Source organism: Capricornis sumatraensis, chromosome X (assembly GCF_032405125.1).
Source record: "Capricornis sumatraensis isolate serow.1 chromosome X, serow.2, whole genome shotgun sequence".
In the NCBI taxonomy this organism is placed as follows: Eukaryota; Metazoa; Chordata; class Mammalia; order Artiodactyla; family Bovidae; genus Capricornis; species Capricornis sumatraensis.
The window spans coordinates 5,071,894-5,216,072 of NC_091092.1; the positions used below are offsets into that span (position 1 = coordinate 5,071,894).

General features: G+C 39.9%; 1 pseudogene; it reads left to right on the top strand.

Moving 5' to 3' along the window:
* Positions 1 to 6,974: 6,974 nt before the first annotated feature.
* LOC138071055 (MAGUK p55 subfamily member 7-like) lies at positions 6,975 to 82,400 on the top strand (annotated as a pseudogene).
* Positions 82,401 to 144,179: the final 61,779 nt, after the last annotated feature.

The following is a 144,179-nucleotide window of genomic DNA, read 5'->3' on the forward strand; positions in this document are numbered from 1 at the left end:
CCTCCTCTTGAGTTGATGAAGCCTGTGATTATTTTGAGCAATGAATAAAATACAGTGGAAATTATATTATACCAACAACAGGGCTGAGTTTTAAGAAGAAATGTCCTTCTGCCTTGCTGTTTGAGGACATAGGGCTACCATGGAAAAGATTAGTCTGTCCTGCTAGACTGCTCCACAAGAAAAGAGGCCCCTTTCAGCACCAGGTATGTGTGTGAAGGTTATCTGGAACTTTGCAGTGTAGCTTAGGTATCGGATGAAGATCACTGAGTGGTCTTAGGATGCTTTATGTTTTTAAGGGATATTTACATTTCATATTTGGAAATTGTGTAAAAAATTTAAAATCTTCCCATTATAAATTGTAATATAAAAAGTTATGTTAAACAGTATTTTAAATACTCAGATGTGCTTGAAAAGTGGCTCAAATCAATAGACAGTTGGCACACACACATAATTCTAAATGATTAACTGACTATACTCACAGTGAAAAACTGGACTTTCTTTCTCATAAGAAAGGAAGGACCGAAGAAAATTCTAATTTTTGTCCTTAGTGGACATGGAACAATGACTAGTTCCAAATAGGAAAAGGAGTACGTCAAGGCTGTATATTGTCACCTGCCTATTTAACTTCTATGCAGAGCACATCATGAGAAACGCTGGAAGAAGCACAAGCTGGAATCAAGATTGCTGTGAGAAATATCAATAACCTCAGATATGCAGATGACACCACCCTTATGGCAGAAAGTGAAGAGGAGCTAAAAAGCCTCTTGATGAAAGAGGAGAGTGAAAAAGTTGGCTTAAAGCTCAACATTCAGAAAATGAAGATCATGGAATCTGGTCCCATCACTTCATGGGAAATAGATGGGGAAACAGTGGAAACGGTGTCAGATTTTATTTTGGGGGGGCTCCAAAATCACTGCAGATGGTGATTGCAGCCATGAAATTAAAAGATGCTTACTCCTTGGAAGGAAAGTTATGACCAACCTAGATAGCACGTTCAAAAGCAGAGACATTACTTTGCCAACAAAGGTCCGTCTAGTCAAGGCTATGGTTTTTCCAGTGGTCATGTATGGATATGAGAGTTGGACTCTGAAGAAAGCTGAGTGCCAAAGAATTGATGCTTTTCAACTGTGGTGTTGCTGAAGACTCTTGAAAGTCCCTTGGACTGCAGGGAGATCCAACCAGTCCATTCTAAAGGGGATCAGCCCTGGGTGTTCATTGGAAGGACTGATGCTGAAGCTGAAACTCCAGTACTTTGGCCACCTCATGAGAAGACTTGACTCACTGGAAAAGACTCTGATGCTGGGAGGGATTGGGCGCAGGAGGAGAAGGGGATGACAGAGGATGAGATGGCTGGATGGCATCACCAGCTTGATGGATGTGAGTCTGAGTGAACTCCGGTTTTTGGTGATGGACAGGGAGGCCTGGTGTGTTGCAATTCATGGGGTCACAAAGAGTCGGACACGACTGAGCGACTGAACTGAACTAAATTGATGGGTGAGGAATAAAATGTTGCCTAAAGAATTTGTAACCAAAAGAGTGCCCTGATGTAGCTTTGGTATTCTAATTAATACTGTCAACATGGCCCAAGTAATTTCTATTTGCGAACTCATATATATGGCAAATGCAAATCTAATTGCGTCTAGAGGAGCTGAACCCTAACTGAGGCTTCTACAAGTATTCCTACAGTTCAAGCCCCCCTAAACAAATATAACTTTCCCTTCGAAAATGACAGCATCAGTATAAATAATAAACCAAATGGAAACCTGTAAAGACTTATAATCAGATACAAAGTACAAAAAATGTACTTAACATATTTCAATACATGATAAGATACATAAAACATGAGTAATAAATAGCTAATTATGAAAAAGCAAATAAGCTTAAGTACTGAACACTCACAGTGGTTATGAACCACTGGAATAGAAGAGTAAAGGAGTTTTAAACATCTGAGACACAAATGGACAGAGAATATATGACCTCGATGATAATTAGTTTGCAGCCTGGGATTATAAGGGGGGAAACTGGCACTGCAATCGATGAATCGATGAAAGAAATACTACAAAATACTTCATAAAGAGTATAAAAGGATTAAATGGAGGTCAAGAAACATAAGAAATGGACTAAGAAAATACATCTCCTTGGCATACCAGAAGTGACAAACATTCCTTGGAAGTTCCTTTACCATAGTTCTTTTGTCATAAATTTTCAGTTTCATCTCTGGTTCAAAGGATTTGTTAACAAAATAAGCCACTTGTTATGCACAAATAAATAATAAATAAATAATACAAGTATTTATTAGAGAATAATCTAACTTACTTGCAATACACTAACATTAAAAAAAGAGAGAGAAATAGAGCAGAGGATATCAAATCAGAGTTGGGAAGTCCGGTGACACAGCACATCTGGAGCTCCAACTGGGAAAAGGTCCCCAGTAGCACTTCCACTCCATGGGTGAGACTTCAAAGATTGCAATGCCATCTTCCCCCCTTATAATCCCAGGCTGCAAACTAATTATCATCATCAATATGTGAGCAAAACTACAGCTCTGGTGTTTTGCAAATGTTTTCCAGTACTGTTTGCTTTGTTCTACCAATCTTGGAATGTTGCTAAATCCAGGGAGTGGTTGGTCAGACCTCCTCCAGGAACTTAAATTCCAAGATCCTCTTCTTATCTATTACACAATAGATAATAGATTCTCTTCCACATTCTCAGAAGGTGTGGCTGACACCCACAGCAGTAGTCAGGGCAGTCTCCTGGTAGATCAGAAGCAAGGTCAGAGGCCTGTTCTGTTTTGTCTCTGAAGACTAAACAAGACTTAATATAATTTCCCTAACAATAGTGTCTATTGTTATAAATATGATTTTTCATGTTGTCTCCAATGTCCTTTTTTACAAATTAAGTTCTAAGAATGATGTGGTCTTTCGTGTGCAGGACATTTATGCACTCTCATTGCCCGAGAAAGGGATGGGAAGAAGACAGGTGTGGGCAGAGGAAGAAGTGCATATCTAATGCTGACTCTCCAAAATTATTTTCTGATCCCATACTGAATTCTGAAGGGAAAATGAGCCTTTAAAGTCACTTTACACTGGCCCAACAGAGTCAGAACTTTATACCACCTCCTTGACCAGTCCTTAGAAGTGGGCCGACTCGAGAAGTTCAATACAGCTCTGTGCAGCTGAGGTACACCTGAAGTGGCTTATGACTAAGGAACAGCAGTAAGTCTGTCCTTGCTGTGGTGTTCTGAGTGGTCCATCTTTGAGTCTATCAAAGCCTTATCATGATACTTAGGCTAGGAATGCAACACTATGTGTGTGTTTGCTTACTCTCACTACTTGCTTTCTGCTTCCATTTGTTTATGAAAGGAGATTTACTGCCATAGTCTTTGGCAGGGCTCTGTATACAATGTGTCTTTTGTTTGCTAGTGTGATCTATATGCTAACTTTGTCTGTAGCTCTACTGTGATGTGTCCAGCTGTGTTTCCTGAGTCTATGGAAACATAGCCTTCCTAAATTCTGGAAACTATGAACTGTTTCTCTGTGAATATTATTATTCTAAAATTTAGCCAGGTTACCACTTCTGGCATGCCTACAAGATGTACTTAATACCTCCTTAGTATTAAGTCCATTTCTTAAGTCTCTTGCCATCTCTTTAATCTTTTATACTTCATGTGTCTTTCTATGAGGTAGTCTATATAATTTCTTTCATCTATATTCTAAATCAACAATTCTCCATCCAGCTATGTATCTTCTGCTGCTTAAAATTTCTTGGAAGAAATTTATAAGAATACAGTAATTTTAGGGAACTTCAACACCACACTTACAGCAATAGACAGATAATTTAGATAGAAAATCAATAACGAGACAGCAGTGGCCTTCAATGACATGTTAGTCCAGTTGGATGGAATAAATATTTATAGAAATATATTCCATCCAAATTATATTCCATCCAAAAGCAGCAGAATATACATTCTTTTCAAGTGCACATGGAACATTGTCCAGGATAGACCACATGCTATGCCACAAAAAACCCAAGTCTCAACAAACTTAAGAGAACAGTAATTGTACCAAGCATTTTCTCTAACCACATTGTATGAAATTAGAAAATAATTACATAAAGAAAATGCAAAAACCACAAACACATGGAGAGAAAAGAATATGATAGGAAAAAAAACAATGGATCAGTGAAGAAATCAAAGAGGAAGTTAGAAAATACCTGGAGACAAATGAAAATAAACACAGATCTTTCCAAAACCTATGGGATGCAGCAAAAGCAGTTCTAAGAGGAAAGCTTATAGCCATACAGGCCTACCTCAAAAACCAAGGAACATCTCCAATAAAGAACCTAACCTACCATCTAAAGGAATTAGAGAGAGAACAAGCCAAGCCCAGGGTCAGCAGAAGGAAGGAAATAATAAAGATCAAAGAGGAAATCAATACAATAGAGACAGGACAGAACCAGTAATTTGAAAGGAGCCTAGGTCAGACCCACCTACTGATCTTGGAGTGTCTCTTGGAGAGGTAGGAGAAATCTGGAGCTCACTCTGGGGACATAGATACTGGTGGAAGCAATTTTGGAAAGCTTTTTCTGCCCCATGGACACTGGTGCTGGCAAGTATCATTTTGACATCTTCCTCCTGGCTTATAATTCTCAGGACCAAGCCTTGCTCCTGACCACCAGCCTATGGGCACCAGGATTGGATGTCTCACATCAGGTAACTAGCCAGGCAGAGACACAGGCCCATCCACCAGCATCCAGTGTGCCTTATGATGCCCTGAGCCCACAGGTGCCACTGGACACAACCCTGTCCACCAGAGTGCCTAGGATCTGCCCCACACATGAGAACACAGGCACTCGACCTGGGACACCCAGGGCCCTGCAGCCAGAGCCCTAGGACCCAGCTCTGCCCACCATGGAGCTGCTACTAGCCCCAGGACAGCCTGGGACTCAGTCCCACCCACCAGCAGGTCAGCACCAGCTCTGAGATACCTTGGACTCCTCAGCCAGCTGTGCCAGGACCCAGCCCCACTCACCAGTGAACCAGTGTTAGTTTTTGGTTACACTAGAGCTTGCAGCCAGCTCTATCAGGAAAGGGCCCCAGCCAACAGAAGGTTGAATCTAGATCTAGGCTGCTTTTGGATCCTATCCAGCAGCTGCTTGAGTACCTTTGTGTGTGAGACAGCCCCAAGGACTTGTCATTGAACAGATGTTGATGTGCCATGGATGAGACGCACAGTCAGGGTTGCTGTCCAATCTGGGTTACCAAAACTGTTACCAAACCAAACTCGGGTCTGCAAGCCTGCACACAGTTAAGCCAATCTACTGACCCCAGTAGATTTTCTCTTAAATGTGGTGAGAAATAGAAGGTGAAAAATTGGAATTGGATAAATCTGAGCATATAGGAATAGTAAGTTCAGAATTCAGGGATCTGGGGACGTAAACTGATATTTTTGTACTATTTTTGGTTTCTCATTTATGTATATTAAATAATTCTGAATATAGGATATGTTGAAAGAAGTTTGAGGTAATTTTGATTTTTCTTATCAGTTTTTTCACTTTACTTTTTCATCATTTCCCACATATAAATTCTGGATTACTGTACCCTGGATTACTTTACTGTACTCTTAGAGAGAGTAAAAGAGGTATATAAAATGATAATGACCCTAGAAATCACCAGAAAGGCTGAAACAGGAATTATTTCTTCAACTTTCAAATTCAGCTATTTCTGCAAACTGTTTCAATTAACACTTATGCTTTACAATGAATTCTATAATACAGACAATGTTGAAGAAAGTTTGAATGGGGTATGCTTGTCGAATTAATACTATTTTCCTAAGGTTGGAACGTATAGTTTGTAATTTAAGCTGTAAAGCCCTTGCTCTAATTTGAATTTTCAGTAGCTAACACTGTTAGATCATGATTACTCTTTAGGTGTGAGCATTCCTCAATCACCCTCTAAAGTGAATAATTACATATTCTCATTTCCCCTCCAGGTCTTTAGCATCGAACCCCATTTTCCCTCCCTCCTTCCTAGATGTCATGTGTGTCACTCATCCTTGCATGTCTGCTTCATGGCCCATATGGTGCAGTTGTAACACTCGTTTATTAATGCCTATATTTGGTTATTGGATTCGCTAGATGGAAAACACACCTAGCACAATAAAAAAGTATCCTAGTTCATTCACAGGAATTCACACATGGTTTATATTTCTGACCAGCATGCCAGAAAAGTTCTGAAAAATATTTGTATATCATGTGGGCAGACACTGAGATACTGAAGGAGCAACAATGAACACAACAGAAATTATGTCATTTTGTAAAACACTAGTTTTCTTATGGGTCCACAGTCCTGTTTTGAATCTGTGATGGCTCTGCAGTGAGCTTTTCACTCCCCAAATTATATTCTGCTTGTTTAAGACCATGTCAAGGTCCCATCCAGAAAAATTTAATTGCAGTTGATTTGATGGAAGTTTTTCCTGATATCATTGTGAACCATATCTTTTTTTCTAATTCTGTCTTCAAATTTTTCTAGGGGATGTCCCTGGTGGTCCAGTGGCAGAGACTCTGCACTCCCAGTGAGGGGTCCTTGCTTCGATCCCAGATTGGGGAACTAGATCCTGCATGCCACAACTAAGACGTGATGTAGCCAAACAAATGAATATAAAAAATGATTTTTCTAATATTCCACAAACATAATAAATAGCCCTGATAAGGGGACTCATTTAGCCTAAATCTGTACTCCAATGATCCCGAGGAGCTCTGGAGTGCATAGCTGTAGGCCTGGGAGTCTTAGATGCAGTATTCACTTGCTGGTGGGAGGAAACATGGCCTGGGGGTGTCCTGAAGCTGGTCTTAGCCCACAGGTAGGTACAGCCAAATTCTAGTCCTCAGCACTGGCTGAGCAGCCCAAGTTATCCTCGGGGCCCTGGGGCAGGCACCAGCCAGCTTTGTTGTGGGATGGGTCCTGATATGGCAGGATGAACGGCTCTGATGGTTCTGGGGCTGGTGTCTCCCCACTGGTGGGTGGTGGTACCCACGTGGGCTGCATAGCCCTGAGTGTCTTGGAGCTGGTGTTTCAACCTATCGGTAAGCTGGACTAGGGTCCAGAGTATCATGGGATGGTGGCTACCCCTTGATGGATGAGGTTGGTGCTGCAGCTGGTTCTGGACCACTGGTATGTGGGGCCAGGTCCTGGGGTGGCCAAAGCTGGTTCCAGTGTAACTGCAGGCTTCAGGGGTCTCAAGGTGGGTCTGTATCTCTGCCTGGGTTTTTGCTTGGCCTAAGGAATCCCAGTACTGGTTCTGATAGGTGTGTTGGTCAGGTCTGGGTTATAGCATGAATAAGCTAGAAGAAGGATTACAAAATGGCACGCTAGCACCAGGGTCCACGTGGTAGAACCAGCTCCCCCAAATGGCTGCCACCTATGTCTATATCCCCATGATGAGCTTCAGTTGCCTTCTACCTCTCCAGGAGGCTCTCCAAGATCAGCAGATGGGTTTAACCCAGGCTTCTTTCAAATTGCTGCTTCTGTCCTAGGTTCCCAAGCTTGTTAAGATTTTCTGTGCACCTTGTAAGGGTAGGGTCTCTATTTCCCACAGCCCTCTGGCTCTCCTGAAAGTAAGCCTCACTGACCTACAAAGCCAAGCATTCTGGGGGCTCATCTTCCTGATACAGGGCCCCAGTCTGGAAAGACTTATGCGGGGCTTGAACCACTTATTCTTTGAGGAAAGCTTCTTCAATTGTTGTTATAATCCCATTATTAGGTTGCCCACCTTTGAGTATGGGTTGACCATGTCTCCACCTCCTTAATCATGTACAAAGTTTAATATTGTTTTCTTCATAATACTTAGATTCTAAAAATACTCCAAAGGCTAGAACTGGTGAACACCTATGGGTGGAAAATATATATTCACCTAATTCTCTAAGAAACCTCCTTAGGGACAGAAAACATAAATAAAGTGTGAAATAATTTAAAAATGCAATTTTTCAATAATCTTTGGTAATACATGCAAAAATATTTATACACATAAGAATGTAAAATCATATAGAAATGAGCCAAACAAATTATAGAAATTGATCCAACAAGGACTTAAACAACAACTCAAGAAATGGAGGTGATGAATGAGCTACCATCTGCCAAATGGCAATCTTCCAAGGGTGCATCCACTTAAACTTTCAAGGAAGAGTTAATTTTGCTTCTAACAAAATATTAATAGTTCCACATTGTGAAGGAAAGCATATTTTATTTCAAGAGATATAATATGATGCCACTCAAGGTAGATCTTCAAGGTGGGGTGTTTGACAAAATGTGGTCCACTTGAGAAGGAAAGATCATGACATCTGGTCCCATCACTTCATGGGAAATAGATGGGGAAACAGTGGAAACAGTGTCAGACTTTATTTTTGGGGGCTCCAAAATCACTGCAGATGGTGACTGCAGCCATGAAATTAAAAGACGCTTACACCTTGGAAGAAAAGTTATGACCAACCTAGACAGTATATTCAAAAGCAGAGACATTACTTTGCACAAAGGTCCGTCTAGTCAAGGCTATGGTCTTTCCTGTGGTCATGTATGGATGTGAGAGTTGGACTGTGAAGAAGGCTGAGCGCCGAAGAATTGATTCGTTTGAACTGTGGTGCTGAAGAAGACTCTTGAGAGTCCCTTGGACTGCAAGGAGATCCAACTAGTCCATTCTGAAGAAGATCAACCCTGGGATTTCTTTGGAAGGAATGATGCTAAAGCTGAAACTCCAGTACTTTGGACACCTCATGCGAAGGGTTGACTCATTGGAAAAGACTCTGATGCTTGGAGAGATTGGGGGCAGGAGGAGAAGGGGACGACAGAGGATGAGATGGCTGGATGGCATTACTGACTCGATGGACATGAGTCTGAGTGAACTCCGGGAGATGGTGATGGACAGGGAGGCCTGGCGTGCTGTGATTCATGGGGTCGCAAAGAGTCGGACATGACTGAGCGACTGAACTGAACTGAGAAGGAAATGGCAAACCACTTCAGCACTCTTCCTTTGAGAACCCCACTAACAGGATGAAAAGGCAAAAAGATATTACACTGAAAGATGAAACCCCCAGGTCAATAGAGATCTAATATACTACTGGAGAACAGCAGAAAAATAGCTCCAGAAGGAATGAAGAGGCTGAGCCAAAGTGGAAATGACACCCAGTTGTGGATGTGTCTGGTGGTGAAAGTTTAAGTCCGATGCTGTAAAAACCAATATTGCATAGGAACCTGAAAAGTTAGGTCCGTGAATCTAGGTAAATTGTAAGTGGTCAAACAGGAGATGCCAAGAGTGAACATATTCATTTAGGAATCAGTGAATTAAAATGGACAAGAATGGGTGAATTTAATTCAGATGACCATTAGATCTACTACTGTGGGTCATCTGAATTAAATGGAGTAGCCCTCATAGTCAACAAAAGAGTCTGAAATGCAGTACTTGTGTGTAATTTCAAAAACAACAGTGATCTCGGTTCATTCCAAGACAAACCATTCAATATCAGTCATCTCAGTCTATGCTCCAACTACTAATGCCTAAGAAGCTGAAGTTGAATGGTTTTATAATGATCTACAAGACCTTTTATAACTAACCCCCCAAAAATATGTCCTTTTCATCATAGGGGACTGGAATGCAAAAGTAGGAAGTCAAGAGATACCTGGAGTATTAGGCAAGTTTGGCCTTGGAGTACAAAATGAAGCAGGGAAAAGGCTAACAGAGTTTTGCCAAGAGAAGCCTTTAGCTTCTCTTCTTTTCTCAGCTATTTGTAAGGCCTCGTCAGACAACCATTTAGCCTTTTTGCATTTCGTTTTCTTGGAGATGGTCTTGATCCCTGCCTCCTGTTCAATGTCACAAACTTCCATTCATAGTTCTTCAGGCATTCTGTCTATCAGATCTATTCCCTTGAATTTATTTGTCACTTCTACTGTATACTTGTAAGGGATTTGATTTAGGTCATACCTGAATGGTCTAGTGGTTTTCCCTACTTTCTTCAATTTAAGTCTGCATTTGGCAATAAGGAGTTCATGATCTGAGCCACAGTCAGCTCCCGGTCTTGCTTTTGCTGACTGTATAGTGCTTCTCCATCTTTGACTGCAAAGAATATAATCAATCTGATTTTGGTATTGGCCATCTGGTGATGCCCATGTGTAGAGTCTTTGCTTGTGTTGTTGGAAGAGTGTGATTGGTATGACCAGTGCATTTTCTTGGCAAAACTCTGTTAGCTTTTGACCTGCTTCATTTTGTACTCCAAGGCCAAATTTGCCTGTTACTCCATGTAGCCCTTACTTTTGCATTCCAGTGCATTAAAAGCAGAGACATCACAGTGTCAGCAAAGGTCAGTCTAGTCAAAGCTACGGATTTTCTAGTAGTCATGTATGGATGTTAGATTTGGACCATAAAGAAGGCTGAACACCAAAGAATTGATGCTTTTGAACTGTGCTGCTGGAGAAAACTCTTGAGATTCCTTTGGACTGTAAGATCAAACCAGTCAATTGTACATGAAATCAACACTGAAAGTTCATTGGAAGGACTGATGCTGAAATTGAAGTTCCAATACTTTGGCCACCTGATCTGAAGAGCCGACTCATTGATAAAAACCCTGATGCTGGGAAAGACTGAAGGCAAAAGGAGAAGGAGGTGGCAGAGGATGGAGATGGTTAGATGGCATCACCGACTCCATGGACATGAATTTGAGCATACTCTAGCAGATAGTAGAGGACAGATGAGCCTACCATGCTATTGTCCATGGGTCACAAGGAATCAGACTCAACTTAGCAACTGAAAACAACAACTCTAAGACCTGTGATTGTGTCACCTCATTGATATTTGAGTAGAAGTGACCCCCCAAGCCCTTTTATGCTTAGGAACATTTATGCTATTTCAGAGATCATAGTTGTTTTCACTTCCTGTAAACCCATTTATTATTCAAGAATGTCACCTCTTAGAAGGGAGTGGTAAGGTAATACTCCAGGTTGCAAATAGCAACAGCATAATCCCCTTTAGTCAGAAAATATGTGAATATTAATACACCACAGTATGGATGCTTATGCACTTAAATGCTAACATGTCTAATTGATAGGATTATAGGTGATTGGTTCTTATAAATTTCAAGTGATAAATGTATCATTTTAGGGCCGCGATCTGGGCTCATCTATTTATATGTATTCCTGATTATATTCATCAGCTAGGCTTTCCATAACAAAATACTGTAGACTAGATGACATAAACAACAAAAGTTAATTTTCTCACAGTTCTGGAGGATAGAAGTGCCAAAATCAAGATCTAGCAGTGTCAGTTTCTGGTGAAACCTCTCTTTCTGTATTACTAGTGATCATCTTCTTGTTGGGTCTTCACATGTAGGGGAAAGATCTGGTATCTCTTCCTCTTCCCGTATGGCCACAGTCCTATCCAATTATGCTCCTCCCCCATCTCAATTAATTACCCAAATACCCTATCTCCACATCCAGTCACACTTGGGGTTAGGGCTTCAACATATTAATTTTTTGGAGGGGAGCCAATTAGGTTCATAGCACCTGTGCTCACCACAAATACCAAAAATACTTGGTTCATAAAACAGTGAATTCTGTTCAGGACAAGAACCAGACCAGAAGTTCTGTGCTGCAGCTCATTAACAGGTATTAGATATCTGAGCTGATGCCCAATGAAACATGTGATGTGCTTAGCAAAGCGGATGTTAGCAAGAGACTCTTGTCCCTCCCCATCCAACCCCAGCCTTTCATGTCCCCTGACCTTAGTTGAAAAATACTTTCCAAAAAGCAAGAAGAGTCCATCTAAAATTCCAGCCCTTATACACCTTAGAAGATCAAGTTAGACCCTTTGTTTTCATTTCCTCATTTCTGAGACAAAGAGGCTAGTCTACATGACCTCTTCTCCCAAGGCTCTCTATCTTTATAATTCCAACTTTCAGGAAAAGCACTTAGCATTCCTGTTGGGAGGCACATATCCTGAATGATATCCTGCAAACTGAGATGGAACTTTGAGACCAAAAAAACAAAGGGAGCAATGCCATGGAGTGCAATTATGAAGTTCACTGTGGGTAAATCACATACAAGCACAAAGGATAGAGTCGACAGATAATTCAGAGGCATTTGAGGCTGCACTGCACACTGACTGCCAAAAAGAGTACAAAAGAATTGAAAGGGGCCAAGGCCAAAAGTAGAATCTGACTGCCAAGACAGAAGCACAGGTGCAGCACCTGGAATCGGGGTTCCTCCCCTCAGGGGTTTCATGACCATTAACCATTTATGTCAGCAAGAGTACTCTTGCAGGTCTCACATCAGATGAAGGCAAGGGCAAAAGTTGATAGGGTACTCATCTGGCTTGGACTCACTCCTTGTAAATTAGGCTAAAGTTTAGTCATGTAGAAAGGGAGAAGTTAGCACTGTGAGGACTAAAATGGAGCTGACAAAATGGAGTTGGTGTGGCAGAAAGTGAAGAGGAGCTAAAAAGCCTCTTGATGAAAGTAAAAGAGGAGAGTGAAAAAGTTGGCTTAAATCTCAACATTCAGAAAACAAAGATCATGGCATCTGGTCCCATCACTTCATGGGAAATAGATGGGGAAACAGTAAAAATAGTGTCAGACTTTTTTTTTTGGACTCCAAAATCACTGCAGATGGTGACTGCAGCCATGAAATTAAAAGACATTTACTCCTTGGAAGAAAAGTTATAACCAACCTAGATAGCATATTGAAAAGCAGAGACATTACTTTGCACAAAGGTCTGTCTAGTCAAGGCTATGGTTTTTCAGTGATCATGTATGAATGTGAAAGTTGGACTGTGAAGAAAGCTGAGTGCTGAAGAATTGATGCTTTTGAACTGTAGTGTTGGAGAAGACTCCTGAGAGTCCCTTGGACTGCAAGGAGATCCAACCAGTCCACTCTAAAGGAGATCAGTCCTGGGTGTTCTTTGGAAGTCCATTCTGAAGGATATCAACCCTGGGATTTCTTTGGAAGGAATGATGCTAAGGCTGAAACTCCAGTACTTTGGCCACCTCATTCGAAGAGTTGACTCATTGGAAAAGATGCTGGGAGGGATTGGGGGCATGGAGAAAAGGGGATGACAGAGGATGAGATGGCTGGATGGCATCACCGACTCGATGGACTTGAGTTTGAGTGAACTCTGGGAGTTGGTGATGGATGGGGGGTCTGGTGTGCTGCGATTCATGGGGTCGCAAAGAGTCAGATACGGAGGCAGAATGGATTTGTGGAAAACAGTAAAGTTCTCTCCACCCTTTCTTCCTCTGGCGATACCAGGAGCCAGTGCCTTGCTGATCCCTCATTCTCTCCCCATTCCAGTCATCCTTTCTGTGAACTTTGATGTTGGTTCCGTTCAGTTCAGTCACTCAGTCGTGTCCAACTGTTTGCGACCCCATGAATTGCAGCTCGCCAGACCTCCCTGTCCATCACCAAGTCTCGGAGTTCACTCAAACTCATGTCCATCGAGTTGGTGATGCCATCCAGCCATCTCATCCTCTGTCGTCCCCTTCTCCTCCTGCCCTCAATCTTTCCCAGCATCAGGTTCTTTTCAAATGAGTCAGCTCTTCACATCAGGTGGCCAAAGTATTGGAATTTCAGCGTTAGCATCAGTCCTTTGATGTTGGTTGCTGCTGCTGCTGCTAAGTTGCTTAGCTGGACACATTAACTTATTCATTATATTCACATATGTGTCATCTTTTCTAGAAATAGTTACGATTTATGCTAAAGCCTAAAACCAAAGAATTTTTGAATAAGATAAAAAATGGTTTATCTTCAGTCTTTTATACATTAGGTTAATTCACATTCTGATGATGTTCAAGTTTATATTTTGTGGGCACTACTGAGTAACCCATTGATATCATTAGCCTTGTGTCATGAGAGGATGAGGTTTGTGTTATAGAATTAAGCAGACTAGCATAGCTCAGTAAATGTTTCTGTAGAATAAAAAAGAAAAAAAAAGAAACCCAGAATCTTCTGGGATGGTGGCATTTCAGGTTCATGTATCTCAAGCTTAGCAAGCTTTGCAATCACAACAGAAGCTTGCTATCATCACAGATTTGTAGGTCCTGTCAACAGAGAATCTGATTCAAAGGATCTGTTAGGGGAATCCCAGCCATCTACTTTCTCAATGAACCCTCATATGATGCCAGTGCAGCTGACCCACAGATCATTTTGGTCTAGGAGGTTGCCTACATCTTTAGTTCATTCTGTGAAATATTAATACTTTAAGAAAATTCTTAAAAGGAAAAGTCTTTGTAGGTTCCTTCAAAATAAGCTTATTTTCTTTAGAACCAGTTCTGGCCCATCTCTTTGACGTTTCTTTCTGTAAATAGTTATGAGGTTGGCTATAATAAACTTTGTTCTGTTGGGCAGATAGAAATCATCTAGGGATATATGGGCCCAAAACACAGCAACTACCCACTGTTGTAGAGAGAAACTTAGGAAAGTTATGATGCTAGCTCACTCTTCCTCTCCTCACTCCTTTCTGCTGGGAAGGGTAAGAAAGAGTAAGAACATAAATGAATCACAAGGGTAGGAAGGCAGACTGATAGTGATGAATGACAAGTACTTTCTGGATTACAAAGTTCAGAGATACAAAGGATTCTAACCTCTGCAGTCTCTGTACCAACCCTATCTATATGTGGTCTCCTCCATGAGCCTTCTCCTGGCTCTAGCCTTTGTTTCTTTTCAGCTTCTGCTTTCAACCCTCACCATCATACATTGCTAGAGAGTCTGCATATATGTATTCCATTTAATCATTAAATGAATGCAGATAAAGTTAATTTGTATCAGGACCCAGAAAGTGGATGCCTCCCTTGTAGGCTGGCCCATGTCACAAATCTAAATGTCGGTCAACCTGCGCTTAAAGAAAACCCCTCACTGTCAAGGAACTCTAACACCAATCATAATCCTTCAACTCAGCTTTTGCTGGCTAACCTACCCCTAGAAAACAGAATTTATCAGCATTGTAAGAAAATCCTACACCTCCTAGCCAATCATACCCTGTTTCTGGGAGGGTTCTTCTAACACTCTAGAAAACTCACTCTTGCCCGTACACTCCCTGGGAAGAGTGCTCCACTTATGTGCTTATGAGGCACCACACTCCTCACATCCATGGATTGTTTCCCCTTGAATTAAAGGACATTAAACTAGTTACTAAAGTGTTTTTGTTTTTTCATTTGATAACCTGAATGAGATGAATACTATTTTATATCTTTTTTTCCAAATGGGAATAATGAGAAAAGAAAGGCAAGAAAATTGAGCCAAATATCTAAAATATGAACTCTACAAGGACAGTTTTAGTTTTCATCTTTCACAACTGAATTTGGCGCTTCAAGAACAATGTTTGTAACATAACAGTCTCTCAATAAATATTATACCTATACGTATTTTTTAAATTTAAATTTATTTATTTTAATTGGAGGCTAATTACTTTACAATATTATATTGGTTTTGCCATACATCAACATGAATCCACCACGGGTGTACGTGTGTTCCCCATCCTGAACCCCCCTCCCTCCTCCCTCCCCATACCATCCCTCTGGGTCATCCCAGTGCACCAGCCCCGAGCATCCTGTATCATGCATTGAACCTGGGCTGGCGACTCATTTCATATATGATATTATACATGTTTCAATGCCATTCTCCCAAATCATCCCACCCTCACCCTCTCCCACAGAGTCCAAAAGACTGTTCTATACATCTGTGTCTCTTTTGCTGTCTCACATACAGGGTTATCGTTACCATCTTTCTAAATTCCATATATATGTGTTAGTATACTGTGTTGGTGTTTTTCTTTCTGGCTTACTTCACTCTGTATAATAGGCTCAGTTTCATCCACCTCATTAGAACTGATTCAAATGTGTTATTTTTAATGGCTGAGTAATACTCCATTGTGTATATGTACCACAGCTTTCTTATCCATTTGTCTGCTGATGGACATCTAGGTTGCTTTCATGTCCTGGCTAGTATAAACAGTGCTGTGATGAACATTGGGGTACACGTGTCTCTTTCAATTCTGGTTTCCTCAGTGTGTATGCCCAGCAGTGGGATTGCTAGGTCATAAGGCAGTTCTATTTCCAGTTTTTTAAGGAATCTCCACACTGTTCTCCATAGTGGCTGTACTAGTTTGCATTCCCACCAACAGTGTAAGAGGGTTCCCTTTTCTCCACACCCTCTCCAGCATTTATTACTTGTAGACTTTTGGATTGCAGCCATTCTGACTGGGATGAAATGGTGCCTCACACGTATGTTTATCTAGAGTTTCAATTATTTATTTTAAAAAAGAACTGGTAGAGGAAACACTGACTGAAACCACCCACCCTGGCAGGCACCATAGTAGCCATTTGCATGAGTTATTTTACAACAGGAGGTTCTGGTAATGAACATTGAACTAACAAGCCACTACCAATTGGAAGAATTTGGGAAAGGTCAAAAGGAAATGCCTTATGTCCTACTGACCTCTGAAAATCCTCCTCATTGGAATCCATCTTAGCTGAGCTATGTGTGCGCCACCAGGAAGGACCCCGAGTCAGAATGATTGGCCAGAGACAACCCGGAAACTAACCCTATCACCATAAAACCTGAAACTGTGAGCAGCCACGTGGCAAAGCAGTCCTTCTGGATTCCCTTACCCTCCTGCTTTCCACCTGGGCGCCCATTTCCAAAAAAGTCTCTCACTTTGTCAGCAACGTGTGTCACCTTGGACAATTCATTTACAAGTGTTAGACTAGAGTCCAATCTTGGGCCCTGGAAAGCGTTCCTCTTCATGCAACAGAACCATAAATACATTCAGACTAGGTTAGGCAAAAAGGATTTAGGCTAAGAAATACAGGAAATCCCGCAGGCCCCAAATGACAGGAAATACAGCTAGATCACATGGGTCTTAGAAAGTGCTGAGACAGATGGTATGTTTCTTCTGTCTCTGCAGCCTTGGAGTCTCTCATATGTACTACCTGTCTGCTCCCAATTTTCTTTCTTCAGATAAAAGCTTCACTGCAAAGTTTATAGCCCCTTTTCCCTCTTCTCATAAGCTTGCACATTCGTTTGGTTGGCCATAATAGTGACTCTGGCTTTAACTTCATAGATACCAGGTAAAACAATTTATCTTGCCAATTTTCATGGACAGTTGGCCTAGATTTCCAGCCTGGACCCTATTAGCTGTGATCAAAAGATAGAGCCACATGAGCTACCCCTTCTGACCAGTGTTTGGATCAGATTCCCTAAAGAAGTTATATAGGCAAGGAGGATACGACTGACATCTCTAGACTAGGTCAGGAGCCAGAGACACAGAAAAGAACTGTGCTATATGCCAGAGGCAACTAGGGCAGAGGTCAGGCCACTTTCTCTATAAAGTGCCAGGTGGTAAATATTTTAGTGTTTTAGGACCAGACAATCTGTTTGGGCAATTACTTAACTCGGTGATTATAGTGCAAAAGAAACCATAGAAAGTAAGTAAAAGAATGGGTGTGGTGGTGTTCCAAAATAATATAAATACAAAAATAATCAGCAAGCTGGCCTTGGCCTGAGGGCTGTACCTTGAAGACCCTTCTTCTTAGACAAAAGTCTCACTAGAAAATATGTTAATTGTGTGAATTCCCATTTATCTAGCTTCTGGTTCTCTGGACCAATGACATCTTTCTGTTTTTTAACTGATATCTTCCTTTTTCATTCATTTTTTTTTTAAGCCATCAGTGATCTACAATGGTCTAATTGTTAAGATGCCGAACCTCCTGTTAAACAGAGAATGTAAGTGCTTTGCTCTACTACAAGAAGGGTACTTTAGGGATGTCCCTGGTGGTCCAATGGCTACAACTCCATGTTCCCAATACAAGGAGGCCTGGGTTTGATCCCTGGTCATGACGCAGGAGATAGATGGGCCCCAGACTAGGCATTTACAATTGGCCTCCTGTTTACATTTCTTGGGGCAGGAAAAAATGTGGGCTTCAGAATGGACACTTACAACTGGCCTTCTGTTTATATTTCCTGAAACAGGGGTTAGGTGGGCTTCAGGTTAGATATTTGCAACCAGCCTTCTGTTTTCTCTCTGAAATAAAAGAAACAACTGAAACAGGCTTACTATACAGGCTTTGTCTCCTTAAGATAACAGTTACAGCAGGAACAGAGAGGGGCTAAAACTTATCACTAAAGAATCAGAAGGTCATATATTCCCTGTCCTTGGGGCAAGAGAGACATTTCACATGTGCAGAAAGGCTCCTTGGGGGTCAAAAGGAGAGGGGACCACCCCATAATATATGATGCTGATATGTAATCCCATAGGCCTCTGATCTGGAATCCATCTTCGAAAAAATTGTGCATTCATGTCGAGCAGGTTCCTAGGGTAGGTCAGGTGTGTAAAAGAAACCAGATTATTGGCTGAAGGAAAAACAAAGATCTGGAACAACTGCCCTATATCAATGACTAAATCACCTATTTACCGCACTCCTCGTCACTAGGGGTGCGCCCACACTCTTCCTCTCTGGGTGTGTATCTCTGCCTTGCTTCTATCTTAACTAAACATACCGTTTCTCTGTGTGTGCTCCCACTTGTTGCTATGCTATGTCTCTAATAATACACTTTGTACCTGCATTTACAGTTTTTGCCTCCATGATATATGCAATTTTCACTGGGGACAAAGATCCAGGGAAAAATGACTTCTAGCCTCTAGCCCTTGCTGGTCTGGTGGCGAGGACTGTTGGTTCTCATCGAGGCTATCCAGGTTCAATTCCTGGGCAGGGAATTAAGATCTCGCTTCACACCACTGCTCACTGCTGCCTTTCCAAGATCAATCAGGCAACTAGATCCTGCATGCTGCAATGAAGATCAAAGATCCCCCATACTGCAACCAAGATCTAGAGCAGCAAGAAAGAGAGAAAAGAAGGCACTTTAAGGATCCAGTCATACTCACCTGAGTTACTTAAGTGAGAGTGAGTGATTGTGCTAGGATGGTATAATTAACCAAGTTCAAAGAATGGTTAAATGAGAATTGTTTCATTTTGATAGAAACAATTGGTGTGTTCCTCCTCCCGCCCTTGCCAACCCTGGACCAACATTTTAACTGGGAAAGATTTTAGCGGGTGTTGTTGTCTCTCTCTTTACAGGATACCTTTTCTTAAGCTCCTTAATATAGTATGAGAAAGAAAACATGGGTCCAAAAAATGAGAGGAACTGGAACCAATGTGTGCTACCATCAACTGCATGGATTGTTTGTCAAGTAGAGAGGCAGAGAGTTTTAAATGTACTTTTATTTTAAAGAGTCTGGGTTTGTAGATGCAGCCCATGTGGCTGGGGCTAAGCTTGTAATAACTTCACAAGTGCTATGAAGAAACCCCAATTTCTCTCTGAAAGTGGTTTTGTCATACTGTAATATAAAAGGATAAGGAAGTAATTTGACCGTGTGTGGTTGGGTGGATGTTGTTGCCTGCAGTTTATTATATTTAGGTAATGCTTAACTGCACACTTGATAGACATTACTTTTATGTTGTGGCTCCTGGACTGTTTTATACTCCCTGGTCATTATGCTAAGAAATGAGGCTCACTTACCTTTCTGAGTTAAAGTCCCCTGCTCTTACCCTATGTCCTAATAAAAGATTCTGGCAGTGTTAACGATAAAGCTAAGCTCCCTCTTTCTCAACTAAAAAGAGAAAGAGTCTACTCTGAACAGACTTTGGGGCCCTGAAAATGGACAGATTTGTTAAGAAGATAGCCAGGTGCTAGTCGAGTCAACACATTAATTAAGGGCTGTTAGAGCTGTGCTCAAAGTGTGGGGCAATCATCCAGCTACTGTGGGGAGGAGAAGGCAATGAGGAGAGCCGTGGTAAGCACTAGCTCCTAATCATCCACTTCTTCAAAGCCAGGGTTGAAGAGTTAGGCCACCCTCTTCCACATAGCTCCTTCTGTAACAGAGTAGGACCCTATGGGGCCTTTCCAGTACAGACCCCTCCCCCATATCCTCTGCTTTAGCTCTTCTCTGAGGTACCTAGCTAACAGATTTTGATGTAATTTTCCAAGTTGTTTTACAGACGCTAAAATCCCCACCCAAACGAAGTCATTAACTACTTGATGATCATTAGCATATAGTTCCCAGACCTCCTGGAGCCTGAGGATTGATAATGTTAACCTCTGTGACACAGCCCTATGACCTCACTGTCAATCAATCAGAGAACTGTGCATGAGCTGATCACATACTCTGCAACTCCCATCCCTTACTTGGCCTTTTAAAGTACATTCTGGGCCAGGTCTTGGTGCTGGGAACCGAAGTAAGATGTCTTCCCCTAGTCAGAGTTTGCATGGATGGGCATACTTCTGCCATCAGCTTTTAGGACCCCAGGGTGAGCCACTGGGGCCACCCCCCCCACCATCTCCCTGGGAGACACTCCAACAGCAGCAGATTCTGCTCACACTAAAGGATGAACCACAAATATTTGAAGGTAGAAGCTATTCACTACTCTACTACTCTTGGGTGAGTCATAGCCAGTGAAGTATCTACCAGTGCAGCAGAGAATTCAGAGTATTTTTGCTGCCTTGATGCCTAATACTTTCAAGCAGAAATGGCAACAGCTTGTTGCATACCAGCCAATCCAGGCTTTTCCTGAGATGACAGGAAAACAAATCAGCTGGGTTTCTGTGGAACTTGGCCCATTCAGCTGATGCAATATACACTCCAGCAAAATAAGGCAGTAGATAGACGGGCCTCAGACTGAACAGCTGGAGTTTGTCTCCTGTGGACAGATACTCCAAGATGAAGATAATAGCAGGAGGGAGGAGAAGCTGAGCCTGGCCCAGATAAGAGTTAAAGAGACCACACATTTCTCATTCTTGAAGTCAAGGAGACCTTCCCAACTACACATGTGCAGAAAGGGTCCTTGGGGTCAAAAAAAGGAGGGGGCTCCACTCCATAGGAGGTGATGTCAACCTACCCATGGGGCTCTTCACTAGAAACTATCTGGTTGAAAGATGAACACGCACACTGGGGAGGACCCAGAGTAAAACCAAATATGGACTCTGAGCCAGGCAGACAAGATGATTGGCCAGAGGAAGCCATAAAGAAATGTGCAACATAAATGATTCAAACTACCATGAGCACGTGGTTCTCTCTGAGTCTGCCCATGTGAGTCTATTCACACATACTCTTTTTCCTCCTAATAAACACTTTACTTGTTTCACTACATTCCATCTCTATGTGGAAATTCATTTCTACAAAGCCATTAGGCCAGGTCCTTGTCACTGGCTATTGGTCCCTGGCAGTCTTAGAGGCTAGGACTCAGTACTCTCACTGCTTCAGCCTGACTTCAATCTCTGGCCAAGAACCAAAATCCTGCTTTAAGCTGTGGCAGGCTGAGGCCACTCAAGATCAAAAGCACACCTGTGTCTTTTACCCTTTCACCCCATCCACCATCTGCTTAGGTCTTCTCTGTCCCTCTCCTGCTACCACATAAAGATGATATAAAAGTGTCTCTTTGGCTATTTGCAGAAATAAGTTAGTAAATAAATAAATACTTCCTTGAAACCCATGGGGAGTTTTTGAGCACTAGCTGTCCCAGACTCCCTGTTTGGCACTTTACAATAAACATTGCACATTCCTTCACCATAACCCGGTGATAGTAGATCAGCTTTACAAAGTGCAGGTGAGCAGACCTGAGTTTGGTTCAGTAACATTTCCATAGGCAGTGTCATGCTTCCCTGGCTTCTCTTTTCAACCATCCCCCATCTTGGTAATGAGCTATGTCATGGGTAACTTATCCCAAGAAAAAAAAGATTAAGATAAATGATAGAACTGAACTTTTCAAGCCACAGACAAAAGAGTCACTGCAATCTGATTCTCACATGTTAGATGGTATAGGATGACATTTTGTGTACCTAGTCAGAATAGTACCTTTTTACTAAACTGCTTAGCTTCTTGCTCTTTGTTTTTAGTAACCACAAACTTACAGAAAAAGTTGTAATTACAGTACAAATAATGTTTTTGTCTTGAACCATTTAACAGTCAGTGGATGCCCCATCATCCCATAGTACTAGTTCAGTGTATATTTCCTACAAACAAAGTCATTCTCCCATGTAGCCACAATATTACCACCCAAACCAGGACATTCATTACTACCATCACTCTGTAGGGAGCAGTTTGCCACCCTAAAATATGTCTTTTGGCATGTTGTTTTAAGCATGGTATTTTCTAGGGATGTTCTTTTATTTATTTATTTATTTTCTTTCCATGGGGTATGCAGGATCTTAATTTCCTGACCAGGGAATGAACCTGTGCCCCTTACAGTAAGTAGAAGCAAAGAGTCTTAACCACTGGACTGCCAAGGAAGTCACTAACCTGGTTATTTTCTAAGAAGCAGCAGACATGGAAGTTGCTCAGTTTTTCTGGGCTTTCCCATGTATGCATGCTATTAAACTGATTTTCTCCCATTTACCTATTGCATGAAGAGTTGACTCATTGGAAAAGACTCTGATGCTGGGAGGGATTGGGGGCAGGAGGAGAAGGCAACGACCGAGGATGAGATGGCTGGATGTGAGTCTGAGTGAACTCCGGGAGATGGTGATGGACAGGGAGGCCTGGCGTGCTGCAATTCATGGGGTCGCAAAGGGTCGGACACTACTGAGTGACAGAATTGAACTGAACTGAACTGAACTGAACTGAACTGTCCATTTAATTCTTTTTTTTTTTTTTAAGACTTCTCTTTTTTTTTTTTTTATTAAATTTTAAAATCTTTAATTCTTACATGTGTTCCATTTAATTCTTAGACCGGTCAGAAGAATCGAGAAGGGTAGAGGAAAATTTCTTCCTCTCTGACAGCTTCCTAAGAGCTCATTCAAGTTTTGCCAGTTGTCCTAATAATGTCTTGTAAATCAAGAGGATCCAGTTCAAAATAAAGACTTAGATTTAGTTTTCACAACTCTTTCTCTGCCTTGAGCCTGGGAAGTTGCCTTAGTTTGACTTTCTAGACCTTGACACTATCAAAGATTACAGGCCAAGTTATTCTGTCATTTCTCTCCCAGCCTGGGTTGTCTTATGTTATATTCTAATGAGGATCAGGTTACAGGCCTTTGGCAGGAATATTACAGAAGTGATGAGACATTCTTCTCACTACATCCTATCACATGCCATGTAATTTCTATTTGTTCCATTATTAGTGGTGTTCACTTTGATAACTTGATTAACTTAATATCTGCCAGGCCTCTCTATTGTAAATTTAATCTTCTTTCCTTTAGCATATTATAACATTTTTTAGAAAGTTATTTTAGATTTACAGCAAATATATATTATAGGCCAATCTCATGCATCTGTCTCTCACTTTCCCCTAATGTAAGCATCTTGAATTACCATGTTAATATTTTATGAGAGGGTACACGGAAGCCACGTAGATATTCATTCCTTATCAAACTTTCAATTCATTCAGTTTTAAAATTTATGTCATCATAGGCTCAGGACTTCCTATTTTATTGAAAGGAGAATAATCCATTACTATTACTATGTATTTCTATTGAGGTGAAAGTCATATGATATAAATTTTGCTATTATAAAGTCAGCAGGTCAGTGGAATTTAGTACATTCACAGTGCTGTGTAATCATTATCTTTACCTAGTTCCAAAACACTCCCATAATCTCCAGATAAAATCTTGTACTATTATCCACAGTGGCTGAAATATTTTCCACTTCCAACAGCAGTGTGTAAGGGTTTTGATTTCTCCACATCGTCACCAACACTGGCTATTTTCTGTTGCTTTGATTCTAGCTAACTTAGTGGGTATAAAGTAATATTTCATTGAAATTTTCATGTGTGTTTCCCTAATGACTAATGATATTGAGTATCTTTGCATATGCTTGTTGACTATTTGAATATCTTCTTTACAGAACTGTCTATTAAAGTTTTTTTTTTTTTTACCTGTTTTCAAATTGAATTGTATTTTTTTGAGGTTGAGTTCTTTATATTTTCTATAAGAAAAGTCTGTGTGAGTTCTTTATATATTCTGGATAACAGGCCCTTACCAGATATTATAATTTGCAAATATTATCCCCTTTTCTTGATTTTACTTTCTTGATAATGTCCTTTGATGCAAAAAAGTTTTTAATTTTGAAGAATTCTATTATCAAACACAACATCATGAAGATTTACCCCTATGTTCACTTCTAACAGTTTTATTCTTTTAGATGTTTAATTAAATTGTTAATCCATTTTGGGTTAATGTTTATATTGTTGCATGGTAGGGGTTCAACATTATTCCTTAGCTTGTGGATATCCAATTGTTTCAGCACCATTTCTTAAAAAGACTGTCCTTTCCTCCACTGAATGGTCTTGGTACCCTTGTTGAAAATCAGTTGGCCATAAGGGTATGGTTTTATTGCAGGATTTTCAATTCTATTCCATTGGCCTATATATCTGTGACAATGCCAGCACCACAGTATTTTATAGCTGTAGATTTGTAGTTAAGCTTTGAAACTGGGAATTATGAGTACTTTCATTTTGTTCTCCTTTTACAAATTTTGTTAGTGTGTTTTTGGCTATTGAAATTCCATATAGATTTAAGACAGTTTTTTTTTTTTCCATTTGTGGGGAGCGGGGAGGCCTTTGATAATCTGGTAGGGAACACACACAATCTATAGATTGATTTGAGGAATATTGCCATCTTAACAATATCAAGTTTTCCAATTCATGGACATAGAATGTATTTCCACTTATTTACACCTTCTTTAATCTCTTTCAATTATATTGTATAGTTTTTAGTGTACAAGTCTTGCTCCTACTTGGTTAAATTTATTCCTAGGTAATTTATTCTTTTGGAAAAGGGTAGTGTTAGTCATTCAGTCATGTCCGACTCTTTGTGACTCCATGGACTGTAGCCCACCAGGCTCCTCAATCCATGGAATTCTCCAGGCAAGAATACTGGAGTGGGTAGCAATTCCTTTCTCCAGGGGATCTTCTCAACCCAGGGATCAAACCTGGATGTTGCAGGCAGATTCTTTACCACGTGAGCCTTCAGGGAAGCCTTTTCTTTTAGATATTATCATAAACAGAGTTGTTTTCTACAGTTCCTTTTTAGATTATTCATTGCTATTGTATATAAAAAAACAATTATCTTTGATGTGTTTATCTTATATTTTACAACATTTTTGAATTCTTTTATTAGCACAAAAAGTTTTTTTGGTGGGTTCATTGGCATGTTCTATATATATATAGATACGTGTCATCCATAAATTTAGTATTTACTTTGATGCTTACATTGTCCCTGATTTGGCTAGTGAGAGAGTCATACAAACTGGCTCCTCTGTCTTTTGGATATATACTCATTATTCTTTAAGCACCCTCTTACTTTCTACCTTACACTGTTTTATAATCATTTTGTATTTTCCTTGCACTAGCCTCCAAATCATCCATTTCTCCAAAGAGTCATTGTTCCTTTTAGTGAAGAAGGGTATTGATGAGTGAAGATCTGAGTGGTAGATGTGCTCATTGTCACTTTTTCCAGGTCTTTTGCATGAATAGAACTAGGGGACATGTGTATTATTTACTGTACATACATATATACACAGGTTAACATCTACATTTAATTTTATCAAATTATGTATATTTATAGCTATAAGTCAGAGAAGGCAATGGCACCCCTCTCCAGTACTCTTGCCTGGAAAATCACATGGATGGAGGAACCTGGTAGGCTGTAGTCCATGGGGTCGCTAAGAGTCGAACACGACTGAGCAACTTCACTCTCACTTTTCACTTCCATGCATTGGAGAAGGAAATGGCAACCCACTCCAGTGTTCTTGCCTGGAGAATCCCAGAGACAGGGGAGCCTGGTGGGCTGCCGTCTATGGGGTCGCACAGAGTCGGACACGACTGAAACAACTTGGCAGCAGTAGCGCAGGGTAGCTATAAGTTGACACCAATAACTCTAATCCCAATCCCCCATCACAGGGTTCATTCTAGTTTTTCCTTTCCCGTATTTTAAGTTTTCTCAGATACTGAGAAACCTTGCTTTCATTATTCTTAGTGCATTTGATTATTTGACAAATCCTCCTACATGTAACTTCCCATTGTTGATGTCACACCCTCCCCTGAGCAAATATTCATGTCTTACTTAGGCTCTGAACTCCATGCTACACAGCTGTCACTGTCCCCAATGTGGATTCCTTCTAATCCTGCTTGTGCTCCCCCAGACCTTACCAGGCCATCCCCAACATGGGCTCAGGCTCTGACACTTCTCCCTGTTGTTGTTGTTGTTTAGTCACTCAGTCATGACTGACTCCTCCAACCCCATGGACTGTAGCCCCCAGCCCCCTCTGTCTATGGAATTCTCTAGGCAAGAATATTGGAGTAGGTTGCCATTCTCTTCTCCAGGGGATCTTCCTGACCCAGGGATAGAACCTGTGTCTCCTGCTTGGCAGATGGATCCTTTTCTGCTGAACCACCAGGGAAGCCTGGACACTCCTCCTAGGCTACCTCCTTCTGGGCTGTCCCTCTGCAGGACACCCCCTTCACTCTTTTTTTTGTTTGTTTTGTCACCCTTACTTGGTCACCCATATGTGTGGATGCTTCCCTCACCCTGTTTTGCCTCCAACACCTTTCTCTGCCCATTAGCCCATTAGCTATGCATGTCTCTCACAGTATAGACACCTACCTTGCTTGGCCTCTTCAAATGACTTTAGGACCAAATAGTTCTGGAAATAAAGGGAAGGGAAATGTAAGTAGACTGGTTTGTTTGTTGCTTTGCTGAAGCAAACAAACTGAACAATTAAGATGCTCTGGTTTTTTTTTTTTTTTTTAATGACTCTTGTTAATATAACCTATGTTGAAAGCGGGGATGGGACTATTTAGTCTCATTTACCACCCAACGTTGAGTTCCTTAGTTAGCATGTCTGACAAAGAGTTATCTAATTGCTGCCTGAACACTTCATAACTATTATACTAGAAAAGAGCTACACTACATACACTATATTTGGGCTTCCCTGGTAGCTTAGATAGTTAAAGACTATGAGAACCAGGTTCGACCCATGGGTCTGGAAGATCCCCTGGAGAAGCAAATGGCTCCCCACTCCAGTATTCTTGCCTGGAGAATTTCATGCACAGATGAGCCTGGAGGGCTACAGTCCTGGGAGTCGCAAAGAGTTGGACATGACTTTCACTTTCACTTTTCATATGCATATTTAACAGGCAAATTTAACTGTGAACATAGATCAGAATGGAAGAAAGAGGTGAGGAGGGAGAGGGAGAGTGAGGGAAAAGAAGAAAAGAGAAACAGAGGAGAAAAAGAAAAAAAACACCACGAAAACAGGGCAGTTGATTTTAATTACCTTTGCACTCAATAGGTACATGCCTTAGTCATCATAGCATTCCTATAATTTTAGCCACTATTAGCCCCATTTTATATGTGAGAAAATTGAGACTTGAAGAGACAAAATCATGCCCCAGGTCATAAAGTTAGTGTGTATGCAGAGCTGAAGTTCTAACCTGTATGTCTGAGTCAAGAGACATGCATTCCGGCACCCAGGGATGTGAAGGCTACTTCCTGCTATGGCAGCCCATTCCAGCCTTGAGTCACCTTGACTATTAGAATGCTTTGTCCTTTAATAGAATTGAAAATCTGTCTCCTTGAAGTTTTTCCACCCATTGGTCTTGGTTTTGTTCTTTAGGGATGTGTAAAACAATTCTAATTGCTCTTCCACATGACAGCCCTTAAAGTATTTGTAGACAGCTATCATATCCCCTGAGTTTTCTACTCTCTAGGTTGGACAATTCTAGTTCCTTCAACCATTTCTTTAATGAATGAGAAAATGACTTTCCTCTAGCTTGTTATACTGCACTAATCTTCCAAGGTAAGAAGGATTCGATTCATGCCCCAAACATATTCCACTGAATCCAGGGCAAAAGGAGACTTAGACATTTACTTCTGAAGTTAGGTTCTGAGACATGTGTGCTAAATTATCTTTTTCACTTGAGTCTTTCTGTATATAAGGCCAGGTCATTGATCTAGATCCAATTCTTCTGTTGAAGAAGGTCCAAGAATTTCCATGAAAGAATACTACTAACTGTCACTCAGTTCAGTTCAGTCACATCCGACTCTTTGTGACCCCATGAACTGCAGCACTAGGAATGCATAATATTATAGCTAATTCAGTACATTTCAAAATTATTGATACCTGGATATATGATAAAGGGCTAATATCCAGAATATATAAAGAGCTCTTATAACTCAACAACATAAAGACAAACAACTCATGAAAAAGTGGACAAAGGATTTGAATAGACATTTCTTCAAAGAAGATATGCAACTGGCTAATAAACAAATGAAAAGATGCTCAACATTATTAGTGGTCAGGGAACTGCAAATCCAAACCATAATGAGTTATTATTTCACACTCAACAGGGTGGCTAGAATTTTTTCAAAAGGTGTTAGTGAGGATGTGGAGAAATTGGAACCCTTGTACATTGCTGGTAGGAATGTAAAATGATTCAGCCACTGGAAAATGGTTCGGTGGTTGCTCAAAACATTAAACGTGGAAATACCATATGACTCAGCAATTATACGCCCATATACCCAAAGAAGGGGCTTTTCATGCAGTGCTGGTGGTAAAGAACCCACCTGGCAATTCAGGACACATGAGAGATGCTGGTTCAATCCCTGGATCAGGAAGATCCCCTGGAGTAGGGCATGGCAACCCATGCCAGTATTCTTGCCTGGAGAATCCCATGGACAGAGGAGCCTTGGTGGCTCCATAGGGTCGCAAAGAGTCAGACACTACTGAAGCGATTTAGCATGCATACACTCATACCCAAAAGAATTGAAAACAAAACAAAACAAAAAACCCCTCATACACAAATGTTCATAGCATGACTATTACATTCACATGAAATATCCAGAATGGATAAATCCACAGAGTCAGAACACAGGTTAGTGTTTGCTATGGCTTCTGGGAGATGGGAATGGGGAATTACTACTTAATGAGTGTGGATTTTCCCTTTAGAGTGATGAAAATGTTTTGGAACTAAATAGAATTGATAGTCATACAACACTGTGAATGTACTAAATGCCACTTAATTTTATATTTTAAAATGGTCAGTTTTATGCTATGTGAATGTCACCTCAATAAACACAATTACCTGGAGCCCTCTCTCTGGCAGGTAAGAGGATGGTGGAGGGGGGGCATCCACAGTGTTTTTTTTTTTTTTTGCCTATTTCTGTCATTCAAGGCTGAGTTACTTATTTCAATAGACATTCTTAAGAAATAAATGAAGCCGAAAAGAAATCATGCTGGCCTAGGAATACAGTAACTGTACATTATCAGAGCCAAGGCATCTGTTTTCTAGTCAGATTATTCTTAAAACTATGCTAATTCAATAAGATAATGATGATTATAATGAAATGACCACAAACATCAGGCTAGGTAGATGAGTATATTTGTCACTAAATATATAGTTGTTAAGTCAGGGCATTTCTCTATTATGTACTATTTTGGATGGAACCAATCCTTATTTTCTGCAAGAAAATAACTTTTTAAAAATTTATTTATTTAATTTGAGGGTAATTACCTTATATATTGTACTGGATTTGGCCATACATTGACATGAATGAGCCGTGGGTGTATATGTGTTTCCCATCCTGAAGTAAGTAAGTAAAGTAAAGTAAAGTCACTCAGTCGTGTCCGACTCTTTGTGACCCTGTGGACTGCAGCCCACCAGGCTCCTCAGTCCCTGGGATTCTCCAGGCAAGAATACTGGAGTGGGTTGCCATTTTCTTCTCCAGGGGATCTTCCCGACCCAGGGATTGAACCTGGGTCTCCCACATTGGAGGCAGACGCTTTAACCTCTGAGCCATCAGGGAAGCCCCATCCTGAACCCCTTCCCAACTCCCTCCCATCCCATCCCTCAGGGTTATCCCAGTGCACCAGCCCTGAGCACCCTGTCTTTTGCATTGAACCTGGACTGGTGATCTATTACATATATGATAATAAACATGTTTCAATGCTATTCTCTCAAATCATCCCACCCTCGCCTTCTCCCACAGAGTCCAAAAGTCTGTGTCTCCCTTGCTGTCTTGCATATAGGGTCATTGTTGCTGCGGCTGCTGCTAAGTTGCTTCAGTTGTGTCCGACTCTGTGCGACCCCAGAGATGGCAGCCCACCAGGCTCCCCCGTCCCTGGGATTCTCCAGGCAAGAACAGTGGAGTGGATTGCCATTTCCTTCTTCAGTGCATGAAAATGAAGTTGTTCAATCGTGTCTGTCTCTTAGCGACCCCATGGACTACAGCCTACCAGGCTCCTCCACCCATGAATTTTCCAGGCAAGAGTACTGGAGTGGGGTGTCATTGCCTTCTCTGAGAGCCATTGTTACCATCTTTCTAAATTCCATGTATATGCATTAATATACTGTATTGATGTTTTTCTTTCTGACTTACTTCACTCTGTATAATAAACTCCAGTTTCATCCACCTTATTAGAATGGATTCAAATGCATTCTTTCTAATGGCTGAGTAATATTCCATTGTGTATATGTACCACAGCTTTCTTATCCATTCATCTGTCAATGGACATCTAGGTTGCTTCCATGTCCTGGCTATTGTAATCAGTGCTGCGATGAACATGGGAATACATGTGTCTCTTTCAATTCTGGTTTCCTCAGTGTGTATGCCCAGCAGTGGGATTGCTGGGTCATGTGGGAGTTGTATTTCCAGGTTTTTAAGGAATCTCCACACTGTTCTCCATAGTGGCTGTACTAGTTTGCATTCCCACCAACAATGTAAGAGGGTTCCCTTTTCTCCATACCATCTCTAGCATTTATTGTTTGTAGACTTTTGGATAGCAGCCATTGTGAACAGTGTGAAATGGTACCTCATTGTGGTTTTGATTTGCATTTCTCTAATAATGAGTGATGTTGAGCATCTTTTCACATGTTTGTTAGCCATCTGTATGTCTTCTTTGGAGAAATGTCCATTTAGTTCTTTGGCCCATTTTTTGATTGGGTCATTTATTTTTCTGGAATTGAGCTGCAGGAGCTGCTTGTGTATTTTTGAGATTAATTCTTTGTCAGTTGCTTCATTTGCTATTATTTTCTCCCATTCTGGAGGCTGTCTTTTCACCTTGCTTATAGTTTTCTTTGTTGTACAAAAGCTTTTAAGTTTAATTAGGTCCCATTTTTTAATTTTTGCTTTTATTTCCATTACTCAGGGAGATGGGTCATAGAGAATCCTGCTGTGATTTATGTCAGAGAGTGTTTTGCCTAAGTTTTCCTCAAGGAGTTTTATAGTTTCTGGTCTTACATTTAGATCTTTAATCCATTTTCAGTTTATTTTTGTGTATGGTGTTATAAAGTGTTCTAGTTTCATTCTTTTACAAGTGGTTGACCAGTTTTCCCAGCATCATTTGTTAAAGAGATTCTCTTTTCTCCCATTGTATATTCTTGCCTCATTTGTCAAAGATAAGGTGTCCATAGGTGTGCGGATTTATCCCTGGGCTTTCTATTTTGTTCCATTGATCTATATTTCTGTCTTTGTGCCAGTACCATACTGTTTTGGTGACTGTAGCTTTGCAGTATAGTCTGAAGTCAGGCAGGTTGATTACTCCAGTTCCATTCTTCTTTCTCAAGATTGCTTCAGCTATTTGAGGTTTTTGGTATCTCCATACAAATTGTGAAATTATTGGTTCTAGTTCTGTAAAAAATACCGTTGGTAGCTTGATAGAGATTGCATTGAATCTATAGATTGCTTTGGGTAGTATACTCATTTTCACTATATCTATTCTTCCAATCCATGAACTTGGACTATTTCTCCATCTATTTGTGTCATCTTAGATTTCTTTCGTCAGTTTTATAGTTTTCTATATATAGGTCGTTTGTTTCTTTAGGTAGATTTATTCCTAAGTATTTTATTCTTTTCATTGCAATGGTCACTGGAATTGTTTCCTTAATTTCTGTTTCTGTTTTCTCATTGTTAGTATATAGGAATGAAAGGGATTTCTGTGTGTTAATTTTATATCCTGCCAGTTTACTATATTCATTGATTAGCTCTAGTAATTTTCTGGTGGAGTCTTTAGGGTTTTCTACGTAGAGGATCATGTCATCTTCAAACAGTGAGAGTTTTACTACTTCTTTTCCAATCTCGATTCCTTTTATTTCTTTTTCTGCTCTGATTGCTGTGGCTAAAACCTCCAAAACTATGTTAAATAGTAGCGGTGAGAGTCGGCATCCTTGTCTTATTCCTGACTTTAGGGGAAATGCTTTCAATTTTTCACCATTGAGGATAATGATTGCTGTGGATTTATTATATATAGTTTTTATTATGTTGAGGTATGTTCTTTCTATGCCTGCTTTCTGGAGGGTTTTTATCATAAATGGATGTTGAATTTTGTCAAAGGCTTTCTCTGCATCTATTGAGATAGTCATACAGGTTTATCTTTCAATTTGTTAATATGGTATATCACATTGATTGATTTGTGAATATTGAAGAATCCTTGTATCCCTGGGATAAAGCCCACTTGGTCATGGTGTATGATCTTTTAAAAACGTTGTTGGATTCTGTTTGCTAGAATTTTGTTAAGGATTTTTGCATCTATGTTCATCAATGATATTGGCCTGTAGTTTTCTTTTTTTATGGCATCTTTGTCTGGTTTTGGTATTAGTGTGATGGTGGCCTCATAGAATTAGTTTGGCAGTTAACCTTCCTCTGCAATTTTCTGGAAGAGTTTGAGTAGGATAGGTGTTAGCTCTTCTCTAATTTTTGGTAGAATTCAGCTGTGAAGCTGTCTGGTCTTGGGATTTTGTTTGTTGGAAGATTCCTGATTACTGTTTCAATTTCTGTGCTTGTGATGGGTCTGTTAAGATTTTCTATTTCTTCCTGGTTCAGTTTTGGAAAGTTAAACTTTTCTAAGAATTCATGCATTTATTCCAAGTTGCCCATTTTATTGGCATATGGATGCTGAGAGTAATCTCTTATGACCCTTTGTATTTCTATGTTGTCTGTTGTGATTTCTCCATTTTCATTTCTAATTTTGTTGATTTGATTCTTCTCCCTTTGTTTCTGGATGAGTCTGGCTAATGGCATGTCTATCTTATTTATCTTCTTAAAGAACCAGCCTTTAGCTTTGTTGATTTTTGCTATGGTCTCTTTTGTTTCTTTTGCATTTATTTCTACCCTAATTTTAAAGATTTCTTTCCTTCTACTAACCCTGGGGTTCTTCATTTCTTCTTTTTTTAGTTGCTTTAGGTATAGAGTTAAGTTATTTATTTGATTTTTCTCTTGTTTCTTGAGGTAAGCTTGTATTGCTCTGAACCTTTCCCTTAGCACTGCTTTTACTGAATTCCATAGGTTTTGGGTTGTTGTGTTTTCATTTTCATTCATTTCTATGCATATTTTGATTTCTTTTTTGATTTCCTCTGTGATTTGTTGGTTATTCAGAAGTGTGTTGTTTAGCTTCCATATGTTTGTATTTCTAATAGTTTTTTTTTTCTTCCTTAGTTGACATCTAATCTTACTTCATTGTGATCAGAAAAGATGCTTGAGATTATTTCAATTTTTTTAATTTACCAAGGCTAGATTTATGGACCAGGATGTGATCTATCCTGGAGAAGTTTCTGTGTGCACTTGAGAAAAAGGTGAAATTGATTGTTTTGGGGTGAAATGTCTTATAGATATCAATTAGGTCTAACTGGTCCATTTTGTCATTTGAAGTTTGTATTTCCTTGCAAATTTTCTGTTTATCCATAGGTGTGAGTGGGGTATTAAAGTCTCCCACTATTATTGTGTTACTGTTAATTTGTCCTTTTATACTTGTTAGCATTTGCCTTACATATTGTGGTGCTCCCATGTTGGGTGCATATATAATTGCATATATAATTGTTATATCTTCTTCTTGGATTGATCCTTTGATCATTATGTAGTGTCTTTGTCTCTTTTCATGGCCTTTATTTCAAAGTCTAGTTTATCTGATATGAGTATTGCTACTCCTGCTTTCTTTTGTTCTCCATTTGCATGAAATTTATTTTTCCAGCCCTTCACTTTCAGTCTGTATGTGTTCTTTGTTTTCAGATGGTTCTCTTGTAGACAGCATATATAGAGGTCTTGTTTTTGTATCCATTCAGCCAGTCTTTGTCTTTTGGTTGAGGCATTCAACCTATTTACATTTAAGGTAATTATTGATAAGTATGATCCCATTGCCATTTACTTTGTTGTTTTGGGTTCGAGTTTATACACCTTTTCTGTGCTTCCTGTCTAGAGAAGATCCTTTAGCATTTGTTGAAGAGCTGGATTGGCAGTGCTGAATTCTCTCACCTTTTGCTTGTCTGTAAAACTTTTGTCTGTCATATTTGAATGAGATCCTTGCTGGGTACAGAAATTGATTTTAACTAGAACCATTGCATTTTAAATTTCCATGCAGTGCAGGACTAACTTAGTCTTCATAAACATTTGCCATACATGTTTCACTTGCAAGGTGCTTTCTTTCCAATCTCAATAGTCTGTTAGAGAGTAGTGAAAAGGGATCGTCAGAGACAAAAATCTCAAACAGCCTCTAAAAGAGCCATATTTTACCACTGCTCCACATTCATTGAGTAAACCTCACATATATTTCACTGTTAATGAGGCCAAATCTCCAAGGGCTTCTACTTGTCCCCGTGGGGAAGTTAGACACTTGAGGAAGCTGCATCAACTTACAGACCACAAGGGTGCCATTTGGCAAATTACAGCTTCCATGTTCTGGGAACCAAGAGAAAAATAATATAGTTTCCTAGACTGTCAAAGTTCTTCTCACATGTAGTTGGGAAAAGCAATTAAAATTCTGAGTAAAACCTACATATACTATTCTGATATACTGAGTTAAACAGCCAAAATTAGATTGCTGTCTTGGAAATTAGTGGATAAAATATTCACTGCTTTCTCTGAGTGCTAAAGCTAGGGTAGGTAACTGCATTTTATTGCTAAAGTGTCAGGAAGAAACATTTTTTCTTATCTTAAAGTTGGAAGTTTGCATAGGAATTCTTTTAAGTATAACATTACCTACAGCAAAGCCACAGTTTCATCCACAGAGTCCATCATCAACATTTCTCCAGTCCATCATGTTCCCCTGGTTACATAGTGCATGTTATATGGTATCCTACAAAGAAGGATGACAATGACCTGCATGGGTAATTTGCTATCTGAGTCAATCATTTTGTAAGGGGCATCAGAAGAACTTACAGTAACTATTAAGTCAGTTAGTAAATAAGAAGAATAAGCTATTATACCTAAATTGATTTTTCTCTTCTTTCTTTTCCTTCCCTTCAATTGTCTATAAGCACATTCTTTGTGATTATACATCACTACAGATTGACATTGAGTAACCAAAGTAATTTCACCACCAAATCCATCATCTGGCACATTATCACCACATTTCACATATGGGAGCAATGGATACAGAAATCATTAAATAAAATGGTGTTGTTCTAAAGAGAGGTGAAATTTATTTATTTGTAAGAAGTCTCATTTTGAAGAGAAAACAGATACAGCTAACAATAATACATTTTCCCATCCCTTCTGATGAGGGTTTGACCCTCAAATGTTTTTGTTTGATTATTTGTCAATGACCCTTATATGACTGTAGAAAGCTGTAGTTAAGATGGATTTGCTACTACATTTCCCATCTATAATCTATTAATTATGCTTTCCTAACTCACTATCTTATTGGAGAGATGAATAAATAACACTCCTCTAGAGGCCAGATATTCTTTGGAGTTACTTGTGCAGTTCATATTCTGACTCCCATTCTGTAGGGTTGAGGTAACTGTTCTAGTTACTATTGTTTTCTACGAAATCACTTCAAAATATCAGGTTGAAAATCTCAACAATTACGTTATCACCTCTGATAGTTTCTGTGGGTCAGGAAGTCAGGAAGGATTTATATGGGAGATTCTAGCTTGGAGTCACTCATGTAATTGCAGCCAGACAGTGGCTAGAGCCAGAGAGTGGTGGGCTGGAGCAGAGGATGTTGGCCAGGCATCTCTCTCTCTCTTCCTGCGATTTCAGTACTTCTCCACATGGAGAGTTAACCTAGGCTAATTTTGGTTTCCTAACAGTATGGCAGCCTTGGAGCTGTTAGACTGCTTTAGAGAGTGTCTAATGATTCAGCAATCCCACTTGGTATATATTTGATAAAAAGAAAAAGCACTAATTTGGAAAGATACACGCATGCTGATATTCATAGCAATATTATTTACAGTTGCCAAGATATGGGTGCAACCCAAGTGACCATCAACAGATGACTAGATAAACAAGATGTGGTGGAATACACAATGGAATACTACTCAGCCATTAAAAAAGAATGAAATGTTGCCATGTGCAACAACATGGATGAACTTGGAGAGTATTATGCTAAGTAAAATAAGTCAGACAGAGAGAGACAAATACTGTATGAGATCACTTATATGTGAAATCTAAAAAATACAATAAACTAGTGAAGCAGATTCACAGATAAAAGGACTAGTGGTTACCAGTGGGGAGAGGGATGTGTCAAGGGACAATATAGGGATGTTAAAAAAATAAAAGGATTATTATGAGATCTTATGAAATCATGTGTGTGAAACTTTTGAAAACTGTTAAGTGCCATAAAACTTGAAGAAACTTTCATTCAATTAAAAAAATTAAATAAAATAAGAATGATTGTTCCAGAAAACAAGAAAAAAAATGGCATCATCTTTTAAGAATCTAGCCTCAGAAATCTTACTGGTCTATTTCTGCTTTGTTACTTGGTGCAAGCAAGTCACAGACTCAGGCAGATTTATGGGGGGAGAGGAACTAGACTGTACATCTTGATGGAGAAGTGGCAATTTTCTAAAGAGAATGAGGATTGGGAGCTCTCATTGCAATCATCTTTGGAAAATACTATCTACTAAACCTCCTTTGATCACAACTTTTCCTCTCTTTTATTCTTCTCTAAGTACTTGGTCTTTTCATACTATTCATGGAAATGCAAAAGGGCAAAATTGTTGTCTGAGGAGACCTTACAAATAGCTGAGAAAAGACAAGAAACAAAAGGCAAAGGAGAAAAGGAAAGACATATCCATTTGAATGCAAAACTCCAAAGAATAGCAAGGAGAGATAAGAAAACCTTCCTCAGTGATCAATGCAAAGAAATAGAGGAAAGCAATAGAATGGGAAAGACTAGAGATCTCATCAAGAAAATTAGAGATACCAAGGGAATATTTCTTGCAAACATGGGCACAATAAAGGACAGAAATTGTATGGACCTTGCAAAAACAGAAGATAATAAGAAGAGGTGTCAAGAATACACAGAACAACTATACAAAAAAGATCTTCATGACCCAGATAACCACAATGGTGTGATCACTCACCTAGAGCCAGACATCCTGGAATGGGAAGTCAAGTGGGCCTTAGGCAGCATCTCTATGAACAAAGCTAGTGGAGGTGATGGAATTCCAGTTGAACTATTTCAAATCCTAAAAGATGATGCTGTGAAAGTGCTGCACTCAATATGCCAGCAAATTTGGAAAACTCAGCAGTGGCCACAGGACTGGAAAAGGTCAGTTTTCATTCCAATCCCAAGACAGGCAATGCCAAAGAATGTTCAAACTACCACACAATTGCACTCATCTCACACACTAGCAAAGTAATGCTCAAAATCCTCCAAAAGTAATGCCAGGCTTCAACAGTACATGAACCGTTAACTTTCTGATATTCAAGCTGGATTTAGAAAAGATAGAAGAACCAGAGATCAAATTACCAACATCCATTGGATCATAAAAAAGGCAAGAGAGTTTCAGAAAAACATCCACTTCTGCTTTAATGATTATGCCAAAGCCTTTGACTGTGTAGATCACAAACTGTGGAAAATTCTTAAAGAGATAGGAATACCAGACCTCCTTACCTGCCTCCTGAGAAAGAGGGATGGGATGGGGAGGGAGGTGGAAGGGGGGCTCAGGATGGGGAACACATGTACACCCATGGCTGATTCATATCAATGTATGGCAAAACCACTACAATATTGTAAAGTAAATAGTCTCCAATTAAAATAAATTAATTTTAAAAATAAATAAATAAAATAAAAAAGAAGCAAAAGTTAGAACTAGACATGGAACAACAGCTGCTCCTGCTGCTAAGTCGCTTCAGTCATGTCCGACTCTGTGCGACCCCATAGACGGCAGCCCACCAGGCTTCCCCATCCCTGGGATTCTCCAGGGAAGAACACTGGAGTGGGTTGCCATTTCCTTCTCCAAAGCATGAAAGTGAAAAATCAGAGTGAAGTTGCTCAGTAGTGTCTGACTCTTAGCGACCCCATGGACTGCAGCCTACTAGGCTCCTCCATCCATGGGATTTTCCAGGCAAGCATACTGGAGTGGATGGAACAACAGAGTGGTTACAAATTGGGAAAGGAGTATGTCAAGGCTGTATATTGTCACCCTGCTTATTTAACTCATATGCAGAGTACATCATGCAAAATGCCTGGCTGGATGAAGCACAAGCTGGAATCAGGATTGCCGAGAGAAATATCAATAACCTCAGATATGCAGATGACACCACCCTTATGGCAGAAAGTGTAGAGGAACTAAAGAGCCTCTTGATGAAAGTGAAAGAGGAGAGTGAAAAAGTTGGCTTAAAACTCAACATTCAGAAAACGAAGATCATGGCATCCGGGCCCATCACTTCATGGCAAATAGATGGGGAAACAATGGAAACAGTGAGACTTTATTTTTTCAGGCTCCAAAGTCATTGTAGTTGGTAACTGCAGTCATGAAATTAAAAGACGCTTACTCCTTGGAAGAAAAGCTATGACCAACCTAGACAGCATATTAAAAAGCAGAGACATTACTTTGCTGACAAAGGTCCATCTAGTCAAACTATGGTTTTTCTAGTAGTCATATATGGATGTGAGAGTTGGACCATAAAGAAAGCTGAGAGCCAAAGAATTGATGCTTTTGAACTGTGGTGTTGGAGAAAACTCTTGAGAGTCCCTTGGACTGCAAGGAGATCCAACCAGTCCATCCTAAAGCATATCAGTCCTGAATATTCATTGGAAGGATTGATGCTAAAGCTGAAACTCCAATATTTTGGCCACCTGATGCGAAGAACCAACTCTTTTGAAAAGACCTGATGTTGGGAAAGATTGAAGGAGGTAGGCGAAAGGGACACAGAGGATGAGATGGTTGGATGGCATCACCGACTCAATGGAAATGAGTTTGAGTCAGTCCTGGGAGTTGGTGATGGACAGGGAGACCTGGCGTGGTGCAGTCCATGGGGTCGCAAGGAGTCAGACATGACTGAGCAAAGGAAATGAACTGAACTGAACCCAAAGAAGAGAAAGTCACCTTGCTATTTGGAGCAACAGTTTGTCCTCTTCACCATGTTATTTGCCATATTTTCCTGGTAACATTTAGTTTCTCTTTCTCTTTCTCTTTCTCAATGGGAAAAGAAGGGAGAAATACATTATATATGCTATAAATATATATATATATATATTTCCACCTACTTAATAGGCTATTTAACTGCTTTGATTAAAACTTCAGGGTGGGACGAATTGAGAGAATAGCATGGAAACAAATACATTACCATATGTAAAATAGATAGCAAGTGGGAATTTGCTCTCTGACACAGGGAGCTCAACCTAGTGCTCTGTGACAACCAAGAGGGGTGAAATGGGGAGGGAGATGGGAGGGGAGTTCAGGAGGAAGGGAACATATGTATACCTGTGGCTGATTCATGTTGATGTATGGCAGAAACCAACACAATATTGTAAAGCAATTATTCTCCAATTTAAAACAAACAAACAAACTACAGGTTCCTTGATTTATAGAAAAGTTCCCTCATTTTGCTTTTAGCTATTCAGCATAATGCTTTTAGCTATTTTTTTTTTTTTTTCAGAATACTGGCCAGGATGATTTTCCAAAGCTGAATTTTTAAAAGGCCAGTATTTCATGCATAAAACACAGCATTAGGCATTAAAAAAATAGATTGGCAGAAAAAAATTATATTTTCTCCTGTGTCCAAGACTTATGGTTGGAGTATATGAGATTAAGATCATCCTCATCACCATCCATCATTCTCTGTTATTTCTTGAGCAATTAGTACCCACCAGGTTCCATGCTAGGTGCTGCCTACTTTTGTTACAGCAGAACTCAGCCCAAGATATCCTGTTGTTCACAATGCCCTGTCAGCCACAAGCTTCTTTGTGTTTCAGATCTCATGCAGTGTACTTTCACTACAGCCTTCCAAGAACAGATGTTATTATAAAGATCCCTCAAAGGCAAATCAGAAGAATCAGTCTTTATACTGTAGTGTATAGTGGCACATTCAGGATTCTAGAATTGGCCATGGGAAGTTCTGTTTGGGGTGAATCAAACTTATCTGGAGCCTTGGTTTCATGGCCCTATTTTTTTTTTTTTTGCCACTTTTTTGTATATGTTGTATAGGCAATTTGTGTAAAATGCTACTCTTTCCTCATGTGACATTTGTTTCAAAGACCATTTCTCTCTGTGGTATAACATAGTGACCAGCATGATGGTGTGATGTACATCTGTTTGGGTACTGATCTAAACACTGTGAACCTTTTGCAGAGAGTTTATCCCAAAGCAATGGCTTTTGCCATCAGACATTTATCTGTTCTTCCTGGGTAGCTCTGCAAGAGATGATGCTACCATGATAAAGAAAATATATCCATAAGTTTCAGCACAAGTCACTTAGCAGGATGACAGATGTTATCTGGGCCTTGTTCTCTGTCTTTGGGGGTTTTGATGATCAGACCAAAGCAAAGTGAAAAGTGAAGTTGCTCAGTCGTGTCTGACTCTTTATGACCCCATGGACTGTAGCCTATCAGGCTCCTCCGTCCATGGGATTTTCCAGGCAAGAGTGCTGGAGTGGATTGTCATTTACTTCTCCAGGGGATCTTCCCGCTTCAGGAATTGAACCTGGGTCTCCCACATTGCAGGCAGACACTTTACCGTCGAGCCACCAGGGAAGCCAAGCAAAGTGAAGCTTGAGAAATTCAACTGAGCAATTGCTACAGAATTTCCTGCCTGAACCAGTTTTTCAGTCATCAACCTTTGGAATCTTAGTTCTTTTGTTTTTGTCACCAAAAAGTATTATAGTGTGGAGAGTTATATTCAATTTTTAAAAGTATGAAAAAAATGATCACAGATCTTATGAGTTACAATCTTTGAATGTCAACTTAGGCTATTGCTGAAAAGAAGATAAGCAATAGAATTCAAGAATCTAGTCAGAATCAGTTCTAGCAAATGTACACTTCACCAACCCTCAACACTACCCACCTGCAACTCTTGGTATGACTACATAGAGGTGGGGATAAAATTGCACATATAACTAAACTTTTGAAAAATTTCCTACATATCAGCTCACTTATGGGAATCAACATCTTTAATAGGTCCATGAACATGACAGAAAAGTCACACCTATTGTTGACTCTGACATAAAGAGCTAAATAGAATAACCAATGAGTATCAATTGCACAATGAATTATGTTGGAAATATTGTTGTGAATTCTCTGAGTCTTACATGGACTAACAACTCTTTTGAATTAAGTACAATATTGTACCTCTAGGGTTAGCATCAGAGAAGGCAATGGCAACCCCACTCCAGAATTCTTGCCTGGAGAATCTCAGGGAGAGGGGAGCCTGGTGGGCTGCTGTCTATGGGGTCGCAAAGAGTTGGACACGACTGAAGCGACTTAGCAGCAGCAGGGTTAGCATAACATATACGATTTCTTTCAAAATAGACTACCATTACTGCAGATGATTCTGGATATTCCATGAAAAGTAGATTACTTCTGCCTGAAGTTAGAGCTTTACCTACTGATTGTTAAGACCTGTTGGATTTCATATGGTTGATTTCTGGGACTCTTGATGAATAATCTTTCCTACACACTCTCTGACAACTCCAATAATTTTAGGCAAATAGTGGCAGTACCAGTTCATGTTTTTCATCTTGAATTTTAGGTTATATGTAAGATATGGGGCTCAGCTTGGTGTTTAATTATACTCTTTACTTAAGCAACCAACCTAATATCCACAATATCAAAGCATAGTGGCGAATCACAAACTGGACTCATTTTAATGTATTATAGTCTATGTCAGAGATCTAGCCAGTAGAGTTTATGGGTAAGGAATCAAACAGAATGAGAAAATAAAAATTCTGCCGCTTTAGGGACAAAAAGAATTGGAACTATAGAAGACATATGGGGTAAGATGCAAAGACATATAGGGCTCTTAACAGATTTATTTCTTCTACAGTCTGAAGTAGGCAAGGAAGAGAAAAAAGATCTGATCCAACATCACAGTACCTGAGGGCAGGTGTAGTACTTGAGGGTTGTTAAGGTAGAGCTTGTTGGTGACATTTTGAAAATTATTTAAGATAAAAATAAATTAAAATTGAAGTAACTTCAAAAGAATGCAATTAGAGCAACATTAACATTTGTTCTTATTTTCCCTCTCTCAATCTAAAGTGTTTTATTTTAATACAGACAAAAATTCAATGCAATATGAGAATCACTTAATTCTATCTAGTATCATTTATTACACAGAGGATTTGGCTACCTTTCCTTATCCAGGAATTATTGCCTCACTGTGTACCACCACTACACAGTGGATAGGATGGCAGATGTTACCATGGCAGCTTGGGATTTGCAGAAATTTCTCACAAAAGAGAAAAATGGGTTAGAGATTCAGGGGAGGAAGTGTTTCATATACTTTTTGTATCTGAAAAATCAATGATGTTCCACAAAAACACAGAAGAATGGCAAGTAGGATTTCAAGTTAAAGATGGCAGATTGCAAAAAATATAGCCTTTGATATCTCCTAAAAGCTAAAGGGATATTTTAAAAGGCATAAACATCCCCTGGAGAAGGGAAAGGCTACCCACTCCAGTATTCTAGCCTAGAGAATTCCATGGACTATACCCATGGTGTCACAAAGTGTTGGCACAACTGAGCGACTTTCACTTTCTTTCTTTTACTACGGTCAAAAGTAAACAGGAACGGTTCCCAGAGCAGTAAATTTTGAGAAGCTGGAAAGCTTATGAGTAAGTAATACTTGATCTAGAAACCCCAAGAAAAGCTAATCCTAAACTGACAATGGAGAAAGAGAAACAATGAACTTGCATGATCAAATTTTACATTAAAAAACAGATCTAATAAATCCCCTTTTCTTCTCCATGTACTGGAAAACCAGTCTTTCCATACTTTGACAGAAGATTAGGAATTTATACTCTGTAGAGGGTAAAATAGAGGCTCTGGGCAGGGGTCACCTGTCACAATTGATGGTTGCATACTATACTGAAAACAGAAGCATTAGTTAGATATTGAGATCCCCAGTGCTCTCTTGCCACTTATTTCTCATGACATCATTATCCAGGCAGCAAATCTGAAGTGCTTTTGGTGAATCTAACCAACATAACAGGAAGACCTAAGAAATACTAAAATGAAGGCTTCTCTAAAGAAATGACTCAGCCAGAATACCCTACAATGAAACATGCAGGCTCAGAGTTTATAGCTGGCTTTTCAATTTCTCATCCTTCAACATAAACAGAGAGCAAATGATGACTAGAGATTTGAGGAAAGTCTCATATGAATGACAGAGACCAAAACAACCAACAAACCCATATACAAAACTTGAACAAAAGGAACTGGGGAAAAATAGACTATGCAGTTGAGATATTAAAAAAAAAAAAAAGATCCATGAAACAATAACAAATCTTAAACACATATCCCATTTATAGATTAAGAAAGATATCTCAGAAATTTAAAAACATAGCAAAAATGAAAACGATCAAAAGAGTAGAATGCTTTAAAGACAATGTCACCAGAACTCTTTAGAATGTAGAGTAAAAAGACAAAGTGATAGGAAAGGGAGAGAAAGGATAAGTGGAATTAGAGAATCACATGAACCTGGGCAAACTCTGAGACATGATGAGGGGCAGGGAGGCCTGGCATGCTGTAGTACATGGGGTCGCAGAGTCGGACACAACTGGGTGACTGAAACAATATAAGAAGTCCAACATTAAAATATTAATGAGTTTCAGAAAAATAACAGAGAAAATGTAGTGAAGAAAATCAAAGTAATTATTCAAGAAAAAAATCCCATTTCCAAAGACATCAATCCACAGATACTTAGGACAAGAAGAAGATCTTACTTGCTTTCAGAGAGAATAAACTGGATTTGGAATGGCAAAAATTTTCTCAGTTGCAGTATTGGAAACCAGAAGGCAATAGAACAAACTTTCAATATGTTACAAAGAAAATATTTTCAACCTGGAATGCTATACATAACCAAACAAATGTGAAAACACATTTTCAAATTTGAAAAATTTCAAAAAATACCTCTCTTTCCATGTACACTTTTCCAGAAAATAACTGGGACATATCTTCTACCAAAATGGAGGAATAAACCAAGAAGGAGGAAGGCTGGTAATAAAAGTTACATGGGTTCCAACTTAGAAGAGAGGCGTAGGGAATTCCCAGAATGATGGTGACAGGCAGACTCAGCACACTCTACTCTAAAGGCCATAGGAGATGTGTTTGCCAAGAACATGAAATTAATAGAAAACTTGATGTATCCAAATGTATTAAAGGAGATTTTTGCATGGGAAGGAATATATATATATATATATATATATATATATATATATATACACACACACATATACACATATATATACACAAAAGCTAAGGGGGAAAAGATAACTATTAAGTTTGATTTATCAAATGATGTAATTAGGGAAGGATGGGAAGATAGGAAGAGAGTATGCATCTATGTCTGTGAGAGGCTGAGGATGATGAAAAAGTTGTCTAATTTTCAATAGCAGGATGTTACTAGATTACATCAAAAGCTAAAATCTAACAAAGAAACAATATAGTCATATCATTTAGACCTGCAACGTCAAACAAAATAGGAACTGTCCGTATGTGGCTATGGAGCCCCTGAAGTATGGCTAGACCAACTGAGGAATTGAATTTTTAAACTGATTTAATTTTTGCCAATTAAAATTTAAAGATCTTAATAAACTCAATTCAGTTATTAGAAAGCTTCTAAGTGTATCTAGAATAACATGGGTATGTGAATTTCCTTTTTCAAACTATAGGGAGCTTAAACACAGATCAAACATTTCTAATGAAAATTTAACGTCCAAACAGAGATGTGCTGTAAATGTAAACTATGTATTGGATTTCAGAAGCTTAGTATGGAAAAAACGTAAACTTTTTTTTTTACATTGAATACATCTTGAAAGATAATATTTTGGCCATAGTGGGTTAAATGAAAAATTTTTAACTTTTTAAATGCTTCTACTAGAACATTTACAACTGACATATGGGTTCTAATATTTTTACTGGCCAATGCTGATTTCGATTGATGGCATTAAATAGAAAGAAAAGAGCACTAAAATAAATGAAAGTTATCTCCTGGTAAAGAATCTGCCTGCAATGTAGGAGACCTGTGTTCAATCCCTGGGTCAGGAAAAATCCCCTGAAGAAGGAAATGGCAACCCACTACAGTCTTCTTCCCTAGAGAATCCTATGGGCAGAGGAGCCTGGTGGGCTACAGTCCATAGGGTCACAAAGAGTCTGACATGACTGAGCAACTAACACTTTTACTTCACTATCTCCACAGAGCAAGATACAGGATATAGGGAAGGTCAAGGGACCACTGTTTTTCATATGTCATAGAATTACATTATAAAATTATGATTTTATTACTACAGAACTCTGTTGCATATTTGACTCTTTAATCTTTGTGTATGTATAATGTTGACAAAGAAAAACAAAAGAAGTGAAAAGCAATTTCTCAATATTTTTGCAGCTTCACAGGACTACACCTATTTTCATTTACACTTGATGTTATTCTCTGGAGCCAGGGAAACATTGGAAATGTTTTCAAAAGAAGCAGGATGGCAAGAAACTACCCATACTGACAGGCTATGTGTCCACTCTGCCTTCTCAGTGTGTGCTTCAGCTAGCAAACTGCTTTCTGTAATATTTTTTTCCCCATAGGAATGAGATGAGGCTTAGGAACTAAAGGTATAAAAACATAATAAAAATTCAATTTTCTGGAGCATTCAAGCTGTATAAATAAACAAAACCCCATGATGATTTATCATTAAGGTCTGAAAAGTCCTTTATCATCTCCTCTAGTGTACCTACAGTCTACAGTCCTGTTCTGGGAAACCATGGCATATTCTTAAAAATCAACTACTGTTGCTAATCAGGAAAGCAGCCAGCAACACAGACTCCACTGCTCATGTGAAAAATAAGGTTGGATCTGAATTGTTTCTGGTCAGCTTCAATACTGCAGGAATTAGATGCAGCCAAATAAAAATCAGAGATAAAAAAAAAAAAAAAGAAATGATTTTCTTGATCTTTCTTCAGTCTTATTAGGCGTTAGAACTCCCAAGAGAGAGAGGTGACAATTTGCAGTTCAGTTAACAGGCAGGACGATGCATTTGAAATAGCAGTCCCCTAGAGAATTATCAAGCACAGACGGTAAGGGGAACTGAAAAAATTCATCAGGGAAAATGGGGGAAAACATAAAAAAAATCTCCTCTTGACTCTTCTCTACTTGCCAAACCTAGTTCCCATTGGAAAGTAAAATTAAAATAAAGAGAAAGGCTTATCCTTACATTTTAGTGTGTATTTGCATTTGAAATAGATTTTATCTAAATCCCATTTACATTTTTTTAATCATTTTCATATTTGACCTCTGTACATTCAGAGCATTTTAGTTCTTAAGAGGGACAAGAAAAACTTAGAGGTTCTAAATGAGAACTAAGGAGATTACTAACAGAGTCAAAATGGTAAAGGCTATTCAGGCTAGAGAAACAGCTGACAGAGGGGCAACTGAATGTTGGTTTTCAAAGAAACAATCAACTTGGGAATGCTGCAAACCAGGAACAGAGAAGCTATCAGAGAGATTTCTGATCGGCGAAGGTCATTAGCATTTGGAATATTTCACTACAGAGGTTGTGCAATTTCTTTCTTTTATGGCCTTCAGCAACATGATGAGTGTGCACTTTATAGAAGATTTCACATGGCTTTTGGGTTTCTCTGGTGACTCAGATGGTAAAGAGTCTGCCTGCAATGCAGGAGACCTGGGTTAGAACCATCCCCTGGAGAAGAGAATGGCAACCCACTCCAGTATTTTTGCCTGGAGAATTCCATGGACAGAAGAGCCTGGTGGGCTACAGTCCTTTGGGTCACAAAGAATCAGACATGACTGAGTGACTAACACAGTTTTTAGTAAGTTAGGGAAATTAATCATATGGCTTTTCTTAAGGTCTTTTTCAGGACTTCCCTGGTGGCTCAGACAGTTAAGTGTCTGTCTACAATGTGGGAGACCTGGGTTCAATCCCTGGGTCAGGAAGATCCCCTGGAGAAGGAAATGGCAATCCACTCCAGCACTATTGCCTGGAAAATCCCATGGACAGAGGAGCCTGCTAGGCTACAGTCTGTGGGGTCGCAAAGAGTCAGGCACGACTGAGTGACTTGACTTTCTTTGACAAGAGTTTCTAATTGTTTCCCCATTTTAAATTATTTATTGAATACCTATCATAGGCCAAATATTGTGCTAGGCTCTGGAGAAGACAACAGTGAACAAGAAAAACCGTCTCCATACCCCTGAAGCTAATTTAATGATTCCACCATGCTCTACGAAGGAGCTGGGCTATGTAATCTCTGATATTCTTTGAATTTGAAAATTCAAGAATAGATTGGCAAGATCATTTCTTGTCAATGGCAGAGGGAGAAGCATAATCCACAGTCAGTTCTGAAGCTAACCAACAGGTAGATTTTTTTATTCACTATAATACTATGTTTTGGGCTGAATTGTCTCTCCCTTCCCTCAAAATTCATTAGGCGAGGTTCTAACCCCCAGTACCTCAGGATGCAACCTTATTTGGAGATAAGATCTTTAAAGAGGTAATTAAGTTAAAATGAGCCCAATAGAATGGGGTCCTATTCCAATATGACTTTTGGCCTTCTAAGAAGAGGAGGCAACACCAGGGATGCACATGCATAGAGGAGAGGCAGCAAGAAGGCGGCCTTCAATAAGCCAAGGAGAGAGCTGCAGAGGAAACCAACACTGCCAGGACCTAGAACTCGGACTTCTAGTCTCCAGAACTTCAAGAGAATTAATTTCTATTGCTTTAGCCACCCACTCTCTTGTGTTTTGTCATGGGAGCCCTAACAAACTACTATGTAGTTCTTATTGTTGTAAGGGTGCTATGAGAATTAAATTAGTTAATCCACGTGAAATGCCCCAAATTAAGGCTGGCACCTAGTTAACACTTGTGATGAGAAAAAGAACTTTTGAGAAAAAAAACACAAACAAACAACTTTTGTTTTTCTGACTTGCTGCACAGGAATTTTACAGTAGGCAATCCTGTTCACACCCAGAGTCTGGACATTTAGATAAGGACTTGAGTTTAGGATGGATGCCATAAGTCCCCTCTTTGCTTTTCCTGTGCTTTAAAATAACCACACTTAAAGCTAAGCCTGCAAAAAGATAGTGAGCTCTGCCCCAAGCACCTTATAAGTAATAGGTACTTGCTGCCTTGCTCTCTATCTCCTACTGGCTGTGACCTGAGTTGGAGGACTGCCCTTCCCCTGGCTCATTGTGCTGCCAACAACCCCCAACCCCGGATCTGCAAGCAATAATAAATCTTGTGATTTGACTTGCTTTGTGTTGACTTCCTTTGTGTTTGTATTCATTGAAACTGTGCCTTCAATCAAACTGACCCCATGGGTTTCAGGTCTCCAAAGTGAGAGGTAGGATGCAGAGGGAGCTCCCTGGCGCCCCCATGTGATAGCTGGTGCCTCCTCATCCAGCAGGTCACAATCTGCATATTCTTCAGGCAATACACCAGCTCTGACTTCTCAACATAACTGTATATTAGCTCCTGCGTGGAACAACAAAAGGGGACTATCTTTGTTGTTGAGGATAATTCAAAGCCACCTGCACATTGGCCTCTGACCTTACTTGGGACAGGAGTCATGCCCCTTCCTGTTCATTTTGCTAAAGACCTGGATGAAAATAGACCCCAGATTCTATCCTGAAGGGAATTCCAGATTCTAGGGATCCTAATAGGTATGTTGTGATTGACTCTCTGATGGGTATAGGAAGACATACTTAACATCTCCTTAAAGAGAAGATTATTTCACTAAGAAATTTGCTCTTTTTCTCCTAGGGTTGCGAATCATTCCTGTACACGTTGGTTTAACTTTATTATGCACCATCACAACCTATCAGTTTGTAATAACACAAGTTTTATAGATTCTATATATCAGACACTGTTGAATATAAAAATGTAATGATTTGAGCACATGAGAATTAATTTTTTCTAGCTCTATTAGATTAGAAATGTACTGCGCTAAGCAAAAAATAGGTTGGAGTTTTACAGGAGAGTATTCATTTTAATGAATGAGTATTGCTTATTATTCAGGAGCAAGTGATGCACACATTCAACTAACCTAATGAAGATGCTTTATACCTACTGTATTTAGCATTACGGATCCCTTATAACAGAGAAGGCAATGGCACCCCACTCCAGTACTCTTGCCTGGAAAATCCCATGGACAGAGGAGCCTGGTAGGCTGCAGTCCATGCGGTTGCTAAGAGTTGGACACAACTGGGTGACTTCACTTTCACTTTTCACTTTCATGCATTGGAGAAGGAAATGGCAACCCACTCCAGTGTTGTTGCCTGGAGCATCCCAGGGATGGGGGAGCCTGGTGGGCTGCCGTCTATGGGGTCGCCCAGAGTCGGACATGACTGAAGTGACTTAGCAGCAGCAGATCCCTTATAATGCTTCCTTTCTAAAAACCATTATAATGGTTGCTTCATACCCCTCTAGAAGTCTGAGAATGGGATAGCAAGCCCTGTTCTGATTTGAACAGCATAAAATGGTTGGCTGTCACCAAGTCTCCCTTTGGTCTTTAACCTGCCAAAGTATCTCAAAGATATCATTGCTGGTAGAACTCTCTGTTTAACTGCAAATAGACAACCTGGGCAAGGTATCATCACATTGGGTAACTTATTATCATTTCACCTCTATAAATCTCAATTTCCTTACATGGACAAAGTGAAGCCATGGATAAGCACACACTAATCTTTGTTGGGCACTGATCTATGTAGTGAACTTTGTGCACAATTTGCTGCATACATGAGCTCAACTAAATCCTCAAAATGATACCTTGAAGTAGATTTTATTATACTACTATATATAATTCATGTTCTACAGAAGAATACACTACCATTGATCCTTGTATAAGGTGGATTTGAATGGTGTGGGTCCACTCATATGCAGATTTTTTTTCAACAGTAAACACTACAGAACTACAAGATTTGCAGCTGGTTGAATCTGTAGATGTGAAAGAATGGTGGATATGGATGGCCAACTCTGTTATAGGCAGATTAACCCCCTGTGTTGTTCAAGAGTCAACTGTAATGCTTTCAGATATAAAGAACAGACTTTCGGACTGTGTGGGAGAAGTCAAGGGTGGGATGATTTGAGAGTATAGCATTGAAACATGCATACTACCATATGTAAAATAGATGACCAGAGCAAGTTTGATGCATGAGGCAGGGCACTCAAAGATGGTGCACCGGGACAACCCAGAGGGATGAGGTGGGGACGGAGGTGGGAGAGGGGCTCAGGACGGGAGGGACACATGTACATCCATGGCTAATTCATGCTGATGTATGGCCAAAACCACCACAATATAAAGTAATTAGCCTCCCATTAAAATAAATAAATTAGTTTTAAAAAAGAGTGAACTGTAATACTTAAAGAGGTTAATGAACATGCCTGAGGTTCACACAGCTAGCAAATAGCACAGCTCCAGGAGTAGAATTCAATTCTTAGCTCACAGCTTACCTCTTCAGTCTTCTTGACTCCTCTAACGTAGTCAGCACCCTCCATGAGTAATTCTCTGTATCATCTCCCATCATAGGTTTTTTCTTTTCTTTATAGCATTGACCATCATCTAAAATCTGTATTCTTTTTTTTTCTTTGTCTTCCCCCCACCCCCAGTGGAATGTAAGCTCCAAGAGAGCAGGGAGCTTGCCTGTTTCCTGTCCCCAGTGTCTGTAACAGTGCCTGACACAGAGCAGGATGGAATATTTGTTGAATGAATTGATGCTTGCTTAAAGAGGAAGCTGTGTTGTAAACTGGAAAACTCAAGTTTAATGGTGAAGCATTGTCATTATTACCTGAGTTTGGTTAATCATAAGAGCTGGGCCTGGGAAAATCTAGAGAATGTATTAGAGAAAGGGGTCAGGTGCTATACCATAGTGGGTAATCCAAGCAGAATTTTGCAGGCAGGGTCAAGAGGCCTCCTAAGAGAAGTGCTGAAAAAAAATATTTGACAATACTTCAATTTTACCCATGAAATGTGCAAAGCATTCTTAGAAGTACTTTTACTTTGGTGAAAAATGTAATTATGGGACAAACCATAACCTCTCTGAACCTCAGAAACCATTTAATTAGGGGAAAATACCTGCCCTGCAGAAGTTCACAGAATCAATATAAAGATCAAATGAGATAATGCATACAAAAGTGCTTTGTAAAATTCAAAGTCTTGTGATACAACGGTAAGGTGGTATTAGGGTGCTAATTTGATCTACTTGTTTCCATTTCAAATGGTTAACATACAATTTATTTCCTGGAAAGTCTTTCCATAATAATATGATTATGGAAACTCTCCAAACGCTGTAGGCTTATTGCATCAAACTCAGAGCTAGAAACCATGGTCTTTGCAAAGTACAAGTGTAAGAGACCTTGGTATCTTTGGGTGCATTTAGTCACTCAGTCGTGTCTGACTTTTTGCAACCCCATGGACTGGAGCCTGCCACGCTCCTCTGTCCATTGGGATTCTCCAGGCAAGAATACTGGAGTGGGTTGCCATGGCCTTCTCCAGGGGATCTTCTTGACCCAGGAATTGAACCTGGGTCTCCTGCATTAGAGGTGGATTCTTTATCCGCTGAGCTACCAGGGGATCTGAAAAGACTGTGGGGTGGATAGCCTAGAGTGGAATGCAGACTTACTTTTCATTGTAAGTTTTTTACTGTTTTTTTTTCTTAGTGTTAGAGATTTTATTTAAAATATTAACCATTTACAAAATACCTAAAAGGAAACAAATTAAACCAAAGAGGAGCAGATTTTACAGTACCACAATACATCTCTTTGGCTTGAGGATTACTTGGAGATAAAGGCAAGCAAAATCCATCTGATTCAGGAGAAGCTTACTGCCTCCTCAACATGAAAAGGGAGCCTGGACCAGGAAGACAGCCTGCATTAGAGGTACCTTTTTACCTATGAAACTTATCTGCACAACAGAGTAAACTTTGTCTTCCAAACATCTTTTCTGCCTTCCTGTGAATGGCTTTCCTCCCCTTTGCATCCCCCGACCCCAATAACCTCTCCTTAGCTCAGGATGTTATGTAAGCCTCAATTGCCTAGCTGCTCTTTGGGTCTCATTTTTATGGGGCTTCTGTATATATAAAATGTGTTTGTTTCTCTCCTGTTAATTGGTCTTATATCAATTTAACTACTAGACCAGCCAAAGAACCTAGAGGAGAAGAAGGAAAATTTTTTCCACACCTTCAAAACAAAGAAGAAATAAGATTGCATATGAATACGATCATGGTTATCTAAACCAAAAAGCTTTCGACTGAAAGGAGGTATCACCTCTATGTTTTCATCTGAGTGCTTCCTCCATGCTCGTTTTCGCCCTGGTGGGTATAGTACTGGTTGTAGGGCAGCTGCCTCATTCATTTCCCCTTCTCTGAAAATGACTCTGAATATAAAGTAATCATTCTGTCTCCTTCTACCCAAAGCTGATTGCGTTTAGTGGTAGATATTAAAACTGAGACACACTGCTCTAGGAGGATTCAAGAACTATGCCTCATATTTCTATGTAGCTAACAATTCCTGGACAGCTTGAGTTGTTCTTCACTAATTCCAGGAAACATTCTAGTGACATTTCAATGAACTCACCCTCTTCAGTGTACACTATTTAAACTAGCTTCAGGTCAGTGGGAGTATTGTTTGTTTATAAAGTTCCCCAGGTGATCCCAATATTAAAATTAAATATAATATGGAGAGCATATTGAGAATTTCTTGAGCAGACAAACCATCTAAGCCACATAAACAAAACTAAATCTATCTTACTTCATGAACATAAATGAAACTTAAGCTATTTATTGTAAATGTCTCTGACAAACATAAAAGAAACTCAAGCCATCTTCTTAAAAATGGTATGAGATAATCACTTCTAACCAATTCTCCCTCCCCTGTCTGGAAACCTCCAATGTAGTAACCAATCATTATAAAGGATAAACAACTTGCTCACTTTCACTTTATGAGCCATTCTGTAACTTCATGCCCCTGAGCTTCATACCAGTCTTTTAACTTGAAAGCTGTCAGTTTGTGAAATATTCTTATATGTATAATAAATTCTTACTAAATACTATGTATTGATTTGGTAGTTCTAATTTAGTTCTTTCTGGATTTTGGACACCAATATGCATTCAAGGCTGAGAACAGTTATATTACTCCAATGTTAGGCAAGTTTAACTTGCATGTGACTCACTTGAAGATCTGGTTAAATTGAACATTCTCACTCAGTAGGTCTGTCTGTGGTGGGGCCCAAGATACTTTGCTTCCAATAATTCCCCAGATGATGTCAATGCTACTACTTTAGGATGACACTTGAGTAGCAAAGCTCTGCATGGTTTTTGTGGCTTGAAACCAAAAGAACCTTAATTTAATACAGTATCTTTTCTCAGATTGCAACCCCATTCTGTAAGGCCTTCCTGCTTTTCAGATCCTGCTCATCATTTGAGTCAATTATAACCCTATTTCCTTGATGAAGTCTTCCTTAAATCATTACAGCTTCCTCTCTCCTTGTTGATGGCCCATTGATCATACAGCTTCCATTACATAATATGACATTCGATTGTCTTGGACATCCCACTTACAAATGGTAGCCCATATACAACTATTTCCTGTGTAAATCTCATCTCTCCAATATGTGTGTATGTGTGTACAATAATATAAATGTAAAACACATAAATATTATAATATATATATATATATATATACACTCAACCCACCATGACCTCTAGTCCAGTAGTGAGAACTGGGCAGATGTTTAATTGATATTTGTAGAATTGAAGGTGTATGAAAAAGGAAAGTGTAACCATCACCACTGCATGATCAGTCACTTCAGTCATGTCTGACTCTCTGTGACTCTATTGACTATAGCCTGTCAGGCTCTTCTGTCCATGTAACTCTGCAGGCAAGGATACAGGAGGGGGTAGTCATTCCCTCCTCCAGGGGATCTTCCTGATCCAGAGACTGAACCTGTGTGTCCTGTATCTCCTGCACTGCAGGAAGATTCTTTTACTGATGGGTCACTGGGGAAGCCTCCAACCATCACCATTACCTAGCCAAAAAAAAAAAAAAAAGCAGAAGAGATCATAAATCAAAATAGTAGAGTGACCTAATGTGGCTTATAGCCCTGGATCCCAGAGGACAGATATTGAATACATTTACATAGAGTTTGGGTGAGGATAGTGGTTCATTGCCTAGGAAATGAAGATGGATCTAGCCATGAATATGCTCAGGTCATGTGTGCAGAGCCCCAGTGCCTCATGTATCCCAGAGGTCCTTTGACAAGGGCGTTGAATCAGCCAGTCCCTGGCTCAGTGGTTTGCTTTAAACCAAAAGAGGAAGAGGAGGAGAAGGAAAAGATCAGAGAATGCTGGAGTTAAAAGCTATTGCAGAGATAATCTTTTTTCCAACCTTCTCATTTTAAAGATGAGGATGCTGAAGCTCATAAATACCCAGGTTAGAGATGAACAAATCTTACCCTAGAACTCAGGTCTCTGTAGGACAATGCTATCCCATAGTTCAAACTGATCTGGTAAAAATTCTTAATCTATATAAGAACCTCTGCATGCATGCTAAATTGCTTCAGTTGTATCTGATTCTTTGTGACCCCTTGGACTATATATAGCCTTATGGAGAAGGCAATGGCAACCCACTCCAGTACTCTTGCCTGGAAAATCCCATCCTGCCAGGCTCCTCTGTCCATGGGATTCTCTAGGCAAGAATACTTGAGTGGGTTGTCATACCCTCCTTCAGGGGAATCTTCCTGACCCAGGGATCCAACCCACATCTCATATCTCCTGCATCGGCAGGCAGGTTCTTTACCACTAGCACCACCTGGGAAGCCCATAAGAATCCCTAGTGTCATACTATCCCCTGTGTTGTTTTTGTTAGGGATGGGAAACTTTTGCATCTTAGTGAAAGAGGCATGATATGCAAAGGTTGCCAGGCCCTGCGATGTTTGGATAAGAGAGGGCTGCACAAATAAATGTGGTCTATTGAATACTACCTTTTTTCTCCTGAGTCCAATTCTCTTTGGTTGCAGTGGAGCCTCATGATCTTAAATGGATTTAATTCAACATAACTCTTTTGCTATCCTCTATTTTGGTATGAGTTGATTACAGGTTTTCCCAAGGATGAAATGTTAGATAAATGAAAAAGGAAATGAGCAAACTCTTCTTGAATGTTGACTCCTTTCTTCTGGGGACCCTTACAGACTCTTCACCATGCTCTTTGCAGTGTAAAGTTAAGTGGGGTTTAACTAAAATGGGTTCAGTTCAGTTCAGTTCAGTTCAGTTCATTCGCTCAGTCGTGTCCGACTCTTTGCGACCCCATGAATCGCAGCACGCCAGGCCTCCCTGTCCATCACCAACTCCCAGAGTTCACTCAGACTCATGTCCATCGAGTCAGTGATGCCATCCAGCCATCTCATCCTCGGTTGTCCACTTCTCCTCCTGCCCCCAATCCCTCCCAGCATCACAGTCTTTTCCAGTGAGTCAACTCTTCCCATGAGGTGGCCAAAGTACTGGAGCTTCAGCTTTAGCGTCATTCCTTCCATAGAAATCCCAGGGTTGATCTCTTTCAGAATGGACTGGTTGGATCTCCTTGCAGTCCTAGGGACTCTCAAGAGTCTTCTCCAACACCACAGTTCAAAAGCATTAATTCTTCACCACTCAGCCTTCTTCACAGTCCAACTCTCACATCCATACATGACCACAGGAAAAACCATAGCCTTGACTAGACGGACCTTAGTCGGCAAAGTAATGTCTCTGCTTTTGAATATGCTATCTAGATTGGTCATCACTTTTCTTACAAGGAGTAAGCATCTTTTAATTTCATGGCTGCAGTCACCATTTGCAGTGATTTTTGAGCCCCAAAAAATAAAGTCTGACACTGTTTCTACTGTTTCCCCATCTATTTCCCATGAAGTGATGAGGCCAGATGCCATGATCTTCGTTTTCTGAATGTTGAGCTTTAAGCCAACTTTTTCACTCTCCTCTTTCACTTTCATCAAGAGGCTTTTTAGCTCCTCTTCACTTTCTGCCATAGGGGTGGTGTCATCTGCATATCTGAGGTTATTGATATTTCTCCCAGCAATCTTGATCCCAACTTGTGTTTCTTCTAACCCAGCATTTCTCATGATGTACTCTGCATAGAAGTTAAATAAGCAGGGTGACAATATACAGCCTTGATGTACTCCTTTTCCTATTTGGAACCATGGGTACTAAAGCCTGATTCCATGTTATGACTCAAAGAAATCTCAGAGCAACTGATTCTACCCCCTTGTGAAATAGGTATATAAAGCCCTTCTAGAAAATCTGTCTGTGGTTAACAAAAACAAAAAAGTAACAAAAAAAAAATTTTATCTGTAGATTCATTTCCAAGTGTGGAGTAGAAATAACACCTGATAATTAAGAGATGGTCATCTTGTTTGAGAGCCACACTTTAGCAGAAAAAAAATAAAAGGGCAATCAAGAATGACCCAAAGAGAAATAAAATTCTGGTTTTCCAATAGACATGAGTCGAAGGATAAAAGGTCAACAAACTTTCTTTTCCTACACTTGCATTTGTCTTGTTCTCATTTTAACCCATGCATTGCTGTGCTCCCACTTAACCCCTGGATAAGTAGGACAGATGTTGATTAATATATCAATGATTTCCATGGAAAAAAAGAATCATTACAGCAATAGTTAATGCAATTTCCCTAAAAATAAGACTTGGTCTCTTAAAAAAAAAAAAAAAAAAAGATGGCACTCAAGGTTTAAAACCCAGAATAATCTTACATTCTGTCTTTATAAAACAAAACAAAATAAAACCAAACAAAAACACTTGCTGTCCTCTAGAATTGTTATTTATGTAGTAAACACATCTTTGTCACAGTGAGGCATGTTATAGAATAAACTCACTGGGTCATCTCCATTTTGAAGCCACCATAATTTGATGCTGCACAGAGAAGTAATTAGGTGAATTTGAAAGCATAGTCTTAGGGGAGGAAAATAGGGCAGAATATATTCCAAGAAGGGATTGCAGGCTGCCTTAGCCACCACTATTACACACAAAAGAATCTAAAAATAAAGATGGAGAACAGGCTGTTGAGGACTCTGTACTCAGTAGCTTGTAGCTTGCCTTGTCACTCTAGTGTTTCTGCTTTCAAATTCTGGAAACTCTCTACCCTCAGACTGGGGAAGAACTTTGTCAAAAGCCCAATTCTCAGCTTCCACAGCCGAGAGAGACTGTAAACTTAGCTTTATAGGGGAATGAGGCTTTCATGTTTTTCTTTCTTCTTCTTTTTTTTAAATTGCCTTCTCCAGTGTCCCTTATGCCCACACTCCTAACTCAAATTTGGAATGTAATGGAAGGATAAAAAAAAAAAAAAATTCCACTGAAAGGTTCACCTTCCCAAAGTAAAATAAGATCTTAAGTGTATGGAAACAGGTCCTGAATTCAGGTCCTGAAATCAAATAGAGCTGAATCTGTGTCCCGTCTCTACTGTGTGCCACTTGGAGTAAGCACCTGGTTCAGCTCCCCATTTAGCTCCTGTCTAACCCCATGGAGTGGAGAAGGCAATGCACCCCACTCCAGTACTCTTGCCTGGAAAATCCCATGGACGGAGGAGCATGGTAGGCTGCAGTCCATGGGGTCGCTAAGAGTCTGACACGACTGAGCGACTTCACTTTCACTTTTCAGTTTCATGCATTGGAGAAGGAAATGGCAACCCACTCCAGTGTTCTTGCCTGGAGAATCCCAGGGACGGGGGAGCCTGGTGGGCTGCTGTCTATGGGGTCGCACAGAGTTGGACACGACTGAAGCGGCTTAGCAGCAGCAGCAGCAGTCCCACAGAGAACAGGGCCTGGTCTATAAGTAAAAACTTGCAAGTGCCTTTTTGCTGAAAACGATTAACTTTATTGGCACAGAGCCTGCAGTTCCTACAACAGCAGGAGGGCAGAGGCTGTGGAGAACCAGGTCATTGCCATTAAGTGGCCTCATCTGTACTTGTAGTTCCCGAGGCTGGGGAAAATTCAAATTTGGGAAACAATTCTTTACAGCTCTCTCTCCTCTTTGAGGCTGTGTCTAAGGGTCTTTTTTTTTTTTTTTTTCTTCATAGCCGTGATGATGCTTTCCTACAGAGCCTGGATCAGAGTGGGCCCTCAACACATGAATGAATGGAGCATAGCATCCAAGGCAGGGAGCCAGGATCATCTGAGACTCGAGCTTTGGTACCCAAGTTCTCCAGACATAACAACTGAGAAGTGTGGGGCAGAGTCATGGTGGGGAAATACTCCAGGAGGTCAGAACAGGATCAACTTGGATGATAAAAATGCAGGTGCATCATGCCACTGACTACTAATGCATGTGCTCCTAAGTCAAGTGGATTTTAATGCCCATGGGACGAAGTTCAATGTGTTATAGGGAACATGAGGAAGAGACACGGGGCCTTCTTGAGGACCCACTACCACCTTGGATTCTCTGCAGCATTATTTTCCTGTTTGGCACACTCCTCCCTCCTGGTGTATTTTCATCAAGACTCCAGAAAGCTTTCCTGTTTGCATCACTTCCTTGTCCAGGAGAATGGCTTGGTTGACCTGCAGAACTCTCCCTGACTGCAGAGTCTCTGGACTCCTCTGAGGAAGATAATGGTGTTTCAAAGGACAGGTGCTGAAGCAATCTTGGCATGCCAGGGTAGAATCAGCAAGAACAGCCATCAAGGATGGGACTATGCAGGATTTTTTTTTTTTTTATGGTTTTGCGCACCTGCTACTAACCACTTATTCACCTGCTCAGCATCTTGGCAGGATTATTTTTTTTTAATGAGACATTCACTAGGTGTATTTGGCAAATGATCTGTAGAAGCTATTTATTCTCTGCCTCCAAGGACTCTCAGGCTCCCATCAAATCATCCAGGCCTTTGCTGTTCCCTTCCTTATTTCTTGCCACCTGGTGTCCTGTCAGGCCAATTTTTGACTGCAGTGGTTTTTATCTGCAGAGTTGTGCCTGGCAGAATCACCTCTCCTGGCAAAGCTATGCTCTAGAGACAGTGACAGACATTTGGGCAATGGATGGCAGGGCCATGGCCCTGGGCTTGAGTGTCCTGCAAAACTGCTGTGTACATACAACTGACCTGCAACACAGCATGCCTGGGGCTGTCTTCAGCAGTAGCAATCCTGCATGAGTTGTCCCTCCAGGCCACCCATCGCCCACACTGCTTGTGTACATGCCAAGTCTCTTCAGTTGTGTCCAACTTTGTGCAACCCTATGGACTACAAGCTTGCCAGGTTCCTCTGTCCATGGGATTCTCCAGGCAAGAATACTGGAGTGGGTTGCCATGCCCTCCTCCAGGGGAGCTTCCCTACCCAGGGACTGAACCCATGTCTCCTGTGGCTCCTGCATTGCAGGCGGATTCTTTACTGCTGAGCCACCTGGGAAGCCTGTTTCTCCCTCCTCCCCCACTGCACCCAGCATAAGGTAGAGGTTAGGAACCTGGGCCCCCTTATCAGGCTGTTTGACTCCAAATTCTAGTTCCATCCCTTATTACCTCTGGGACCTTAGGCAAGACTCTTAACTTCCCTCAGCCTGAGTTTTTCCCTGTTGCTATCCTGTGAGGAAATCACACTGTCTCCCCTCCTTGACTATTGTGGGGAATTAAATTAAATAATTCCAGTAAGGCACTTGGCACAGTGTCTGGCAAATCAGAAGTGCTCTACAAATGTTAACTCTTCTTTTAAAATTCATGGAAGGGTTTTTAGAACTATGGGGATTTCACTTCTGTTGCTTTGAGTTTGTACTTCCCCGTGGGGTTTTCTTGGCCTTAGTCTCTGAGGGATGGAGCATTTCAGGCAGAGGTTTGGAAGGAGTGAGGCAATGCTACTGGAAGGTACTTTGAGACCTGAAATAAAATTCCCCAGGCTGGAGGCATAATGTTGGGGGATTAGGCAGCTTACAAGCTAGGAAATGATGGTCTCTGGGCTCTGCCAGCATCTCCTGTAGTCTGAGTACTCTGTTCTGCCTAAGGCCTCCCCTGGCTGTTCAAGCATCTGCTTAGACTGTATTTGTTTGTCTAACTGCCAGATCCCGGGGCACTCAGATGCTTATGTTCGTCTTGAAGCTGCTTTAGTATTTACTAGCTTAAAAAAAACCAAAAAACAAAAAACAAAAAAAAAAAAACTCCTCAGAATTGAGATATGAAAACCAACAGTAAAATAAGGGTAATGATCCAAAATCAGGCAGGTGAAATCAGGAGGCCATCACACTTATAACTGTGGACCCAAACAACCATTTAGAAGTTCAGGCAGCAATAGAAAATTCTTTGGAATGAGCCAATTAACTTTGCAGCACATTGTAATTTTTGACATGCCTTTAGCATAGCTTTGTCAGCACTACCGAATACAAAGCTTTTAAAGGCTGGCTTTTGTGGGGAATGGGTTGATGTATCACTACCTTTCTTGGGAGTGAATCAGAAGCTCTCTCTTACTTTGGTCACTGTTTCTGAAAAACTTATTAAGAATGAAGAAATGAAGAATTAAGAATGAAGAAAAACTTATTACCATGAAGACAATTAGTTTAATATGCATATTGTCACCCTGCTTATTTAACTTATATGCATTATATAAGCATATAAGCTATAATTATATAGCATTTCATACATCATGCAAAATGCTGGGCTGGATGAAACACAAGCTGAAATCAAGATTGCTGGGAGAAATATCAATAACCTCAGATAAGCAGATGACACCACCCTTATGGCAGAAAGGAAAGAACTAAAGAGCCTCTTGATGAAAGTGAAAAAAAAAAAAAAAGAGGAGAGTGAAAAAGTTGGCTTAAAGCTCAATATTCAGAAAACTAAGATCATGACATGCGGTCCCATCATTTTATGGCAAATAGATGGGGAAACAATGGAAACAGTGAGAGACTTTATTTTGGGGGGCTCCAAAATCACTGCAGATGGTGACTGCAGCCATGGAGTTAAAAGACACTTGCTCCTTGGAAGAAAAGCTATGACCAACCTAGAAAGCATATTAAAAAGCAAAGACATTACTTTACCAACAAAGGTCCATTTAGTAAAAGCTATGGTTTCTCCAGCAGTCATGTATGGATGTGAAAGTTGGACTATAAAGAAAGCTAAGCACCAAAGAATTGATGCTTTGAACTGTGGTATTGAAGAAGACTCTTGAGATTCCCTTGGACTGCAAGGAGATCCAACCAGTCCATCCTAAAGGAAATCAGTCCTGAATATGCATTGGAAGAACTGATGTTGAAGCTGAAACTCCAATACTTTGGCCACCTCATGTGAAGAACTGACTCATTGGAAAAGACCCCGATGTTGGGAAAGATTGAAGGTGGTAGGAGAAGGGGACGACAGAGGATGAGATGGTTGGATGGCATCACGAACCCGATGGACATGTGTTTGAGTAGGCTCCAGGAGTTGGTGATGGACAGGGAAGCCTGACATGCTGCAGTCCATGGGGATGCAAAGAGTTGGACATGACTGAGCAACTGAAGTGACTGACTGACTTAAAATTATGACTTCCCTTTTCATACTCAATGATCTACAAGTTTTCCACAAAGATATTTTCTGGATCACTCTTTGACACCTAAGAAGCTCTAAAGTATGTCCCTACATCACAAAGCCTTTGAGAGGGCGTGTGTGCATGCTAAGTTGCTTCAGTTGTGTCTGATTCTTTGCGACCCCATGGACTGTAGCCCTCCAGCCTCCTCTGTCCATGGGATTCTTCAGGTAAGAATACAGGAGTAGTTTGCCATTCCTTCCTCCAGGGGATCTTCCTGATCCAGGCATCAAACTGGCATCTCTTATGTGTCCTGCATTGGTAGGCAGGTTCTTTACTGCTAGCTCCACCTGGGAAGCTCCTTTGAAATGGCAGCATCCTCTAAAGCAGGATGGCCTAAGAGTTAAGAGAAGAGAGAGTTGGTACACCAAGCCTATAACTGCCTTAGGAAGCCCTACAGACCTCCAGATGAACCCATGAGGGAGTGATGCTACTTCTGCAACACTGGAGACACAGTTACTAACACCAAAAAGATGTTCAAGAGTGCTAGACACAAAGAGGGGATCAGAATTTTTTGGAAGGGGGTTAGAAATTAAACAGCATGAGTCTGAATGGTCCTTAAGAGAAGAATGAATCTAGGAGGCCCTTGTTTACTTGCTAAGCCATATCTGACTTTTATGACCGCATGGACTGTAGCCCGCCTGGCTCCTCTGTTCATGAGATTCTTCAGGCAAGAATACCTGAATGGGTTGGTATTCCCTCCTCCAGGGGATCTTCCTGACTCAAGGATCAAACCTGCATCTCCCACATTGGCAGGCAGATTCTTTTACCACTAAGCCACCTTCCTTGGGTCTGGTGTTTATTCAACCTGCAATCAAGAAGTAGGCTAAGCTTGGCAAGCATCCAGCTTCATCAGTCTGATGATGACTATGTTGTCTTCAGCGGCTTCGACATAGCCCTTAGCAAGACCCGTATATATTTTGGTTCCTACAGTTGCATCTACAAGAAGGTGAGCTTAGGGTTTTTTTGTTTGTTTTTTGCTATCATTTTAATTCTAAATCTTGACCTTCACCCCATCTGGAAACTTAATGTCACATGGTCCAAGCCTCTGTATTTTATAGATGGGGAAATGCAGTGGAGAAGAGGGGTGATTTGCTCAAGGTCGCACAGCTAGTGTGCAGGGGGCCTGGGGTACAATCCAGTGTCCTAACTCCCTATTCAGTGTTCTCTGAAAGTGAAGTGAAGTGAAGTAGCTAAGTCGTGTCCGACTCTTTGCGACCCCGTTGACTGTAGCCCTTCAGGCTCCTCCGTCCATGGGATTCTCCAAGTATCCCCCAAAGTAAGCTTTTCTTGCCTCACCAACCCAGACTCTTGTTTAGATCTATGCAAACAAAGCATGTGGTAATGATTTTGAGGAGCTATCAAGAGTCCTGAATACACTGCAGTGTGGAAATGAAGTCTACAGCATTTTGATAAAGTTGCCACTTTTGTTCTTCCACTAAGGATTTGCCTCTGGAAACCTCTCAAGGAGTTAAAATTCTCTATAGTTGTCAGTAATTGTGTGTATGCATAAACAGGCAGAGCAATTCAATAGAGGAGTTAAATAAGTGATTAAGAGATATCTTGAAATCAATGAGAAATTGTCTTAGCTTAGCATAAAAGAAGACATTTTGTTGTTGTTATTGTCGTTGTCAAGAGAAGCTTATTTTCCCTAAGTCTTTTGATGCTTTATTAATTGTGATAAGGATGGTTAAAAATTATATTTTCCTCTTAGGAATGGCATAGATTTATAAAATTTCAGCTTGCCCAATGCTCAGTGATTTTAAGAATATTACACACAATATTGAGATCTATATTTTTTTCTCCTCATAACCTTGGTATGAATTCCAAGTCCAGTAATATCTAGTTCACTGGGATGTTAGTAGAGTATGTCCCTGGAAAAATCTCAAATATACTATGCTTTGTAAATAAAAAAGAAAGCAAATGAAGTGTAGACCCTTAAGAAATCATACGTTTTTTTAAGCTGGGCAGGAGAGAACAGTCCTCACACTTCAGCCCAGGGCTTGTGAAAACACAGATTGCTGGGCCCCTCTCCTGGAGTTTCTGATCTACCAAGTTCCCAGGTGATGCTGATGCTGCTGATTCAAGGACTACACTGTGAGAATCACTAGTTAAAAAGCAAAATCCAGGAGAGGGGCCCAGCAATCTGTGTTTTCACAAGCCCTGGGGATACATGCATATGTATGGGTGAGTCCCTTCACTGCTCACCTGAAACTATCACAACATTGTTAATTGGCTACATCCCAATACAAAACGTTTTTTGTGTTAAAAAAATTAAATATAGAAATTTTTTAAAAAGGAGAAAAAAAAATAAACCAGACCTTCCACTTTACAGCATCCTTAGAGAATTGCACTGTGCTTAGAGAGCTGATGGAAGTATATGGCCTGGAGTCAAAGAAATGGGGTCCCAGTGGGCAGTGAACTCAGGCTCATGACCTAGGCCACAAACCCAAGCAGTGGGTTACAAGCAGAGACCACACTTTGAGTACGATTGGTGTAGAGACTGCAGAGGCGAAAAGCTTCTCAGGGAGCTCCTAGCCCAGTAAAAGGCATGAGTACAGAAACAGGTGGTTTATAATACAGTGTGATAAACTTTAGATATGGACTATATTATAAAGATGGGCTTCCCTGGTAGCTCAGTGGTAAAGAATCTGCCTGCATTGCAGGACATGGGTTGAATCCCTGGGTTGGGAAGAGCCTCTAGAGAAGGAAATACCAAACCATTCCAGTATTCCTGCCTGGGAAATCCCATGGACAGAGGATCCTGGAAGGCAACAGTCCATGGGGTTGCAAAGAGTCAGACATTACTTAGTGACTAAACAACAACAATATAAAGATAGTATGAAGAGAATCATACCTACTATTGAGTATTTTATTTATATCACAGTGAATGCATGGTGCATGCTGTTGTGTCTGACTCTTTGCCACCCCATGGACTGTAGCCCACCAGGCTCCTCTGTCCATGGAATTCTTCAGGCAAGAATACTGGAGTGGATTGCAATTTCCTTCTCCAAGGGATCTTTCTGAGCCAGGGTTGGAACCCGAGTCTCCTGCATTGGCAGGTGGATTCTTTATCATTGTTCAACCTGGGAAGGCCATATCAGAGTATATATCCTCTAAATTGTATTAGGCATTTTCCACAAATAAGCTAATTCAGTCCTCAACAATCCAAAGGTAAGCACCATTAGTATCAGCATTTTAGAGATGAGGAGACTAAAGCCCAGAGAGGTTAAGTGACTTGCTCAAGGTCAGACAGATAGTAAGGAGCAGAGGTAGGCTTGGAATTCAAATCCAGTCCTGTACTCTTACTCACTATACTACATCCTCAGAAAAGACTACAACCAACTCTTAGGTTGAGAGAGAGGGATGGAGAGAGAGAAAAAAAGAGCAATGTGGGGAGGAGAAAGAGAGAGATGGGGAGGGGAGAGAGAAGGAAAGAAATGATCAGGCAACAGATTCTAAAGATGACATCTGAGCTATGTATTGATGAAAAATAGAAAACAGCATACATTTGTTTTGGGGGGCATTCTAGATATAGACTGTGATGACTTGGAAAATACTCCTTGATTGGGATTAACAGATGAAGAAGATAAAGGGTGGGGGTTGATAGAGAAGAATAAACAGACATTTCAAAAGGTCTAGTGCAGCCCAGCAAGGAGAATGTTTCCTTGGTGCTACCAAGCAGACCACCACAAAAGTACCTGGGGCAGTGTCAAGGCCCTACTGAGATGGAAGGCACTGCCAGACTGGAGCCGTCCGCTACATAATCTCTAGAATCAGTCTGAGTTAATTTGCATCTCTTCCATTTATAAGCTATGAGGTCTCGGTCAATTTCCCCAACTACTTTGGGTATTCATTGTTCCTCTCGATCATTTGCTGGTCAGAGCATCTTCTCAGATTGCTGTTGTAATGCCTAAGTGAGGCAATACACATAGTCTCCACAGTACTGGACAAGCAGTAAATTCTTAATAAATTGTAATTTTATAAAACACTAATTTCTAATATACCACATGTCAAGCATCATTCTAATATGGTGGTTTACAAAATGTGGTTCCCCAGACCAGCGGATTCAGAATCATTTGGAAACTTGTTAGAAGGGTGCTGTCTCTGGCCCCATCCCAGAGCCACTGAATCTGAAAGTCAGGGCATGGGAATCAGCACTCTGTTTTAGCAAGTCCCTCCAGGTGATTGTGATGCCCACAAAAGATTGAGAATCATTGTTGTAAGCCTTTCATGTGAATTGACTTCATTACTTCCTCATGGCAACCCAATGAGGTAGGTACTATTTTCTCTATTTTAAACATGAAGAAACTGAGGCATCAAAAAGGAAAGTAAGTGACAAAGGTGAGATAGCCAATAAGAAGTGGAAACAAAGTTTTTAACCTCATTTTAAAATTTTCAAAATTTCAAAAAATTTCTTCAGAGAAGCCTTTCTGTCTCTTCTGTCTCTTTTTACTTCCTCCCCTTTTCTGATATCATAGCCTGTTCCCATGTCTTTGTGCCTTTAGTGTTCTGCGCTAAAGCAAAATTACCACCTATTGCTTTATCTACACCTTTCTTGGACCCAGTTGCTCTCGAACATCCATAATGCTTGGCATGAGGCTAGTCAGAGATGAAGGGGTGTGTGTACTGGCCATACCACTGGAGTGATTCTTTGTGTATTGCTTGCTGAGGTAGAGAAGTCTGACATAGAAAACCCCATTGTCAGCAGTGTCAACTTAGATTACAAAGGACAGTGACTGTTTGGGGAACCATTAGACAAATTATTTTGACCTGCTCTAACAATTTAAATATCTTTCATTTTATTTTGCAAATAAAGAAATTTGAATTTCATCACTTGACCACACCATGAAACCATCTCTGGGCAGAAAGTACAATCCCGAGTGACCTTGAGCGATCAGATTTTTATCAATATGCTCTTAATCAGCAAGCATATTAAGGTCTGAATAGCATGAACTCTGCAGCCTGAAATGGTAATGGTGCCTGTTCTCCTTTCCTTAGTAAGCATACCTAACCTTCTTTATTTCTTAGCCACTTTGACGGATTCTTTTCAGGGCTGGCCAATATGTCATTAAAAAACACAGAATAAGCACTTTGAGCCAGATCTGAAGATTCTGATCATTTTGACCCCTACTAAAACTGGCTCCTCTTGAACAATTATAACAAATACTCTGCTAACTTTGGCTCTTAAATATTCAGATGGCAGCCATGCCTTATCTCTATACAAAAGGAAAAGGGAAAACCTAATGATCATCAGGGAGTGGATCTTTGTCAGAGTTTCTTGCTGATCATGACCTTTCTGGAGAGAAAGTTAAAATATGTAAGTATGTAGGAAAATATCCGATATTGTCATAGCACTACAAAGGAAGATGGAGATTATAGTTAAAAGAAAGCAATTCCTAAAGAATCATATTATATTCTAAAATGTATTTTTGTACCTTAAATAAATATTTCAAAATATACTACAAGCTCCCTCGTGACAGATTTTTAGAAAGAGGTGTGGTAGTCATTAGTTCTTGTTGTAAACACTTTTGTTTTTTTATTGAGGGGAAATTCATGTAACAAAATTAATCATTTAAAGTGAATAATTCAGTGGCATTTAGTACATTTCAGTGTTGTACAACCATGACCTCTATCTAGTTTGAAAACACTTTCATCACCTCAAAAGGAAACCCTTTACCAATTAAGTCATTATTCTCCACTCTCTTATCCCCCAAGCATCTGACAACAATCGATCTGCTTTCTATATCTTATGAATTTATTTATCCTTGATATTTCATAAAAATGGAATAATACATATAAAAGGAACAACACAATAGGTGACCCTTTGTGTCTGGCTTATTTCACTTAGCATGTTTTCAAGGTTCATCCATGTTGCATCATGTATCAGTACTTTATTCCTTTTTTATGGCTAAATAATATTTCATTATATATATTTACCAGAATTTGTTTACCCATCATCTGATGGATATTTGGTTTATTGTGAACAGTGCTGCTGTGAATTCATGTGTATTGTATTTGAATATCTGTTTTAAATTCTTTGGAGTATGAAACCCAAGAGTGAAATTGCTGGGTGATGTGGTAATCCTATATTTAACTTGTTGAGGAACAACAGTAGCTAAGTCAGTTTATGTTCCCACCTGGAGTGTATGAGGGTTCCAATTTCTCCAAATCCCCACCAACACTAGTTATTTTCCAATAATTTTTTTTTAGCTATCTTGGTGGTGGTTTAGTCACTAAGTTGTGTCCAACTCTTGTGACCCCATTGACTGTAGCCTGCCGGGTCCTCTGTCCATGGGATTCTCTAGGTAAGAATGTTGGAGTGGGTTGCCATTTCCTTCTCCAGGGGATCTTCCTGACCCAGGGACTGAACCCGTCTCCTGCATAGCAGGCAGATTCTTTACCAGCTTAGCTACGAGGGAAGCCCTTTAGCTATCTTAGTGGGTGTGAAATAGTAACTCATTGTGGTTTGTTTTGCATTCCCTAGTGACTAATGTTGTTGAGTATCTTTTCACGTTTTTGTTGGCCATTTGTATATCTTCTTTGTAAATATGTCTACTAAAGTCCTTAGCCCATTTTTGAACTGAGTAGTCTCTTTTATTGTTGAGTTTTAAGAGTTATATATATATATATACACTACATACTAGACTCAACAGATACATGATTTGCAATTTTTTTCTCATTCTGTAGATTGTCTTTTGATCACAATAATTTCATTCTCCTCTTTTAAATCATGTTATTGTACTACATTTCTCCTTGATAAGAGAAGTAATGTGTGGAAGAGCTTCTAGGTGGAATTTCTAGGAGGTAGTGTGCTATATGACTTAAGTAAACCCAAGTGAATGTCCCAGAAATAGGTAACACTCTAGATCACTTCTGTCAGCTTGAGTTCTGGAATGAAGACGACATGTAGTACAGTCTACCAGTTAAGATCAGTTCAGTTCAGTTCAGTCGCTTAGTTGTGTCTGACTCTTTGTGACCCCATGGACTGCACCACGCCAGGCTTCCCTGTCCATCACCAACCCCTGGAGTTTACTCAAACTCATGTCCATTGAGTTGGTGATGCCATGTAACCGTCTCATCCTCTGTTGACCCCTTCTCCTTCTGCCTTCAATCTTTCCCAGCATCAGGCTCTTTTCCAATCAGTCAGTTCTTTGCATCAGATCACCAAAGTATTGGAGTTTAGGCTTCAGTATTAGTCCTTCCAATAAATATTCAGGACTGATTTCCTTTAGGATGACCTGGTTGGACCTCATTGCTGTCCAAGGGACTCTCAAGAGTCTTCTCCAACTCCACAGTTCAAAAGCATCAGTTCGTTGGTGCTAAGCTTTCTGTCCAACTCTCACATACATACATGACTACTGGAAAAACCATTGCTTTGACTAGATGGGCCTTTGTTGGCAAGGTAATGTCTCTGTTTTTTAATATGCTGTCTAGGTTGGTCATAGATTTTCTTTCAAGGAGTAAGTGTCTTTTAATTTCATGGCTGCAGTCACCATCTGCAGTGATTTTGGAGCCCCCCAAAATAAAGTCTCTCACTGTTTCCCCATCTATTTGCCATGAAGTAATTTACATATAAGCAAAAAAGCTTTGTTTTAGTTTTAAATTTTCTTAAAGTTGCTTATTGAAGAGACAATTTTATGCCTCCATTAAGTGTTCTTGACACTCTTGTCAATTATTAGTTGACTTAGTTCTCATCTTAAACTGAGTCTCCCGACCCATGCAAACTACATTATAGAATTGGGGGCCTATGTAGATTTTATGCAGTTTTGCAAAGAAGGTGAGGATAGCCCAACAATTTCAGAAATTATTGTTCCTAGAATATGTCTTGTGGTAGAGAAGGACTGTACAGTATGGCCTCACAGGCTGTGTGCTACAACTGAATGACACTTCCAGGACTAGGGTCATGGGGTCCTCAAAATATGACCAGTGGACCAAATCCAGCCACCACCTCCTTTTGTAAATAGTTTTATTTAAGCACATCCGTATTTACTGATGTATGGCCTACAAGCTAAAAATATTTACTATGTGTTCCTTTATAAGAAAAAAAAAGCCATCCTCTGACTTGAACAACATACAACAGACCTTGTCTTTAGGCCTTGTGAGAGTTGCTACATGTGCGGAAACTGACTTGAAATTGACTACCCTTACCTCTGTTGCTGCTGCTAAGTTGCTTCAGTCATGTCTGACTCTGTGCGACCCCATAGACAGCAGCCCACCAGGCTCCCCCGTCCCTGGGATTCTCCAGGCAAGAACACTGGAGTGGGTTGCCATTGCCTTCTCCACCCTTACCTCTAAACAATAGAAATACAACAGGCTTTTTTTGCCCTTTTACTTGCACTTGGGGAGCATGCAGATCAGTGACCATAGTTTCTATAACAATTAAGGGAAGAGGGTGTGGGTGGGACAGGAGTTCACAGACACACAGGACAAAGATGAGTGGCTCACACTTGTTAGATTCCTCACACCATATTGTCAGCAACAGTTGTAAGTCACTATGAAAAACTGAGATAAATGGAAAGTCTTTGCATCCATGCAGGTTCTTGCTGCTTTATCTTCTGTTTTATGCTATTGTTGTTGTTCAGTCACTCAGCAATGTCCAGCTGTTTGGGAACCCATGGACTGCAGCACTCCTGGCTTCCCTGTCCTTCACCATCTTGCGGAGCTTGCTCAAACTCATGTCCATCGAGTTGGAGATGCCATCCAACCATCTCATCTTCTGTCGTCCCCTTCTCCTGCCCTCAATCTTTCCCAGCATCAGAGTCTTTTCCAATGAGTCGGCTTTATGCATCAGGTGGCCAAAGTATTGGAGCTTCAGTTTCAGAACAGTCCTTCCAATGAATATTCAGGGTTGATTTCGTTTAGGATTGACTACCTTGATCTCCTTGAAGTCCAAAGGACTCTCACGAGTCTTCTCCAACATCATAGTTCAAAAGCATCAATTCTTTGGTGCTCAGACTTCTTAAGGGTCCAACTCTCACATCCATACATGACTACTGGAAAAACCATAGCTTTGACTAGATGGGCCTTTGTCAGTAAAGTAATATCTCTGCTCTTGAATATGTTGTCTAGGTTTTTCATACCTTTTCTTCCAAGGAGCAAGTGTCTTTTAATTTCATGGCTGCAGTCACCATCTGCAGTGATTTTGGAGCCCAAGATAATAGTCTCTCACTGTTTCCACTGTTTCCCCATCTATTTGCCATGAAGTGATGGGACTAGATGCCATGTTCTTAGTTTTCTGAATGTTGAGTTTTAAGCCAACTTTTTTGTTCTCATCTTTCACTTTCATCAAAAGGTTCTTCAGCTCTTCTTCGTTTTCTGCCATAAGTGTGGTGTCATCTGCATATCTGAGGTTATTGATATTTCTCCTGGCAATCTTGATTCCAGCTTGTGCTTCATTCAGCCTGGCATTTCTTATGATGCACTCTGCATACAAGTTAAATAAGCAGGGTGACAATATACAGCCTTGACGTACTCCTTTCCCAATTTGGAATCAGTTCCATGTCCAGTTCTAACTGCTGTACTGCATCTTGACCTGCATACAGGCTTCACAGGAGGCAGGTAAGGTAGTCTGGGATTCCCATCTCTTTAAGAATTTTTCAGTTTGTTGTGATCCACACAGCAAAGTCAAAGGCTTTAGCATAGACAGTGAAGCAGAAGTAAATATTTTTCTGGAATTCTCTTGCTTTTGAATAGATGGTTTTCTATATCTGTTGTACTTAAACAAACTTAACATTTTAAAATTATATCCACGTATCCATTAATCCGGGGAAGGCAATGGCACCCCACTCCAGTACTCTTGCCTGGACAATCCCATGAACGGAGGAGCCTGGTGGGCTAGTCTGTGGGGTCGCTAAGAGTTGGACACGACTGAGCGACTTCACTTTTACTTTTCACTTTCATGCTTTGGAGAAGGAAATGGCAACCCACTCCAGTGTTCTTGCCTGGAGAATCCCAGGGACGGGGCAGCCTGGTGGGCTGCCATCGATGGGGTCACACAGAGTCGGACAGGACTGAAGCAATTTAGCAGCAGCAGCATCCATTAATCACATTACTGAACTACAGTAAAAAAGCAGATTTATCAATCTATATTGATGGCTAATAGTCTTATGAAGATGTACGGTATAAAAATATTTACTTGGAAAGTTGCACCTGATTACTTTTTCTAGGTGGTGAACTTGTTGAAGACAAAGACTATATCTTATACTGCTTTCACCTAAAGAGGATTAAGTGCTAGGCTGCTCAATAAAAGTTTGTGAATATGGAATAAAAATAACATAGTCTAACTGGGCAATCAAGCAAGATTGAATGTTTTCATTAATTCATTGCTTTAAGGAGGGAAAAATTCAGAAAATTTTCTACTTCTTATAATTTTATGTGTTCTCTTATAGAAAAAAATGTAAGTGAAATAGTAATAAACTCAAATAAGTGCAACTAGAATGGTGTATTTGCTGTTAAAAGCACACATAAGGCCTATTACGGTAGACTATATCCATGATCTATAGTCATAGCCATATTCATAAAGAGCTCAGGGACTTAAGCATGCTTGAACTGCCCCAGACTAACAAGGCAACTCTGTGCTCTATTTCTTACAAATGGCCTGTCAAAAAAAGAAAAAGTCAGAGCCTGTCAATATCAGAAAACTCAAGGTCCAATTACTCAGAAAGATGATGCTTTTTTATAAACTCAAATATGCTTTAGAACCAAATGTGAATTGTGATTCCAGTCTACAAAGTTGATTCATGAAAGGCAGTAAAGCTAGCATAATGCCAACTATATACTGCATAGGGAGCCCTAGCTCTGCCTTAGTTCCTGACTCATTTGCAAAAGGTACAAAGCCAAAAGATTAATTCAATAATTCTTCCCACCATATGCCAGACACTGTTGAAAGCATTGTAAATACAATGTTGAATACTACAAGCAAAGTCCATGCCCTCAGGGGGTCTGTATTCTACCTACTGGGGAAAGACATATTAAGTAATTAATTTGTTTCAATATAATAATCATATAATAAGTGATAAAGTACTGGGTGCTATGAAAGCATAGATGAATAATATTGAAATGACAGTGAGAGATCACGTCAGACCTTCCTGAAAAATTACACTAATATCTAATAGATGGGTTGAAGTTGACTCAGCATAGAGGGAAGTGGGGAGCTGAGAAGAGTAGAGGTGAAGAATATTCCAAGGAAAGGGAACAACAAATGCAAAGGTACCAAGATGGAAGCAGCTACAGAGGGGAAATTAGAATTTTAGACAGAATAGATGAGTTTTCAGAAAAATGTATATTCACAAAAAATAACTTGAGAAATAGCCTGACTTAGTAGTCATGTATGGATGTGAGAGTTGGACTGTGGAGAAGGCTGAGAGCCGAAGAATTGATGCTTTTGAACTGTGGTGTTGGAGAAGACTCTTGAGAGTCCCTTGGACTGCAAGGAGATCCAACCAGTCCATTCTGAAGGAGATCAACCCTGGGATTTCTTTGGAAGGAATGATGCTAAAGCTGAAACTCTAGTACTTTGGCCACCTCAAGAGTTGACTCATTGGAGAAGACTCTGATGCTGGGAGGGATTGGGGGCAGGAGGAGAAGGGGACGACCGAGGATGAGATGGCTGGATGGCATCACTGACTCGATGGACGTGACTCTGAGTGAACTCCAGGAGTTGGTGATGGACAGGGAGGCCTGGCGTGCTGCGATTCATGGGGTTGCAAAGAGTCGGACACGACTGAGCGACTGAACTGAACTGAACTGAACTACATAAAATTAGGCTTAAGAGGTAGGTAGAGGTGATGTCATGAATAGTTGTGTGCTGAACATTTTAAACCACATTAATAATTTTAGAGCAATAAGATGTCACAAAAGGATTTTGAGCAAGATAATAGCATGATCAGATTTAGATTTTCTTTAAAAATACCACCAGTCCCAGGAGTAGAGACAGAGTGAAGACAGGTTGCCCAGTTGAGATACAATTCACTTCTTTCCTTTGCCATGTTTTCATTTGTAGGGAGCATCATGCAGTGTAGTAACTACTACTGATGATAAATAGTAGCTTCACATGTAGTACATTCACATGTAGAAGAATGAAACCCCTACCCTATACCACTTACAAAAACTAACTCTAAGTAGACTAAATGTGAAATGAAAGACTGAAAAAACATAAAACTCCTAAAAAATGATAGGAAAAAAGCTGCTTGACATGGGTTTGGCAATGATTTTTTGGATATGATACCTATGAGCAAAAGCCACAAAACAGAAAATACATATAGTGAGACTATACCAAACTAAAAAACTTCTATACAGCAACAGAAATGACCAACAAAATGGAAAAGCAACTAACTGAATGGGAGGAGATATTTGCAAATGATATATCTATTAAAGGGTTGATGTTCAAAATATATAAAGAACTTGCACAACTCAATTTCCAAAAAACCAAAAACATGAAAAGAGGATAAATATCCCTAATTATTAGAGAAATGCAAATCAAAACCTCAATAAGATATCACCTCACATCTGTCAGAATGAAAGTGAAAGTCGCTTAGTTGCATCCAACTCTCTAGGCCAGAATATTGGAGTGGGTAGCCTTTTCCTTCTCCAGGGGATCTTCCCAACCCAGGGATTGAATCCAGGTCTCTCACATTGCAGGCAGATTGTTTACCAGCTGAGCCACAAGGGAAGCCCAAGAATATTTGAGTGGGTAGCCTATCCCTTCTCCAGGGGATCTTCCCAACTCAGGAACTGAACCAGGGTCTCCTGCATTTCACATGGATTCTTTACCAACTGAGCTATCAGGGAAGCCATCTGTCAGAATGGCTATTATCAAAAAGATAAGTGTTGGCAAAGATATGGAGTAAAAGGAACACTTGGGCACTGTTGGTGGGATTGTAAATTGATTCGGCTCCTATGGAGAATAGAATGGAGTTTCCTCAAAAAATTAAAAATAGAACTATCATATGATTCAGCAATTCCATTTCTGGGAATATGTCTGAAGGAAAAAAAGCACTGTGTGGAAAGATATCTGCACCATCATGGTAACAGAATTATTTAAAATATCTAACCCATGGAAACAACTTAAGTGTTCCTCAATGGACGAATGGATAAAGAAGTTGTAGTACGTATAGTCAATGGAAACATTGTCCAGCTCTTAAAAATGAAGAAATCCTGTCATTTGTGACAGCATGGATGGAACTTGAGGGCGTTATGCTACGTGAAAAATACTGTACATGAAATATAAAAAAAAATTTTCTTAAAAAAAGAGAGGAAGAAGGAAAATACAAACTCATAGAAAAATAGACTAGATTTGTAGGTTATCAGAAATATGGATGGTGAAAGGGTAGGGGAATTGGATGAAGGCAGTGAAAAGGTGCAGACTTCCAGTTAAAAGATAAATACATTCTGGCAATGTAATGTACAACCTAATGACTGTAGTTAACACTGCTACTGCTGCTGCTAAGTCACTTTGGTCATGTCTGACTCTGTGCAACCCCACAGACAGCAGCCCACCAGTATCCTCTGTCCCTGGGATTCTCCAGGCAAGAATACTGGAGTGGGTTGCCACTTCCTTCTCCAATGCATGCATGCATGCTAAGTCGCTTCAGTCGTGTCCGACTCTGTGCGACCCCATGGACAGCAGCCCACCAGGCTCCTCTGTCCACAGGATTCTCCAGGCAAGAATACTGAAGTGGGTTGCCATTTCCTTCTCCAGTTAAGACTGCTACAGGGTATATGAAAAAATTTAAGATAGTATATCGTAAGAGTTCTCATCACAAAAAGAAAAATTCCTTTTTTCTTTTTTAAAATTTTGTATCTATATGAGGGCTTCCCCAGTGGCTCAGATGGTAAAGAATCCATCTGCCAATGCAGGAGACACGGGTTCAGTCCCTGATCCAGGAAGATCACACACGCTACAGAGCAACTAATAAGCCCACGTGCCACAACTATTGAGCCTGTGCTCCAGAGCCCAGGAGCCACAGCTACTGAGTCCGTGTGCCAAAGCTACTGCAGCCTGTGTGCCCTAGAGCCCATGGTCCCCAACAAGAGGAGCCACCACAACGAGAAGCTCACACATGGCAACTAGAGAGTAGTCCCTGCTTGCCACAACTAGAGAAAAGCCTACACACGCAACGAAGACCCAGTATTGCCAAAAATAAATAAATAAAAACCTCTTGTTAAAAAATTCTATATCTATATGAGATGATGAATGTTAACTGAACATTGTAGTAATCATTTCACAATATATGTAAGTCAAATCATGATGCTATGTACTTTAAACTTATATAGTGCTATATCACAATTATACCTCAATAAAAATCAGGGGAAAAAAAATGAGAGCTACAAGATAAGTACGGTAAAAGTAAGCTAAATAAAAGAAAGTGTTAGTTGCTCAGTTGTGTCTGACTCTTTGCAACCTCATGTAACCCGCCAGGGTCCTCCTTCCGTGGAGTTTACCAGGCAAGAATACTGAAGTGGATAGCCAGGCCCTCCTCCAGGGGATCTTCCTGATCCAGGGGATCAAACCTGGGTCTCCTGCATTGCAGGAAGATTCTTTACCATCTGAGCCACCAGGGAAGTCAAGCTAGGAAAAGAGGGAGGCAAAAAGTATCGCAGGCAGAGGAAACAATGTGTGCAAAGATTGGTATTTCAGAAAGAGCAGCATCCACGGTAGATACGATTCACAGCCTCAATATCTTTTCTTACCCAGAATATGATTTCAATTTTGTTCAGATATCCAAATCGATCTCTGGATAATCAGGAGAATTTTGATTAGTTTAAACTAGTGTGTGGCATTTCCTTGGTGACTATTATTTGTTTAGCCCAATACAATTTAAAGGGAAATATGTAGTCCATGCTTCAAGGAGAGATTTTCCTTTCTCTTTCTTGCTGGATGTGATTTAAAAAACAACAACAACAACAACTTATAACCCTTATTTCCCTTACTACACCAGCCTTAACATGACAAACTGTGGGGAGCTTAACACAAAACTGAAATATTTCATAGGAGTAATTGAGTGACAATTGATTTCTATCATATCTAGAGCCTTCTATTCTTTGGACTTCTAGTTTCAATTCATATTCTCATTACTTGAGCTAGTTTGAGTACGTGTTTTCTGTCTCAAGTCACAAGTATTCTAACTGATAGAGTATTTGACAGGGTAGAAGCAATTCAGTATAACAAGACTATGAAGTAAAACGAAATACAGCTGGAGGAGCAGGCAGAGGCAAAGTCTGTGGGCCTTGTTTCTGCAGGCAATACACACTAAGTTCAGGGCATCTATATAGAAAGAGTTCTTCCACCAAATAGGCACACAGTGAGGGAGAGAAAGATATAGCAGACTTACGACTTGTAGAACTTTGTTCTTATAAACACCAAAGCTCAGTCCATTTAGTTACTTTATTGTGGTTACACTACATCCAGTTTATTTTTATTCTATATCAGAGATAAGTTATATATTTTGTGAGGGTTGAGTAAGTGCCTTTTGAGTACAGTAAGGGATATGGAAATAATACCGGAGAGCTTGATACTGTTTAGTGGTCACAGTCAAACCCTAAAGGCCTTTAAAAAATTATTCCAGAATGAAAAAAAAAAATGTAATAAGGTAGGGAGACCTGATCTAGCGGATCAAAACTTTCCAATTACATGAAGAACAGATCAAATAAAATGAAAAACCAAAGTTTAGAAGAAAACTGTTAGCTGAAAAAGGTCAATATAATACAAAATAAATTAGGCAAGATCAGACATTTCCTGATTAAATTTTTAAAATTCATGTCTTATGAATATCTAGCTATCTAAAACATTACCCTATTTACATTACTGATATTGTCAGGAGAAAGAATCAAGAAATACCTAACATTGACAAGATAAAAATAGGTATATATATGGCAGAAACCAACACAATATTGTAAGGCAATTATCCTCCATTTAAAACTAAATTTAAAAAAAGCACTTTAATCTAAAAAAAAATAAATTTTAAACACAAAGGTAAATTTGTAAGATGCTTAATTTCTTCCAAATATCTGAACAAAAAACAAAGAAAAATATAGTACATTAAATCAACAGCATAAAGATATGAAAATATTAAAGCAAAAAGAGGCTATTGGGGATAAAGCAAATATAAATGAGTTAACTCCTCTAATAAAGTTTCCAACTGAATTGACAAGAAAATACTATTTGCAACTTATGAGAGACATCTAAAGTACCTTAGAAGTTAAAACTATTTTTTAAATGAGCAAAGATATAATAGAAAAATATAATAAAATGTATAGGTGGTGATGAATAATAATCAAAGAAGAATTCAATAAATGAGGCAGAGTCACTTTACATTGAAAAACTAGGATATGGTCAGTGAATAGCCTTACATAGTAATTAACAGTGTGGCCAGATTCTGCACTACTATTTTCACATGCATTAACTAATTTAATTTTCAGAACAACACAATGTGGTAGACATGGTAATTATTCCCATTTTACAGATGAAAAAACTGAGCACAGGGACGTTCAATGAATTGTTCAAAGTACTCACTGTCAAGAGCACATCTAGGATTTGGACCCAGGTCTTTATGACTTGAAGAGCACTGAGACACTACCTTATTGTATCTGAAAGGTTAATCCTTGCCTACTAAAAATGCAAACTCCAGGAGTCACCTCAGATGTATTCTAGAGCTCTGAAATTTGGATTTTAACAAGTACTCCAGTCTATTCTTATGCATGCTAAAATTTGAGAGCTGCTGCACTACATGTGCTATGTCCAAGAAAATGAGACAAACACAATTTAAGTGGAAATCTCTAATCTGCCTTTTCTGTCTTAGATTAAGTAGAAAGAACAATAAATGATTTAAAGATTAATCAGGCTGTCATAACAACCTTAAAAGACTACAGAGAGTATATATTACTTTCAACCACTCTTTTTACATTTACAAAACTGATCATACATTACATTCTAAAAGAAAACAAATTCCAAAATCTGTGATGATAAAGACCACAGTATTTGATCACAATCTGCTAAAACTAAAATTTAACAACAATTGAAAGGAAAAGACACAACCAGTTATAATTAAAAGCAAAACACATTCCTAAATAACTACAGATTGTCCCTAACTTACAATGTTCGGACTTAAGATATTTTGACTTTACAGTGGTGCAAAAGCAGTACACATTGAGTAGAAACTGCACTTCAAATTTTATATTTTGATCTTTTCCTGAGCTAGTGATATGTGGTGTGATATGCTTTCATGATGCTGGGCAATGGCAGCCAGCCCCAGGTCCCAGTCAGTCATGAGATCATGAGGATGAACAACTGATACACTTCCAAAGCATACACGATTCTCTTTTTCACTTTCAATACACTATTGAATAAGTTACAAGAGATATTAAATACTTCATTATAAAATAGGCTTTGCGTTAGATTATTTTGAACAAATGTAGGCTAATGTAAGTGTTCTAACCACACTGAAGGTAGGCTAGGTTAAGTGATGATGTTCTGGAACTCAGGTGCCTTAGATGCATTTTTGACTTAACAATATTTTCAACTTATAATGGGTTTAGTGAGATGTAGCCGCGTGGTAAGTTGAGGAAGATCTGTATTTAATCAACTAAGAAAACCCATAGATACAACTATAGAACTACAATGAGAATAATAAACATAAAAATGTTTCAGTCCACCCACCAAAATGAGAAAGACAGAAAATAACAAGTGTTGGGCTCATGAGTTTTGCGCCTGCTGTGGCAGCGCTAAACCCGCAGGCTGCTGATTGTCCTTAGAAGTGGCCGCAGTCGCAGCCTCTGTACTTCCACCCGGCCTGCAGACACCGGAGAGGGTGCTCCTGCTGTGGCCATAATGCACGGGGACACACAGACCTCGGTAGTCAGCCCAGGAGTGGTTGCAGGGGTTGGCATCTTGGCCACCTTCCAGGGGAGTGAGTTGGTAGCACCCAGCTGGCCTCAGCATCACGCCTGCTCTGTCCACAGGCTCAGGGAGCAACACAGGCCTATATGAGCTGTTGGTGGCTCTGCCAGCCCAGATGCAGCCACACGTGGATAGCCAGGAAGACCTGACCTTCCTCTGGGATGTGTTTGGTGAAAAAAGCTTGCATTCACTAGTCAAGATTCATGAGAAACTTCACTACTACGAGAAACAGAACCCTATGCCCATCCTCCAGGGAGTGGCAGGCTTGGCCGAGGACCTGGCGGAGGAGCTTCAGAACAAGGCAATAAACAGTGAGATCTGAGAGCTGCTGAGAAGCTACTGTCAAAACCCAAGGTGAAGGCTTTGCTCTCTGTGCATGAGACTGTGGCTCAGAAGAATTACGATCCTGTATTGCCTCCTATGCCCAATGACACTGATGATGAGGAAGACTCGGTGAAAATCATCTGCCTGGCCAAAAATAGAGAACCACTGAGAGCCACTATTAAAAAGGATGAACAGACTGGGGCCATCATAGTGGCCAGGATCATGAGAGGAGGAGCTGCAGACGGAAGTGGTCTTATTCACGTTGGCAATGAATTTAGGGAAGTGAATGGGATACCTGTTGAGGGTAATAATCCAGGAAATCATCCCGATCTTGGCTCAGTCTCAGGATGCAATAACGTTCAAGATTATACACAGCATTAAAGAAGAGAGGCCATCGAAGGAAGGCAAGATGTTTATCAAAGCCCTCTTTGACAATGACCCTAGTGAGGATAAAGCAATTCCATGTAAGGAAGCCGGGCTTTCTTTCAAAAAGGGAGATATTCTTCAGATTATGAGCCAAGATGATGCAACGTGGTGGCAAGGAAAGCGTGAAGGAGATGCCAACCCCAGAGCAGGACTGAATCCCTCTAAACATTTCCAGGAAAGGAGACTGGCTCTGAGGCGACCAGAAATATTAGTCCAGCCCCTGAAATTTTCCAGTAGGAAATCATCTGCTTTTAGAAGAACTTTCCATCTTAGTAGGAAAGATAAGAAAACAAATAAGTCCATGTATGAGTTCAAGAAGAGCGACCAGTATGACACAGCTGATGTGCCCACTTATGAGGAAGTAACACCCTATCACCAATAGACAGACGAGACATACAGACTTGGTTGGTATTGGTTGGTCCTGTTGGAGTAGGTTTGAATGAAGTGAAACAAAAGCTGCTGATCAGTGACACACAGCAATACGGTGTGACAGTGCCCTATACTATCAGACCAAGAAGAAGCTAGGAGAGTGATGGTGTTGAATATATTTTCATTTCCAAGCATTTGTTTGAGATGAAATCACAAGTTTATTGAGTATGGTGAATATAAAAACAGCTATTACAGCACAAGTATAGACTCAGTTTGGTCTGTCCTGGCTAAAATCAAAGTTTGTTGGATGTTCAGCCTCATACAATGAAGCACTTAAGGATGCTAGAGTTTAAGCTGCATGTGATATCTATAAAGCCTCTGTCAATAGGGCGTTTGAGGGAGACAAGAAAAAATGCAAAGGTTATCTCAGGCAGAGACAACCAAGGTGCTGTGAAGCCTGTTATGAAAGACAACTTTCAAGAAATGATTAAATCTGCTCAGATAATGGAGAGTCAGTATGGTCATTTTTGGGACAAAACTACAGTAAATGATCTCTTTCTGCTTTATTGACTATACCAAAGCCTTTGACTGTGTGGATCACAATAAACTGTGGAAAATTCTGAGAGAGATGGGAATACCAGACCACTTGACCTGCCTCCTGAGAAACCTATATGCAGGTCAGAAAGCAACAGTTAGAACTGGACATGGAACAACAGACTGGTTCCAAACAGGAAAAGGAGTATGTCAAGGCTGTATATTGTCACCCTGCTTATTTAACTTCTATGCAGGGTACATCATGAGAAATGCTGGACTGGAAGAAGCACAAGCTGGAATCAAGATTGCTGGGAGAAATATCAATAACCTCAGATATGCAGATGACACCACCCTTATGGTAGAAAGTGAAGAAGAACTAAAGAGCCTCTTGAGGAAAGTGAGAGGAGAGTGCAAAAGTTGGCTTAAAGCTCAACATTCAGAAAACGAAGATCATGGCATCTGGCCCCATCACTTCATGGGAAATAGATGGGGAAACAGTGGAAACAGTGTCAGACTTTATTTTTCTGGGCTCCTGGGTCCTGGGTGTTCTTTGGAAGGAATGCTGCTGAAGCTGAAACTCCAGTACTTTGGCCACCTGATGTGAAGAGTTGACTCATTGGAAAAGACTCTGATGCTGGGAAAGATTGAAGGCGGGAGGAGAAGGGGACGACAGAGGATGAGATGTCAGATGGCATCACTAACTCGATGGACGTGAATTTGAGTGAACTCTGGGAGTTAGTGATGGACAGGGAGGCCTGGTGTGCTGCAGTCTATGGCGTCGCAAAGAGTTGGACATGACTGAGCGACTGAACTGATAGTAAATGATGATCTCGCTGTGGCCTTCAATGAGCTGAAAACAACTTTTGAGAAACTTGGGACAGATACTCATTGGGTTCCAGTGAGCTGGTTACATTCGTAACTAAGGGAAGTTTTCCTAATTATCTTTTTTTTTTTTTTTTTTTTGGTAGAGTGCATGATTAAATCAGTTACCATTTTGGTGGTAGGGTTTTAAAAATCTATATCACTGTTAGAGATGTACAATCTTGGTTAAAACTGAATGTTTATTGTATCTTTTTACAGTCTTATTTCAAACACACTGTTTAAGATCCAGAATTAAAATGTACTCAGTACTATATTCTGAGCAGAACTTTGAACCTTCTGACTGTCTTGAATACAGAGCTCTTACCTCCAAGAGGAGGTTGAGCTTTTTATAGAGAGAGTTAGCTAGAGAATGTACATGGGTGTCCAGTGCTTCCGCTGGTCTCAGACGTGGTCGCTGCCTTTGCATTTGCATGTTAGCTGTGGAAGATGCCATATTTACAGCCTTGAGCAACTCCAGACAAGACAGTTTAGGTGTATTTTGGGTGGATCATCATAGATGCACGTGGACCGGCATTAAGGTGGAGTCCTCTTACTATCCTAAAAGTGTGACCGTTTCTCTTACATAGACACAGTATAGTCACAGTGTGTGCACTCAAGAATCTCTCTTTAAAGGAATTATTGAAAATCTGCCTTAGTGAGTGGCCTTCATGTTATAGTTTGAGGTTTTGTGACTACATATACCAGTGAGTCAACAAATGCTTAATAAGGAAAGATAGGCTTTGAAAATTATTATATATGAAACTAAAAACCTTTTCTTATGGCTTAATCATAGTTAGAATGGTAATTACACACCCCAAAGCACTGATTTCTAAGGACAATTTTATTTATAAATTCTCAGTCATTTCTTTTTGGACTCACCTGGTTTTGCATTTTCCCAGTAGATTACAAGAGTGAATCCTATTCTAAATGTAGGTTTTACATGTTACTGATACAGTTAAAGAAAATGTGATCATTTCCCCAAATATGTGCAGTTGATCACCATATTTAAATTGCACTATAAGATGTATTTTAGAAAACTGTTCATGTAATGTTAACTTATGTCTTTGTCATCAAAATATTTCTTAACATTGGCCACATACCATCCTAATCTTGCTGTTTTTAAAGAAGTTTAAGACTCTTTTCAAAAAAATAATTAATTTTTATTTTAATTGGAGGCTAATTACTTTACAATATTGTAGTGGATTTTGCCATACATTGACATGCATCAGCCATGGGTGTATGATATTGTAAATATGTAGATGGGATCTCTCACTTTTCTTTGATACTAGTGATCTTCAGCAAGTAAATTATATAGCTCAAGATACTAGAAATGTGTATGGTTGTATAAGAGAATGTGTGTCCCATTCTTGCATGCAGTAAGACCCTGCCACTCAGAATCATTGCATCTGTGACTTTCAAACAGAAAAAAAAATTTTTTTTTTGATTTCTAAAGAGTTTAGATGTCCTGTTTAAAGAAAAATAAGTGTAGTGAAATTTTATATGTTTATCAAGTATTTGAAAGGCATATTTTTTAAAATTATCAAATGAGGCTATTCATAAAACAGATTGTATATAAAGATGTTGTAACTTAAAATTGTAGCTTTTTAAGTCAGGGTCAACATTCCATGTAAATATTTTGACCTTTGTACTCAGATCCACACGTGTGCTCTGTGCACATCTGATAGCATGAGTCACCGGGTTTCCTTCATATGTGTGAGATTTCATACCTGATACACACTCGCAGCTAAATAGTTAGATAACCAATGTTACCTGACAGCCTCATCCAGACAGCAAGTTCTAAGTTAATTAAGTAAACAGCAACCAATTTAGTTTAAAAAGGGTTTTGGGGTTGCCAAGTCTAATACTGAAGCCATACTTCATGGTTGTGTGGCTGGTCTAAGAAAGTACAAGTCTTCCTTGGATGGTTTGTGTAGGATATTCTTTTTGAACACTGATTGAAATTTCCAATAAATTGACTTCCTAGGGAATGAATTATAATTTAGGTAGTCCGAATTCTTTGTTCAGAAATAGAACATGGTTTGTTTTTGTGTTTTGCCTCAATTCTTTACTGTGGAGGTAGAGATCATGTGATAAAATGGAATCCCTTTCGGTGGCAGGGGTGGTGATGGAAGTGTTATAAAAATATAATTGTCCAGTCTCTCTCACTTTTTACAGTAGAGCTGAACAATATTTTTTAAATATTTTTTAAAATAATGAAAAGGGGAAATTCAGCAATTTGAAAAATCTTTCATCAGTAGTACACATATGCAGCCTTGCTAGTGATGTCCACATGGCCACCTTGATACTTCTTAGAAAGAGATTCAGCTCTCTTTAATTTTGTAAGGCAGGGCTAGTAGCTCCATAGGCTTGGTGATAAATGTTGCAAAGGGCTCTTGATCCTATACTTGGTGTACCCCGGATCCCTCTTGAGGGAGGAGAGACTGGTTCTTTAGGCAGCCTGCTCCCAAGACAATGTGAGTCACTATTTGAGAGAACAGGAATATTTATTTTTTTTAAGTCCAAATATTTAATATCCAAGATTAAGAAGATAAGTCTGTATTCCTTTCATTAACAAACTGGACTCTGGTTTCAGGTAAAATTGAAATACCATTTATTACCATTATTTTACTTACCAGTGTAGACATTCAGTTCAGTTCAGTCGCTCAGTCGTGTCTGACTCTTTGCGACCCCACGAATTGCAGCACGCCAGGCCTCCCTGTCCATCACCATCTCCCGGAGTTCACTCAGACTCACGTCCATCGAGTCAGTGATGCCATCCAGCCATCTCATCCTCGGTCGTCCCCTTCTCCTCCTGCCCCCAATCCCTCCCAGCATCAGAATCTTTTCCAATGAGTCAACTCTTCGCATCAGGTGGCCAAAGTATTGGAGTTTCAGCTTCAGCATCAGTCCTTCCAATGAATATTCAGAACTGGTTTCCTTTAGGATGGACTGGTTGGATCTCCTTGCAGTCCAAGGGACTCTCAAGAGTCTTCTCCAACACCACAGTTCAAAAGCATCAATTCTTCGGTGCTCAGCCTTCTTCACAGTCCAACTCTCACATCCATACATGAGCACAGGAATGTGTAGTCATTATTGAGATCTTTAAGGCTGATCTTCCTGGTATCATGTAATGACTGAATGTATCTAACTTGTAATAATTTAAAGTTGACAAGCATATAAAGGAAAACTATGTTGTTAAAAGTTTCCTGAAGATATAGATTTTTATTATTTATTTTCTTTTTGACTAGTAAGAGTTTACAATTAAAAGTAATGGGAAAACATTGAGTGTAATAAAGTACCTTCAAATTAAAAAAAAAAAAACAAGTGCTGACAAACTATAGAGCAAGTGAAACTGTCACTCATTGCTAATGGGAGTGAAATGGGTATAATCATGTCAGAAAATGGTTTGGTAGTATCTACTTATGCTAAAATTATATGCATGCTCTATGATACGGCAATTCCTCTCTTAGATTAATAACCAAAACACTGTGCTCATGTGCTCATGCATACTCAGTTGTGTCGACTTTTTGCTGTCCCATAAACTGTAGCCTGCCAGGCTCCTCTGTCCATGAGATTTCCCAGGCAAGAATACTGAAGTGTCTTGCCATTTTCTACTCCAGGGGAATCTTCCCAACCCAGGGATTGAACCTGTGTCTCCTGCATTGACAGACAGATTCTTTACCACTGAGCTACCTGGGAAACCTGTTCATATGCTCACCAGACCCCAAATAGAAATTTCCTAAATACTCAATGTAGAATGGATAAATGAATTGTAGTATGCTTACACAACTGAATATTATAGAGTAAGAGACTTAACAACCTACAACTATGTGAACAATACAGATGAATCTTATAAATATAATGTCGCATGAAAGAAAGAAACCACATATAAATGCATACATTCTGTATAACTACAAAAACAGTCAAAACTAATCTATGCTGTTATAAATTAAGATAGTGGTTACTTTGGTGGTAGTGACCAGAAAGTGTTCTGAAATGGGCTTCTGGGAAGCTGGCATTATACACGTGTAAATAGAAAGAGAGCATGATACAAAATTATTTATGTTTCTACTTTTAGAAAATATATATTTTTGAATATACATTAAAACATTCGTGTAGTAGACAGAATAATGCCTGCCTCCCCAACCGAAGATGCCTATCTCTCTCTCTCTCTCCTAGAAGTGTTAGTCACAAAATTCATGTTGCTGTCCAAGGGAGTCTCCAGGTAAGAATACTGGGGTGGGTTGCCATTCCCTTCTCCAGGGGATCTTCCCAACCCAGGGATCAAACCCAGGTCTCCTACCTTGCAGGTGATTCTTTACTTCACCACAGAAGTCTCTAAAGATGCCTTTGCATGCCCTGATTTTCAAAACCTGTGAGTATGTTCCCTTATGTGGTAAAAAGAACTTTGCACATGTGATTATGTTTAAGGGCCTTAAAATGGGGAGATTATCCTGGGTTATTTGAACGAGCTCAGTCTAATAACATGGGTCTTTCAAAGCAGAGAATCCTTCTCTGCTGTGGTCAGAGGAAGCTATATCTATGGAAGGCACAGAGAGATAACATTGCTGGCTTTGGAGGAAGGAGAACTTTAGCCAAGGAATGTGGGTGACCCCAGAAGCTTAAAATTGAAAGAAAATGAACTTTCCCCTAGAGCCTCCAGAAAGGAATGCTGCCCTGAAGGCACCTTGATTTTTAGCCCACTAAGACCTGCATCTGATTTGTGACCTACAGAATTGTAAAATAATAAGCCTGTATTATTTCAAGTCTCTACGTTTTTGATGATTTGTTATGGTAGCCTCAAAGAGAAGCTTAACAAGGCAGTTTGGAAGAAAATAACAGCAAGAAGAGTGTAATTAGAGTGATTGTCTCTGGGTAGTGGAATTACAGGTGATTTTTATTATGATGTTTTTCTTATGAACATTTGATTTCCTTAAGATTTCTTAAAGGGGAATTTTTGAGTCAAAGCCTACAAATATTTGTAAGTGCCTTGAAATTCAATGTGAATTCCCTTTAAAAAAAGGTTGTACCGATTCCTACTCCTATCGAATATTCCTTTTTGCTAAAACTTTTGGTGACTTGGTTATGCCGGTTCTCTCTCATTCACTTTATGAGCCCCAAGTAAATAAAACAACAGTAAAATACAGAGCCGAGAAAAGAAGCAAAACTGAAATACAAGTCAGATCCTCTATTTTCACGTTACCTTGTAACACATATCCTTGGGGCCACTTCATCATACAGAGCATGCTCACGGATGATGCTTCTAAGCTACTCAAGGTTCTCTTACGACTTCAGTTTAATATTAGTACTTACTTTCTCACCACTCTGTTGAAATTAAGAAGGGCCAGCAGCTTCTTCAAAGTTTCAGAATAGCCTCTTCTTGGAACATCCTGAAGTACCCTTCCTTTTAAAAAGCCATTTCTTTAGAACATAACCTCCTTCTAGCCTTTTTTTTTCTTTCTTTCCTGCCTCATACCTCTCTCCCTGAGATTCTCTCTGGAACAGGTTTCCAGAGCGAGTCTCTAAGTACCTGAGATTTTAACAAGTTGGTATTTCTCTAGGACTTGATGTTCTCTCCCTGTGGGGGAGGAGAGGGCATGCTTTATCAGCTGATTCCAATCAAGCTGCTCACCCTATAACGGAAAAGCTATAAAAAGAATGTGTGTATATATATATGTATAACTGAATCACTTCGCTGTTCAGCAGAAACTAATGCAGCATTGTAAATCAACTATACTTCAATTTAAAAAATTTAAAAAGAAACAACACTTCAATGAATCTAAAAAAAAAAGACACTCTGCTGGTAAGTAACTTTAAGGTATGGATTCAAGAGAGAAATTTTGAAATTGAAAAAAATACATGTGATCCTTATAATATGCTGTACTGTATGTTTCTAAAATGAATTAAGCATGTATTATCACGTAAAAAAATGCAGCTATCATGATCCTAAGTCAAAGGCATGAAAAATAAAATACATATTCCACATTAAGTTAATAATATTTTCTTGACTTAAGAACATAGAAGACACATGAGGAGGATGATTTAAATAACCCATTTGTCTTTTAAAAAGCTGTTCAAGTAATTCCCAGCTGATATGTTCTTTTTGTTTTGATAAATCTCCCAACACTAAGGAGTGACATTTAAAAATCATTCCTCTGACCTTAGAAATGCTCTCAAGTACTAAATGCTCAACAGATGTTTGCTGTTCTTGATGATGATGGTATTTTCAGACCAAAAAAACATTTTCAAATCTAAGGACTGACTCACCATTTCTCCCCGTCATCTGCTCCTGCCACTCTCAGTTTATTTAAAACTACAAATAGAGCTAGTCCTTGGATTGCTGTTAACAGGAAGCACTAAGTGCTATTAAATCTTTTTAAAAAATTATTTTTATTTATTTTTTAAATACCAGCCTTCACTACCAAAGTGGTAGAACAGCAACTGTATTCAGTGGGATTATTTCAGTGTGACTGCCCTACTGTAGGGGGGTTCCCAGGTCACACTAGTGGTAAAGAACCTGCCTGTCAATACAGGAGACATAAGAGACAGGGATTCAATCCTTGGGTTGGGAAGATCCCTGGAGGAGGGCACGGCAATTCACTGCAGTATTCTTGCCTGGAGAATCCCATGGACACAGGAGGATGGCGGGCTACAGTCTATAGGGTCGCACAGAGTCAGACATAACTAAAGCAACTTAGCATGTCTAGCCTGGCATTTCACATGATGTACTCTGCATATAAATTAAATGAGCAGGGTGAAAGTATACAGCCTTGACGTACTCCTTTTCTGATTTGGGACCAATCTGTTTTCCATGTCCAGTTCTAATAATTGCTTCTTGACCTGCCTACAGATTTCTCAGAAGGCAGGTCAGCTGGTCTGGTATTCCCATCACCTGAAGAATTTTCCACAGTCTGCTGTGATCCACACAAAGGCTTTGGCATAGTCAGTAAAGCAGAAGTAGATGTTCTTCTGGAACTCTCTTGCTTTTTTGATGATCCAATGGATGTTGGCAATTTGATCTCTGGTTCCTCTGCCTTTGCTAAATCCAGCTTGAACAGCTGGAAGTTCACTGCTCACATACTGCTGAATCCTGGCTTGGAGAATCTTGAGCGTTACTTTGCTAGCGTGTGAGATGAGTGCAATTGTGTGGTAGTTTGAACATTTTTAGCATTGCCTGTCTTTGGGATTGGAATGAAAACTGACCTTTTCCAGTCCTGTGGCCACTGCTGAGTTTTCCAAATTTGCTGACATATTGAGTGCAGCCCTTTCACAGCATCATCTTTTAGAATTTAAAATAGCTCAACTGCAATTCTTTCACCTCCACTAGCTTTGTTCAGAGTGATGCTTCCTGAGACCCTCTTGACTTCACATTCCAGGATGTCTGGCTCTAGGTGAGTGATCACACCATCGTGGATATCTGGGTCATGAAGATCTTTTTTCTATACTTCTTCTGTGTATTCTTGCCACCTCGTCTTAATATCTTCTGCTTTTGTTAGGTCCATACAATTTCTGTCCTTTATTGTGCCCATATTTGCAAGGAATGTTCCCTTGGTATCTCTAGTTTTCTTGAAGACATCTCTACTCTTTCCCATTCTATTGTTCTCCTCTATTTCTTTGTGCTAATCACTGAGGAAGGCTTTCTTATCTCTCCTTGCTATTCTTTGGAGCTCTGCATTCAAATGGGTATATCTTTCCTTTTCTCCTTTGCCTTTTGCTTCTCTTCTTTTCTCAGCTATTTGTAAGGCCTCCTCAGACAGCCATTTTGTCTTTTGCATTTCTTTTTCTTGGGGATGGTCTTGATTCCTGCCTCCTGTACAATGTCACGAACCTCTGTCCATAGTTTTTCAGGCACTCTGTCTATCAGATCTAATCCCTTGAATCTATTTGTCACTTCCACTGTATAATCATAATGGATTTGATTTAGGTCATACCAGAATGGTCTAGTCATTTGTTATGACCAGTGTGTTCTCTGGGCAAAACTCTGTTAACCTTTGCCCTGCTTCATTCTGTACTCCGAGGCCAAATTTGCCTGTTACTCCAGGTATTTCTTGACTTCCTACTTTTGCATTCCAGTCCCCTATAATAAAAAGGACATTTTTTTTGGTTGTTATTTCTAGAAGGTCTTGTAGGTTTTCATAGAACCATTAAACTTCAGCTTCTTCAGCATTACTGGTCAGGGCATAGACTTGGATTACCGTGATACTGAATGGTTTGCCTTGGAAATGAACAGAGATCATTCTATCATTTATGAGATTGCATCCAAGTACTGCATTTTGGACGCTTTTGTTTACTATCATGGCTACTCCATTTCTTCTAAGGGATTCTTGCCCACAGTAGTAGATATAATGGTCATCTGAGTTAAATTCACCCATTCCAGTCCATTTTAGTTTGCTGCTTCCTAAAATGTTGACGTTCACTCTTGCCATCCCCTGTTTGACCTCTTTCAATTTGCCTTGATTCATGGACCTAACATTCCAGGTTCCTATGTGATATTGCTCTTTACACATTTGACTTTATTTCCATCACCAGTCACATCCATAACTGGAAGTTGTTTTTGCTTTGGCTCTTTCTCTTCAATCTTTCTGGAGTTATTTCTCCATTGATCTCCAGTAGCATATTGGGCACATACCAACCTGGGGAGTTCATCTTTCAGTGTCCTATCTTTTTGCCTTTTCATACTGTTCATGGGGTTTTCAAGGCAAGAATCCTGATGTGGTTTGCCATTCCCTTCTCCAGTGGACCACATTTGTCTGAACTCTCCACCATGACCTGTCCATCTTGGGTGGCCCTACATGACATGGTTCACAGTTTCTTTGAGTTAGACAAGGCTGTGGTACATGTGACCAGATTGGCTAGTTTTCTGTGATTGTGGTTTTCAGTCTGTGTGCCCTCTGATGGGGAAGGATAATAGGCTTATGGAAGCTTCCTGATGGGAGAGACTGACTGAGGGGGAAACTGGGCCTTGTTCTGATGGGTTGGGCCATGCTCAGTAAATCTTTAGCCCATTTTTTTGTATATTTATCAATGACCCAGTAGGAGAGACATAAAAACCTCCTAAAATTGCTTTTGAGATGCATCCTGAGCAATTTATTATATATATATGGGACCAGACCAGTACTCTTGCCTGGAAAATCCCATGGACAGAGGAGCCTGGTAGGCTACAGTCTATGGGGTCGCAAAGAGTTTCACATGACTGAGCGACTTCACTTTCACTTTCATGTGACCAGATGCCATGAACTTAATTTTTCGCATACATACACACACATACATATACATATATATATACACATGTCAGTTGCTCAGGTGTGTCTGACTCTTTGTGACCCCATGGACTGCAGCAGGCCAGGCTTCTCTGTCCATCACCAACTCCCAGAGCTTACTCAAACTCATGTCCATTGAGTCAGTGATGCCATCCAACCATCTCATTCTCTGTCATCCCCTTCTCCTCCCACCTTCACTCTTTCCCAGCATCAAGGCCTTTTCCAATGAGTTAGTTCTTTGCATCAGGTGGCCAAAGTATTGGAGTTTCAGCTTCACTATTAGTCCTTCCAATGAATATTCAGGACTGATTTCCTTTAGGATTGACTGGTTGGATCTCCTTGCTGTCTGAGAGACTCTCAAGAGTCTTCCCCAACACCAGAGTTCAAAAGCATTAATTCTTCAGTGCTCAGCTTTCTTTATGCTCCATCTCGAACAGCCGTACATGACTACTGGAAAAACCATAGCTTTGACTAGATGAACCTCTGTCAGCAAAGTAATGTCTCTTTTTTTAATATGCTGTCTAAGTTGGTCATAGCTTTTCTTCAAAGGAGTAAGTGTCTTTTAATTTCATGGCTGCAGTCACCATCTGCAGTGATTCTGGAGCCCAAAAAAATAAAGTCTGACACTGTTTCCACTGTTTCCCCATCTATTTCCCATGAAGTGATGGGACCAGATGCCATGATCTTCGTTTTCTGAATGTTGAGCTTTAAGCCAACATTTTCACTCTCCACTTTCACTTTCATCAAGAGGTTCTTTAGTTCTTCTTTGCCTTCTGCCATAAGATTGGTGTCATCTGTGTATCTGTGGTTATTGCTATTTCTGCCCACTTGATTCCTGCTTGTGCTTCATCCAGCCTGCCATTTCCCATGATGTACTCTGCATATAAGTTACATAATCAGGGTAATACTAGATAGCCTTGACATTCTCCTTTCCCAATTGCAACCAGTTTGTTGTTCCATGTTCAGTTTTAGTGGTTGCTTCTTGACCCGCATACTGATTTCTCAGGAGGCAGCTAAGGTGGTCTGGTAATTCTATCTCCTGAAGAATTTCCCACCATCTGTTGTGATCCACACAGTCAAAGGCTTTAGCATAGCCAATAAACAGAAGTAGATATTTTTCTGGAACTCTCTTGCTTTTTTGATGATCCAATGGATGTTGGCAATTTGATCTCTGGTTCTTCTATCTTTTCTAAAATCAACTTGAACATCTGGAAGTTCACAGTTCATGTACTAAACATCTGGAAGTTCACAGTTCATGTACTAAACATCTGGAAGTTCACAGTTCATGTACTGTTGTTGAACATCTGGAAATTCAACATAAAGTTGTTGAAATTGTTGACCATCTGGAAGTTCATGGTCCACATGTTGTGAATGTACTATTCATAATTCACTTACATTATATATATTATATATAATATAATCTACCAAGTGATAAATATCATCTTTTTAAAAGGAACTTCCATTTTTCTCTCTCTTACAAAGACAAGCATAAGACAATATCTGATTGTGTTGGAGAAAATGAAAACATGAATATGTTTGAGTAGAAATAATGTGTGAGCCTCTAAAAAGCAAATGGAAATTTGAAACAAGCCAGTGCATTGTACAGCTTTAAACCCCACATCTACATCCTCTCAGCAGATGTCTTTATTTTTTCTCTTTTATTAAATACAAGTCAGCTTTCCCTCTTCTCTTAATGTCACTCATTCAATTGCACTTACCTATTTCAATGTCAGAAAGAAGCTCTTCTCATTCAACCTCACTCTTTTCAGCAATATCAGTACTTGTCGACTTCCATTTCACTAGAACATTTCTTACATATTCATTCTCTTCCCTCCACTAACTTATTCCTCTTGGCTGTTAAGCACAATCAAGTCTTTGCATATCTGAAAAGAAAAAAAAAATAAAACAAAACTCCACAACTCCCATTTTCAACCCTGTGACTTTTAAAATGGTATTTATTCTTAAGCTAGCATTCACTAAGCTTTTACTGTGTTTGGGAAAGTGGATCAAACTCAACTGTTTACATGAGTTATTTTATTTAATCCTCAAACCTGCCTTATAAAATAGGTAATATTTATCCTCAATTGACAGAGAAAACTGAAGCACTTGAGTTTAAGCAGCTTACCTCCAAATCATGCAAGTATTTAGTAGTGGAGCTGGGACTTGAAAGCATTACTGTCTGAACCTAAAACTCAAGATCTTAACCACTGTGCTGGGTATTCTTTTTCACATTCTCTCTTTCTCTCTCCATTTCTCCTTCTCTTTATATACCTTCCTTCCTCTCTCTCTCTCCTCCCTGTTTCCTCCCTCTTTCCTTTCTTATCTCCCTCTGTTCCTTTTTTCATTATCCTCTTTTTCAAAAGGATATTCATAGCATCTATGAATATATGATATTCTACCTCACTCATTAACTTCTGGCAGTGATTTCTGCTTCCACAACTGCATTACAATTATTCTATCAAGAAATACAAAAAGGCAAAATGGTTGTCTGAGGAGGCCTTACAAATAGCTGAGAAAAGAAGAGAAGCAAAAGGCAAAGGAGAAAAGAAAGATATACCCATTTGAATGCAGAGCTCCAAAGAATAGCAAGGAGAGATAAGAAAGCCTTCCTCAGTGATTAGCACAAAGAAATAGAGGAGAACAATAGAATGGGAAAGAGTAGAGATGTCTTCAAGAAAACTAGAGATACCAAGGGAACATTCCTTGCAAATATGGGCACAATAAAGGACAGAAATTGTATGGACCTAACAAAAGCAGAAGATATTAAGACGAGGTGGCAAGAATACACAGAAGAAGTATAGAAAAAAGATCTTCATGACCCAGATATCCACGATGGTGTGATCACTCACCTAGAGCCAGACATCCTGGAATGTGAAGTCAAGAGGGTCTCAGGAAGCATCACTCTGAACAAAGCTAGTGGAGGTGAAAGAATTGCAGTTGAGCTATTTTAAATTCTAAAAGATGATGCTGTGAAAGGGCTGCACTCAATATGTCAGCAAATTTGGAAAACTCAGCAGTGGCCACAGGACTGGAAAAGGTCAGTTTTCATTCCAATCCCAAAGACAGGCAATGCTAAAAATGTTCAAACTACCACACAATTGCACTCATCTCACACGCTAGCAAAGTAACGCTCAAGATTCTCCAAGCCAGGATTCAGCAGTATGTGAGCAGTGAACTTCCAGCTGTTCAAGCTGGATTTAGCAAAGGCAGAGGAACCAGAGATCAAATTGCCAACATCCGTTGGATCATCAAAAAAGCAAGAGAGTTCCAGAAGAACATCTACTTCTGCTTTACTGACTATGCCAAAGCCTTTGTGTGGATCACAGCAGACTGTGGAAAATTCTTCAGGTGATGGGAATACCAGACCAGCTGACCTGCCTTCTGAGAAATCTGTAGGCAGGTCAAGAAGCAATTATTAGAACTGGACATGGAAAACAGATTGGTCCCAAATCAGAAAAGGAGTACGTCAAGGCTGTATACTTTCACCCTGCTCATTTAACTTATATGCAGAGTACATCATGAGAAACGCTGGGTTGGATGAAGCACAGCTGGAGTCAAGATTGCTGGGAGAAATATTAATAACCTCAGATATGCAGATGACACTACACTTATGGCAGAAAGTAAAGAAGATCTAAGGAGCCTCTTGATGAAAGTGAAAGAGGAGAGTGGAAAAGTTGGTTTTAAACTCAACATGCAGAAAATGAAGATCATGGCATCCGGTCCCATCACTTCATGGCAAATAAATGGGGAAACAATGGAAGCAGTGAGAGACTTTACTTTGGGGGGCTTCAAAATCATTTTAGATGGTGACTGCAGCCATGAAATTAAAAGACACTTGCTCCTTGGAAGAAAAGCTATGACCAACCTAGACAGCACATTGAAAAGCAGAGAGATTCCTTTGCTGACAGAGGTCTGTCTAGTCAAAGCTATGCTTTTTCCAGTAGTCATGAATGGATATGAGAGTTGGACCATAAAGAAAGCTGAGCAGTGAAGAACTGACGCTTTTGAACTGTGATGTTAGAGAAGATTCTTGAGAGTCCCTTGGACAGCAAGGAGGTCCAACCAGGCCATCCTAAAGGAAATCAGTCCTGAATATTCATTGGAAGGACTAATAGGGAAGTTGAAACTCCAATACTTTGGACACCTGATGCGAAGAACTGACTCACTGGAAAAGGCCCTGATGCTGGGAAAGAGTGAAGGTGGGAGTAGAAGGGGACGACAGAGGATGAGATGGTTGGATGGTATCAGCAACTCGACGGCCATGAGTTTGAGCATGCTCTGGGAGTTGGTGATGGACAGGGAGCCTGGCCTGCTGCAGTCCATGGGGTCACAAAGAGTCAGACACAACTAAGAAACTGAACTGACTGAACTGAATCTTCTAAGCACCAAATTTGAACTTTTCCCCCCCTTCTCTGTATTCCAGTCTCATTTTATTCTACCTTTCTACAGCATTTAACAGAGCCTATAATAACCCTTGTTTTCCTGAATCTTTTTTCCTCTTGGCTGTATGAACACTGCACAGTTCTAACTCTGATGTGATCTCTTAAAACATTCAATTATTTATTCATTCCTTAATCTATTTATTTTTCAGTAAATATTCATTGGCTATCTATCATGTGTTGGCCTTGTTCTTTGTGGTAGAAATATTGCCAAGTACCAAACAAAGTTCTGGCCCCCAGAGACCTTACATTTAGTGGAGGTCATGAGGCAATACAAACTGTTTTTTAGAGAGTAAAGTACATAGTGTGTTTACATATAAAAAGAGGTGTTTTGGGGGAAAGAGCATTCAGGCAGAAGAATAGAAAGTACAAAGTTTTTGAGGTGGGGACCGCATGGAAGCTGTTATAGTTGGAGTACTGTGAGCAGGAGGAGAGAGGTGGTTATGCTGTCAGGGAGGGAGACAGGGACCAGATCACCTAGAGTCTTACAGAACATAAAAGGAAGTTGGCTTTTGCTTGACAGTCAGAAAAAATGTCATTGGAGATTTGAAAAAGTGGTAACATGACATGGCTCTTATTTTTAAATAATCATTTTGCATGTTGCCAACAGATGAGAGGAGGACAAAGACAAAAGCAGGGAAACCAGTGAAAAGACTATTGTAGTATATACCAGTGAGCAATGATTATCATTTAAGGAAATTTGGTAACAATTGAAGTTGTGATACATAACTGAATTAGGGATGTATTTTGAAGGTAGACCTAACAGGATGTGTAATACTAATAGACCATCTATGTGGTCTGAGAGAAGTCATAAGTTTTGGTCTGATTTATTGGAGATCCAAGTGTTGTGGAAAAGGAAAATTCTACATGTAATGAATATAAAATTGCAAATAAAAATAAGATATGAAGGCAAATATTTATTTTGAATGTGTTGTGGTTTGTTTCCAAGGTGGTCCCCTTTGATCTTGACTGCATCCCAGAATATTTTAACTGTAAATATAAAAGATCCTGAGCTAGAACTATCCAGTGAAGCCTTTCCTGAATTCCCAACAGACAGAAACTGTGTGAGTTACTAAATGTTTTAAGACACTAAGTTTGGGGCTAATTTGTTTTGTAAGAGAAAACATCTAACACAGATTTTGGTGCCAAGAGTGGAACACTACCATAATAAAGACCTAAACTATGCAGAAACTTTGAAATTAGATAGTAATCAGAGGGTAGAAGGATTTTGATGAAGTGCTATGTTAAAGCTATCACTGCTAAGATTGTTCATAGCATCCTGATGGGCTTTAATGAGGCTTCAGATGAGGGCTTTAAGGAAAATGGGGAATGTTAGAAACTGCAGGAAAGGGAATCCTTATATACAGGATGGAAAGTTTAGCAACACCATCACCACTCAAGCCTTCACATGGCACCCCACTCCAGTACTCTTGCCTGGAAAATCCCATGGACAGAGGAGCCTGTTAGGCTGCAGTCCATGGGGTTGCTAGGAGTTGGACACGACTGAGTGACTTGACTTTCACTATTCACTTTCATGCATTGGAGAAGGCAATGGCAACCCACTCCAGTGTTCTTGCCTGGAGAATCCCAGGGACAGGGGAGCCTGGTGGGCTGCCGTCTCTGGGATCGCACAGAGTCGGACACGACTGAAGTGACTTAGCATAGCAGCTGACATCTTAACTGAAGCCTCTTAAAAGACCTCAAATGACAGCTACCAAGTTAAGACCCTTTGAATTCTTGACCTACAGACATGAAATAATACATGTGTTATTGTTTAAGTTTTGGACTCATTTGTTATCGCAGCAATTGACAGTAGCAGTTGTTTATAGAACAAGAAAAGATATCACAATAAATCATTTTGTTTAAAAAGCTGGCAAATACCACAAACATGACACAAATCCAGGCAAATAACATAATACTCATAGCAATTAACTGTCTGGTACATGCTAGAGTATCTTTCCGCCCCCCTCCCCCCCCCCCATATAGTTTTTGTCTGCAACTCTTTGAGAAGTTAGTCTATCATGGTTGATCAATTTTTTTTAATTGATAACATTTGCACTTTCCTTCATCTCCACATATATTGGTAAAATGTATAAGGATTAAGGATTTTTGTCAAATTTGGGAAACTTCTATCAAATTTATTTAATTTATAAGCTGTAAGAGTTCAGAGTACTTCAATTTTTTGTACAGTGCCTAATATTAAATACAATTTGAATTGATGACACCCATGAACCAGTTTTGCATCAATGTGCTTATTGTAAGTGGCATTATTATGGGTTTTACATTATCTTCATCAATGTCAATATTTTGTATCAAACCAGCAAGAAATTTAAATCTTTTCCCGATATAGTCATATGGTTAACTTCCCTTCACTTTTTGAACTCTTAAACAATCTAAGAGCCTATTCATTGCTTCTATTCAAAATTTATTTCTTCCTCTTAATGAATTATTGCTTTTGGCATAATCTGGAAAAAATGTTTCAATTCACTTCTCAATGTCAGAATAATTTCTATTGATTTCATCACTCATCTTTTTCACATCACTTCACTTTTGCTTCACATTTTATTAATTTGTTATCTGAATTTTCTCTCTGTGCTTTAATAGACAAATTTAAAGATGAAAAAAGGAGTTCATTTTATATTCAACCAAATAAGGAGTCTATATAATTCCACTTGTTTTATGGAATGATTCCAAAGTATCTTCTCAAATTGGCTTCACAACATCAGAATAATTTGTATCTTAATATATTTTACAAAACCATATCACTATGAGAATACATACCTGCTCTTCAGTTCAGTTCGTTTGCTCAGTTGTGCCTGACTTTTTGTGACCCCATGAATTGCAACACTCCAGGCCTCCCTGTCCATCACTAACTCTTGGCGTTCACTCAGACTCACGTCCATCGAGTCCGTGATGCCATCCAGCCATCTCATCCTCTGTTGTCCCCTTTTCCTCCTACCCCCAATCCCTCCCAGCATCAGAATCTTTTCCAATGAGTCAACTCTTTGCATGAAGTGGCCAAAGTACTGGAGTTTCAGCTTTAGCATCATTCCTTCCAAAGAACACCCAGGACTGATCTCCTTTAGAATGGACTGATTGGATCTCCTTGCAGTCCAAGGGACTCTCAAGAGTCTTCTCCAACACCACAGGTAAAAAGCATCAATTCTTCAGTGCTCAACTTTCTTCACAGTCCAACTCTCACATCCATACATGACTACTGGAAAAATCATAGCCTTGAATACACTGACCTTTGTTGGCAAAGTAATGTCTCTGCTTTTGAATATGCTATCTAGGTTGGTCATAACTTTCCTTCCCAGGAGTAAGTGTCTTTTTATTTCATGGCTGCAATCACCATCTGCAGTATTTTGGGCCCCACCCCAAAAAAGGTCTGACACTGTTTCTACTGTTTCCCCATCTATTTCCCATGAAGTGATGGGGCCAGAGGTCATGATCTTTGTTTTCTGAATGTTGAGCTCTTTAGAGTCTTAGTTTAGTCTGCTAAACTAAAATAATCCACCTGCATTGCAGGTTCCACACAGTCAAAGGCTTTGGCAGAGTCAATAAAGCAGAAATAGATGTTTTTCTGGAACTCTCTTGATTTTTTGATGATCCAGTAGATGTTGGCAATTTGATGTCTGGTTCCTCTGCCTTTTCTAAAACCAGCTTGAACATCTGAAAGTTCACGGTTCACGTATTGCTGAAGTCTGGCTTGGAGAATTTTGAGCATTACTTTACTAGCGTGTGAGATGAGTGCAATTGTGTGATAGTTTGAGCGTTCTTTGGCATTGCCTTTCTTTGGGATTGGAATGAAAACTGACCTTTTTCAATCCTGGGGCCACTGTTGAGTTTTCCAAATTTGCTGGCATATTGAATGTAGCACTTTCACAGCATCATCTTTCAGGATTTGAAATAGCTCAACTGGAATTCTATCACCTCCACGAGCTTTGTTTGTAGTGATGCTTTCTAAGGCCCACTTGACTTCACATTCCAGGATGTTTGGCTCTAGGTTTTTGACTGTGTGGATCACAATAAACTGTGGAAAATTCTGAAAGAGATAAGCATACCAGATCACCTGACCTGCCTCTTGAGAAACCTATATGCAGATCAGGAAGCAACAGTTAGAAGTGAACATGGAACAACAGACTGGTTCCAAATAGGAAAAGGAGTACGTCAGGCCTGTATATTGTCACCCTGCTTATTTAACTTATATGCAGAGTACATCATGAGAAACGCTGGACTGGAAGAAGCATAAGCTGGAATCAAGATTGCTGGGAGAAATATCAATAACCTCAGATATGCAGATGACACCACCCTTATGGCAGAAAGTGAAGAGGAACTAAAAAGCCTCTTGATGAAAGTCAAAGAGGAGAGTGAAACAGTTGGCTTAAAGCTCAACATTTAGAAAACGAAGATCACGGCATCCGGTCCCATCACTTCATGGGAAATAGATGGGGAAACAGTGGAAACAGTGTCAGACTTTATTTTTTGAGGCTCCAAAATCACTGCAGATGGTGACTGCAGCCATGAAATTAAAAGACACTTACTCCTTGGAAGAAAAGTTATGACCAACCTAGATAGTATATTCAAAAGCAGAGACATTACTTTGCCAACTAAGGTCCGTCTAGTCAAGGCTATGGTTTTTCCTGTGGTCATGTGTGGATGTGAGAGTTGGACTGTGAAGAAGGCTGAGCGCTGAAGGATTGATGTGTTTGAACTGTGGTGTTGGAGAAGACTCCTGAGAGTCCCTTGGACTGCAAGGAGATCCGACCAGTTCATTCTGAAGGAGATCAGCCCTGGGATTTCTTTGGAGGGAATGATGCTAAAGCTGAAACTCCAGTAGTTTGGCCACCTCATGCGAAGAGTTGACTCATTGGAAAAGACTCTGATGCTGGGAGGGATTGGGGGCAGGAGGAGAAGGGGACAACTGAGGATGAGATGGCTGGATGGCATCACTGACTCGATGGACATGAGTCTGAGTGAACTCTGGGAGTTGGTGATGGACAGGGAGGCCTGGCGTGCTGCGATTCATGGGGTCGCAAAGAGCTGGACACGACTGAGCGACTGAACTGAACTGAACTGATTGCAGGATCTATTCTTGGGTTGGGAAGATCCCCTGGAGAGAAGACTGGCTACCCACTCCCGTATTCTTGGGTTTCCCTGGTGGTTCAGATGATAAAGAATCTGCCTGCAGTACCGGAGACCTGGGTTCAATCCGTGGGTTGGGAAGATCCCCCGGAGGAGGGCATGGTAACTCACTCAAGTATTCTTGCCTGGAGAATCCCCATGGACAGAGGAGCCTGGTGGGCTACAGTCCATGGGGTCGCAAAGAGTTGGACATGACTGAGGGACTAAGCAGCAGCAAACTAAAATACAAATTCTTCTAACGTTAAGAAGCAAGTTGTTTTTCCCCCCAGATATTTTCCCAGAACATTAGTTGAGAGTGAGGGGGAATAAGTGAGGTTGGGTTGGAGGTTTGAGAAATGAGAAGGTGTTTTGTTTACTGCCATATAATCAAAATTATCACACTATCTGGTACTAGGTGTAACTACACATAAAGTCATTGCATTCTGTTCTTTATATTTTCAGGATATCTTTTTATTTTTTGAAGTATGGTTGATTTACAGTGCTTCATGTATACAGCAGGTGTACAATGTTTCAGGTAAGTGTATGTGTGTGTATATATATATATATGTATTCTTTTTCAGATTATTTTCCACTTCAGATTATTACAAGATATTGAATATATTTCCCTGTGCTATACAATAGGCTCTTGTTGTTTATCTATTATATATATATATATATCTGTTTATATCTGTTAAACTCCTAATTTATCCTTCTCCCTCCTTTCCCCTTTGGCAACCATGAATTTGTTTTCTTTGTCTGTAAGTCTATTTCTGTTTTGCGAATAAATTCATTTGTATCATTTTTTAGATTCCACATATAAGTGATACCATATGCTGTTTGTCTTTCTCTCTCAGGATAACTTTTGACTTTCTACCTTCACATTCTCATGCTAACCAGCCTGTTTTAGGCATGCATCTTTCCTTGTCTGACTGGTCTACCATCTTTAGTTTCTCTTCTTCCAAACTATCCCCCACGTTGAGTTCTTATTATGCCTATGTTTCTCAGTAAGAGAATGCTGAGTGAATAAATGAATGTATAACTGATTATACAAACATTAACACTTGGTAAGTATAAACACAATGGATTTCTTTACAGAGGAAAGCTGAACATAATATAAAATGTGAGCTCTCAAGCTTGGGCTTACAGAACTCTCAAGAATGAGGGTCATATAACCTGACACAGAGAGAGTATAAAAAGTAAAATTCTGTCACTCTTGACCTTATGCAAGTAACTTTTGTTTTGTTTCTAGAAAAATAAAAATAAGTGATAAAAATAAGTCAACATATATGACTCATCTGAAAGGTAGTACAAGTTTTAAACTTTAAAAATGCTTATTTATTTTCTAATAGAAAAGCAAATATATGTTAATTGTAGGATACTTGAGAAATACAGAAAAACAGAAAGGATCAGATAAAACCATCACTGAAATACTGCTTAACCTTTTTTTTTTCTTTTCTAGTTGTGTATCTTAAATTGAGTTCAGTCTCTTCTTTATAGTTTTGTATTCTGGCATTTTTGTTTATGTTTTAAGCAATCTGTTATTAAATATTCTTCTAAAACATTTGTTATAATGGCTGCAGCATATTCTATCTGATAGGTTATCATAATTTAAGCATTTCTTCATTGTTAATTTATGTTGACTTCCTTTCCAGATAAAAATATCATGAGATAACAGTATAGTCATGATCATTGTCTTTCCATCAAATGATGATTTTATGAGTTCAGAGAAGTGGAATTAAGTGGATAGTTATCATCTTTTTTTTCCTCCTTAGTCTTTGTCACATCTCCTTATATCTCTACCTAAAATAAAGTTTATACTCTTCCTTCTGAAAACTACTTTCAGGGAAGCAGTCCACATTTTGTAAAACATCTGAGCTCTGGAGCAGACATAGCTTTGCTACTCTTCCACTTAAAAAAATCTTTTATGATAACTGCAGGGACAAAATACTTGAAAGAAAATACTAGTATAAAAGCCACACAGTCTTTTTTAGATAATGGTGGTAGATCTCCTTTGAAACTGGACTCTACTTGTTTTACATGTTATTATAGATGAATTTGTTAAGATTTCATAATGATGGAAGCAATATAAAGAGCTAAGAGTATATGTCTCCTACTGTCCTGGTTTCTATTCCTATTTGTAGGTAATTTGGAAATTTCCAAATTAGAGAATAAAAAAACTTTATATTAGAGAGTTTCTAAATTCTCAGAACACCTGTTTTAAAGTCAAGTTGCTCTGTTGATGAATCACCCAAGCTTTATAAAATGATTCATCATTAATCATTATAAAAAATAAGCTTAACAATCCATAAGCTCAAAATAATACTATTTTATTAGCTCCATATTTACTGAAGCCATATTACTTTGACTAAGTCTAGAAACAAAGAATGTTCAAAAAGTTTGTTCTTCAAAATGGCAGCTCTTTCCATTCCTTCAATGCTCTATTTAGTCATATCTATCAAGGTGACAATTATTAGCAGAGAGAAACTTGGTAAATATTTTTTATTCCCCTAAAAGGGAATAGGTCTTTGATTCACGTTTCTGTATAGAGCATATACTTAACTCCATACAGAACTATGTGTTGTACATCAAGTATGAGAGCTTAGGTTCTTGAAATTTCCTGTCACCTGTGTATGTTTTGAAGTATTCTAAGTCTACATTTCTAATTCATGGATGAGAAAACTGAGGCCAGCATTGTTTATTAGTGAGATCAAGGTTGCATCTGTGCTCAGACAAGGCTTTAAGGAGAACCAACAGACCCTGGGTTTCTGATCTGTTGCTGAATCAACAAAAGACTGTGTTTTCTGGGCATAGTATATTTCAACTCTGCTGTTCCACACCTGTCTCAGGCTCTTTCTAATCAGCGTCAGACAGAGTTTTAATGCTAACGCCCACAGACTGGCATATGTCTTTACTTATGTGCCTTAGAAGCATGCTGTGTACCCGCGAAGCTGTGTACTGGGATGAATATGTGGAAATTCATGGGCTTTTTGACCACTTTGGAGCAGCTCCACACTCTATGGGGCAAACCATTTAACCTCTTTGAGCTTTTAGTTGCCTCACATTTACAGTGGGAATGTGTAAGTTCCTCTGTCTGAGGATTTTGTGTATTTAGTGAGTTAACTTAGGCATGGCACTTAGCACCATGCCTGGCACATAATAGGCACTCTGCTCTAAAGGAATATGCGTACTACTGTGCTGGCAAAGCCTTAAAATTGCAGATTCATCTTTTTGGGGGGTTATGTAAACGGATTTCTGAAGGTTGTTTTGGTGTTTTCTAATGTATGAATTTTTTACCAGCTGAGCCACAAGGGGAGACGAAGCATTTAGTTCTGGGGTTAACATGGTAGAAATAAGACTTCTAAATGCAGTTATTTTTCCGGAGTCTAAATAATGGTGAATTTTTGAAAAATGACTTCAAAGTTACCCCAGGAAGAAAAGAAAGAAAAAAAAAAAAAAACAGTAACGGGCAGAACTTCTTTCTCATGCTTCCGTTTCATTAAGCATGAAACTAGAAATATAAGAAATGCTAAGAGAAATCACCCACTCATTTTATTGAAGCTTTCTTCCCCCCAGGATGGCATCTAATTGCTTCTCAAACAGTTCCAGTGAGTTGCTTTTAAAAATGTGACTTTATGTTTCTAAAAGGATTCTCCATATCTGTGACTGGAAAGCAAATGAGGTTACACCAAATTTACACTTGCTCTTTCATTAAAACATGTGCTTTGAACACAACATACACTGAAACAAATAACAGGTCCCAAATCATAGAGAACTTGATCACTTTATCATTTCACCTTGTTGTAGCTGCCTTGGACCCTAGATACTTTCTCTTAAGGGAGAGAATGTTGGAGCTACAAGACATAGGATTAATTACTTTAACCTACTTCTATTTATGAAAGTACAATTTCTGTGGCTCTGTCTCCATCCCACTGCTTCTGAATAACAAAAGAGCATAATTTAGGTTCACCCACTAAGGTCCTGTCCTCATTACCGCAAACTAGACCAAGAGCAGTTTTCCCACTGATGGCCTTTTCCCAGCCATTTTGGTCTTGTTTTGAGACCATATTAAGACAGTTTTACATTAATTACCAGAAGAACTTTTATTGTTATTTTGAATTTTAGACCAATAAGGGAGTGTCAAACTCTTCAGAGAAAAGGAACCCTAGAATATATACCTCAGTTCAGTTCAGTTGCTCAGTTGTGTCCAGCTCTTTGTGACCCCATGGACTGCAGCACTCCAGGCTTCCCTGCCCATGGCCAACTCCCAGAATTTACTCAAACTCATGTCCATTGAGTCAGTGATGCCATCCAACCATCTCATCCTCTCTCGTCCCCTTCTCCTCCTACCTTCAATCTTTCCCAGCATCAGGGTCTTTCCAAATGAGTCAGCTCTTCACATCAGGTGGCCAAAGTATTGGAGCTTCAACATTAGTCCTTCCAATGAACACTCAGGTCTGATCTCTTTTAGGATGGATTGGTTGGATCTCCTTGCAGCCCAAGGAACTCTCAAGAGTCTTCTCCAACACCACAGTTCAAAAGCATCAATTCTTCGGTGCTCAGCTTTCTTTATAGTCAAACTCTCACATCCATGCATGACTACTGGAAAAACCATAGCCTTGACTAGATGGACCTTTGTTGGCAAAGTAATGTCTCTGCTCTGTAATATGCTGTCTAAGTTGGTCATAACTTTCCTTCCAAGGAGTAAAGTTGGCTGCAGATGGCTGCAATCACCATCTGCAGTGACTTTGGAGCCCCCCCAAAATAAAGTCAGCCACTGTTTCTACTGCTTCCCCATCTATTTCCCATGAAGTGATGGGGCCAGATGCCATGATGTTCATTTTCTGCGTGTTGAGCTTTAAGCCAACTTTTTCACTCTCCACTTTCACTTTCATCAAGAGGCTCTTTAGTTCTTCTTCACTTTCTGCCATAAGGATGGTGTCATCTGCATATCTGAGGTTATTGATATTTCTCCTGGCAGTCTTGATTCCAGTTTGTGCTTCATCAAGCCCAGCGTTTCTCATGATGTACTCTACATATAAATTAACTAAGCAGGGTGAAAATATACAGCCTTGACGTAATCCTTTTCCTATTTGGGATCAGTCTGTTGTTCCATGTCCACTTCTAACTGTTGCTTCCTGACCTGCATACAGGTTTCTCAAGAGGCAGGTCAGGTGGCCTGGTATTCCCATCTCTTTCAGAATTTTCTACAGTTTATTGTGATTCACACAGTCAAAGGCTTTGGCATAGTCAATAAAGCAGAAATAGATGTTTTTCTGGAACTCTCTTGCTTTTTCCATGATCCAGCAGATGTTGGCAATTTGATTTCTGGTTCCTCTACCTTTTCTAAAACCAGCTTGAACATCAGGAAGTTCACAGTTCACGTATTGCTAAAGCCTGTCTTGGAGAATTTTGAGCATTACTTTACTTGCATGTGAGATGAGTGCAATTGTGTGGTAGTTTGAGCATTCTTTGGCATTGCCTTTCTTTGGGATTGGAATGAAAACTGACCTTTTCCAGTCCTGTGGCCACTGCTGAGTTTTCCAAATTTGCTGGCATATTGAGTGCAGCACTTTCACAGCATCATCTTTTAGGATTTGAAATAGCTCAACTGTAATTCCATCACCTCCACTAGCTTTGTTTGTAGTGGTGCTTCCTGAGACCCACTTGACTTCACATTCCAGGATGTGGGGTGGAGGTGCAGTATATGGTAAACTGACTATGCAGCCTTGTGAGCTGCTTTTCAACACAATGATTTGTGTGCATATATGTTGATATGAGTGTCAGTGTGAGTTGGGGTTCCTTACAGAGTAGCTAGAGAGTTTTCCATTTCTGGAGAAGTGGTTAGTTATTTAGTAACAAATTCTTTTTGAGGCCAGAACATGACAGTTTTGAGTTGTAGCTCTCTACACCTTGTGCTTTGTGTGCTAGTATGGGAAAGTGTTATCAACTGTAACCCAGATAGTCATTGACTTACTAACTTCCAACTGAGTAGAAACAGGGTCTCCGACTTACAACCTATGAATGTTCCCCCAGTTATTTCGGAGAGTCCTCAGAGTATTGCTTTACCTAAGCCTGAAAACCAGCTTGTCAGCTACTTTCATGAGTGGAGTCTTTTGTATTCTTCCCCTCTGACTCCCATTTGTTTGTAACCACTACCCTTAAAATATCCTGGCAGGACCTCACTGCTATTGTAGACCATAATGATGAAGGGTAGCAGAATGAACCACCCCCAAACATGAAAAAATTAAAAAAAAATTTTTTTTCTTCCTCTGTGTCAAGGATCTTCTCTTTGGGTAGCAGGATTGTGTTTTGTTTCTTAGCTTTTCTTTCTGATGTACTCTTTTCAGAAGGAAACAGTAGTAACAGGGCCAAACCCAGTCCAAAAACTCAGTGTGAAGTGAAGTGAAAGTCGCTCAGTCGTGTCCGACTCTTTGTGACTCCATCGACTACAGTCTATGGAATTCTCCAGGCCGGAATACTGGAGTGGGTAGCCTTTCCCTATCCCAGGGGATCTTCCCAGCCCAGGGATAGAACCTAGGTCTCCCACATTGCAGGTGGATTCTTTACCAACTGAGCTATCAGGAAAAAACCCAGTGTAGATAGAGCTTATTCCATCCCCTTGAGTTCTTCACTCCAGTCTCCCTCAGTCCCCCTCTTCCAAACAAAACTTTTTCTTTCCTCATGTAGTTGCAAAGTAAAAGCTCCAGTATACATGACCGGAAACCATTCTTATGAAGGGTAGCAGGATATGTCACCCGAAAAATTGCCTCTTCGGAATACTGATTATTTTGAATTTTACATAGGAAATTGCTGGCACAAGATGGACACTCTGATCTTTTGTCCTCCTGAAGGCAAGAGCTAAATATCCCACGTGAAAGATATCCTCCTTGTACCAGGAAGATAGAAAGACACCCTTACCACTGGAAACAAGGAATTTAGGGCCTAGAAGTTAGACAGGAAGGGATCAGGGCACAACCTTTAAAAAAATGACATAACCTGTGACACAACATAAACTGGTTAGAACCAATTAGGTCCAAGATGGCAGATGAGTTGACTTCCACTAGACCTTGAGCCTTAGTATGCACTTACTGTAATATATCAGCAAGCAACATGACACACTCACAGGCTTCCCTCCCCTTTGAAGTCACAAACCACTCCCCTCAACATCTTTTTTTGTCTTTATCCGAATATCATCTTCAGGTGAGGATTTTGGCCATTTTAGAGAATTAGTTCTCTTGGGTCTCTCTCACATATGTTATTAAACTTTAAAAAATTTTTCTCCTGTAAATATGTCTCATGTCAATTTAATTCTTAGACCAGCCAAAAGTACTTAGCTGCGACTGCTAAGTCACTTCAGTCGTCGTCCAACTCTGTGCGACCCCACAGACAGCAGCCCACCAGGCTCCCCCCATCCCTGGGATTCTCCAGGCAAGAACACTGGTGTGGGTTGCCATTTCCTTCTCCAGTGCATGAAAGTGAAAAGTGAAAGTGAAGTCGCTCAGTCGTGTCCAACTCTTTGCTACCCCATGGACTGAAGCCTACCAGGCTCCTCCATCCATGGGATTTTCCAGGCCAAAGTACTGGAGTGGGGTGCCATTACCTTCTCCAATATAAGTACTTAGAAGGGTAGACAAAAATGTCTTCCTCCCCAACAATTCTCTGAGTGTATTCAATGGTTTGGGAGGTGGTCCTTTGCTTAAAGCTGGAAGAAAGGGGGTACTATTTGTAATGTCCCTTTCAACACTTTCAGTAGAAAATATGATACTCCATATCAGTGATGGGGGACATTCTCCATTTTCCAAGTGATTTCAAGACTGATATGTCTTAAGTTGCTTTTAATGTATAGATTAAAAACTGCACAGAAGCAGTGATTCCTGCTCACCTTGTATAATAAAGAAACAAAAGAGTCTTAAAATACATAAAGAATGTTGAAAGGAATTCCCTATAACCACCACCACCAAGAAAGAATATCATAAGTTGCAGAAAATCTATTTTATTGTAATCAAGTTTACATAGCCAAAGCAATTGAATAGGAGGAATAAGCAAGGATGTTTACAGAGGTTAAGTAAAACCTAACAGAGCCGGATTCCAAATGGAATGATTATGGACCAAGAATAACTAGATGTGGGAGTGTAAGAAAGATTATACAATGCTGATGCCTCAGTAAAGGTTCAGGGCAAGAAGACTGGATCCAAGGTATCAATATTAACAATTACTAAAATAGTTGTGTACATTAAACTGGAAATTAGAGAATTGAGATTTCATTGAAACTATCTCCTCGGTGGAAAAAAGTGTTGCTTCCAACTTTTAGAAAACAGCAACAATTTTTTTAAGGTAAAAAGAGGATCATATGGACATGTCACAAGGCTACTACTTAACTGGAAGAAAGATACAAGGCAAAGCATATATTACAGGGGACAGCTAAAAACAATTGCTGTTGATTTAATTTTTATAACAAATCCTGGCAGCACTGTTTATAATAGCCAGGACATGGAAACAACCTAGATGTCCATCAGCAGATGAATGGATAAGAAAGCAGTGGTACATATACACAATGGAGTATTACTCAGCCATTAAAAAGAATACATTTGAATCAGTTCTAATGAGGTGGATGAAACTGGAGCCGATTATACAGAGGGAAGTAAGCCAGAAAGAAAAACACCAATACAGTACACTAACACATATATATGGAATTTAGAAAGATGGCAATGATAACCATGTATGTGAGACAGCAAAAGAGACACAGATATATAGAACAGTCTTTTGGACTCTGTGGGAAAGGGCAAGGGTGGGATGATTTGGGAGAATGGCATTGAAACATGTATAATATCATATAAGAAATGAATCACCAGTCCAGGTTTGATGCAGGGTGCAGGATGCTTGGAGCTGGTGCACTGGGATGACCCAGAGGGATGGTGTGGCGAGGGAGGCGGGAGGGGGTTTCAGGATGGGGAACACGTGTACACCTGTGGCGGATTCATGTTGATGTATGGCAAAACCAATACAGTATTGTAAGGTAATTAACCTCCAATTAAAATAAATGAATTTATAGTAAAAAAAAAACCCAAATATTACTGCTGTTAAGAAACAAACTTTAAAGAAATAAACTCTTGTGGGAGAAACTTCTATAAAAACTGATGGGAAGAAATAGGCAGAATTGCCTGCCATGCCACTTAGGAAGACAACTTTACATGGAACACAAGAGACAAGGAATATTATACAAAAATATTTTCTATAAATAATATAAGAAAAGGAGAAAACACTGTTTGACTGCCAGTCAAAATATAGTGCTGACATGAAAAGAAAAAGGGTGGGTGAAACTGGGCTGCAGTGAGATGGCTGACTAGGGCCCTGGAGGATGGATCAGATTCTTGTTAGCTGAGCCCTAGGACAATGTCGTAGGCCCTCTATCCAGAGTAGGGAGGTACTTCCTCTTCCTTTCCACAACTAACCCATGGGGCGGTGGTGAAGTCATCTGCCCAAGGTCACACAGCTAGTAAGTGGCAGAGCTGGAACTCAGCAAAGTTGCTCTGACTATAAAGCCTGTGCTTTTCCCATTAAACTGAGATATATCTAGAAAGCATAAGATCATCCTTGCAATATATTTAGTAGAATGTATAGCCCTCAGAAGGTTTACTTTTCTTAGTTCCACAATCACAATGCTGTTAAGAATAAGAGGTGTGTTAGCAGAGCACCAACTCTGTAAATAAAACATTGAAAAAATTAATAACTCCTTATTTACACAGGAAAAAAGACCTGGAAATGGGCATAAAGAAGGTAAAATATTCCATCTCCACATATACCATAGTTTAATAGATGATGGAGATGGAATGTTCTTAGTTGCTAAAACAAATAGAAGGAAAAACTGGGTTTTAATACAGGGCATTATAAAGAATATCGTTATGAAAAAGAGTTCTGTATTAACAAAACCATTTCTATTTCTTTTGGGCAGTTCAAGTTCATTTGCTGGGGTAATAAAGAATTGTGTGCAATAAATAATCCCATACAACAAGTGTTTTGCCTACTCCTTAAATTTATATTATCTTTTGTAAAGAAGGGATTAAATTGTGTGTTTTCATATTCCATTTTGTGGAACTGATGCATAGAATGAACACAAACCTTTCTGGGTACTTTCCATACTTCCAGTAACCTTAAAACTGCCTTCCTCGACTCCATTCTAGACCCCTTTAATTTTATTCTTCCTACTGTTGCCAGAATGAACTTGGTAAAACACAAGCCTGAAAATGACAGTTTTTGGTTTCATGGTTGTCAATGGCACCCCATTGCTCCAGCCTGCCTTTCCAGGTCATCTTCAATTCTCCCCCTCAAGCACTCTTCAAGTTAACTACCAAATTTATGACTGTTCCCAAAGGGAGGAAGCTACGCTGCCTTTGTGCATGCTCTTTTCCATGTCCAAAACGTATTTTCCCAACTTTTTAAAACCTGACAATGCCATCTTTCCATTAGCTCAAATAACATATTCTCAGTGAAACTTTCCAGAGTCTGTCAGACAGAGTTATGATCCATTTTTATATATTTTTCTGATCAATATTTTTGGAATCTGAATGTGTCTTATCATCAACAAAGATATTTATTATGGTGGTATTTCCTCACTCCACTGAAAATCTGTTACTAATTAAATAGCACATCTTAGAATTAAAGAACAATTGCAGTTATTCCCTCATCTTTGTTACTGTAGCGCTGACATTCATTCATTTAGCAACTCTGAAGTGCCTATGAAGTACCAGACACTATGCCAAATTCTGGGAATACAATAGTGGAAAACACAGACATGTCCTAAATACATTCTTGATGTGGAGACAGACAAATAAGACAAAACAACAGGTAAATCTTAAAATAATCAACAAATAAATAGGATTGTGTGACATGTTAGAAAGTAATCAAAGAGAATGCTGCTAAAGGACATCCTTTGGGAATGTGTTTACTGTTGTGCCAGTGTCAGGCGCAACACATTTCCTTTCCTTTCTTGGGCATATGGCTAGACTATATCTCCTAATCTTCTTGCATCTGGATGGGGCATTTGACTAGTTCTTGCTAATGGAATGTGAGTGACATCATGCATGTCACAGTTTGGGTAAGGATGTTAAAAATAGGTGAGCCTTTTCCATATTCTTTCCCTGTTCTTGTCACTGAAGCAAAGTATCCAGCAGAGAACTCTGAGGCACCTAGGGATGGCAGACCACAAAATGGGGAGAGTATGGGGTCCTAAATGACTTTATAGATGGCTTCCCACTCATGACTTAATTGGACTACGTGGAGAATGAGAACTAAATCTTTATTCGGTGTAGTCCGTGAGACATTGAAATTGTCTGTTACAGCAGTTAGACTCTCTTGACTTATCGGGTGATTGTAGCCTCTGATGGGCCAGGATCAATGTAAGAACTCGAGACAGGGATATGACTATCTCAGAAAAGCATTTATTCCCTTTTGGGAGTTGTCACAAAGAATCTTGATCCCACAATTCAGGAATTACTCTGTAGGTAATTTAACTCTCCTCATCATATGCCCATTGCTCTATTGAGGAAGTGACAATAACAATCTCCCAAAGCAAAAGAACTCAGACCTCTCCCAGAGTAAAGCTTAGTTAGGTAAACACACTTTCTTAGTGTCTTTTATCCTTCTGATGTATAGTTAGCTAATTATTGCTATAGACTCTTTTGCAGTGCTTTAATCATTCTTATAACCACTAAATGGTATCATACATCAACTGGAAACTTGTAGCAAAACAAGATGAAAGATTTAACCTCTCTTTTAGTGTGATGACCCATTTGAACACACACTGCTCCAACAGGAACTAGGATGTGTATAAAGACATTCTACCTGCCAATTAATTAAGCTCAGCATTTTTCAGCAGTCTTGGTTCAAGACATACAGGCTAATTTGGTCAAGCATTACCAATTACAGAGAAACATTTGCTGAAACTCGGGCAGAGATAAGGTGATTGTCTCCAAGTTGAGCCATACATGTTCTAGAAATAAAAAACCCAGAATATTGCCTCTAACCCACTTTGCCTTGTTGTTGTACAGTTGCTGGGTCTAACTCTTTGCGGTTGCATGGACTGTAGCATGCCAGGCTTCCCTGTCCTTCAGTATCTCCCAGAGTTTGCTCAAACTCATGTCCATTGAGCCGGTGATGCCATCCAACCATCTCATCCTCTGTCACCCCCTTCACCTCCTCACCTCAATCTTCCCCAGCATGAGGGTCTTTTCCAATGAGTTGGCTCTTCACATCAGGCAGTCAAAGTATTGGAGCTTCAGCTTCAGCATCAATCTTTCCAATGAATATTCAGGGTTTATTTCTTTTAGGATTGACTGGTTTGATCTCCTTTTTATCCAAGGGATTCTCACCACAATTTGAAAGCATCAGTTTTTTGGTGCTCAGCCTTCATTATGGTCCAACTCTCACCCATGCATGACTCCTAGAAAAACCACAGCTTTGACTATACAACCTTTGTCAGCAAAGTGATGTCTCTGCTTTTTAATATACTTTCTAGATTTGTCATAGCTTTTCTTTCAAGGAGCAAGCATCTTTTAATTTCCTGGCTGCAGTCACAATACAGTGATTTTGGAATCCAAGAAAACAAAATCTGCCTGTTTTTTCTACTTTTTCCATTTTTACTGTTTCTACTTGTCCCCCATCTATTTACCATGAAGTGATGGGATCAAATACCATGATAATAGCTTTTTGAATGTTGAGCTTTAAGCTTGCTTTTTTACTCTCCTCTTTCACCTTCATCAAGAGGTTCTTTAGTTCTTCTTCACTTTTTGCCATTAGAGTGAGGCTGGGTCATTTCTGCTTGATGAGAAATGAAGAACAATGATTTCATTAATTGCCCATGTCCCTACTTAGACATGTTAAAAGAAATAATAGGTGATTTTAATGAATTTAATGAATACTGTTTAATTCAATATTTGAGAATATGGATGGGAGTGATGTGGGTTTAAAGTGAATAGGGAGGCCATATGGACTTTTCCTGTGAAAGAGCCCCAAACAACAGCAAAGCTTTCAAATTATTAGTGCATTTGAGGAAGTAATATTTAAAAACTTCATTCAAAACTCTCAAAATGGACATCTGTAAGGTTGATGAAAAATTGATGAATAGAGATGTGATTGTTTTTAATGCATTGCATTTCTTGGGAATAATGTGCTGCTGAGAATGCTATGAGAATATACCGGAAGAAAGCCAAGCAATATGATCTGACCAGCTGACAAGGAAAGGACAGTACCTGGCAGCCAAGCTGGACAGGGTGTCCATGGCTCTAAACTGCAAAAGGAGTGAGCAGTGACAGATGCTTCCAGACACTTGACTATGGACATTTAGCAAGAGACCCAATTTCTAATGGACTCAGTGTACAAGAATTATAGGTCCTCCCCTGGTCATTGCAGGCATCTAAATCATAGGCAGCTAGCTGTACTGAATAACAGCCTGAATGCTGAAATAAAAGACACTCGTTTGAATCCTGGCTAAATCGTAAAGAGACAGACACAACTGAGCATGCACACATGCACGCAAATCGCTTACTGCTATGTGACTGTGGACATATTGCTCAACCCACCTTCACTGTCCTTACCTATAAAATGCAGATTAAAATGCCTGTTGATGAATATTAAATGACATGATACAGAAATATCATTTGTTTAGCACATTTCAAGAGTTCAGCAAACGGCAGATATTAATAATACTGCCTTCCAAAATGAACTTTCTCCATTCTCCCCTCAATGCTCCACCCCAAACTCCATACACATAGATATATACTTGGGTAATTTTAGTAAACCAGGCCAAGTAGGAGAATGGTGAAGCATATGCACAAAGTTAAGTTACAGCAGTTTTGTTATTTCAAAATATTTTAAATCAATGCCAGAAAGAGAAATAGACACATTAGTAGTTATGATACAATAAGATTTTGTTGATAAGTAAATTGTCTTCTTTCACAAAAGGCAAACCTGTCATCTTTGGTCTTGAAAAGAAAAATCACAGATGTGATTAAAACCCTCAGAGAATAAGCAGAATTATTTAAATTAGATTCCACAACTCTATATTTCATAATTATGAGAAGCTGCTGATTCAAAATTATGTGTAATGGCATGATTGTGGAATTTCCTTGCTAGTAAGAATAAAATACTAATAAAAAATCAATTTTTCATCAGTTCCATGGTGCTTACCATGGTAACCAATCTCAGTGGCATTAATTCATTAATACTAATTGAAAGGGGAAAAAACTTTTACAGTTTAGGCTTAAATTATGTGGGTGAGCTTAAAAATAGCAGGTGTAAAAAACAAAGTGCTCTTCTGTTTGTCACTACTCTATAGAATAGTTCAATAATTTCTCTTTGGCAGGTCCTGTATAAGGTGTAGTGAACACTGCTTGTGCATCACTTCAAATCCTCTGGTTTCATCACCTACCCAGTCATACCTGGGCAACCTGGTAGGCTTCAGCCAACTTCAGTGCCACTGGCAGTCCCTTATCTTTGGCCAGCCACAAACGACTCTCTCTTCTGGGTACAGGGCTTCTCTGATTCCTTGCCCAGGGATACTCTAAGAAGGCATTTGGCATTCAAGCAGGGGCAAACTGGAAACGGGTGTGGAAAGTCAATACCCTGTAGGGCAACCTTTAGCCAGTAGTTGAATGCTTTTCCCTTTCTTTTACACGGATGCCCTTGGGTTGCATTTCATGAGGTAACTTAGATGGTCCTACATGATTGCACACTCAGAGTGGTGGGCCACCTGATAATGCAGACTTGAATTGGTTCTCTTTTCTTTCCCTCTGTCTTTCATTCCTAGTTTATCCCATAAACCAACTCTGAATGCTTGGGAGTGGGCTCCTGGGACCCTGTGTTGAAGATTTCTGGTACTTAATGTAAAAGAATCCATGATCCATTACCCCACTGAGTGCTTTCCATCCCTGAATTAGGTTGCCATCTGAGGGATTTCTTTCTCACTGGAATCTATCAATTCATGAAAATCTTAATATAAGTTTGATGTCTGGCAAACACTAGAAGGTTCATCATCACAAAAGCCCAAGTAGGATGTGATTTTTTTTAAAAAATATACTGTGGGGTCATCTTCAGGGAGCATGTTTTGCTATACAAATCAGATCATATTCACTACTCTGAAGTTTCTTCCAAGTTCTAGTCCAGAAAACCCCAGAAGATTTAGAGAGTCACTCAATGAACTTCAGTATATAAAGCTATATGTCTGTCTAGTGATGTTTTTAAAATCAATTCTTGAGTGAGTTATCCTATTAATTTACTCATTAGAACAACTAAAAATTTAGATTAACTATTTTGCATTTGGTATCTTTTTAAAAGTTATTTTAAAAAACTTTATTGAAGTATAGTTGATTTACAATATTGCGTTAGTTTCAGGCATATACATTTGATACCTTTTAACACATGAACACCCCCTAAAGCTCAGAGGAAAAATGAAATTCAACAAAACTTGAGTTAACATCAGATTATATTCTCTTTGTTCACCTCAACCTATATTACTTGGATCAAGTAGAATACAAGTGATATAATTTAGGGGCCTTCCCAGGTGGCATGAATGATAAAGAACCTGCCTGCCAATGCAGGAGATGAAAGAGACAGGGGTTTGATCCCTGGGTTGAGAAGATCCCCTGGAGGAAGGCATGGCAACCCACCTCAGTATTCTTGCCTCGAGAATCCCATGGACAGAGGAGCCTGGAGGGCTATGGTCCATGGGGCCACACAGAGTTGGACACTACTGATGTGACTTAGCACACATACAGCATGGCATAACATAGAGCCTATAGTGCTAAATGTATTTTAGATGTGCTCCATGAATGATCTATATTGCAGATTAAAAATATTGAGAAAGTTTGCAGTGCTGATGGATCATGTAGCAATCCTTGAGTAAATTTTTCTTGCCCCTTAAGAGCTGAGAAAAACTGATCAAAATGTTTTCTCATATTTTTCAAATTCACTCTCAATTTTAATATAAGTTCCTTGTGGGGAGGCAGTAGTATCTTTCTTCATGATTCATGACATATTTATGACTTTTTTTTCTTCTCATGGACTTGTCTACACTGCAAGAAACATAAAATCCTGGGTATTTGAAAATTAAAGAACAACAGCAAAGGGCCAGATGCTGTAGTTATGAAAGTTGCAAAAGTATCATAAACACCAGGTGTGCCTTACAAATGCACAGGTTTTTTTACCCTGCCACACTATTATCATATGGTTCCAACATCTGTTCATTCCTGTCCGGGCTTCCCACAGACAGTATTTATTAAAATCAAATACACACTAGCTCTCACTTATGTGCCTTGAGCAGGAAGTGCCACAGTGGCCTTATTATGAACTATAAGTGAGCCAATAAAAATTGATTTTTATCAGTAAACTTACAATTATCCTTATAAGCCAATATACTATCATCTGCCTTTGGTGTGCCTTCTACTTGCTAATTACTCCATGGTTTCTGTGGGAGTGGGGCCAACACAAAAAATTTTACATGAATTCTAAATATTTAGAGGCTGAGAAGGGGGCCAGTTGACCTTTGAGAAGAGTTTATGGTAGAGAAGATTATTTAAAGAAATTCTGCTTTCTTATTTTCAACTAGAGGACATATTAGAAAACAAATAAATAAATATAAACAAATATTTTAATGAAAATATTAAAAAGCCTCAAGGGCTTACATTATAAAATGATATATTAGAAACAGTCCACCCAATATAGAGGAAGTAATACTGGTCAGAAATTGTCTTATGTTCTGGTTTTTAATCGACCCCTACCACTCTTTGGGCTTCCTAGGTGGCGCTAGTGGTAAAGATCCCACCTGACAATGCAGGAGATGAAAGAGACAGGGGTTTAACCCCTCGGTTGGGACGATCCCCTGGAGGAGGGCATGGTAACCCACTCCAGTATTCTTGCCTGAAGAATCCATGGACAGAGGAGCTTATTGGGTTGCAATCTGTAAGGTCCCAAAGAGTGGGGCACAACTGAAGTGACTTAGCAAGCACATACCATGCTTCAGGTCTTAGTTTTCTCACCTGGGAAATGAGACTGGAAAATATGTACTATGTTCCCTTCCGGTTTGATGATTTATGACTCTAATGACAAAAAACCTTCAATGATAGAAAATTTTTCTGTAGCCCTATGATTTCTCACATTCCTTTGTTTTTTGATTGGTGCTATGGATGGATGACCCAGATAATCACGATGGTGTGATCACTCATCTAGAGCCAGACATCCTGGAATGTGAAGTCAAGTGGGCCTTAGAAAGCATCACTACAAACAAAGCTAGTGGAGATGATGGAATTCCAGTTGAGCTATTTCAAATCCTGAAAGATGATGCTGTGAAAGTGCTACACTCAATATGCCAGCAAATTTGGAAAACCTAGCAGTGGCCAAGGGACTGGAAAAGGTCAGTTTTCATTCCAATCCCAAAGAAAGGCAATGCCAAAGAATGTTCAAACTACAGCACAATTGCACTCATCTCACACACTACTAACGTAATGCTCAAAATTCTCCAAGCCAGGCTTCAGCAATACATGAACTGTGAACTTCCAGATGTTCAAGCTGGTTTTAGAAAAGGCAGAGGAATCAGAGATCAAATTGCCAACATCTGTTGGATCATCAAAAAATCAAGAGAGTTCCAGAAAAACATCTATTTCTGCTTAATTGACTATGCCAAAGCCTTTGACTGTGTGAATCACAATAAACTGTGGAAAATTCTGAAAGAAATGGGAATACCAGACCACCTGACCTGCCTCTTGAGAAACCTGTATGCAGGTCAATAAGCAACAGTTAGAAGTGGACATGGAACAACAGACTGGTTCCAAATAGGAAAAGGAGTATGTCAAGGCTGTATATTGTCACCCTGCTTATTTAACTTATATGCAGAGTACATCACGAGAAATGCTGGGCTGGAAGAAACACAAGCTGGAATCAAGATTGCTGGGAGAATTATCAATAACCTCAGATATGCAGATGACACCACTTTTATGGCAGAAAGTGAAGAGGAACTAAAAAGCCTCTTGATGAAAGTGAAAGAGGAGAGTGAAAAAGTTGGCTTAAAGCTCAACATTCAGAAAACAAAGATCATGGCATCTGGCCCCATCACTTCATGGCAAATAGATGGGGAAACAGTGGAAACAGTGTCAGATTTTATTTTGGGGGGCTCCAAAATCACTGCAGATGGTGATTGCAGCCATGAAATTAAAAGATGCTTATTCCTTGTAAGGAAAGTTCTGACCAACCTAGACAGCATATTAAAAAGCAGAGACATTAAAGGTCCATCTAGTCAAGGTTATGGTTTTTCCAGTGGTCATGTATGGATGTGAGAGTTGGACTGTGAAGAAAGCTGAGCACTGAAGAATTGATTCTTTTGAACTGTGTTGTTGGAGAAAACTCTTGAGAGTCCCTCGGACTGCAAGAAGATTCAACCAGTCCATCCTAAAGGAGATCAGTCCTGGGTGTTCAATGGAAGCACCGATGCTAAAGCTGAAACTCCAATACTTTGGCCACCTCATGTGAAGAGTTGACTCATTGGAAAAGACCCTGATGGTGGGACAGATTAGAGGTAGGAGGAGAAGGGGACGACAGAGGATGAGATGGCTGCATGGCATCACCGAGTCGATGCACATGAGTCTGAGTGAACTCTGAGAGTTGGTGATGGACAGGGAGGCTTGGTGTGCTGTGATTCATAGGGTCACAAAGAGTCGGACACGACTGAGTGACTGAACTGAACTGAACTGAACTGATGGATGGCAAGTTTGTGTCTCTCCCCCAAATTCATGTTGAAACTCTCACCTTAATCCCCAATAGTATGTTATTAGGAGATGGGCCTTTGAGAATTAAGTCATGAGGGTAGAAGGCCTCAGGGTGGGATTTGTGTCCTTATAAGAGGAAGAAGAGAGCAAGCCCTATTTCTTTTTGCCATGTGAGAGCACAAGAAGAAGTCTGGGGCAGTCAAACACAGAAGAGGGCTCTCACCAGAACTGGACCATGCTGGCACCCTGTTCTCAGACTTTCAGCTTCCAGGGCTGTAAAAACTAAAGTTTGGGGCTATAAACCCATTTATAGTACTTTGATATAATAGCCGGAACCTCGATAATTATTTTTTCGAACTTAATAGGAAATATCCACATTGTACCTGAGTTATCCTAAACACTAATCAAGTAGATTACAAATGAATAAATATTTTGACTGAGTTTTAAAAAGATGGCTAAAAAGACAGAAATTATGAACTATCAAGCAAATGTTGTAAGAACTGGAAAATCAGAACCTCTATCTACCTTGTATCATACAGAAAAATAGATTCCAGATGGATTAAAGACTCAAAAGCATACAGATGTGTGGTGGACACTATGAAGAATGGCCCCAGATGTCTCTTTACTGAAGGACTTATTGCCCCATCTGCTGAGAGTGCTGTCAGGAGACAATCTTCAGATTCTCGCCCCTTCACTAATTACTTCAGCTGCAAAGAACTGCCTCATCCAGGGTCACACCCCTTCCCTGGGCAGGCCACATCCAATGACTAATGAAAAAGAGGGGATATATAGGCCTGGCCACCTCAGCACAACCCAAAAGAGTTTTGAAGCACCACTCGAGCCCAGAAGTGTCCATGAAATGGATTGGGGTTGTCATCAACTCAGCATGGCAGCTCAGCTTCTTCCTCTGACAGCTTCTGCTACCTTGTCCTAACATTTTCCTCCATGTTAGTCCCAAAATCATTTCCTAAGAAACATCAAAAAGGCTAAACTCTGTTTCATATTCTACCTACTGGGGAACTCAACTTGCAACAATACATTCCATGAAAATGTAAAAGAGTATCTTGAAAATAATTTTGAGTGTGGGAAAGGCTTTCTTAGAACATAAAGGCTACAAAGTCATAAAGGAAGAAATGTAGAGATATGATTATGTGACAGTTGAACTTTTCTTTCTTTATTGTGAAAAACATTTTAAGATTAAAAGACAAGCATTAGATCTGGTGAAAAATATTTTTAACATACACAATACACAAAGAATTTATATCCACAACATATAAAGAACTCCTACAAATCATTAAAAAGGCACCCCCCCCAAAAAAAAGACTAATGTCTATGAAGAAATCCAAGGAAAAGAGATGTTGCCGATAAAGCAGGAAAAGATGTTCTCAGGTTTATTTGAAATCAAAGAAATCTTCCTTGACATCAAAGACATAAAAACAATAAGCTAACTTGTATAATGAAAAAGAATGATAATATATGCAATTGGCAAGAGGGTGGGGGAAATGGACATTTTATATTTGCAGAAATATACTTTTTTTTTTTGAAGGACACTTTGGCAATAATCTATCAACACTTTAAATGTGCATACTTTTATATCTGATCTAGAATTTCTCCTTTTAGGAATACATGCTACAGAAATATTAGCACATGCACACAAAATTGTGTGGAAGACATTGGGGGAAAATATTTCTATAAAAGAAAGAAATCTGAAACAAACACCCCAAAATGAGAGTATGTTTAAAATCATTTATTGTGTGCCCATACTATGAAATGCTATGCCAAATTACTTTAGTCATGTCTGACTCTGTGACCCCATGGACTGTAGCCCAACAGGCTCTTCTGGCCATGGGGTTCTCCAGGCAAAAATACTGTAGTGGATTGCCACACCTTCCTCCAGGGGATCTTCCTAACCCAGGGATCAAACCTGTGCCTTCTGCATTGCAGGTGGATTCTTTAACTCTGAGCTACCAGGGAAGCCCAAGAAATGCTATGCTGCTGCGGCTGCTGCTAAGTCGCTTCAGTCATGTCCGACTCTGTGCAACCCCATAGACGGCAGTCCACCAGGCTCCCCCTTCCCTGGGATTCTCCAGGCAAGAACACTGGAGTGAGTTGCCATTTCCTTCTCCAATGCATGAAAATGAAAAGTAAAAGTGAAGTTGTTCAGTCGTGTCCGACCCTCAGCGGCCCCATGGACTGCAGCCTTCCAGGCTCCTCTGTCCATGGGATTTTCCAGGCAAGAGTACTGGAGTGGGGTGAGGAAATGCTATACAAGATGCTAAAAGGAATGAGGTTTATCCATATGTATCAGCATATGATATTCATGATCTACTGCTAACAGAAAATGCATAATACATTTATATATGTATACATTTTATAAATGCATAAAAATGTTCTAGAGAAAGATGCACACTAGAACAGGGGAATTAGGAGTGGTGCTGTGGAAAGGAGACATTTGCTTTTACTCTGGATACCTCTGAATTATTCAATACTTTTATATGGAGCTTACATTACTTTTATGATGAAAACATTAAAAAAAAAAGAGTAAAATATACTAGGAGAACAAGACTCGATGCTCTTCATTTATTTGTAGTGCTGTAATGGCATCACCGACTCGATGGACGCGAGTCTGAGTGAACTCCGGGAGTTGGTGATGGACAGGGAGGCCTGGCGTGCTGCGACTCATGGGGTCGCAAAGAGTCGGACACGACTGAGCCACTGAACTGAACTGAATTGCAGCTATTGGTGGCTTAGATGGTAAAGAATCTGCCTGCAATGTGGGAGACACGGGTTTGATCCCTGAGTTGGGAAGATCCCCTAGAGAAGGGAACCGCTATCCACTTCAGTATTCTTGCTTGGAGAATCCCATGGACAGAGAAGCCTGGAGGTCTGCAGTCCAAAGAGTCAGATACGACTGAGTGAGTAACACTACTACTGCTGCTATTACTAGTCTTACTACTACTACTACTACTGTTACTAGAGACAGTCATTTGGAATTTCTTTCAACCTAAACATACTGTCATATATCCTATAGAATTCCATTTTTCTGAAAATGATCTGATCTACACTATCTAATCACACTATATCCAAATCCTCTTTCACACAAATAAAACCAAGTAAGTGAAGTGGGCTTCTGAATCTTGTAGAAAATAATTCATTTAAAAATCCCTGGATTTGGGTCCATGGAATTCACTTTACTTCCCCCAAGAGACTATGGTCAGGGAGCAAAATTTGCCCCCTCAAAATGTGTCTCTTCAGGGTGAAGGTTATTTTAGGCTGATTATTTTTAAGAAACAGAAGACTCAGGAAGTTCTTCTTGTTACTTCCCCTTTAACTGCCTACAAGAATTTAGATAAAGGGCCTGTTCCTGGAAAACAGCTATCACCACAGTTATCTGCAAAGAATATAAGCTTGGTGAGGTGGGGGAAACTCAGCAGGACCTAGAGATCAGAATCCACTGTGTCCCTTCTCCTCTGCATGGCCCAGCAAGCATTTGTCTACCAAACATTTGCTTTTCCATCTTCATGTGAATTGCCTTCCTCAGCTTTGAAATCCAAAACCACTACCCCCAAGATGCTTCTTTGTCTAGAGCTAATGGTGCTATTTAAGGTGAGGTTATCAGGCATTTTGGTGAGTTAGTTTTCCCGGGTCTCTCCCATGTATACATATTATTAAAATTTTGGTTGATTTTCTTCTGTTAATCTGTCTCATGTCAATTTAATTCTTAGCCTTTAGGAGGAACTTAGAAGGTCAAAGAAAGCTTCTTCCTCCCAAGTATAATGGTTATCTAAAAGTGAATGAAATGTCTAACAGAGAGCAATGAACTTTGGAAAGTGGAAAGTAGAACATCAGAATATGTGAACATTTTCAAAGTCAACTTCTGTCAGAACAGTGAAGTCGAAATTTGGAAATTCCAGTTGTGAACTGAGGATAAACAAACAGCTTTGTGTTGTATGATCAAGTTTAAAGGAAGTCACTGTTGGGAGGTGAGGTTTATACCTTCATCCTTTGCTCTCTGATGCTGAGTTAAATTCTTCACCCTCCAGTAAAACCCCTGCTCCTCTCAAGTTTTAACCCTCTGGCTATGCCACAATCAGTTCCTTATGTACTGACTACTGGCTCACTGTCTCGCATTCAGTGAAGACTGCTTTCTATCCTGACTGAATTTTCTGTCATTTGGAAATTTAGGGTTTGTATGGCTAATCCATCCAACTTCAGCTCAGGAGTCCCCAACTCAGCTTACACATTTGAAATAAATATAAAACAACAAGAGCAACAACAAAGTTTTTTTAAAAAGGGAAAAGGAAAAGTAATCTATGTAAAAGTTTTTTTAAAGAGTCATACACCAGAGTTCTACCTACTATATCAGAATCTCTCAGGATGGAGATTTTAAGTTCTGTAACTTCTTAAACCACCACAGGTGATTCTAATACACATCAGAATCGCGATTCTCTTGCAGCCTTAGGGTTTGTCTGTTTCTACTCTTTAACTCTGAATTCAGCATCCATGTTACAGTATAGACATGTTCATTACATTGCAATTCTGTACCCAATTCCAATGTGTGGCTTTTTCTCACACAAGTAATTCTAAAGCTGGGTATCCTAACAATTCAACTCAATTCTGACACTGTCTACTCAAAGAGCATGAAATTCCACAGGTTAAGTGGTCAGTCCCACAGGACTGTCCCTCACTTAAAACAAGAGGTAAGTAGGCTGGGCACAACCTTTAAAAGAATGACATAGCCATGGTGCATGTGTTTGCTCAGTCATGTCTAACTCTTTGTGACCTTATGGGCCCTATGGGCTATAGCCCGCCAGGCTCTTCTATTTATGGGATTCTCCAGGCAAGGATACTGGAGTGGGTATAGTCACAGGACATGACAAAAACTGGTTAGAACCAACTAGGTCCAAGATGGTGGAAGATCTCAACTTCCAGTGGGCCTTGAGCCTTAGTATATGTCATTATAACATATCAGCAAGCTAAATGACATACCCACCCACAGTGCCATGACAGTGCTAAAAAGTGGGTAGTGGCGATTTCCTTTAAATCCCTGCCACTTCCCTCAAATAGTTGGAATAATCCTCTCACTCATTCAGTTCAGTTCAGTTCAGTTCAGTCACTCAGTCATGTCCGATTCTTTGCGCCCCCATGAATTGCAGCACGCCAGGCCTCCCTGTCCATCACCAACTCCTGGAGTTCACTCAAACTCAGGTCCATTGAGTAGGTAATACCATCCGGCAATCTCATCCTCTGTTGTCCCCTTTTCCTCCTGCCCCCAATCCCTCCCAGCATCAGAGTCTTTTCCAATGAGTCAACTCTTCGCATGAGGTGGCCAGAGTACTGGAGCTTCAGCTTTAGCATCATTCCTTCCAAAGAAATCCCAGGGTTGATCTCCTTCAGAATGGACTGGTTGGATCTCCTTGCAGTCCAAGGGACTGTCACAAGTTTTCTCCAACACCACAGTTCAAAAGCATCAGTTCTTCAATGCTCAGCTTTCTTCACAGTCCAACTATCGCATCCGTACATGACCACTGGAAAAACCATAGCCTTGACTAAACGGACCTTTGTAGGCAAAGTAATGTCTCTGCTTTTCAATATGCTATCTAGGTTGGTCATAACTTTCTTCCAAGGAGTAAGCATTCTTAAATTTCATGGCTGAAGTCACCATCTGCAGTAATTTTGGAGCCTTCAAAAAGATAATGTCTCACACTGTTTCCACTGTTTCCCCATCTATTTCCCATGAAGTGATGGGACCAGATGCCATAATCTTCGTTTTCTGAATGTTGAGCTTTAAGCCAACTTTTTCACTCTCTTCTTTAACTTTCATCAAGAGGCTTTTTAGTTCCTCTTCACTTTCTGCCATAATGGTGCTATCATCTGCTTATCTGAGGGTATTGACATTTCTCCCCGAAATCTTGATTCCAGCTTGTGCTTCTTCCAGCCCAGCGTTTCTCATGATGTACTCTGCATATAAGTTAAATAAGCAGGGTGACAATATACAGCCTTGACGTACTCCTTTTCCTATTTGGAACCAGTCTGTTGTTCCATGTCCACTTCTAACTGTTGCTTATTGACCTGCATACAGATTTCTCAAGAGGCAGGTCAGGTGGCCTGGTATTCCCATTTCTTTCAGAATTTTCCACAGTTTATTGTGATCCAGTCAAAGGCTTTGGCAGAGTCAAATAGGTGTTTTTCTGGAACTCTCTTGCTTTTTCCATGATCCAGCAGATGTTGGCAATTTGATCTCTGGTTCTAAAACCAGCTTGAACATCAGGAAGTTCACGGTTCACATATTCCTGAAGCCTGGCTTGGAGAATTTTGACCATTACTTTACTAGCGAGTGATATGACTGCAATTGTGCTGTAGTTTGAGCATTCTTTGGCATTGCCCTTCTTTGGAATTGGAATGAAAACTGGCCTTTTCCAGTTCTGTGGCCACTGCTGAGTTTTCCAAATTTGCTGGCATATTGAGTGCAGCACTTTCACAGCATCATCTTTCAGGATTTGAAACAGCTCCACTGGAATTCCATCACTTCCCCTAGCTTTGTTCGTAGTGGTGCTTTCTAAGGCCCACTTGACTTCACATTTCAGGATGTCTGGCTCTAGGTGAGTGATCACACCATCGTGATTATCTTGGTCGTGAAGATCTTTTTTGTACAGTTATTCCATGTATTCTTGCTACCTTTTCTTAATATCTTCTGCCTTTTTTAGGTCCATATCATTTATGTCCTTTATCGAGCCCATCTTTGCATGAAATGTTCCCTTGGTATCTCTAATTTTCTTGACGAGATCTCTAGTCTTTCCCATTCTGTTGTTTTCCTCTATTTCTTTGCACTGATCACTGAGGAATGCTTTCTTATCTCTTCTTGCTATTCTTTGGAACTCTGCATTCAGATGCTTATATCTTTCCTTTTCTCCTTTGCTTTTCACTCCTCTTCTTTTCACAGCTATTTGTAAGGCCTCCCCTGACAGCCATTTTGCTTCTTTGCATTTCTTTTCCATGGGGATGGTCTTGATCCCTGTCTCCTGTACAATGTCACAAACCTCATTCCATAGTTCATCAGGCACTCTATCTATCAGATCTAGGCCCTTAAATCTACTTCTCACTTCCACTCTATAATCATAAGGGACTTGATTTAGGCACTGTATAATCATAAAGAATTTGATTTCTCACTCTTTAGGCTATAAAATTACTCATTCCCTTTTATAATGTTGGGGCCTGCTCACTTGTTCAATCCCTGGGTGGTGAGAATCCCCTGGAGAAGGAAATGGCAAACCAATCCAGTATTCTTGCCTAGAAAATTCCATGGACAGGTGAGCCTCATGGGCTACAAGTCCATGGGGTTGCAAAGAGTCAAAGATGACTTAATACAACAAAGCAGCAGCAGCTCACCTTCTGAGATGGCACAGACTGTCTGTGGAGTATGCGTCTCTCTACATAAGTACACCTCTTACCTTCACTGAATCCTTTCTGTGACGAGACATCAAGAACCTGAGCTTGAGTCCTGAGACCTGGTGTGTGATCTCAATTAAAAGATCATAGGTTCAAGTCCCAATCTGAGTCACATGGTTTTGGTTTCAATCTTAGATGCCCATCTAAAGCCCAAGTTGTTATGCTACTGACTAATCAGCTATAAATCTGAGGTTCCCACAACCCCCTCTTTGGGTTCAATTAATTTGCTAGTGACTCACTGAACTCAGAAAACTGGTTTCCTCACTAGATTACTGTGTTTTTTTTTTAACAATAGATTTTTTTTAATTTTTATTTTTACTTTATTTTACTTTACAATACTGTATTGGTTTTTGCCATACATTGACATGAATCCACCACAGGTGTACATGCGATCACAAACATGAACCCCCATCCCACCTCCCTCCTCACAACATCCCTCTGGGTCATCCCCGTGCACCAGCCCCAAGCATGCAGTATCCTGCATTGGACATAGACTGGTGATTTGATTCTTACATGATAGTATACATGTTTCAATGCCATTCTCCCAAATCATCCCACCCTCTCCCTCTCCCTCTGTGTCCAAAAGTCCACTATACACATCTGTGTCTTTTTTGCTGTCTTGCATACAGGGTCATCTTTGCCATCTTTCTAAATTCCATATATATGTGTTAGTATATTGTATTGGTGTTTTTCTTTCTGGCTTACTTCACTCTGTATAATCGGCTGCAGTTTCATCCATCTCAACAGAACTGATTCAAATGTATATTTTAAAGAATACAAATCAGCAGTCACACGAAGAGATACATAGGGCAAGGTCCTGAACACAGGAACTTCTGCCCCTGGGGAGTTTGGGACCAGCCCTGCAGCAAGTAGATGCATTCTGGTTCAACCTGGACTCTCTCTGAACTCTGTCCTTTTGTGCTGTTATGAAGGCTTCATTGCAGGGGCATGATTGATTAAATCATGGACGATTGGTGATTGTTTCTACCTGCAGCACCTCTCCTCTTTCTGAAAATCAAGGGATGGGACTGAAAGTTTTAACTCTTAAATTCTGATTGATTGGTTCTCCGGCAACCAGTGCCTCATCTTTAGAGAATTTCCAAAGTCAGCTTATTAATATGAACTCAGTTGATGTGAAAGGGGTCTGTTGTGAATAACAAGATGATACAGAGCAGGACCCTGTGGGGCTCTCAGGCACAAGAGCCTGGTTGTGTCCCTTATTTCTTAATTACAGGAAATAGGCTTCATTCAGCCTCTGTGACCTCCCCTTAGTTCCAAAGTGTAGGTTCAAGCAGTTGTTAATTAGGGAAGGGAGGGGATGCAAGACAGGGAGGAACAATCAAGAGAAACAATAATGCAGCCCTGGGGCAGGGTCCTGGTTCCCCCGAAGGGATGCACACAACAAAATCTTTGAGCTATTTTGCAGATACTGAAACTCCCACCAGGTGAGAGAAGTTAACTGTATGCTTCCCACAAGCATGTAGACCCCCAAATGGGTTGGAACCAGGAGGTTGATGATGCCCCCCCCCCATTTCCCCTGTTCCCACCCATTTACCTCAACACCAACCAATCAAAAGAATGTCCAAAAGCTGAACATGCCCTCTTTGAATCATTACTATAAAACTCCTCACTTCAGGTTGAGATACACAGTTTTGAGGGCATTAGCCTGCAAAGCTATTCTTTCCTACTTCACCCAAAACTCTGTCTCTGAGATTTAACTCAGTGTCAGGGTACAGAGGCCAGATTTGGCCTCAAAGACACCTGTTTCACCTTTATGGCTCTGACAGGGTTTCAGGAACTGAGGACAGGAAACCAAATATTATGACAGAAGAGGTTCCCATTGCTCTTATCGCTTATCCCCCAAGGGCTTGAGGGAGCTGTGAGCCAGACATTGTGGACTAAAGTGTGGACTTATTATAAAATCACAATATCACAATTACTTTGAACCACACCACCTAAGAAATCTTACACTCCAAGAATCCATTCTCTGGTTATAACCGCCAAGTTTTCTAACTCATTTGTTTCCCAAACTCATTATGGCTGCTCTCTCCTATAAGTGAGGCATTCACTACCTGGACAACTCCAATGTCCTCTAGTCTATTTGCCCCTTACTGGCCTTTCCAAAGTCATGTATCCTGTCCCTTCTTCTGTATCAACCTAGCAAAAATGCAATCTTCAGTTCCTTTGCCCAATTCCACTTATTCTCCACACTGAAAACTGAGTAACCTTTTCAAATGCTAACTTGATCATGTGGTGGACTACTTTCCCCAACTTGCTTTACTTAAGTCTTTGAGTGGCTCCCCATGGTTCTTATTCCAAACTCCATAACATGCTGTATAAGACTAGCTATAGTTTGCATCCTATGTCCATTTCTGGTCTCCCATCTCTCCTCTTCATCTACACTGAGATCCTGTACTTTACCTACACTCATCATGATGCTTCTGATTTATGAGTGTGTCCTCTCTGCCTGGGATGTCCCCAGTCCTCTCCTTCAAGCCTAACTCTTATTTATTCTTTAAAGACTCATCCCAGGTGGCACCTCCTCCCAAATTGAGTCTTAAAAGTGACACAGGTTCAAAGACTCAAATTCTCTTTTTTGGCAGTTCTTAAAAATTTCACCTCCATATTTTATTGTGGTATGAACACTTAACACAAGATCTACGCTTCTCACAAACTTTTAAGTGCACAGTACAGTACTGTTAACTATATGATGTACCACAGAGCTCTAGAACTCACTCATCCTGTGCAACAATTACACCCATTGAACTATAGCTTCCCATTTCCCCTTCCTCCCAACCCCTGGAAAGCACCATTCTACTCTCTGTTTCTACGATTTTGACTATCTTAGATACCTCATGAAAGTGGAATGAAACAGTAGTTGTCTTTTTGTGACAGTATGCTTATTTTGCTTAGCATAATGTTTTCCAGGCTCATTCATGCTGCTCCATGTGGCAGGATTTCCTTCTTTTTAAAGTCTAAATGTATTCCACTGCACTTATTCACCACATTTTCATTCAATTCTCTGTGCATTTCATACAGTAAATTTGGTACCTATACCCAGGGTAATATTAAAATAATGAGCAATCTGAACAGGTACCTAACCAGTACATACTGATTGTATACCAATCCTGCTTAGACCACAAAAATACCTTAATATTTAAAGACATTTTTTTTTCCTTTCCTGTCTCTTCTTCCCTTCACTGGCTCCCATTATCAGCAAGACTGTGGGCAACTGATCTGGGACAGAATCAGCAGCTGAAATCCTCACTGGGCACCAGTAACAGTCAATGAAAATCTCAGGGCTGAACTGTTTTCATCCTCACTCATCATTGGTAACAGGTTCCATCAAGTCCCTTCCGCTGTATCGTGGTTGTCAGTGCCCTACATATAATAGTATGCCCTGGTTTAGTAATCATTTATTTTCCAAAAAAGATGATTGATAAGAAGAATTTCCAAGGGACACACATAAATTAAAACACAAGGTCAATATGTTATACAGTGATGAAAAGGAGATTTGTTGGATTGGATTAAAAATCTCAAATTAGGATGTGTTTCCCTTCTCTCTCTTTTGATATAATTAACCTCTATATAAGTCTACCCTGCCTATTGGGAATGTAATTTTTAGAGGCTTTATTCTATATTTATGTCTCTATTCTCAGTGCTTATGATATTATCCAGATAATCAACAAGGTGCTACTGTATAGCACAGGGAAGTATATTTGATGTTATGAGAAAACCCATAATGGAAAAGAATATAAAAAAGAATGTATATATAGATATAGCTGAATTACTTGGCTATACAGCAGAAATTAATATTAATATAGCATTGTAAAAGACAGTACTAGACGCATAAGGGTTGCTCAAGAAATGTTTGTCCAATGACTGAACAAGATCAGTGACCCATTCTTTAGTAGAGATGGGCAGTTATTCTTTGGTGGAAGAAACCAGAAGCTGAGGAGGCTGTTAGACTCCTACTAAGAAAACTACAGCAGTCGGAGGGAGCAATTTAAAGTTGAGCTGAAATTCTTTAGCGTTGTTATCTCGTGTTACAATGAGGAGTTCATTCTTTTGTCCTGTGAAAACTCACTTGTGTGATACCTAGCATGTAATCCCAAACTGTTTGCATGCTGTTCAAAGAATTGTTCTGCATATAGATTGGTTTGTGTGCCCATATGTTTAAAAATTCAATTTAAAGGAACAACTGAATTAGTCAATGAGATTGAAACTTCTCTTCAACATTCATTTTGGTGAAAGGAGAAGTAGCCCACATTCTTAGAGAGAGATGCTGTGGGATATTTTATGCATGTTTTGCAAAGAATAAATGGAATATTAACATTTTCCTTATTTATCATTTTTTTCTCCCTTGCTTGCTTTCTAAATTGCAGATGTTGTGGCTATTTCTTGATGGTTTTCAAGAAAACCATCACCTGGCACCTCTGTGAGGATTTCACTACTATCTTTTACTAACAGGCACATAGCAAGGTGAATATGTTTCTAAATCACATTTATGCTTTCTTCTAAATTATAACAGCTGGATTATCTGACTCTGTACTGTCTTTTCAAAGAAATAAATTAACCCCTTAGATATCTTTAGGAGCCAAGCCAAAGTCAGTGTTTCTAACACATTTCAGAAATTAAAAATAAGCGTTTTTTCCTCTTTGTTTTGTTTCAAGAATGGTAAAAATTCTGAATTGGAAATATTGAAAAAATATTACATATACTCAAGCATGAAATAAAATAGTTTTATCATCCCCCATGGCTATCTTCTCACAGGCAGTCTAGGTCTCTCTCTATTGATCAGTTCCCTTTTATTGCACGGTGTTCTGGGAGGAACAAAGCAATCTGAAGCACCACAGGGTCAAAGATACTGTGACCTTGTGGATTAAACTTGCAAAAGTTCTGCCTTGATGAGGACTGCTTGTCTTGGCTTCTGGTAAATCTCAATTTGCAAATTAAAATGGAACCTTTAAGGCCTATCTGATATCAGCTTGAATTCAAAATGGGATCCAATTTTCAGATTCCTTTATCTGACATTCTAAGTCATTGTAGGACTGCTCAAAGCTGCCAGAACATTTTTTTCATTCAACCACATGAAACTTGTTTGTAAGTGTCAACTGAGCCCTTAATCCTCTTCAAACTGGTTAAATAAGTCAGTGTGGAAAGTAGTGTCATGGGAAGGAGTACCAAGGACTTGGAACTGAACAGATTTGGGGGAATTAAATAGGGACCTTCCCTCCCCCAGAAAGCAGGGCTGTTTTCTCTGACTGGTCACTCCTCTGGTATGACTAGTAGAGGGGATGAAGAGCAAAATGTCTCTATCCTTCCAAATCTAGATTTCTCTAGGCAACTTAGTTCAGCTTTGGTTCATGGGCCTGCCAATCTCTATCATTAGAACCAAAGACAAATTTTCTGTGTGTGAATTTACCTCCAGAAGGACACTGTGAAAGATAAGCAGAATAAAATAGAGCCTTTATTGACACAAGGACAGAAGAAAAAAGGAGAAATGGGGAGAAAAACATTTCTGCAACATCTGGTTGACATGTTTCTGGATCATACTCATTGGTTTCTACTGAAAAAAAAAAATCCATATGGGTTTCTGGGTTGAGGGAGGCAAACTCAGGAGAAATGGAGCCATCTTCGGCTGGAAAAAGTGCAAGAGGGGATGCTGGCTTCTTGTGACACAGAATCTTCCACCTCAGGATCAGCCAACTATGGCTTTTGTGTTGTCATCAAGTTTTTTAATAAAACACAGTTGCGTTCATTCTCTCATTTGTTTCTTGTTCAGTCGCTCAGTTGTGTCTAACAAATTGCGAACCCCATAGACTGCAGCACGCCAGATTTCCTGTCCTTCAGTATCTCCCAGAATTTGCTCAAACTCATGTGCGTTGAGTCAGTGATGCCATCCAACCATCTCATCTTCTGTCATTCCCTTGTCCTCTTGCTTTCAATCTTTCCAGCATCAGGTTCTTTTCCAATGAGTTAGTTCTTCACATCAGGTGGCCAAAGTATTGGAGTTTTGGCTTCAGCATCAGTCCTTCCAGTGAATATTCAGGGTTAATTTCCTTTAGGATTGACTAGTTTGATCTCCTTGCTGTCCAAGGGACTTTCAAGAGTCTTTTTCAACACCACAGTTCAACAGCATCAATTTTTTTGGCACTCAGCTGTCTTTATGATCCAACTCTCATAATCATACACGATGACTGGAAAAACCACAGCTTTGGCTACACGGACTTTTGTCGGTAAAGTAATGTCTCTGCTTTTGAATACGCTATCTTGTTTGGTCATAGCTTTTCTTCCAAGGAGCAAGTGCCTTTTAATTTCATGGCTGCAGTCACCATCTGCAGTGATTTTGGAGTCCAAGAAAATAAAATCTGTCACTATTTTCATTATTTCCCCATCTACTTGCCATGAAGTGATGGGACTGGATGCCATGATCTTAGTTTTTTGAATGTTAAGTTTCAAACGAGCTTTTTCAGTCTCCTCTTTCACTTTCATCAAGAGGCTCTTTAGTTCCTCTTTGCTTTCTGCTATTTGCTTTCTGCCATTAGAGTGGTATTGTCTGCATATTTGAGGCTTATACTGTTTCTCCCAGCAATCTTGATTCCAGCTTGTGATTCATCCAGCCAGGCATTTTGAATTTGTTTACCTTACCTATTGTTTATATCTGCTTTTAAGTAGGTGTAACAGAAATCAAAAGATGCTTACTCCTTGGAAGGAAAGTTAAAACCAACCTAGATAGCATATTCAAAAGCAGAGACATTACTTTGCCAACAAAAGTCCATCTAGTCAAGGCTATGGTTTTTCCAGTAGTCATGTATGGATGTGAGAGTTGGACTGTGAAGAAAGCTGAGAGCTGAAGAATTGATGCTTTTGAACTGTGGTGCTGGAGAAGACTCTTGAGAGTCCCTTGGACTGCAAGGAGATCCAACCAGTCCATTCTAAAGGAGATCAGTCCTGGGTGTTCTTTGGAAGGAATGATGCTAAAGCTGAAATTCCAATACTTTGGCCACTTCATGTGAAGAGTTGACTCATTGGAAAAGACTCTGATGCTGGGAGGGATTGGGGGCAGGAGGAAAAGGGGACGACAGAGGACGAGATGGCTGGATGGCATCACTGACTCGATGGATATGAGTTTGAGTGAACTCTGGGAGTTGGTGATGGACAGGGAGGCCTGGTGTGCTGTGATTCATGGGGTCGCAAAGAGTCAGACACGACTGAGTGACTGAACTGAACTGAACAGAGACTATATGACTTACAAACCAAAGTATTTACTGTCTGGCTTTTTACAAAAAGTTTATTGTGATGAGAAAAACAACTTTTGAGGAAAACAACTTTGTTTTTCTGACTTACTGTGCAGATGTTTTAAAGTATGGTAACACTACTCACATCTAAAGTCTGGGCATTTTGATAAGGACTTGTAGTTTAGGATGGATGCCATAAGTTCCTTCTTCACTTTTCTCTGGAACACCTTTTAAAATAACCACAGTTAAAGCTAAGCCTGCAAAAAGTTAGTGAGCTCTGCCCCAGGCACCTTATAAATGAGAGGTACTTGCTACCCTGCTCTCTATCTCCTGCTGGCTTGTGACCTGGGATGGAGGACTGCCCTTTCCCTGGCTCTTTGTGCTGCCAACAACCCCCTACCCCGGATCTGTAAGGAATCAAAAATCTTGTGATTTATTTACTTCCTTTGTGTTGGTGTATTGTTTGAAACTTCACCTTCAATCAACCCAACCCCATAGTTTTCAGTCCTCAAAGTGAAATGTAGGATGAGGAGGGAGCTCCCTGGCGCCCCCATGTGGTGACTGGTGCCTCCTTATACAGCAGGTCACAATCTATATTCTTCACTCAATACATCAGCTATGACTTCTCAACACATTTGCCCACTCAATTCTGCCCAACAGAGATCGGGAAGAAATACAGTGATTCAGAGAAGTGGACAATGGATTTGATCACTTTGGGGGTATAGTTAAATTTATAGTAGGACTTGCCTGGTGGTCCAGTCGTTAAGAATCTGCATGCTAATGCAGGGAACATGGGTTCAATCCCTGGCCTGGAAAGATTCCATGTGCTGTGGGGCAAGTAAGCCCATGTGCCACAACTACTGAAGCCGTGGTCTACAGCCCATGTGATTCAACAAGAGAAACCAGTGCAATGAAAAGCCTGTGCCCCACAATGAAGAGTAGCCCATGCTTGCTGCAACTAGAGAAAGCCTATGTGCAAAAAAGATCCATGTCAGCCAAAAATAAAATAAATAAAGAATAGATCCTGCTGGGGGGGAAGAATGAAAGACTTAAAAAAAATAAAGTTTATAGTATAAAATTTAAACTGAAAATATTTGTTGCAGGATATTATTTAGAAATTAGTTGTTAATTGACTTTTTAAAATTCATATCATATATGCTGCCTACAATATAAATAATTTCTATCATGGAGATGTTTTGTTGTTTTGTTATGCAGATTTTGTAGTCGCTGGAAGGAAGTAGAAACAAGGGTACAATCTAAAATGCTATTAATAATTATTATTAGTCAATAGCATTGCGGTCCAGCGGGAGATGGGGAGAGCCCAAAAGAAGCAGATGTAACTAAAAGGGTCTTACTAAATGGTCTAGTTTAGAAAGTCATTGCATATTCCTGCAGTGACTTCAGAGAACCCAGAGTAATATAAACCCATGAAAGCACATGAATAGAGCTCAGAATCTAGGACAGAAGGATTTGACTCTGTGTCAGTCACCTGGATGCCTTGGCAGTCCTTAGTCCTGTGGATTTGCCTGACTCCCTTGTTTTAGGAATTTGTCTAAATGTAAATTTCATACTTTGTCTTTTGAATTTCATCTTGCTGATTTTCACCTGTCATTAAGTATGTTGAGATTATTTTGGAACTTGTATCTGGAGTTTAGTGTCAAATTGTTTCATTCTGTCATTCTATTTCCTTCCAAATATTATAAGCATGATCTGTATCTCTTTATCAAACGACAATAGAAGCATGGAATCCCAGAGTTAGCCATGACCTTAGAGGTGATCTAGAGCAAAGTTGTCTCAAATTTTAATTTCCATATGAATAACCTGAGGTGTTTATTAAAATGCAGGTCCTCAGTCACTAGGTCTGGGGTGCATCCCAAGAAGTCTGTAGATCAGACTTTGAGAAGCACAGTGCCGGGGAATCAGCTAGTGAGAATTCACTCTGCAGTATCTCTGCAGATTTTCATCTAGTTTTGCTGTGAACATTCCTAATTTGCATAGAAAACTCCCAACATTTTAAGGCAACCTACTTCATCGCGGAGAACTTCAATGGTTAGAAAATCTTTATATTGTTGGTGTCACAGCATTTGAAGTTTTTCTGAAGGATGATAATGGTTGACATTAAATTGAGATCATCAGCCAGTTCTTTCTTTTTGGCCAAAAATAAGTCCACCAGGAAACTCTGTGTCATAGATGTTGCAAAGGATATCCTCTGAGGGAGGTAAGCAGTCATGGAAGGTTGGATTTGAACCTTCACTCAGACGCTGGTGGAGTACCTCTCTTCCCCCTATGTTCCCCTTCCCTTTTCCTTCTCTCTTCTAAATCTAACAAATACCACATGCACACTTTATCATATGTGCACATTAATAACATTTAGAGAGATTCAAGCTCCAGGGTAGTATGTTATCTGACTTCAGTGGTGTGCTGGTAAATGTTTAACTGCCTACCTGGGCGGACAGGTTCTGTGTGCTGAGCTGTGGCATTTTCCAGTTTCCATGGTGTGAATTCCCCCACCATGGCTACTTCTACCAATAATTTAACAACCAACTTGCAAAATTCCTGAAAATTTAGCAGCCAGTAGGAATTTGCTTCAGTACAGCTCCATCTGACCCCATTATAGCAAATAACACTTAACATTTATTGAACACTTACAATGCAAGAGGCATAGTGTTAAGTAGATGGCCTCTAACAAAATTAAAATGAGACCCTATTCACTTATTCAACACGTTACTGAATTCCTTTCATGTTAGGGGCCAGAGAAATACAGATGAATGGGAAAAAACCATTACCCTCAAGCAGTTCATGGAGTCTAGTGGGGGAGAGAGATAGAGAAACAGATAAATTACAATGTAACATAATAAATAATAGAACAGATGGTGTTGGTAACTGATTCAGTACCTATTCTGGGCCCGAACTAGGGGTAAGGAAAGATGAAGGGAGCTTTTTTCTTTACCTCTTTGCAAAAGCCCACGCTGACCATGACAAAACATCATCTGTGGATAAATTTTATGTAGATATCTTTCAGATTTAATGAAATTGAAGAGCACATCAGTTTCTTTCAAAATAAAAATTTTGACATGCATGTAACATCTTCTACTTAGAATTGAGTCTATATTATTTTTTGTATAGGCTTTAGAAAGAGAATATGGAATACAGAGAATGAGTGAGTGAGTGAGTGAAGTCGCTGAGTTGTGTCCAACTCTTTGCGACCCCATGGACTACAGCCTACCACACTCCTCCGTCCATGGGGTTTTCCAGGCAGGAATACTGGAGTGCGTTGCCATTTCCTTCTCCAGGAGATTTTCCCAACTTAGGGATTGAACCCCGGTCTCCCACATTGTAGGCAGATGCTTTTACTGTCTGAGCCACAGAGAAGGAACCTTTTGAGAACTAACAAATTACAGACCTCAGGAGTGCTATCCTTATTCAAATTCAATTGCATTTTAGAAAGCTTGAAGACATCAGACTGTTACAAAGATAAAAGAGCCAAGTATTAATCTTGAGTTAGTATCTTATTCAAGCTGTGAACCTATGAAGAGTTTTCGCAGGACTCTTGATTTATTTTAAAACTAAAGATCAAGCAAAAGAAGTAAAAAATGGGGGGGGGGAACATAATGGCTACTCCTCATTTGATTATTGTTAACAATGATTATAATTCATTACAACTGCTTATTTATTACCTCAAGTCCTTTATGGAAGTAGGATGGATATAAATAATAAAATACAATTTCATTTTCTTCCAATCTTCTCTGCCTCAGTCCTCTATTTGTCCATCACTTTTATATTGGCTAACACAGGCCAGAATTATATTTTGCCATTATGGTCAGAGTGTGAAAACAGAGTTTGAGCTGTATCAAAACCAATCTTGATGTGACAGAACAGTGTGCCACTGAACAAAGTTGTTATGCTTCTTTCCTCTTCAGTCTGCCCTTTGTGGACCTAGCATGGGTGAGGTAATGATTTGGTGCAGAATTCTTGATATTTCACAAGGAACCCTACTGAGCAAGCTTGTTTTGGCTTCTCACAGGATTATAGAAGACAGAATGAAGGATGACTCTCTGAGTGGAGAACAGTTAGGGATCTCGCAACCAGTAACAACCTCCTAATTCCCTTCAAGGCCTTGGGGCACTCTGTTGAAATTTTTAAGTACCAAGGAATAGAAAGGGTTTAAGTTTTGCACAAAATTTAGTACACAGGAGGAGAAAGTAAGTGGAAAGAACTCAGTAATTATTTGAGGATCAATTAATTGGGTGTGTATGTACATACACACACATATATAATTAAATGATTAAATTATATTTAAATTATTGCATTTTTGTTCAGGTTATACAGCTTTCCATTCTGTTTTCCTTCTCGATAGGACTTTGCAGATAAAAAAAAAAAAATTTCTTGATTTATTTAAAAAAAAATGGAGATATTGACATATTTGTTTCCTCCTTTTCACCCTTGAAGAACAGTCAAATGGGGAAGATTCTATAGGCTAGAGTGATCATAAATTTTACCATTCAAACCAAGCTGCTTTTGAAAATTAAAAGAAGCACTGTAATTAATACTAGAATACTTATTCTAGGAGTTCATGAATAAATACGGGCTATTTCTTAGCAAAACAGGATATATGGTCATCCTAATTATAGGTCATTTAATAAGTGTTATTCAGTTGGAGAAGGAAATGGCAACCCACTCCAGTATTCTTGCCTGGAGAATCCCATGGACAGAAGAGCCTGGCGAACCCCAGACCATGGGGTTGGGTCACAGAGTTGGACACAATTGAGCTGAGGAACTAACACTAATACTAATTCAGTTGGCATCTGGATTTCATTGAAACATCTAAAAACCATGTGAGGTCATGCAATTTAAAAAATTGTCTGAGATTCGTGTGTATTCATATCATGAATATTAGAACAGGGTCAAGCAGAAGTGATTCTCTCCTTTATGACTAAAACAAGACAGTGAGCAGAAGATAATCTAAAGTTCTCTAAAGTTAAAAGGTCCTTTTCTGAGGCCATTACTTCCCTTCTAGCTCTCTTAAGCTTATGTACCCACATTTCACAAGGCTCAGAAACCTCTCCCTACATAATGTTCCTATTATAGCTGCTTGAGAGCAGAATTTTTTTTTTTAATGTCTCACTTGGACTACCACAAACACCTTCCAACTGATCTCTGTGCTCTCAATCTTTCTACAAGTCAGTCAGACTGATCTTTCTACATCATAGCCAGAATGATTTATCTGTTAATAAAAGATGAGCATACCCTGCTCGTTCTCAAAACCATTCAATGACTCCCATACCTTGCAGTGCAAGCTCAAAATCCTTTGTCAGAACATACAAGATCATGGCTCCAGTCCCATCACTTCATGGCAATTAGGGAAACAATGAAAACAATGACAGACTTTATTTTCTTAGGCTCCAAAATCACTGGGGACAGTGACTGCAGCCATGAAATTAAAAGACACTTGCTCCTTGGAAGAAAAGCTATGACCAACTTAGACAGTATATTAAAAAGCAGAGACATTCCTTTGCCAACAAAAGTTCATCTAGTCAAAGCTATGGTTTGTCTAGTAGTCATGTATGGATGTGAGACCTGGACCCTAAAGAAGGCTGAGCACCAAAGAATTGATGCTTTTGAACTGTGGTGTTGGGGAAGACTCTTGAGAGTCCCTTAGACTTCAAGGATATCAAACCAGTCAATCCTAAAGGAAATTAATCCTGAATATTCATTGGAAAGACATGCTTAAGTTGAAGCTCCAATACTATGGCCACCTGGTGCAAAGAGCTGACTCATTAGAAAACATCCTGATGCTGGGAAAGATTGAGGGCAGGAGTAGAAGGGAACAACAGAGGATCAGATGTTTGGATGGCTTCACTGACTCAGTGGACATTAGTTTGAGCAAGCTCTGGGATACAGTGAAAGACAGGGAAGCCTGGTGTGGTGCAGTCCATGGGATCACAAAGAGTCAGATACGACTGAGCAACTGAACAACAACAGCAAAAAAACCCTCCATAAATTCATTCCTAACTACTTCAGCATCACTTGCTTGCAATAATACACTCTTTCTATTTCTCCATTCACACCAAGGTATCTTGTGTCTTACTCTTATTCATCCTTGAACTTATCTCTACTTTTAGAAAACTGGGCAAGTGGCTTTATTCAGGAGGAACAATGGTGTTTGACTGTATGTGGATATCTGAGTACATCTTTTTTTGTGTGTGTCATTTATATTTTATTTATATACAATAAAATCCACTCTCTTTGTTGACTATTCTGAGTCATGTAACCACTACCACTATAATCAAAATACAGAACAGTTACATTACTACCTTCTCCCCTCCTCAAGCGTGGGTGGCTGCGACCTGTGCACTAAACTCGGCTGAGAGGAGCTACCCCACGTCCAAGGTCAGGGGCAGAAGCCGGGAGGACCTCATGCCTGAAGGGTGGCAGCCAAGAGGGGTTACCCCACGTCCAAGGTTGGGGCAGTGGCTGAGAGTGCCAGGCTGCAACAGTGCAGGAACGGCTGAGAGGAGCCACCCCGCGTCTGAGGTCAGGGGCAGCGGCCGGGAGGAGCCACCCCATGCCCGAAGCTAGAGGCAGTGGCCGGGAGGAGCAGCCCCATGTCCAAGGAGCTGTGGGCACAGGAGGGCCTAGAGGAGCTATCAGGAAGGGCGGTGGTGAAGAGATACCCCTCGTCCAAGGTAAAGAGCAGCAGCTGTGCCTTGCTGGAGCAGCCGTGAAGAGATAACCCATGCCCAAGGTAAGAGAAACCCAAGTAAGATGGTAGGTGTTGCAAGAGGGCATCAGAGGGCAGACACACTGAAGCCATACTCACAGAAAACTAGTCAATCTAATCACACTAGGACCACAGCCTTGTCTAACTCAATGAAACCAAGCCATGCCCACGGGGCAACCCAAGACGGGTGGGTCATGGTGGAGATGTCTGATAGAGCGTGGTCCACTGGAGAAGGGAATGGCAAACCACTTCAGTATTCTTGCCTTGAGAACCCCATGAATAGCAGGAAAAGGCAAAATGATAGGATACCGAAAGAGGAACTCCCCAGGTCAGTAGGTGCCCAACACACTACTAGAGATCAATGGAGAAATAACTCCAGAAAGAATGAAGGGATGGAGCCAAAGCAAAAACAATACCCAGCTGTGGATGTGACTGGTGGTAGAAGCAAGGTCTGATGCTGTAAAGAGCAATATTGCATAGGAAACTGGAATGTCAGGTCCACGAATCAAGGCAAATTGGAAGAAGTCAAACAAGAGATGGCAAGAGTGAATGTCGACATTCTAGGAATCAGTGAACTAAAATGGACTGGAATGGGTGAATTTAACTCAGATGAGCATTATATCTACTACTGCTGGCAGGAATCCCTCAGAAGAAATGGAGTAGCCATCATGGTCAACAAAAGAGTCCGAAATGCAGTACTTGGATGCAATCTCAAAAATGACAGAATGATCTCTGTTCGTTTCCAAGGCAAACCATTCAATATCACAGTAATCCAAATCTATGCCTCAACCAGTAATGCTGAAGAAGCTGAAGTTGAATGGTTCTATGAAGACCTACAAGACCTTTTAAACTAACACCCAAAAAAGATGTCCTTTTCATTATAGGGGACTGGAATGCAAAAGTAGGAAGTCAAGAAACACCTGGAGTAACAGGCAGATTTGGCCTTGGAATGCGGAATGAAGCAGGGCAAAGACTAATTGAGTTTTGCCAAGAAAATACACTGGTCATAGCAAACACCCTCTTCCAACAACACAAGAGAAGACTCTATACATGGACATCACCAGATGGTCAACACTGAAATCAGATTGATTATATTCTTTGTAGCCAAAGATGGAGAAGCTCTATACAGTCAACAAAAACAAGACTAGGAGCTGACTGTGGCTCAGATCATGAACTCTTTATTACCAAATTCAGACTCAAATTGAAGAAAGTAGGGAAAACCGCTAGACCATTCAGGTATGACCTACATCAAATCCCTTATAATTATACAGTGGAAGTGAGGAATAGATTTTAGGGCCTAGATCTGATAGATAGAGTGCCTGATGAACTATGGAATGAGGTTCATGACATTGTACAGGAGACAGGGATCAAGACCATCCCCATGAAAAGAAATGCAAAAAAGCAAAATGGCTGTCTGGGGAGGCCTTACAAATAGCTGTGAAAAGAAGAGAGGTGAAAAGCAAAGGCGAAAAGGAAAGATATAAGCATCTGAATGCAGAGTTCCAAAGAAAAGCAAGGAGAGATAAGAAAGCCTTCTTCAGCGATCAATGCAAAGAAATAGAGGAAAACAACAGAATGGGAAAGACTAGAGATCTCTTCAAGAAAGTTAGAGATAACAAGGTAATATTTCATGCAAAGATGGGCACAATAAAGGACAGAAATGTTATGGACCTAACAGAAGCAGAAGATATTAAGAAGAGGTGGCAAGAATACACAGAAGAACTGTACAAAAAAGATCTTCACGACCCAGATAATCATGATGGTGTGATCACTCATCTAGAGCCAGACATCCTGGAATGTGAAGTCAAGTGGGCCTTAGAAAGCATCACTACAAACAAAGCTAGTGGAGGTGATGAAATTCCAGTTGAGCTATTTCAAATCCTGAAAGACGATGCTGTGAACGTGCTGCACTCAATATGCCAGCAAATTTGGAAAACTCAGCAGTGGCCCCAGGACTGGAAAAGGTCAGTTTTCATTCCAATCCCAAAAAAAAGCAATGCCAAAAAATGCTCAAACTACTGCACAATTGCACTCATCTCACACACTACTAACGTAATGCTCAAAATTCTCCAAGCCAGGCTTCAGCAATACATAAAGAGAGAACTTCCGGACGTTCAAGCTGGTTTTAGAAAAGGCAGAGGAACCAGAGATCAAATTGTCAACATCCACTGGATCATGGAAAAAGCAAGAGAGTTCCAGAAAAAACATCTATTTCTGCTTTATTGACTATGCCAAAGCCTTGACTGTGTGGATCACAAGAAACTGTGGAAAATTCTGAAAGAGATGGGAATACCAGACCACCTGACCTGCCTCTTGAGAAATCTGTATGCAGATCAGGAAGCAACAGTTAGAACTGGACATGGAACAACAGACTGGTTTCAAATAGGAAAAGGGGTATGTCAAGGCTGTATATTGTCACCCTGCTCATTTAACTTATATGCAGAGTACATCATGAGAAACGCTGGACTGGAAGAAACACAAGCTGGAATCAAGATTGCCGGGAGAAATATCAATAACCTCAGATATGCAGATGACACCACCCTTATGGCAGAAAGTGAAGAGGAGCTAAAAAGCCTCTTGATGAAAGTGAAATTGGAGAGTTTAAAAGTTGGCTTAAAGCTCAGCATTCAGAAAATGAAGATCATGGCATCCGGTCCCATCACTTCATGGGAAATGGATGGGGAAACAGTGGAAACAGTGTCAGACTTTAATTTGGGGCTCCAAAGTCACTGCAGATGGTGATTGCAGCCATGAAATTAAAAGACGCTTACTCCTTGGAAGAAAAGTTATGACCAACCTAGATAGTATATTCAAAAGCAGAGACATTACTTTGCCAACAAAGGTCTGCCTA